Here is a 144,179-nt window from a genome sequence, read left to right on the forward strand (position 1 = left end):
CATCCAAAAACATGTAGGTTAAGGGAGCCAAGCAGAGCACCAAGAGTACTGGCTAGAGTTTCTCTCTAGGATCCAGCATGGTATCTTACACATAGGAGAAACTAATAAATATTTATTGATCTGGACTGTTAAAAACAACCTTTCTATTCACCAAAATTTTCATTGTTTACTTATTTTGTTCTTATGCTTTCATAGACCTGGGTGATAGTCATGGGATTTGTAGTTTGGTGTTTATGTTATTAATGGAATACAAAGACCACTAGAATGGTGGTATAAAATATGTGTGTGTGTGTGTGTGTGTGTGTGTGTGTGTGTGTGTGTGTGTGTGTGTTGCTTCTTGGGCTTGAACTTGGGGTCTTGCTAACAGCAGGAGTTCTACACCTGATCTATATATCCAGTCTGATGCTTTTCTGGCTTATTGGAGATGGAGTCTTGAGAATCTTTTTTCCTTTTTTTCTTTTTTGCCCAGACTGGCATTTAAATAAGGTTCTTTAGACTATGCCTCATATTTAGGTGAAATTTCAGTTGTGAGCTACATTTTTGGAAAACTGTAGCTCTTGAACTATTTTGAAAAGCTTGTGAAAAACTTATTGAAGGAATTTCCTTTTGCCAGTCATGGAGCTTGAACTCAGGGCCTGGGCACTGTCCCTGAGCTTCTTTTGCTCAAGGTTAGCACTCGATCACGTGCGCCGCAGTGCCACTTCCAGCTTCTTCTGATTATGTAGAACTGAGGGATTGAACCCAGTGCCTCATATTTGCTAGGCAAGCACTCTACCACTAAGCCTCATTTCCAGGCAAATTGTGGGCTGTTTGATCAATGATTTTTTTTTTTATGTCTTTGGCTTTTGCTCAGCTGTGCAGTGTTAGGAGAAAGAAGTGTGAATAAGTTAGCCACTGATGGTCGTGCTGAAGTTCTAACGCCAGGATTTTAAGGAATTTTAAACATTTTGAAACAATGTCAGACACAGAAAAGTTGAACATACAATGTGAAGGTAATTTGTCTTCTCTGCATCATATGGAATTTGTTGTAGGCAGGCATGTGTGGTTTATGAATAAAACCTTAAATACTCAGGAGGTTGTTCTCCAGAGAATTATGATTCAAGGCTAACCCAGACAAGAAAGTTCACTGGTTTTCACCACCAAAATAACTCTCAAAATAATTTAAAAAAAAACTGTGGTGGAGGTGAAGCTCAATTGTTAAAGCACCAACTACAAGAAAGTAAGCAAAGAAGTCAGTAAGTACAAGACTCCAAGTTCAAAGCCCACGACTGTTCTTCCACACTCCCACCCTCAGTAGAAACATGTTATTGAAATGGGATGTGCGGAGCATGGTAACACACTCCTCTAATTTCAGCTATGTGGGAGTCGAAGACAGGAAGGTCATGATTTAAGGCCAGCCCAGCTGAAAATGCATGAAATCACATATCTTTTAATCCTAACTATCCAAGGGGAAAGACAGGGGAATCACAGTGGATATTCTAAGAAAACAAACTAAAAACAAAAGGAAGCATAGCTCAACTGGAAAAGTCACTGCCTCGTAAGAGCTTGGCTTCAAGTCCATTCCTGTGTACCAATAAAAAGAAAATTACATAGGCAACATGGAGTCTTTCTATTCTGAAAACTTTAATGTGTACTGACTTCACATAAAGTCTGCTTCATCACTGCAACGTGAACCATGAAAGTCACAATGTTTGCAGCATTGTATTAATCGGGTAAAGTCCTCTGAGGCATACTCCTGTTATACCAGATGCCCCATTTGGTCAGTGTGACCCACAGTGTGGGAGGAGACCATACAGTATTTGCAGCTGCTGAGTCTCTTTATTCTGCTTCAATCCAGAATTCTTCAATTTGCCCCTAAGAGCCCAACTTGATAAACCTTGACAATTGCAGAAGGGAAACTGAGCCTTACAACAGTACAGGTCTGTCATGGAAGCAGTGCTGTGTCTTCTCCTGATGCTCCATCCCAGTATCTACCCCAGCTGCTTGCCCCAGTTAGCACCCCCACTTTCCCATGCTTAGCCTTCTGCCTTCTCTGCCATCCAAGGACTCTTTCCTCTGGGTGAATGAGAATTTTGTAGCAAGTACTCAGAAGTAATGCATATTTTTTATTCCTTTTCAATCTGTCAGCTTTCCTATTTACATCACAATGCAGTCATGTTTGCCAATATTATTGAAAGGATCATATATAGTCGACCATTTCCATTAACTTATTAGCATTCCTCTGCAGAATACTCTGTGTGTGTGTGTGTGTGTGTGTGTGTGTGTGTGTGTGTGTGTGTGTGTGTGTGTACACATGCTGGTCCTGGGGCTTGAACTCAGGACCTGACCCCTGAGAATTTTTTTTGCTCAAAGCTAGAATCCTACCACTTGAACCACAGATACCCATACCACTTTTAGTTGTGTTTTTGTTGTTGTTGTTGTTTGTTCATGGTTAACTGGAGTTTAGTATCTCATGGGCTCTCCTGCCCAGGGTGGTTGGGCTCTTCAGTCATGATGTTCAGATCTCAGGGCCCTGAGTAGCTATGATGGTAAGTATGACTACAGATGTGAGCCATCAGCACCCAGCAAGTATACTTTATTTTTAATGCTAAATTTTCCCAAACATTTATTTCCTTCCTGGAGGTTTCTTGGTCTTTGTCTTGTTCCCATTGTCCTTCTTTGAAAATGCCTTTGCACTCTGCAAAATAAAATGATTTGGATTCATGCTTTGCCTGTGCTTATCCTGAAATCAGCTCATTGGTTGAAAAGCCAAAATCTGGGAGCCAGGTGGTCTTACTGCTATGGAGGTGTCATACACAGCACACACTTGCTCTTCCCCCCCACACACCCCTTTCCTCCTCTAAATGAACACTTGGGCAAAGCGGCAGTACACATAGATGCCATGTTCTTGCAGTGAGGAAGTGAAAGGCATGTGAGCAACAAAAATCAGAGTCCAACCCAGTCCTACCTTAAAAGCTAGGCATTCATCCTAGCAGGGCTGGAACAATTGCTACAAGGTCAAATCAAGGGAAAAGGACTCTAACCTGAATCAGGCATGAAATCCATTAATTCTGATATGTTTCTTTGCCTCTCTGTACTTGTTACTTTACAGGAATATTTGGGAGGATACATGCAACAATATTACCAGTTTTGAACAAATACCACTCATTTTCTGTACCTTCTGCTTGGAAGTGAGAACACTGTGCCCTGTCCCCTTTCCCTGGACACTCCTAGTCTTTGTTGTGGAGCCTATGCATTTTCTCTTCCCCATGGACATAGCAGATCTGATATGCTCTGCTATCCTCTCCTCCCTGCCATCTTCCCAGGACCTTACCTGGACCCTATTTAATATCTCACACGACCAGTATTTTCCTTCTTTTTTTGCAGTTGTTTGCTCAGCACTTAGCACTCTCCAACAAGTTAGGTAGGTGTAGCTCTGTCTTGCTTACCACTGGCCATCTTCACAGGTTAAAGTTTGGATGTAAAGGATGTTACTCCCTGCTGTTTCTACAATGCCTCAGGACTCTTCCCTGGGACCAAAGGCCCTGACTGGTAGATAGGTGTCCAAGATAATGTCAGCCAAGTGAATATTCCATTAGATATGATTATATCATTTTATACCTACTGAAGAAGCACATACTGATTGAACAAAATATACGTATTGTCCAGATTGTTCTTACAAACATAAACAAGCATGTTAAAGGTTTTACAAGTTTCACATTTGAGCGTAGGACTATTTGTTTTTGAAAGCAATGAATCTGAAAAATCTCTCATAGCAACTACATATTTTATTCAGAAGAATAAGTCAGAGATCTGTGTTGATTTTCCTATCAATGTATTTTATTTCAGATGTGTGTATGCATACATACATAAAAATAGTGTTGTGTCATGGTATGAATGAAACTCAACAGTGAGTAACATTCACACAGAACGGGAAAACTTACTTACTGAAATTGGACTATTAAATATTTTAAAAATAAAACTATATCCAAAGAAAATAAATGAGAGAAGAATGATAAGGAATGTTTACAAATACACTATACGTTATCACCACTGATATCAGAAAATTCTACAGACAGAAACTGATTACTTAATACAGTGCTACAGGATCCACACCATGTATCAACCTTAAACTTGTAACAGCATTTTTCCATACAGATGATCAGCTGGCTGCAGCATTAGTCTTTTAGGTTCAGTACATATCTGTGCTTTTAAATCCAGTTGTCATGGAATGACAGGTGACCATCAGCATTAGAAGAGGCTGCACTTCCTGCCACTCAGACTATGCCGTGGGTTTACTTAGAAACTCCTTGTTGAAAAATCGTCTTGCCTCCACATTACTTAGGGAGACAGAGCATCGAGATGGATTCTGTCTTCTGTACTCAATGCTTTCCACGATAGCATCTTTTATGACCTGCAGATGAAGAGAAAAAAATGCATTGAGAGAAATCTGGGTTATGTGTCCATTATACATAGGAAGTCAACATGCCACATTGCACTGTAATTAAACTCAAATCCAGTGAGCTATTCTCCCTTCCCCTACTAAAAAAGAATTCTAAGATTGCTCCAGGTTTTGTTTGCTGACCAAACCGAGCATAAAATTGCAGCATAGCAAATACAGGTCTGATGCATCCTTCACAAGGAAGATGGTAATGTGGAATACAGTTGCTAAATCTACAGTGTGTCTTTTATAGTGAGCAGACAAGAGGGAATGGAGACTACAGTGATGCCAGATGCCACTGAGTGAGAGGAAAAGGCATTGCTGAAGGAATACACTGTCAATCACAGACATTTATAGAATCTTATCTAGGTAACACCTTATCTGTGACTTCTCTGATGAAAATACACTGCCACTTTTGCACAGAATAACTTTTATGAGCCCCGAATTCACACTGAAAAGAAGAAATGTAGTTAGTGTCCTGTTAACCTAGCTAGGGATTTTAGAAGAGAAGAGAAAAATGTGCCATTTGGGAAGAACGGTTACCTCAGGGTAATGGAAAGCAGCTTTGGAAGCAGGAGCCATTTAGTGCGAGAGGGCAGAAAACGTCATCTTAACTATGAACCAAATACCTGTCTCAAGGCACTTGGAATAAACAGAAGTCATAGGATGTTTCACAATGTCTCCCCACTTTCTCCTCAGGGACATTAAGTCATCGCTCATGTGTTTCGTGCCTCGTGCTTTTTAGAGCAGCTCTTAGGGAGTCTAAGCTGCTTCATATCCCACGGCCTCCTCCCACTCAGGGCTCTTGGGGCCCAGACAGCCTTGCAGGCACGCACAGAGGGCTTTTCTCAGTCCCACACACTCCCTGAGCAAGCGTGATCTGAAGCCTGAAGGAGAGCCTGGTGTTGACCTCAGTTGTGCTCCCACGTAATCCGTGCTCTGTGACTTAATATCAGGCCCAGGAGGCAGGGCCTTCCCAAGGAGGAGAATGTCTGGCCTGTGGGCGGTATAAAGCCCATGGAACCATTTCCAACGTGATGAGCCACACATACAGATGTCCCTTCTATGTGTCTCATGGGCTAATCTATGCTATCTGCTTCTGTCCATAATTTGCATGGCCCTGGAATTACATTACCAAGATCCAAATATAAAAATCCTTTATAAATATTCCTTTTCTGGGAAGTAAAATGGTTGATCATTTCTGCAAGTCTTTCATATTGTGGAATGAGCAATTTGTGGAAGAAGTATAATTCAGTAACATACTTTAGTGTACATATATATGTATATATATGTGGGGTATATATACATATATATACATATATATGACGTGGTACAACTATTACTGAATCTTTTAAGATTTCCCATGAGCAAGAGGAACATAATTAGTCCTGTGATGGAGGATGGTGCCTAAAACCTAGGAAAGAACAAATAGCCAAAACCCTTTATCTCATTTCTTCTTCTTTAAAGCTAGAATGTTGTGGGCCAGGTACTCTGTGGCTCATGCCTATAAACCCAACCATTCAGGAGGCTGAGATCTGAGGAGCCCTGTTCAAAGCCAGCCCAAGCAGAAAAGTCCATGAGACTTTTATCTCCAACTCATCACTAAATAGCCTGAAGCAGAGTTTGTGGCCCAAGTCATAGAGCACAAACCTTGAGAGAAAAAGCCAAGTGAGAGAAGAGACTTTATGTTTAGGTGTTAGTACCAGCATAAGGATACATGGAAAATAGGAACCAGGTTACTAATTTAGGATTCATAAGTATTGGGGATCATTTATATATAGTGCTTTGGGCAATGTCTGGCACAGCTGGCATTTATTAATGTTGTTACACCTAAGTTATTTGTGAGGAAAATTAGGAGCTGTCAGTTAGAAGTTAGGTGATACTTTTGCAAATAATAAAGAATTATCCTATTATACAATATAATTTCATGTCAATTCCACCATTCAAAGTGTCCTATTCTGTGTCTCCTAATAACAATTTGTCTTTCTAAAGGCACAGGTTAACATGACCATCAGTTCGTTTCTACTTTTTCTTATTAGCCAGAGAAATAGCAAGCTTGTTGCAGAGAAGTTCCAAGGATAAAACAAAAACAAACAAACAACAACAACAAAAAACACCTTTTCAACTACTGGAAATATTTTAGACTAGAAAAGCACACAACACAATGGAAACTTTTCTGTCAATGGTGACAGCTAATGTCTTTATCCTGAACTCTTGAGCATAAAACATTAATATCAACATCATAGAGTAATGAATTTTCCAAAAAAGTGGACCCTTAGCTGTAAATAAGCCATTCTCATAAAGGAAAAGGAACACTGATATTTAATAATGTGAAGAAACACAAATTCAATGAAGGTCACATGTGCATCCACTAGGTGGCAACCAGACACTGTAAAATCATGAGTTCCAATTACTACAGGTGGTGGGAGTTAATGCTATAATAGAACCGGAAGCTAAACTCACTACTGTGTCATGCTGCAAATAGATGTATCCAAAAAGGCAATCTGTCATGTTAAAATCTCTAATTTGCTGTTTATACTAGGAGTAATCTTAATGTGTTGTATCTATTTCCTCTTTCATTCTCCTCCCAAATGCACTGAGTCTAAAATAAAATACTTCCTGTCAGTGTGACGCACAGGCCCTCATATCTCAGCTTTCTCCATCCTTTCTGCCCATCTCAAAATCTAACCCATGTCATTCCTGACTTGTGTTACTCAAGGAGTCCCCTACTTTTTTGTGGGGGTCATGGGGCTTGAACTCTGGGTCTGGGAACTGTCCCTAAGCTCTTTAGCTCAAGGCTACTACCCTACCCCTGAGCCCCAGCCCCACTTCCCATTTTCTAGTGCTTAACTGGCTATAAGGCTGGAGGAGTCTCGTGGACGTTAGTGCCTGGGCTGACTTTGAACCTTGATCCTCAGTTCTCAGCCTCCTGATTAGTTAGTATTACAGGCTTGAGCCACTGAGCCTGGCTAGGGTCTCCTACTTCTTTGTCAGTAAAGACAGAAATGTAAGAAATCATTTTACAAAGTATGTACAATATTACTCTCTCCTTCCCTATTCCCTTAGGAAACAAATTTAATTAAGGGCTGGTGGCTCATGCTGGTTATTCTAACTATCCGAGAGATTGAGAACATGGGGATCAGAATTCAAGACTAGCTCAGGCAGAAAATATTTATGAGATACCTTTTCAGTGATGTGGGCTGGATACACTGACCCACCCATATTATCCTAGCTCCTGGAAGAACTAACATAGATGAATCATACCTGAGCAGGGAGCAAGACCCTATCTCAAAAATAACCAGCTGAACAGAATGCTGGAAGAATTTCAAAATGCCTACCAAGCCTGGCTAGTAGCCACAAGGACCAGAATTGAAATTCCTGTACCAACCATAAAACAAAAGAAATCACATTTGGAGGTGAGATATTGATATATTCGTAGTCAATACTAAGTTTCCAACAATAGAAAGCAATCAAACCAAAAACAAGAGTCTGAGAGAGTTATGGTGTATTTTGAGATAGAAATAAAAAGTATTTGGTCTACTATCATGAATTTGATGGCTAGCATCAGCCTTCCTAATAAGAACTGACATATAGCCAGGCACCTGTGCCTCACACCTGCAACTTCTAGCTACTCAGGAGGAGCTGAGTTCTGTAGGAAGCTAGAGCAAGACCAAGCCAGGCAGAGATGTCTGTAGGTCTCCATTTCCAAACTGGAATAATTTGCTAAACTCCAGGCAGGAGGCTTTGTTCAAGCAGTAGAGCACAAGCTACAATTAACCACTGAGCACAAGTGGGAGAGGCCCCTTCTGAAACTGGATTCTTAATAGTGATCCCACTACAGGATAGGAAGATCATTTCTTCATGTTCTGCCCTGTATATGGGAAGAAGGATCATTGCTCAGAGAAGTGAAGAAGATTCCATACAGCTAGGACTTTCTAAGTTTCCCAGATAACTCTGTTAGCATTAGATCATTCTGTCTGTCTGTCTGTCTGTCTATTATTTTGTGTGCCCCTACTGAGGCATGAACTCAGGGCTTGAGTACTATCCATCAGCTTTAATTCTCATGGCCCACAGCTCCATTTCTGGCTCCTCAGTGGTCAACTGGAGATAAAACTCTCACAGTCTTGTCTGGGTTGGCTTCAAACCTCAATCTTCATATCTCAGCCTCCTGAGTAGCTCAGAATAGAGGCAGGAGCCACCGGTGTTCATCAGAAATAAATTTATTATACATTTTTTGTTTTATGCTAGCTTGTCTATTTGTTAATTTAGGGCTATTTACCCTGATGCAGATGATACACAAAAATGGATTATTTCCTTCCAATACAGGTCCAATAAAATAGGCCATGACATACTTCCAAATTATGTTATAAAAGACAAGAACCTCAGCTTGTGCCTAGACACTCTTATCACAATGATGAAGATGACCAAATTAAGATCTAAGTAGTTGTACTTTCCCTCATATTAATTAAGATCTACTACCATGTGCATTACAGAATTATTAGACAAACATAAAGACTCAAACTTTACATATGTGACGTACACATAATAGTGTCAGAGACTATGGCAGAATAAACCTACAGAGTTCATTGAGAGTGAATGGAAAACAAAAGTATCTTCCTGTGATCACAGAATTAATACTGAGAAGGTGTCCTGCTTCCAGAGTAAAGTATTGGCTTATAAACTGAGGTGTCAGCTTGGTTTATGAATGGAGGTGTGAGCAACCTGGCCAGCAATACATTTTGGGGAGATTCCCATGGCGGGGAACTCTGCATGTAACCAGTAGCACTTTGTACTTGACATTGGCTATTGATACTCTGGGGAAAGGGGAAGCACAGTGAATAATTTACAAATCAGTTTTGAATACACTGTACCTCCTCTTAGGGGCCAGGCATTATTAATAACTCTGGAGGTTACAAAATAAGTTGAAAAGTCATTGCTTATACAGGATTTGTCATTTATAATTAAAAGCAGAACATATAGGCATTAATCATATTTGCTGTCATTACTACATTAGCTATTTCAATTTCCTATGTGTATATTAAATGTCATGCCCTTAAATTATATTATTTCTTTTAAACTCCATTCAGATCCTGTAGCATCTGAGCCACTGTTTCCCCATACACTTGAAGAAAGTGAAAAGTAGAAGAAGTAGCCTACGTGTCAAAGATCACTCAGCTAAGAGGCAGGAAAGTGAGGCTCTCAAGACCCAATTTGGTCTGACTCCAAGCCTTTGCCTCCTCCACATACCTTCTGCCTGCCACTGCAAGCCACTATACATCAGTCAAAAAGGAACCGAAGGAAGCAGACTATGAAATACTGTAATCTTGTCATAGTAAAGGCACGGAGGCCACGTTCAGTGCAAAGGAATTTGGGAGGACTGAGTAAGAGGAGAAACCCAAAGCTAAACCCCAGGATGCTGTCATGAAGTGAGCAAATGCAGAACAAAAACTTCCCAGGACGAACTGAGATGTAACATGTACAAACACAGTGGGGGAAAAAAAGTGGCAACAAGAGCACGCAGCTATAGTCAGAGCCAGATCAGATGAGAGTCAGGTTGGAGGATGAATTGAAGAAGAGAAACTGCCTTCAGCCACACACACTGGTCAAGGCCACCAAATTGTAAGGATGGGCAGATAAGCCACCGAGTGTGCTGACAGTTTGTACTCTAGGGTCTGCTGTTTTTAAACAGCGCTGGCAGTCGTGTGGGATGATACTGAAGCATAAATTCATTCAAGTGGTGAGTGTATGGAATGGTAGATCCTAACAACTGTCCACCATGCTAATGTCAGCGAAATCTAACTGTTCTTTATATATGTATTATCATGAAGCTTTGGTAATGATCGAAAAATGTGTTTTTAATTACAGTGCACATGGTAGGTCATCAAGAGTGATAGAATTGAAAGATTCTCTCTCTCTCTCTCTCTCATACAAAAATACATACACATTCATTCATTCAAAAACACATTTGCTTGCTGCACAGACTGCCATTACTTGTAGAGATATATACACACTTTGCACGCTACACATCCTCAAAGGTCTTGTGGTGCTCTTCCTGTGGACATCCAGGGCTATAGGATGGACATGCTCAGATTCCAGATCCTAATCAGTTTCCACTTACAGGGCACTATTCATCTATCACCTTATTATGTATTGACTACCGCTGATATAATTGGTCCCCTGACATCTACATTAGAGATGAGGAAACCAAAGTTCCAAAGGTATGAGTGGCTTATCTGAAGTCATACATGTGACCCCTCTGGGATCTCAAAATGAGATCTAATCCATGATCTGGCCTCGACATTCCATGCCAGGAATGGTACCAGCAGCTCTTTATTAGTGCCTACTTAATGGTTTGAGATGAATCAGCACTGAATGGGCTATAAGTCAAAATGGTTGGTTTGGACTTTAGTCTATTTTTGTTTAGGCTTTCATGTTAACTTTCACATTTATGTGTCAAACAAGCTACCTTGAAGAAGGCTTGGTACGGTATTTAATTGGAACTCTATCACTTCTTACAGAAAACATGTGAGGATTTTATATAAACCAGAAATGAAAAGAGCAAGAGAAATATAGCTGTTTAAGATAGAAATATGTGTGTATATGTGTGTGTGCATTTATTAAGTCCAACAAGATATTTGTATAATCTAGCTCTTTCAGGATGATCTATGACATTTAGAGCATTTCATTTCAAGTAATATATGAAATATATTTTCGTACTTCAAAGATAGACATAACTCCTTAGCTCACTTCTGTTTCTCCTAGTATGGCAATTTATAAAACATAACTCTTCTGTGAACTTTTTTTGACTCCTCATTTCATGGATTAATAGACTAATATACTAGTTTTCTCTTTTGGCCAGTCTGGACCTGGCACTGTCCTTGGACACTTTTTGCCCAAGGCTAGTGCTCTGCCATTTGAGCCATGGCACCACTTCCGTTTTTATCTGAGTATTTGGTACCAAGAAATTGAACCCAGGGCTTTGTGCATGCTAGGTAAGCACTCTACCACCAGGCTACACTACACACTACACTCTCGGCCCATAATTCTCTCTCTTAATATACTGTAAATTTCACATCACCACAGAAATAATGTAGCATGAAGCTTTCAAATGTTCACTTATAAGCAATATAAATGAGAAATAAATACACTGAGAAAAATCAAATGTAGTGTACATTTTGTTAAGTATGCCTTAACAAAGAGGCAGGCTGAAAAGAAAGAATCTTAGTCATAGAACTTATTAGTAAAAAAGTACACGTGTTTACAAAATAGAAGACAAACACAGCCCAGCTGTCATGATTGCACATAATTATCATGGATAATCTCAGGACAAAGTGAACAGGCCAACAAACTAAATGTGCCAAAGTTCTCTTAGCTCACAAAATCTAATTAAATCCCACATAATCAGAACACTTATCACATGCACTGAGTTCTTTTGTGGCATTCATTTAGTCTCCAAACACACTGACAGATTAAACATTATCTCTTTCTCTACTTCATTTCTTTCTTTTTCTTTTTAATTCTTTTTTTCTTTCCCATATACAAAATCCAAGTAAGTCAATGAACTTGAGCTTTCATCATTGATCTTTTGTCAGAAATTATGATTTGGGACTTGAAGCTAATGATTTTAATCACACCAAAGTACATGTTAAATGGTGATTTTTTTTTCCAACTAAGGAATCTCACAGACATGACATCTAAGTAGGAGAGCAGTAATACAAATGATTGATGCTGAAAGGAAGGACTTCTTCCTAAGGTTACAAAAGCAAACTCTAAAAATGAGTAAGATTCCACTTGGCAACATTATCAACATGCATATACACATAAACACACACACACACACACACACACACACACACACACACACACACACACTGCACTTAAAAGCGTAAACACATTCACTAAAAATCACGTAATGAAATTTTTGCTGGGTAACTACACTTCCGGTTGCAATCATTTTTCTGCTCTTCTATTTCCTTTACATCATTTCCCTCCTTGTTTATAATAATTTATTTTTTATGAAAGAATGAATACACTGGAGGCTTCATGAAGGCAGATGAATATGAAAGTCACCTAAATGGAGAACAATATACAATGTGGGCTTTGCCAATTTGGAGTCACATGCCATGTGGATTTCATAGGGCCCTTTGGGAGTTTGTGAAATTGTTTATACATGGGAAGTGAAGTAACACATTTGTACATCTTACATTTTCCTTTGTCTCAAACAACACAGCTGAATCTATGTGCTGTGAAAGCAATGCAGTGATGATCAACAGTGACAGGTGGTACTTACATCAATATTGTTCAGGGTGTTGAAGTGCATCAGATCATGCAGCCTCTTGAATGCTTGATTTGGGTATTGAAAGTTGAACGTTGAAAATGGTGATTCGGGATCATCAAAAATGTCGAAATCGGCTATTTCTTTCTCTTCCTGGGTTTCTCTTGGAACACCTGAGCAGCAGAAGTCACCCATGGTATTATTTTGAATATACAAGATATCCCTAAACCTCAGGGACTAAGACATACAAATTGACATTGATGATAATGTTGGAAGCCTCCCTGGGCTTGAACATGCTATATCAACTGACAGATGCCTCTGTGATGTCAGTGTCTCTATCTGTGCGTCATGGCTTTCTCCTCTCTCTCCAAGAGTAGAAGACGGTTTTGTGTGCTAGCTTCTGTCTGGAAATAAGGGTAAATAAAGACTTGATGGGCTGTGTATAAGAGCCCGGCACGTCAGACTCGTGGTACATGGTTGAGAAGAATGGATTCTATTGCATTTCTTAGACTCCCCCTCAAAGGCGGTCATTTTCTGCTTGGGATAGCTGGCTAACTAACACATTCTTCAGTTTCTGCTTTCCCTCCATTTAACCCATCCTCAGTCCTTGCTAATCCTTTCCCCAAACTCTGCTTCTGGGTGAACACAAGTCAAGACTTTATCTAACTAACTTTATCTAACTAGCTTTCTACAGAAATCCTCAAAGTGATCTCCTTGATAATGAATGACCAAAGAAAATTCCTTAAACTTCAAGAGCTCCATTGCTTGAAGACTAAAACTGACAGTTAATTCTTTCCCTCCACTGTTAAGATGTTTCCCACAATAATCTCCCTTTCCAATCCGAACAAGTCTTCAGCATTTTTTCCTTCATCCATCTTTCCCAAGTTGGAAGGAGGTAGGTTGTTCACATAATGGAAAACTGTTGTCTTGGGTTGTAAAATAATATGGGTTTTAGAGACCTAAATACTCAGCCAGTCACCCACTGACTCTGGAAAAAGTTTACAGACTCCTCTGGAAGTTGGAGAAACAAATTACTGCATTTTGAAGTTGATTTTCATATTCTGTGAAATCCAACATGGCAAACTGAAATTGCTAGGCCTATGGTGCCTCAAGATTACATTTACTGTCTTCCCAGTTAACATTCTTATGTGGTTTTGTACATTTTGTTATCTATAAAGCACCATCTCACAGTAGTGATCGTCCAACCATTTAAAATTTCCTGTGAAAAGGGCACCAATGAATCAACTCAAACCCAATCCAAGTTTTAGGACCTTTGCTAAGGTAGTCATTAGCCTTTAGGTTTCCGGATTTTAAGGGACTCTGGGGATCTCAAGACAAAAAGAAGGAAAGCATTCTGGGTCTCAACATAGCAACTATTGATCAAGGTATGAGAACTGGTCCACGTTGTACCAGCAGGTGGAGCGGCTCTCTTATGACCCTGTCTAGTATAGCATTTGCCTTTCAATCTTGCCAAGCTGATCTTTTGTGAGATGGGATCTATTCCCAGCCTACCTGGAGCCTTGTACTTTCTGAAATTGATGTTGGCTAGAACAAAGTGGATGATAGTTGGGCAGTCCTTCTCCACATCAGGATTCTTGGGTTTAAAGACATAGCACTCCTTCAACCCTTCCCGATCAAACACATATGGATCAATCTTCGGGAAAGGGAGCTTGTTCATCTTAGCCCATTTTTCTGCAAGGAGAAGTTCCTGTGGGAAAGAAAAGAATGCATTTGGGACCTTTTGCTTTCATTTGTGTTAGTTTGGCTGTTCAGTATGAATTAGGTGTTCATATTTTGTAGCTGTGTGCTTTTTGATGGACTCAACAACACAATACCTTCACTCTCTAGAAGCTCATTTATCTGAAAAAATGATGAATGGAATTAAATTCTCTGGAAGTCTATGAATTTCAAGTTGATTGGTCTCTCAATACCATTTACAAAGAAATCAAAGCCTCGGCAAGCAAAGAATCAGAAAGTAATGACACTGTGTGATTCATACACTGTGATGCTGAGGATAGCTCGGTGCTGCAGAAAATCCTATATTTGTACAGACCATTTCTCCCCTGAAAATAAAGAAAGTCATTATATTTAATCTTTTCCTTCTTTCCCTCTGGCCTTCGTGTTAATCATGCTGAAAAATTCTTCCTTCTTGGTTATTTAATAGTCGAGTAAGAGCAAAATCACCCAGTGAAGTAATTTCGTGCCAGCAGGGAAAAAAGGGAGCCTTCCAGTGTTTACAAACCTGACTCAGGCTGCCCCAGAAGCTGTGTAATTGTGGGGAAAGAGGAAAGGAGACTACGTGAGGTAAAAGTCCAGCTATTTTTAGATGGCTAATTTAACAGTGGAATCAGGAAGAGGTAAAAACTCTCCCTTTCCTCTCAGAGCCTGACATGGAAAAATGAAAATCCGGTGACTCGAGAGATAGTGATTACAAGAGGGGAAAATTGTCTCATGCCTGGTGTCGCCTAGCTTCTATCAAGATTAAGCAATAATGATACACTGTGAGCAAAGCTGCTATGTGAAAAAAAAAGTTTCAGGGAGTCATAGTAAGCAAACGACTCTTGTTTCCCAAGTGACAGCCAGGACAGTGCTTGCTTCTATTTGATAACCTGAGACAGCTGTAGAGAAAGCTCACAGAGGAACATTCACACTAAAGCCAAGTCTTAGAGAGAAAAACTGGGATGAGCCATTCAATGAGATATTTTGTAAAATGTCTAGGCTCATTTCTGAATATGCACCTGAGACCGAAAACCATAACTCAGAAAGAAAGAAAGCCATCTAAATAACAGAAAACAATCCAAACTGTAGTGTGAAAGGCATACACTTGCCAGTTAATATATTTATGTATAAAATATATTTGCCTATGTAGTACAATATGAAAATATATCTCATAAAGAAAGTTCAATAATTATGTGTATATGGTCATATAAAATGATGCTTATTAAAATAAACTCCGACATGGAAACGAGAGATTTTGTATTGTTGTCATGTACTGTTTGTGGTTCTTTTTCCCCCTTTCCTTTTTCCTTTGGTTTAGTTAGTCCCTTTTGTCACTGTATTAGGTTTCTTTACCCTTTGTCTTGTCTGTATGCAAGTTTATCTGATTGAGGGAGGGGTAAGGAAAGCACAGAAATGGTGAGATAGGGTGAAGCAATTCAGCAGTGATACTCATCAGACAGTTGGGAGAGAATGGGGGATGACACTATTCAAAAGGAAGGCCCTCATTACCTGATTTATCTAACTGTAACACCTCTGTACATCACTTTTACCATAATTTTTTAAAAGAGAAAAGAAAAAAAGAATATAAATATATTTTAGTATATACAGTTTATATGTGTGTATGTGTATATGTGTGTACAAATGGCTAAATTGACATTTTAGCTAGAGAAAATGAGATTTTTGTCTTTGCAAGTCTATATTATAATGTGATAAGTTGTTCATTATTTAAAAGTTATTCTTTTTTAAGATTTGAGAGGATAATTATGTAATGCAATAATTGGTGCCTACCATATAACCCAGAATAATCTCAACCCACGTTCCTTAATCATATTGGCAAATAAATAACTCTTTTTCATCTAAAAGTTCATGTCTCAATCAGCCAGGCCTGGACTTTTAGAAGGTCATCATTATAGCCTTCACATCTATATTAGCCATTAAGGACCAATGCGAACACTAAACAACAGGCTTATTCACTTGCCTGAAGAGAGGGAAAGAAGAAATTCAATGATAGAGTCATTAAAAAAAATGAAACTAATGTCATATAATAGCCATGCCTTTTGGTATAGGCCTGTAGTTCCTGCACCCAGACCACCAGATTGGGAGATTGTAATTTGGGGCCAGCCATGGGCTATGTAGTAAAACTGTATTTTAAGAAACAGAAGAAAACAAACCCAATACAAACTAAAACAAGCAGAAATTTCACTTAGAACTCATTATTTTATTGTTATGGTCACTTCCTTCCAATAAAAGGAAAGCTGGTATTCATAGTACAGTAAGCATACATTTTTTCTATAGCTAAGTTGTATAAAATTTACATAATTTTCTGCAGTTTTCATTAGTTCTTCATTAAGAGATTGTATAAACTCACAGAAAAATTCCTGGAGAAGTAAATGTTGGGCCTACCTACTCATCACAAGACATCTAATTCTCAAGTGTGGTGGGCTAGATTGTAGCCCCCTAAAACATAAGTCCATGTCCTAAGCATCCAGGTCCTGGGAACACAGTCAAATTGAAGGAAATATGCCAATAGAATTACGTTTTATAAAATATTTAGTGATGGGTGGTTATAGAGATACCAGCCTGCCATTTAAGCTACTGAAGAGGCAGAGAGGATTACAATTCAAGAATAGCCAAGACAAAAATGTTAGCAGTACCCCATCTCAACAAAGAGCTATCCATGACGGTATGTGTCTAGAATTCCAGCTGTGTGGCATATATAAAAAGGAAGAATACAGTCCAGGAAATCCTGGCAAAAAACTGAGACACTGTCCTAAAAGCAATCTCCTTTACTGTCCCTTGGGTGTCTCATATTGTTACAGTATCTCACTTTGTTATCTGGTATATTGAATTTATTTGTATTTAGTTATTTGAAATTTGATAAGGAAGGGGGGAAAACCAAGACGGGGGGTGGGTGGTGGGCAGGGGGGAGGGTAATGGGTACCAAGACATGTGAAAGGGTATCAATGTATGTGAATTAATGCACTTTTTATCTGGCAAATATCATGTAACCCTTTTATTAATTACAATAAAAAAATAAAAAAGAACACTTAAGAATTGACTCAAGTAGTAGAGTGCCTATCTAGCAAGTACATTTCCTAAGTTCAAACTCCAGTACTACCAAATTACTACTACTACTACCACTACTACTACTACTAAAAATAATAATAATGACATGGAAAATGCTCATAATTCAGTTGTAAACAGAAGTAAACTATAAAACTTTATGATGGGTCAGGAGTTTGGCCTAGTGGCAGAGTGCTTACCTAGCATGCACAAAGACCCGGGTTCAATTCCTTGGTACCACATACATAGAAAAAAGCCAGAAATGGTGCTGTAGCTAAAGTGGTTGAACTCTAGTCTTGAGAAAGCCCAAGGACAGAGGTCAGGCCCTGAGTGAAAGCCCCAGGACTGCAAAAAAAAAAAATCTTATGACTATGCTCATCTCTCTTTCCTCTCCCTCCTTCCTTTCCTCCCCCTTTCTCTTTCTCTTTCATATACACACATACATACGCCTTTACATCTACACTCACACCTGAGAGAAATAAGAAAATATATCAAAATCTTGGCAATCATTGCCTAGACACTCAATGCTAGTTTCAAGTCATCTTATAATTTTACAAATGTATATTTTTCCTAATCACAACCGAGTCATGATGTAAAAACTACTGTAAAGTGTAATGCATCTTTCTTTGCGGTATGAAGCAGTGCTCTCAGAAGCTCATACAGTGGTAACTCACAGCCATGGCAGGGCTCTGATTCATGTGGGAAATGCTGGCTTTGACATTGCATACTTCTAATCAGGTGGATCACACCACCAGCCCCTGTGTTACCCTGTTACACCCCTCCCCAGCGCCCCACTTGAGCCATCCATCGTCATATTCTTCTCTTCTCCACAGGGAGCAGAGCTCTGCACACTGAACTCTGCGTCATATTCTTCTCTTCTCCACAGGGAGCAGAGCTCTGCACACTGAACTCTGCAGGATTTACAGTACATCCCTCTTCCTTTTACTCCTTCTCCCTCCATTCCCTTACCCATCACATTCCCTACTATCAGGTTCATCAACTGCAAACCGCAATTTCACAATGCCATTTGTCTGCTGGAAATCTTGCAATCATTCTTTACTAGCCAGCATGCAATCTCAAATCTCTTGTCAAGCCTCCTAGTGAAGCCTTAGGATCTGCTTCTGCAAACAAGGTGACGTTAGTCCCTGAAACATTGCTCATTGCCATGTCTGCTGGATTTTCTTGTGAGTTCACTGGTTTCCTCTTTGCTGCCTCTACCAAGCAATCCATCCACACACCCAACTTGTGCGACTACCCAGCCATGCACAAGGTCTTCACCTTGGTCCTGGGGTGTGTGTCTGAACACTAACAGCCTCCACAGTCAACAAAGGCCAATACCATTTGAGAATAGGAGGTCTTTCACGTATTTCAGAGCTGCTAAGAGAGCTGCTGCTTGTCCCTAGAGCTGTGCATTCACACATAGCACCATTAAAAGGGAAGTGGGTATGCTGTTGAACATCTGGGTGGTGACTGACTCTTTCTGTTGGGAGTTCTCAGATTATATCATTGCATTTTTAACAATTTTCTTTACTCCATTGAGGATTACACCTGGATGGTTTGTTGAAATAGGTCTCACTAATTTTTTTTTCCTGTCTACCCTTGGACATCAATCCTCCCCAGTTTCTCTCTCCCAAGAACCTGAGATTATAGACAGAAGTCACTAAGCAGATGGCAACTTTCTTTTTTTTGTCAGTCCTAGGGCTTGTACTCAGGGCCTGAGCACTGTCCTTAGGCTTTCTCAAGGCTAGTGCTCTGCCACTTGAGCCACTGCACCACTTCCCTGGCTTTTTCTACATATGTGGTACCAAGGAATTGAGCCCTGGTCTTTGTGCATGTTAGGCAAGCACTACCCCCTAGGCCAAACTCTAGGCCCAGAGATGGCAACTTTCTTTATTGCTTTTCTCTCTGTGTCTAACAAAAGACTTTCTTTCACAGCTGTGATTTTCCCTTTGCCCCTTGCCATAATGTGGTTATTTCTATATTACATTCAGCTACTAAGTTTGTATCTTCTCCTTTTCCTCACCCCATTAGCTTTTCCAAGTGATTCCAACATACATCACTCCTCTAAACCTTACCACAGTTGGTATCTTGATCATTAGTGATTGCTAATCATAAGTTTTTAGACATGACTTATATTACAAAACAATTCTTCTCCCCGACATCTGTTGGTAGTCAGAAACATTTGTTAACTTTCACTCATCCTTGAAATTTCTCCACTATTTCTGCCTTCACATCCTCATTGAAACTCTCACTCACAACTTTCCTATTATCTTCAGTCTGTTTTCAGTCCTTCATAGGTTGCATTTTCTCCCTTCTCCATGATGTCATTTATCAAATTATCATTCTATGCCCCCCTTTTTTCTTCTGATATTATCTTTTCTATGCGTGCTTTTAATTATCATTACCCCTTAACTTCTACATCCTAGCTTCATTTCCCTTTCAAACCTCAGATCCCTTCTGTCACTCTTGTTGTGTCTTGCTCCTTACTCTGAACTTTCTTGAGATGATTCTACCCGCTTCAAATGCTTGATGAAGCAGTGGGATGATATGTCTCATCTCCATGAGTAACAATAATGCACGAAAATGTAGAAAATAGCAAAGCAATGGTGGGCACGCCTGCAATCCCAGCACTCAAGATTTTTTGCATTTGAAGTCAGAATGGGCTACGTAATGGGACTCAGGAAAAAATGTAGAATTACATTACAAGATTTAAAAAAAAAATCTGAGCTCCAGAGAAATAAGTGTATTCGGGAGAGGAAGGCTGTTTACAGTCTCCTTACCTTGAATGGAGGGCTAGTGTCGCTTGGCCTGGCTGAAAAGTCAAAGGAGATGATGAGGTCCACACCGCGCTGGGGCCGCAGTATCAGGGGATAGGGCAGGTTAAACGTGAGCCCACTGTCTACCACATGGATCTTCTTGCTTTTCACATCCAGCGGCTCATATATTCGCTCAAACTCATCAGGATCTTGAGAAAACAAAAGGAAAGGTCAGAAAACAATGAATTACAGGTCAGTTGACCTAAGATAGGAAAACATGTTTTGTTTTGTTTTGTTTTAATAACGTAAGAGATAATTCCATAAGGTTAAGCCCTCTGGCTTTGGAAATAGGGCTGGACATAAGTTTTACTTGGATGTTTTTAAATCATAGGTTGTTTTTTTTTATCTAAAACATCAAAACCAAGTGATTTTCCTATAATGATATTGAGAGGATAAGTGGAACATGGATGAAAGGAACAGAGCCCAGGATCTGGTATTGACTGGGCCAGAACCTCTTTAAGTTTGTTATCTCTCATACTCAATTTTTACTTGTTTAAAAAATTTCTACAGACACTGTCTTATTTAATTCTTATAGCAGCTAGGTGTGAGGGAGAATATCTGTACATGGATAATGAGTTCTACAGGGCATCAATCACTTAAGCCTGTTTTTCTTGTTACTCAAGAAGTTGAGATTTGAGGATCCTGGTTCAAAGTTAACCTCGGCATACAAATTTGTGTGATTCCTATCTCCAGTTAACCAGCAAAAGGCCAGAAGTAAGGTAGTACTCTACCTTAACTGGTAGAGTATCAGATGAGAATGAAAAAGCCAAAAATGGCAAGCAAGAGTGCAAAGAGTTCAAGCTGGGGCTTAACACACACATATACACACATACACACACGCACATGTGCACACACATGTGAATTCTTAGCATAATGCTGTGTCTCTGTAGGTTGAGTCCCCATTCTGTAAGGTGTCAGCCCAAGGAAACAGCTCAGACAACACACTCAGCTGCACTGCCTGCTCCTATTGAGCAGAACTCCATCTACTGAACAAGTCAAACAACTCCATTCTCATAGCAATCATGTTCTGAGCACACAACCAGAGAGTCAGTAAAGGAATGCTGTGGCAATTCAGAGAGATCCATGTTGATAGCCTCATCTATGAATGCAGTCAATACTCCGTTCATGGATTGTAAGCATGACCTTAACAAAACCATATTAAAAGTTTCCAGGAAATGACTAATATACAATAGTAATCCAGTGTTAGTTTTCACCATATGTGTCTAAGTAAAAATTGATACTACTTTTCTCACAATCAATTTTTACTTAAAGATAAAAATTATAATAATTTAATAAGCTACTTTTAAGCTGTGTCTCTCCAAAGAAATTTATAATCTGTATTAATAAAATCTGAAATTAAAACCTCAGTAAAGCAATTAGCTATAAAGTTCATTCAATGCAAATTGAAAAAGGTCATTTGAATACGAAATGGGTATAATTACTTTTCAAAGTATAAATATTTCTCTAAATTTCTACAGTGAACAGCGTAATGTACATTCTGTCATATATTAACCTTTCTCATCTCTAAAATATTGGTGAAAAATAATTTTTTAAACATTTATTTCTCTGAGATTTTTAAATTTTATTTATTTACTTACTTAGTGTTGCTGAGTTTGGGACCCAGGGACTTGTATTCTACCACTTGAACTATATCTCTAGATTCTCTGAAAATTTTAGTTTAAAATTTATATATAAACATTTTGAATGGAAAAATTATTGTCTTTGAATTATATCAGTTTTTAAACATTTCACTAAGGAGCAGGAAGGTATTACTTAACTATTCTCATTCCTAAGCAACTTCCTTTATATTGAGTGTTATGTCTTAGAAATTCTATATACAATGTTGGTCATCCTTGTAGCACCTTTTATTTATTTATTTTTATGTTTATGCTTTTTCAGAGCCAGGGCTTCAACTTACACCCTTACACTTGCTTGGCTTCCTTACTTCTTTTTTTAAAATATATTTTTAAGGTAATTAATAGAAGGGTTACATTATATTCACCAGATAGAAGGTGAATTACTTAACAATCATTGCTACCCCTTCTCATGTTTTTGTCCCCATTTCCCTCCCCTCCTCATATTATTTCCCTATTTTATTTCAAATAAACAAACATATATACAATATAACAGATAACAAGGTGAGATACTGTAACAATATGAGATAACCAAGGGACAACAAAAGAGTTGAGAAATAACAGTACATTAAAAATAACAGTCACACCATACATGGCTCTTGTTTCTATATCTTGGAGGTCCTTTCATTTAGCCTCATCCTATATGACCTTATGTATCTAGGTTTTGCCCTGTTGTAAACCTCTGCTAGGAGAGTCCAAGATTTATACTAATTATGTCAAATGAGGGAAAGCATTGAGCTTATGTTCCTTTGAGTCTGGCTTACTTCACTTAATATGATTTTTTTCTAAGTCTTTCCATTTCCTTACAAATACGGTGATGTCATTCTTTCTGATGGGAGTTTAGAATTCCATCGTATATAAATACCACATCTTGTTGATCCAATCCTCAACTGAGGGGCATCGGGGTTGGTTCCATATCTTTGCTATGGCAAATAGTGCTGCAATGAACATCATTGTGCTGGTGGATTTAGTATGTCCTTGTTTCTGGACGATTGGGTAAAAGCCAAGTAATGGAATTGCCGGGTCATAGAGGAGCTCTATGTTTAGTTTTTTGAGGAACTGCCATACTCCTTTCCATAGAGGTTGGACGAGTTTGCACTCCCACCAACAGTGTGGCCTCCTAGCCACATCCCTGCCAGCATCTGTTGTTATTCGTTTTCCTGATCCTGGCCATGCTAACTGGAGTGAGGTAGAACCTTAGAGTTGTTTTGATTTGCATTTCTTTTATGGCCAGAGATGTCAAGCATTTCTTCATGTGTCTATAGGCAATTCTTATTTCTTCTTCAGAGAAGTCTCTCTTTAAGTCTTTGGCATCTTTTAATGGGATGGTTGTTTCTTTGGAGATTAGTTTTGGAGTGATTCAATTTTTTTAGCTTTTGATATATTTTAGATATATGTCTGTTGTATGGTTGGTGAAGATCTTCTCCCACTCTGTGGACTTTCTATTTAGCTTGCTAGCTATGTCCTTTGCCATACAGAAGCTCTGCAGTTTAGTGCAGTCCCATTTATCCAAACTGTCTGATTTGTTGTGTTTCTGGGTCTTTATTATTGACTTGCTTACTTCTTCGGTGACCTATTGGTTGAGTCTAACTTCTAGAATTTATAATGCTATGAAAGTCAAGCTGAGGTCCAAAGAAGTGACATGAGTTATGGAAACCTACATAGTTTCACGTAACTATAGGGAGAGCCAAGGTTCCAAAAGTAAACTGTCAATGAATATACGTCATTGCAAGGAATGTCCTCCCATAAGTTAAAACATTTAAAATTCCCAAACCGTCAATGAATTAGTCAGGTTTTCTGACAGGTACAGGAACTAAATTCTGTTTTATAATCACATAAAATTTTTCTATAGCATTTCAGCAGTGGGTATCTGCTATGGTTTTTATGTTTGTTTGGTTTTTGTGGGTCGTGGGCTTGAACTCTGCCTGGGCTTTGCCCCTGAGCTCCGCAGCTCAAGGCTACTGCCCTATCCTTAAGTCACCCCCACTTCTTGTTTTCTAGAGGTTAATTGGAGATAAGAGTCTCAGGTCCTTTTGTGCCTGGGCTGGCTTTGAACCTTGATCCTCAGATCTCAGTCTCCTGAGTAGCTAAAATTACAGGGATGAGTCACCATGCCCAACTTTTGCAATACCTCACACAGATGTGGTCTATAATTCACAAATATTTGGATGTGTATCACTTGAACTCTGGTCTATGTGAACTCATGTCTTGGTCTCCTATTACAGATAGTGTCTTTCCCAGTAAGTATTCTAAACACAGAAATAAACAGGAAAGACATGAGATAAGTAATGAAATTCCTTTCCGAAACTAATTCTGCAGGCACTGAGCTATCTTGTAGTCAACTAAGGAGGAGAAATTTATCATCCTACAATCCGTCTTGTTTCAAAGAGTCACTAGGCTTGGTGAAGTAACAATTACAAAAGAGTGCTTTTGTTCCTCCTCATTTTAGTTTGAGAAATTGTTTTAAGATACCTAGATTTCTAGTTTTGTAAACAGAGTTTCATAAAGAAAAGCAAATTATGAGGTATTTTTCTCAACACATCTAAATTAGATGAATTTATATATATGTGTGTGTGTGTGTGTGTGTGTGTGTGTGTGTGTGTGTGTGTGTACCTACTCTTTTGCATGGGAGATTTGTAAAAATCAAGAAATGGTATGTTAGCCAAATAATAAATAGGATTTTTATTTAAAAATTGAATGCAAATGATCAGTTTGAGGTAAATCTCTTAGCATTCATGTTTTAGACAATTATTCTAAAACTTGAAAACAGAAGGAAATATACAGGATCAAACAATGAATCTTTGTCTGAAAAAGCTAATTCAGCTTCAAGAGAAGCTACTTAAAACAATGATACTACATGAATAATAAGGCTGGATGACTTTGTCACTAATCTGACTCAAGCTATTCATACCAACATTCATGGCCATAACTTCACACAGTGCATTTTAAAAATCAAACAATAAAAACATGAGGAGGGGTATCAATGTGTGAGAAGTAATCCATCCACTATGGGTGAATGTAACTGTAACCCCTCTATACCTTACCCCAACTATAAAAAGTAAAAAATTTTAAAAGCTCTTGCTTCCGTATCTTGAAGCTCATTTCAATTAGCATCATTTTATTACATGTTATTTAAAATTAAAATTTAACTGGGAATTCTGTATTTTGCCTGAGTAATGAAAGCAAAGGGGATGCACATAGCACAAGAAAAAGTCTCATGAATAAGGCCAAGATCTATCCTACCCAAGACCAGATCTGCTGAGTAATTTGGACAATGATGATAGAATCATTTTTGTTGCCCTTCCTTCTCTATAGAACAAAACAACTGAGGTTTTCTTTAGATCTCAATACTCAATGAATAGCAATTGTCTCACAAGCCCATCAACAGTTATTAGAAAGCTCTCATTTCCAGAAGAAATAAATTCCATTGCAATCAGTAAATAATATCCCTGATTACAGAGTTCAGTGCATTTCCAGTTTGCATGAATGATAAGATACGTATTCACTTTATCATTAATAGACCCGTTTTTCCCCATGAACTTAAGGTTATGCGCTTATTCTGCTTGTTTGCTGGCTAGCCCTCTACTACTTGAAACATGCCACCAGCCAAGTATTTTACTGGTCAGTCAGAAATGAACCATTCAGATCTCAGCCTCCTGAAATGCTAGCTTATATGTGTGAGCCATGAAAAAGTGTATGTGTTAAACAGATATATAACTGGATACACTGGCCTTGAGTTGAATAGCAGAAACGCAATGTAAAATACTTAATATGGACTCTGTGTCAAACATGAGGAATTTTCCATTGGGACAATAAGAAAATGATGATGTAACAACAAAGCAGAAAAAATAAAATGTTGATTATCACCAGAAAGATAAATTTCATACTATTAGTTACCAAAGTCAGTTTAACTTTTAATCTATAACACAGATGGAAATGTAGTTGTTCTTGGGGATTTGGCTAAGTAATACACATGAAAGCAACTGGGATTCTTACTGGACAACCTTAAGAAGTTTTCTAAGCCTTCTGGGAACTAGACAGACAGCTTCACTCTCCAGCCAGCAGGGCTGACTCAACTCCATCTCCTGTGCTCAGACCCAGAGGAGGGCACCAGCCTAAGAACAAAATTCACCAGATACCCTCAAGCTACAGCATAGGGCAGAGCTGGCCTCTGCCAAGGAGGAACGCCCACACTCTGGGAAGGAGGAAATGAGGCAGAGGCTGCTAGCTCTGCTGTGGAGGCGGTGTTGGGGATGATTTTGTTTATGGAGTCATTCCTGGAAGCTCAGCCTAGAGCTCCTCTATTCCTTGGCACAACTTTGCAACTATTTAATACTCTACTTTAAATCCCTGAAGTGATTAGGACAGGGTTCCCTGGTCTCCTCAAGTAAACTCTGACCCACTTCAAACAAAAAAGGATCTAAATTGTCACTACCACTTTCCTTACTGATCTAGCTTCATTGTTTCTTGACCATTGTCAACAACCAGACACCAGAAAGTAAAAGCTCCTCTCAAATTAGATACATCTTCATGCCATTGAGCATAAATGAACAAACATCACCAGTTGTTCAAAGGATCTTTTCCAGAGTAAGAAGAAGGAGGGCCTGACTTATGGTGACGGGCTGATATTTTGCATATTCACCTGCTACAGCTGCATCCAGTTCGTCATCTTCGAAGGATTCCTGGGTGGTGAAGTCTCTTAGAGGAGACAGTGGGTAGGATGTGTTCAGGTTCAAGCCCAGCATGAAGTTGTGCACCTTCCCAGCACGTCCTTCCCGGGTATTGAATAAAGCCGAATCGCTCACCAAGGCCATCAACATACGATGGACCCAACTTGCTTGGTTATCATTTTGATATTCTTTTTCAGCATCTTCATTTTCAGTGCCTACGAGAAAAAGAAAGGAGCATTATACGTATCCCCAAATATGTTTTTTTTTTGCCAGTCAGGGCCTGGCTTTTGTCCTTGGAAAGGTTTTGCTCAAGGTGAGCACTCTACCACTCCACCACAGCTCCACTTCTGGATTTTTCTGAATATATGGTACCGAGGAATTGAACCCATTGCTTCGTGCCTGCTAGGTGAGCACTCTACCACTAGGCTACACTCCCGGCCTCCCAAAATACATTTTTTAAAAAGCATGCCTTTGATCAATCAAAAGTCATGATTGAAATCAAGCTCTAGATCTTTAACATATGTTTATAATACTCTTGTTTCCTCATATGTACAAGCAAGGAAAGGTTATTTTTCTGACAGTGTCTATTGCTAGATGTCCGAGTAAACTTTCATTTTTTTTCTTTTCTCCTCATCCCTGGGTTCATTTTCTTTTAACCTATTTTTTTCTCCTTCCTCTCTCTCTCTCTCTCCCTCTCTCTCTTTCACACACATGCACACACACACACACACACACACACACACACACACACACACACCATAATAGATAACCCAAACCTCTATGTTTCCTAAGTTTTCTTGAGTCCTTATCCTGCTAGTAACCATCCAGGATTATACACGAAGAAGCTAAAGAACTCAACACACAATCACTTCCCAATAAATAACCTATGAATTGTTCCTATGACCTGTCATTTCATCCCAGATTATAAAGTTTAGGGATTTAAAAGCCCTGTACAATGTTTAAAATTCAATCATAAGCCAAGGACAATAATTTTAAATGACTTTTCTCCTGGAAACGTAGACACACATCACTAAGCCTGGAAAGTTAAACAAGTCATCAAGGAAGTACAAACCCATACAATGGAAAACTACTACTCATATATCACAATAGCTAACACCTAAGACACTGATAACACCAAAAATTTACAAGGATGCTGCAGCAAAGAAATTCTCAATCCTTGGTGGTAAAATTGCAAAATGACACAGGAATACCTGGAGAAAGCCAATAAGTTCCTTACAAAATTAAGCCCTTGCCTTATTATCTAGCAAGTACAGTCCTTGGTATATATCCAAGTAAATGGATGCTAAATCCTTATCAAAACTGGAAAATGTGTTTATTGTCATCTGACTCACAATTCCTTAAGCCTGGAAACCCAAGATAGCTTCCAGAGCTGAATCGATGAACTATCATGTATTCCAATGATATTACAGAACAGTTAGAATGAATGTGTTACTAAGCCATGTGAAGTTCATATCACAAAGTGAAAAGAAAGAATGTGAAAAGGTGGTTGCACACTGTAAGGATCAAATGATGGTTCATTCTGGATAAGGTAAAGCAATGAAGACACCAAAGTGATTAGTGCCACCAGAAGTCAAAGAAGGAAAGAGGAAGACATAGAAGACAGCTGGCTTTCAAAGAGACACCACCATAGGTGATGGGTACCTGTCATTACACATTCAGTAGATACCAGAGAAGGTACAATAGCATTCGTGAATGATAGACTTCCAGTGATAATGACATTTTGATACAGATTCAACAAGTTCAATAGCTGTTCCATCTAGTGGCAAGTGTTTTCAGGAGGGAAAACTGGGGGTGGATACGAAAGGCAGAAGCTTTATAAAAACTCTATTTTTCTGTTCAGTATTGTACTGAATCTGAAACTGTTCCAAAAACTCTGTCTAAAAGGAATATTGAGAGCTAATTATTAAAAAAACACAAAAGCACCTTAAATAATCCTCTTTTAATACAGCCTATTAATTATGCTAAAGCAGCATAGTCAGAATTACCTTAGTAATTTACTTACTAATGGAAAAAATCATTATTATTTTCACTTAGTAGCCCTTAAATCAATAAATAATCTTCAAGATGCTGATCATATAGCATGTATTCACTTTACACTGACTAGCTTCATGATCAAAGCATTCCATTAGTCTACTGGTTCCACAGAAAATACTTTTGAGGTATTTGAAAGAAGCAATTATATCTGCAGTTTGCTGTTGCTGTTGTTGCAGGCTCACTATGTAATCCCCTTAATAAAAAAGTGCAACTGTCTTACTAAAATGCTTATTACTTCAGCATCTTGGGTAAAAAAATCAGACAGAGAATGCACATCTGTTCTTTATCAGTTCTTGTCAGGTGTTTGTCTCTCTTACCTTTACGTTCTTGGGATTCATCGTCACTATCCGAGCTGTCATTACTCACAATATGCTTTGCTGTAATATTCTCTGTAGAAACAAAACAATGCAAATGAAGTTTCTTAGAGATCGAAGTTCACAATTAAATTCATTCTAAAGTAACAATCTGAAGCCAATCACTATATCTCACTACTGGCAAGGATAAATTGTGAAGGTTGAGTTGTTTGACTACTTTGTAAAAACCATCTCTAATATTGACTGAAAATCACCTGTTGGAATGAATGGATGTATGTTCCCTTCAGAACTTACTTACAGACCATACAGAAAAACTGAAAGAACAACCACAGAGCTTAATACACAGAGAACAGGAACTAGTTTTTTTTTTCAAGTAAAAGATACCTAAATTAAGGGAAAGATGATTTTCATAAATACTATTTGTACAAAAATCTAAGTTACTATATAGTAATTTATTTATTCATTTGCTTTGGAGGTTCAGGGGATTGAACTTCAAGGCCTCATACTTCCAAAATAAATGCCGTATCATTTTAGTCATGCTGTCATCCCCTTTTTGCATTAGTTACATTTAAGGTATATCCTTGAGTTTCCTCAAGTCATTTGACTAGCCATTGTGCTTCCCTTATAGCTGAGATAAGAAGCAAACATCAGCACATCCTGCCATTGAAATAGAGTTTCTTGAACTTTTATTCCTTGGGCTGGGCTCAAACCACTGGCCATGGGTCACCTCCCAAGCTGTGAGGATCTCAAGTTTGAGAAACTGTACTCAGCTTCTATACTGAAGGTTTTAACTCAAAGAAACATAGATATGGCATTTGGTTTCTCCATGTCTGTGGATATTACTTAAACCTGTATAAAGTGGCATAAGCATATGAGCATGAAACTTAAAAAACTCTTCAAGCCATAGACTTTGGTCTTCACTGGCATAATCTGTTGGATTTTGTACAAAATTCAATAAAATCGAATTCTCAGAAGCCAATACTATCGTTCACAGCATTTTTTGACTATTGCATAGGTGAGAGAGGATATGAAGAAATGATCAATTCCAGATGTTGTACACACTGAATGTGTTTCTAAGACTCTTCTGAACCATTTCCTCTTATCATAACTGCTTTTGTTCCTTTTGGTAATATTTAGACTCTGATTTAAGAAAATGGCATACTGAAATACTGTCCTTTTCTTAACAGAGAGCTTTTATGATAGGAACTGCTAAATATTCTAAATGTTCATATTTTGTGTATCTACAGCATATAATATATATAAGGTATATATATTATATGGAAAGCATATACATGCATAAAAAGTATATCAATGAAGCATATACAGTCTATGTAAAATACATATTAATATGTATGTATATATGTATCTTTTTCCATAGCATAAATTAAAGAACTCCTTGAATGCGTAAATAATTTCATGTAAAGTTTCTTGATTGCAGTTTAGTTTACCTTAATGTGTTCCTTCAGAAAAGACAAAACCACTACTTTTCAGAGGTCAAGCCGAAGGATGAACCAGTCTCAGGAATCTTCAAGTCCTCCCAGCCATACTTTGAGTGCCATTTCTGGGAACCCTTACATAATGTGACATAACCGGCTTCCAGCTGAGCGGGTGGACCCTAAGGACACACTATCCCCCCTCAGTCTGACACAGGACAAGCAAGCTGCCAGATCACTGGCCTCAAGGGGAACAAATGTCTCAACAAAGAAGCCTCTCAAAATTATCCAGTGCAAGCGTCTTCCTTTGCTTTGGCATCTTGCCTCTGTCTCGCCCACCTTCTGATGTATTATTTTAGCTATTCCCTTCCTGCCTCAGGAGAAAAAATAAACTGGAGTTATCTGGGATATTCAACAGAGAAGGAGCTCAGGAAGCAAGTCTGCTATGTGGTTTGTTCTGGTGCTTTCGTTTTTTTGTTTTGCTTTGCTTTATTTTTGTTTTTTTTTTTTACTTTTTAAATATGAAATGGTTATATAGTTTATGGAGGACTGGGTGATTGCTACAAAATTCCAGTTAAGAACAGGACAGTCATGTGAGACACAATGGTCATGAAGATGAACCAAGATTAAGTCCATGTTAAACATTTAGCTTTTAAACATCAGGAGCATGTGGTCTTGTATTAAATGTCTCAGGTCTTCTCTACCTGATTATGTTCAGAGGATGTGAGCTACTACAAGCACAAAGGGCCTTTCTATTTGTTGGTTTTATGTTTATTTTTTTAGATATTTGAGGTCTAGGGATGGAGTTCAGTGCTAGAGCAGTGCCTAGTAAGGACAAGGCTTTGGGTTTGATTCCCAGCACTTCAAGGAAACAAAACAAGAGAAACACCATACACAAAAACAAAAAGTCCTAATGAAATCATAAAAATAATCCTTTCATCATCTATTAAGAATGCTCCAAAAGTGCAAATGATACACATCTAAAGGAAATATTGACAGGTAAGGATATTCAAGCTGTAAATAAATGTCAATAAAATAGATCAGGACCAGGAAGTGGCCAAGTGGTAGAGGGCTTGCCTAGCATCTACAGAGCCCTGGGTTCTATTCCTCGGTACCACTTACACAGCAAAAGCCAGAAGTAGTGATATGGCTCAAATGGGAGAGTGCTAGCCATGAGAAAGCCCAAGGCCAGTGCCCAGGCCCAGAGTTCATGCCCCACAACTGGGAAAAAAAAATAAAAAATAAAAATAAAATAAAATAAATCAAACAACTAAAATCAATTCTTGCAGGAGGAGTATAAATATTTATCAAATGTACATAATTTAATGAATAGTTCTTCTATATCCATGCTCATATAATTAATATCAACTGCTATTGCTTATGATAGCCAGAGGCAGTGTATTAAGAAATATTTTATTAAGCTCCAATCTTTTTTCATGAATGCATTCTTTAAATGATCACTGAAAAATCATTGCTGTTAGTCTGCCCATGTCTCTGGTCTCAAATAAGCCTATAACAGCTTACAGACAGAGAAGGAAGAAGTAGGAGTCTTCTGATGACCCACGGAGTTGTCCTCACCCTTACCTGCAGCTTTCCATGGCTTCTTTCTATTATTATTTTAAATAGCCAGAAACTACATTAATTAGATTGGATGGCAAATCTTTGAATACAAAGATTTTTTGGCAAAAGCGTTTAGTGAGTCTCTAATAAGTGTATTCACTGAAAAAAATCATGCTGCTTTATGTTATTCAATAATGAAGGATTCCCATTGTATCTTTGCCTATATTTCATATTTTGCAAACAATAGTTTAACTCATGATAAGATAATAAGTTTTAGTTACAGTAAGTAACTTGCTACAGATTATTCTAACAAACCAATTATCTCAATGAATTCTACAACTCCTTGATCAGAATGGTGCTTTCAGAAATAACTTGTAAGCAGTGCTTCATTTGGGTAAGTTCAAGTAAATTGTTGATAAATTTAGAACTGTTAAAATCATCAAGAATATTTAGTATTATATATGAGTATGTATAAATTTTCAATTATCAGCATCAGTGAAAGCATTTTTACCAACCTAATTCCTCCTCCATTGTAGAACCTTTATTTTGTGAACCAGAAACTCCCAAAACTCTGTTGAATAATATGGAAAAGGCACTGCCCCAGACACCTGGAACAAAGTAGAAAGAAAAAAAATAAAATGTACCAAGATTTAAAATACTCAGAGAAACTAGTAGTAGATTTTTTCAAATCACTTACCCATTAAAAAATGTAAGGGGTTTTCTTCATATTTTTTCACAACCGTGCCCATAAAAAATTTACTTCCAAATAAGTCAGGAGCCATAAATGTCCCATATTTAGCCATTCCAATCTCATATGGACTAAATTCAACCCAATCTGCAAGCCATTTTAAAAAAACAACATTTCAGTAATAAGAACGTGCTACAGTGTAGTATACAGTTAATAATGCCATGGTTAATCACATTCAATTAAATTATTTATAAAACATTAAAATATATAGTTTGCATATGTCTGTCTAGAGGTTGATGGAGAAAAGCTTATAGATGAATAGGATGTGATCTCTCCTAGGTCAGCCATGGTAATGCATTCCTGTAAACTCAGCTATATGAGATATAAGATAATCGTCTGAGACCAGCCAAGAGGAAAGCACAATATTGCCTGAAAAAGAAATAAGGCAACTTGTCTAGCAAGTATAAAGCCCTGAGTTCAAACCCCAATGCGAGAAAAAAAAGAAAAGAAAATCCTATCTAATTTCTGGAAAACGAAAATTCTTTTCCATTTCAGAACTCAGACTTGTTTTTATAAAGTCCATCTTAATTGTTAAAAATGTAGAACGTAATGAAAACATAACTCCTACAAAAACTCATAAAGGAGATAGAAGAAATGAATCTCTATGAAACGAGAATAGAAAGTAGATGTTTTCTACTATATTTCTTCTCTTCATTGCCTTACATACATTTGCTTAGTAGCTATTTACTCTAATTTCTAAAAGCACAATAGAGTTTTTTATAATATTTTTATTGTAATTAATAAAAGGGTTACATGATATTTGCCAGATAGAAGGTACATCAATTCACATACATTGATACCCTTTCACATGTCTTGGTACCCATTACCCTCCCCCCACCCCCCATCTTGGTTTTCCCCCCTTCCCTATCCAATTTCAAATAACCAAATACAAATATATCCAATATATCAGATAACAAAGTGAGATACTGTAACAATATGAGATAACCAAGGGACAGCAAAAGAGATGAAAGATAACATAGTACCTTAAGAACAACAATCATTCATTATATGGCTTTTGTTTCAATATCCTGGAGGTCCTTTCAATTAGCTTCCTACTATATGGCCTTATGTATCAAGGTTTTGCTCTATTGCAAATCTCTGCTATGAGAGCCCAAGGTTTCTACTGATTATGACAAATGAGGGAAACCATTGTGCCTAAGTTCCTTTGAGTCTGGCTTACTTCACTTAATATGATTTTTTCTAAGTCTTTTCATTTCCTAACAGATGGGTCGATGTCATTTTTTCTGACAGCAGCATAGAATTCCGTTGTGTACAAATACCACATCTTGTGGATCCACTCATCAATGGAGGGACATCTGGGTTGGTTCCATATCTTTGCTATGGTGAATAGTGTTGCAATGAACATTGTTCTCCTAGTCGATTTAGTATGCCCTAGTTTCTGGATGGTTGGGTAAATGCCAAGTAGTGGAATTGCTCGGTCATAGGGGAGCTCTATGTTTAGTCTTTCGAGCCACTGCCATACTGCTTTCCATAGTGGTTGAACAAGTTTGCACTCCCACCAACAGTGTAGTAGTGATCCCTCCTGGACAATGGAGGGTTTTATACTAATGTCTTAGAGATCTATGGTGCTGGGCACAATACACTCTACCATTCAGGAGTGGAGGCACTGGAGTCAGTCTAGAGCCAGTCCCCAGCCTGGGGACTCACTAACTCTGCCTATTGACTTGGGTATGCTACTCACCTTCTCTGTGCCAGCTCCCTAATTTTACAGTGGGAATAAAATCAGTAGGTGGCTTTGAGAATTGTTTTAAGGATCCAGTCAGCTAAGAAATGTAAGGAATGGAGCAGAGCATATAACATATTTTAGTAGCTCAGTCACTACTACCTACTACTACTGCCTTTCCTCTACTCCCTTGCTATAAGTGTGCATAACAGTGATCTGAATCTCAACATGTCCGGAAAGAATTCCTGGATTCTGACTCCCATTCACCATAGTTGAAATTCCTTCAGGCTTCCCTCTCTTGGTTTTATTACTATTTGCACTTTTGGATCACCCTAGTTGGTTCCTTTCTGTCACAACTCACCCCAAAATGTTCAGTTCCATCATCAGATATTAAGAACCTGTCACTTATCTCTTTGGCCACCTGACCATATTAGCACAGATTGCCATGTATTCTCCCTCAAGTGTCCAAAATAGCTCAATTCCTATTCTTTTATTTTTCTCTTTGAATGAAATTATAAAACCAGAGATCACAGCACACCAATGGCAAGTGAAAGCCTTCCAAGGAATTGCTATTACACCAAAAGCAAAACCATGGCTTACAAAGTAACATGATGATATTGTTTCTACTCCCTGGTTCCATTTCTCCTTGTCAGTTTCCTGCCATGTTCATACTTATCCATGTCATACTTATTCCACATCAGATACACAGACTTTTTTTTACTGTTCCTCCAATTAGTCCAGGCCATTTGCATATCATGTCTTATCTCTATTCTTCCTTTCTGTAATTATCCATCTGTTGTGATGTAATATTTAAGTCTCTAGTTGAAAGTCATTGTTGAGGATCCTCTGTAGAATCTCATTATATTACTCTCCCTACGCCAAGTTTTTTGAACATTTTCCTTTACAAACTTATGGGTCAAGAATCTCTAACAATTCAAAATTTAAACAATTCCTAAATCCACAAGTTTTTGTGTCATTCATTTATTTAGTGCTAACACTTGATCTGGATCCATTTAGAAAGCAGTGAAGAGAAGGGCTTATTCATTAATTTTACTTTTGTTCCAGTATTTGAATTCATGTGGCTTTTTTCCCCCTCATGGTTGGAGCTCTACCACTTGAGCCACATCTCCAGTTCCAGATTTCTGATGGTTAAAGAGAAATAACTGTTTTGCAGATTTGTCTGCCTGCATTACCTTTGAACTTCGATCATCATATCTCAGCCTCCTGAGTGGTTAGCATTACAGACCTGAGCCATCTATGGTACAGGGAGGGCTTCTTATGGCTTAGTTACTCCAGTCAATGGAACTACCAATACATCATATTGGATAAATATGACCAATTAAAGACATAATAAGCTGGGAACTGATGGCTCACACCTGTAATCCTGTCTTTTCAGGAGATCTGAGGTCCACAATTCAAACACAGCACAGACACAAAAATTCTGTGACACTCTTATCTCCAGTGAACCACCAGAAAACTGAAAGTGGGGCTGTGGCTCAATTGGTAGAGCACTAGCCTTGAGCCGAAGAGCTCAGAGACGGCATCCAGGCCCAGAGTTCAAGCCCCATGACTGACTTTTAAAAAAAGACATAATAATTCCAAAGAGTAGGAGTACCATTTAAACTAAAAGCTAAAATACTCTAAATCCAAATTGCCTATCTTCAAAGTTTTAGAAAGAGAATGCAGATCTCATATATGTTGCTCAATGATAGGGGAGAAACCTCACTTTCATGGACAGTGTTATGAAATCAGAAGTTGTGATAAGTTAACAGTGATGTTCACTTCAAGTTCAAGGTCATGGCACATATTCCCTGCATCTGAAAGTGGTCTGCTTTATAATGATTTATGTGGAGTTAGTGAGACATGACTGGCAATGAATCAGAGGCTGTTAGGAAAATTCCTGTACCCGTACACATAATTTCCTATGTCTGCATTTTATAGTTCTATTTTGGGAGGCAAAAGGGATACAGCCTTATCTCTCCTGCTTCTCTGTTGACCCCTTCTTTATCGATTGTAGATGCTCTCAAGCACTAAGATTTTCCCCAATTCTCCTTGCTGAAGTGCTCATCAAGTTATTCAATCATTTCTCTTCCGGCTCTGACTTACACATTTCGGCATCAACCTCACTCCTGCATTGACCTTCCTGCAGAACATTTACACTCCCAGCTACTGTCATCACCTCCCACTTCTGACGCCTCAATCATCATTCTTTCTTCCTAGTCCAGCCTCACTATTTTGGTAAAGTACATTATCATTGCTGGGAAAAATTCTTCATGTTTTATAGAACTCCATTTCCCCCCCCATGAAATCTATTGTAGCACTCCCTGGCCTTTCACATGCCACTTCTTTCTTTCCTTATCAGTATCTCCCTGGTCCTAGGACCTCGTTACAAAAACAATAATATCTTCCTTTCCAGTTTCTTACCTTTTCATTTGACCTAGGGAGTCACCAAAGTACCTTAAAAAGGATAGCCAGAAATATAATGTAACCCTTCTATTAATTACAATAAAAAATACATGAAAAAAAGGATAGCCAGGTAATTTAATCATTCAGTACCAAAGCATGGAGTGTTTCTAATTGAGGAAAAACATTTCTGTCTAGAAAGAGAATTTCTGCAAAAATAACTGTCCTCATATATACACATGTTTTCACCCATGTAGGCAAAATATTGGGGCTAGATTTTTGGCTAGCCATTCTACAAAACAATTCATTCTTTGTTGTTGTTGTTGTTGGTTGCAGGACTTGAACTCTGGGCCTGGGAGTTGTCCCTGAGCTCTTCAGCTCAAAGCTACCACCCTATCCTTGAGCCACAGTGCCACTTCCAATTTTCTAGTGGTTACTTGGAGATAAGAGTTTCACAGGCTTTGAAATGCAATCCTCAGATTTCAGCCTCCTGAGTAGCTATGATTATAGGCGTGAGCCACTTCAGTGGGCTGACAAAACAAATTTTTGTCTTCTGAGCACTTGTTCACACTGCTTCTTCCCAAAGTTACTTCTTCCAATGCTGACTTTCTACCTCCCCCTTGACCTTTCCAAGTTTAATCTGAATCTAAGTTCAATCCTCCTCCACAGTCTTATTTCACACTTTTTCAGGTCTACAATTAACAGTAGCAATATTCTAGTATATAGTATTTATTTTTCCAGAGTTTGTTTTCATCTCTTAAGTGAGAATGTAATTTTGTTGGGGAAAAATTCATTAGCTTCGGTCAAAGAATTTCACATAAAGCAACACAGGATAGATGGCACATGTCTATAATCCCACTGAAAGGCTGAAGAAGTTAGATGAGGAGTTCAAGGCCAGCCTAGTCTGCAGAGATGGATTAAAGCTTAAGAAAAATAATTAGCATATCATTGAGTCCATTTCCATAAATGCTCTGTAAATGAAACTTATTCACAAGTAAATAATATTAAGTGAAATTTTAAAACCATCAGAAATGTTAGTACGGAGGAGTCAAAAATACTTAAGGTTTTAGACACTAATGCTTATTTCTTGAAATTCTTCCAAAGGAAAAGGCATTTAAACTCATTCCAAGGGGAAAGAAAAACATTCTGTGGTATTTATGAAAGAACGTTCTTGATAAGATTTCTGTAGGCTTAAATTTTTGTCTCTAACTTTTAAATATACAACTCAGCTGGGTGCTGTTGGCTCAGGCCTGTAATCCTAACTATTCAGGAGGCTGAGATCTGAGGATGGTGTTTCAAAGCCAGCCCAGGCAGGAAATTCCATGAGACTCTTAACTCCAACAAACTACTGAAAAAAACAAAAAATGGTGCTGTGACTCAAGTGGTAGAGTGTGAATTTTGAATTCTAGATTCAGAATTCAAGCCCAGGACCAGCAAAAATAAATAAAAATATAAAATGCAATTTAGAAATTAAATTTCAACTTGTTTTTCTCTAAACAGCCATTTTTAAACAACAAAGGACAGTTATCTTCCTTCACCCTCAGTAATTTGAGAAAAACTATTTATACTCTCATGATATGTCCCTTGAGGTAGAAATAGGACATACATAGCTAATGGAAGACACAACTAACTCCCTATCACAACAGTGACACATGAAGGCCAGTGATGGGTCCATCACTATAGCAACAGAATCTCAGCTGGGCAGACATTGAGATCAGACACAAATATTCAAATCCAGAGAGAATTTTAAAAAATGAAATATAAAATTACATTTTTATATTTTAAAGGAATCCATGCCATTAGCTTCCTAAAATAATATTTCTTCTTTATTTTACTCACAGTTTGTCTTTGTTTGTTTGTTTGTTTTTTGCCAGTCCTGGGTCTTGAGCTCAGGGCCTGAGCTTGGACTTTCTCAAGGCTAGAGCTAGAGCTCTGCCACTTGAGCCTCAGCACCACTTCCGGCTTTTTTCTATGCATGTGGTACCTAGGAATCGAACCCGGGTCTTCATGCGTGCTAGGCAAGCACTTTAACCACTAGGCCAAACTCCCTGCCCACCTCACAGTTTATCTTAAAAATACTTGTTGACTAAAAGTTCAGAATTAACAGGGCCACAGTAAAAATGCCCAATTATAATGATCATAAAAAGATTGTTATGCTTTCATGCCACATAATTTTTGGCTTTATTTTATGCATATCTCAGAGAATAGCTTCAGAGCTTTGCTAGCTAAATCTCACAATAAATACATCTTTTTAAAGAATAGGAAAAATCAGAATCAGATAAACTCAATGGCCTGCCTCAACTACTAAGGTAAGTAATTTTAGTCAGAACTGAGTTCTCTTTTGACTCTTATGGCTTCCAGAGCAAAAGATGATATATTTAGTTATGCATCCAACTAGTTTTCAAGTTCTGTTTGTCTCTTTCTAGACTCCACAAGAGAATAAATACAGTGCAGTAGAGAGAAAGCAATTTCAATGTGGTATTTAATTTTCTGATATAATTAAGTCTCAAGTCTCCATATGAACTCCACTCTAGCCACAGGTAGGGACTAAACACGTGTTTATATTGAATTCCTCATACCTATCTCCTTACTACTCTCTAAGTCACAACCCAGATTTCATATACAGAATCCTAATCATTTTTAAGATTTTGTCCACTGGTGTGTGTGTGTGTGTGCCTATGTGCTAGACTTCAGGTTTGAACTCAGGGCCTACGCACTGTTGTAGAGACATTTTTTTATTAATGCTAGCTCTCTGCAGCAAGATGAGCCAAAGACCCACTTTTTGGAGCTTAACTGGAGATAAGCATTTTTCAGATGTTTGGGCTATCTTTTAATTGTGATCCTCTGATCTCACCTCCTGAATAGCTAGGATTACAGCTGTGAGCCACTAGTGCCTAGCCCACGAGCATATTTTTAGACATATAGCTTTTATATTATACTCTACATTGTTAAGATGTACTGAAAACAATTACCTAATGAGGTTTTAAGTATGTTATATATTTTATCCTTTACTTGTCAAAACAGAGGCAAGTTTCTTCCTCATATAACATATGTGGCAACAGGTTACAAGAGATCATATAACAACAGCTGAAGTGACAGTGTATACTAATTGTTCTGTATTCTTAGGGTCACTTATTTAATATTTATTATGAAATTTCTAAATTGAAAAGGGCTTACGGGTAAGAATATTATGTGATAGTGGGGAGGGGAGTCATTCTGAACTGTACATAATCAATAATCAGCATTAAAAAAAACACAGCGTTAAAAAAAAAAGTAACAAAAGATTTCAAAGCTAATCCTAGGCTCTCCTACTTACTATATAGTGATGCACAAATTAATTACTTTTACAAGTTTTGGTTATTCTTTTTCTTCCTTTCTTTCTTCCTTTCATTTATTCTTTTCTTTTGTTGATGGGCCATTTCTTTTTACAGAGGTGGAGGGTGGGGCAGGGTTTGAACTCAGGGCTTGGGGCTTGGGTATTCTTCCTGAGCTTCTTCTGCTCAAGTCATTACCACTTGAGCCAGAGCTCCACTTCGGGCTCTTATGGAGTAGTTTATTGAAGAAAAGAGTCTCACAGACTTCCTGGCCTAGGCTGGCCTCAAATCTTGATCCTCATATCCTAGCCTCCTGAGTAGCTAAGATTATGGGCATGAACCTTGGAGTCTAGTTTTATCTTTTTTTTGTTAATGCAGTGCTTAAGTATTTGTTAAAGTAAGTATAAGACCTATTTCCCTTTGCTCAACTAAAAATTTGAATAATCAATGTAATAATGCTTTCTGGTAAACATTTTAACCAATATTATAAATACTTATTAGTGAATGAACCGTAGGTATATTGTTGTCTTTTAAGCTATCCAAAATTCATGCCTGAAGGATGAAGGAAACTGAGAACAAAATTACAAAGGAATTCTGGTTATAAATCTGTTAATTACAAGCCCTTTGTGACAACTTTTTAAGCTCATGATGTGAATCTAGTCACTGATGTACTGTTCCGAAAATAGAATAAACTCATCAGCCACAGTCAGCAATACCAGGCATTACAGAGCTCCCTAGTCAGTTCCAATAATAATAATTTTCATGGAACCCAAGAAGTAAATGTATAGAAGAAATTAGTATTTCTCCCAAGATTTAATGGAAACAAGGTATTTTGTCCACAAGTATACACCAGTACTTCGTAGGTGTTTAATTGCAAGAATTAGAATAGTGCTTTAAATGACTGATACATATTACCCAATTCATAAAAACATAGCCACTGCTTAAAATTACTAACCACACTATTTTAGCAGCAGTCATTGACAAAAGAGTAACTATCTCTGAGTCTTGGGACTATCTTAATGATTTGTTTTTGTCTCACTAACATAAAGAGATATTAGTTACAAGAGTTTTGTTTTTCATTTTGTAAATATTCTCTACAATCCGAAAAATCATCTGGCTTAATCTTCTGTTATGGAAAGTGTACTGAAGCCAATTCAAATTGCTTATAAACTTCCTTCAGAGAAAACCACTGGAAAACCACTGGCTCTAGGAGATGTGCTGAGAAAAAAAAATCACATACCTGCAAACATCAGCTCAGACACATCGGGTTTGACATGGAGACAAGTGAAAAGAGGTAATGGACAATACGCAGCACTGACCTTCTCCTTCAGACTACTCAAAGTAAGGTTCATTCTCTGTCACAGAAGAACAAAGTGGTTTAGAATACACAAGCAAACATGGATAAAAGCTTATTTAAAGTAGTAGCTCCTTGAGAGTACATCATATTTTTGCAACACAAGAAATTCATTTTACTTCTAGAAATATCTGGGTAAAGATATTGGGTACATGAAAATAGTTATTGCATTCAAAAGCAAGCATAACTCTAGGGACAATGACATTTCAACTGAAGAATGATTTGGCAGTTGTGGATCCTGCAAAATATTTACCCTGTGGAGTTCCTGGTACTGGCTTTCCCCTATTGCCATTGCTTTATCTCTAAATGAAATGTGACCTTGTGGTTATGTATCAACATGTATTTGTTTAGTGTGATCCACTTCTTTCTTCTGATTCCAAGCAACTTTCATTCGTGTCTTTTAAAAATATTACTCGTATTTATGGAAAACTGTTTATTGGTATCTGGCAAACACAAGTAACCATCTACTCAGCCTCCTAAGTATTAGGATGAAGGTCCAAAATAACCCAGAAAGAAAAATGCAGGAAACTCCATCTCTAGTTAGCCAATGAAATACCAGCCTGGAGGTATGGCTCAAATGGTAAAGTACCAGTTATAAGCAAGAGAGTCAAGGGAGAGTGAAGGAGTAAAGTTCTGAGACTGGCTGTCTCTCTTCCTCCTCCCCCCACCACACACACACACACACACACACACACACACACACACACACACACACACAGGTTCATCTCATATAAGGAGATTTCCATTGTTGGGGGGAAATGGGCAGTATAAATATGAGTTTTCCAAAGCAAAAGATTATATAACAAAACACTTCCCTACACATCCAACTGATGAATAAGTTAAACAAATTGGTTAGTACTTGTTTGGAATGCTGAAGAATTATAATATCTGCCAGGGAGAATATGCTACACACACACACACACACACACACACACACACACACACACACACTCACTCACACACATACACACTCACACACTATTGAAAACAAATTGAGCTGAATGACTATCACAAAATATATCATAGTTACTTTCACTTGTAACATAATCTATCCAATACCTGTCTATTTAAAGAACAGTAGAAAGGAGTAGCTTACATTATGAATTAGTGTTTCTCCTATTAACATCCCAAAGATGTCAGTAAAGGTGACAGGCTGGCCAGAGCTTTTCTTCTTCCATAAAGATTCAACATATCTCTTGATCTTTTGTGGGGTGAGAAGTAAGAGTGGGTTGTGGCTAACATTTTTCATTAGTTCCTCATTAATCTCTTCTGGCCCCTTCTCTGGAAAATCAGGGTGAGAGTACAAGGTTGACATGTACCTGTAAAGCAATCAAATCATAATCAATAAAGATGCAGTCAATTACAGAGTAGTCTCCAAAGAAAGAAGACACTCCCTATCATATCCTAAAGAATGGTGGGTGTATTAGGTTAAGCAATCTATCCCACTGGAAATATTAACCCATTTTAGGAAAGAAAGTATCCATTAGGAATGAGCTGATCTCTTATAAAGAAGACAAAACAGAAAAAAGAAGAAAAACAAGGGAGCAGTCCCACAGTTAAGAGGAAGGAATGCCCTTCTAGGCAACTATTTACTATTCCATCTGTCAAGAGTGAGTATCCTTACCAGACATTTTACAGATGACTGATACAAAGCCTTTGATTCACCAAATAAATTAACTGAAAAGGTGCTGTCCCCACTACCTAAAATGCTTTAAAAAATTTGTTTATTCACCATCAAGGTCCCAAGCCTTGTCTTAGATAGATCTTAGAGTTTCTCAGCATAAGTCTGAAGGCAAAAACCAAGAGAAAAGTAAGGTCTTTAATCATAAATGATCTACTGTGAACTCCCTTAACAATCAGACATTTAGCCACATCTACTGATACTGGAAATCAACATATAAATTTCAGACATTTAGCCACAGCTGATACTGGAAATCAACATAAAAATTAGACAATAAGCATTTTGTTATCTACTTGCCTCCCTCCCCTGAGCCAAATCTTTCAATCTTGCATGTATATGTGTGCATTTATGTACATATATATGTACATATATTCTATCATCCAAACAAAAACCAAATAGTCAAAGTTTTAACCTCCTATTTCTTCACAATTAAAATTTTTTAAAAGCTTCTTATAATGGAACTCCCATTACAAGTTCTATGTTGGATCACTGTTCCTAAGCTGTTGCCTTGAATATTCAGAGTGCCTTTCAAATCTTACATTTCAAAGAGGAAGGAAGAAAGATCTTAATAAAAGGCTCATAATTCCCAACTAATAACCAAAACTAGATATAAAATTTGCCTTGTCCCTTGGGTTTGTTTTTAATCTTGTATTGGGCTTTGAAATGGGGTCTTTCTATGGTAGCCCAGGCTTGCCTGGAACTCAAAATCCTCCTACCTCAGGCTCTAAAGTATAGACTTTATTTTGAGATCTATTATACAAGAGACACTATTCTCAATAAATAATTAGGATTTCTTTTTTATGAAAAAAATTCATGTAGGGGGCTGGGAGTTTGGCCTAGTCGTAGAGTGCTTGCCTAGCATGCACAAAGACCCGGGTTCGATTCCTTGGTACCACATACATAGAAAAAAAAAGCCAGAAGTGGTGCTGAGGCTCAAGTGGTAGAGCTCTAGCCCTGAGAAAGTCCAAGCACAGTGCTCAGATCCTGAGCTCAAGCCCAGGGCTGGCAAAAAAAAATTCTTGTAGATAAACTGAAAATAACATTAATAAATGGAGATTGAAAGCTAAAATACGCATATGGTCAACAACTATTTAGTTTTCAAAGATCATAGGACTATAACCTGAATTTTAACTATACACACCACTAAAACAGGCAGGTCTACTCTGACTTCAGGCCTGGTACAATCACCAATCTATTAAGATACAGCTTAGAATACTTAAAACATACCATGTCCATTTATTATTAATCATATTTACTCTGAAGTTCCCAACATAACCAATCACATCAACTGAATATTCAGAACCTTGCCATAATTTCTAATTGATGTACACATGGCTGTAATGATGTGGGCCTATATTGAAGGACATCATAAAACAGGAAAATAACCTCATTTGGGGCATCTATGATGGCCAAATTGGAAAATCTTCAGAATGTTTCATTCCTTATAACACTGAGACATTCTCTACTGCTTTTACTATCAAGAATAATTCTACCTGTGTGTGAGGTTCCTTGCCCTACCAAAATGTGCATTTTTAATGTATATAGCTTTCATTTTCTTGAATTCTAGAAAGCTTATATCTAAGTTACTGTTACAAGTCTACCATAATGTTGTACAGTGCATCATAAGTGTTCTTATATAAAACTATATTTTACTCTTCTCATCATATTTATCTTTATGCATGCAAGCCAGCTTTACTTTATAATAAGACACAATAAATTGTATTTTCTCAAAATGATGTAGGGTAAATACGAGCAAAAATAAATAAAGATATAATATCAGTAGAAGTCAGTTTAGTCACAGAAGGATTTCTGCAATGAAGAGCTAAGTAACAATGATATGACCATTACATTACTGAAAGTTGTTACTTATTGTTGTCAAAATGTGATTATTATATTATAGTCTTCTTACATAATACTAAGACTTCTCAGTCTACATTTACCTGCTCTTCAAGTAAATCAGCTGACAACTGTAACAACAATATCTGCCCACTGGATGCTCCAAAGCAGGGCCTAAAGGCTTCTGTCCTTCCTCTAATTCCTCCCCAAATCAATCACTGTATATAAATTAAGAAAGTCCTTCATTCAGGGTTAGGAATTTCTTAGAATGTCTCACTGTGTGTCAGTTTCAGTGACTGATCATTTTGGAGGGGGAGGGGAGCAAAATATATATGCTGTCAGCAAAATATATATGCTGTCAGCAAAATATATGTTCTCTCTTTTGGGGTTATGTAGAATTACTGATTCCATTCTGCTCCTAGAAGGGTGAAGTTCACTCACTTAATTGAATTCTATCTCAACCTCTTTTATTCCCCTCTCATAAGGCTGTTGGATTTGCAAAATGAGTCCTAGAAAGAAACAGAAAAACCTAGACCTGAAACACTGGCATTGAGCTTGAGGGGTTTTTTTTTTTTGGTTCAAACTTAAAAAACAAATATTCCTTATAATTTACAAGGGTGAGTTGGACTTTCTTCTTATCTTGTCATTCTGGTTGCTTCCAACACTCTGGTTTGGGCTGAAAAAAATGGACTAATAGGTGACAAAATGAGTTTCATGCAGCTACTCGAGATTAAATTTCTCTTTTTCCTTGCACAAGTCATATATAATTTACTTCTGTAGAAATAATGCCACCCAAATCAGACAAATATCCTAATTTCTAACTTTAAAATTAAGATTTAGACTTTTCTTTTATCTCTTTAATAATAGTTTATATAATTATGTCAATAAGTCCAAAAGCAAATCTTGTAGTTATAGCAGAGCCTTTACAAATAATTAGTAAAACAAGGATCCTGATTTATTTACCTATTCATCTTTAAGTATTTGATTCTAATTTTCAGCATACGTACATAAGGTGCCTCATTCTATCTAGATGCATCTAAATTAAGTGTAATTTTTAATTGAAGAGAAATTTTAAATTCAGTCTTTACGACTAATTAATTATATTTCATATCTTAAATATTAACATTGATCCTCAAGGACTGTCCACATCAGATTCATCAGAGGTATACGTTCAGAAATTTTATACTTAAAAATATGACAAGGTCACTGGGTACCAGTGACTCACACCTATAGTTCTAGCTACTCAGGAGAAGCTACTCAGCTACTCAGAGATCTGAGAGTCTCAGTTCAAAGCCAGACAGGGCAGAAAAGTCTGTGAGTCTTTATCCACCGGAAAACTTCAAGTAGAGCTATGGCTCAAAGGGGTAGAGTGCTAGCCGTAAGTGAAAAGGTTCAGGGACAATGACCAGGCCTGAGTTCAAGCCCAATGACAGACAAAATAAATAAATAAAAGCTTTTCATAACCAGATAAGACTCAGTATGACTTGAGAAGATCCACTGCACTGTTCTAGAATTAATTATACTATTCAATTAAAAGTTATCATCCTCAAATTTTATGTTAGTCAAAAAAGTAAAATGGGCTCTCATCTACAGATACAGAAATATAATGACATTTTCTCTTTAGATAGTAATGTCATGCAAACATTGAAATGTCATGACACTTCAATGATACAAGCTTGCTCGAGAAGACAGTTGTGCTCAAACACTAAGAGAACATTAAATTATTACCATGATTCTCCTATTCACTCACGCCAAGTCTCCAGATTGGCTAATACTTAAATTTAATGAATCACACCCATCACACAAAAATAATTTCAGAAAAATTCTCCATAAAGGTAGTTGGAATTATAAAAGAAGCTTTGTTCTACATAACATTCTCTTTTGTGATCACAGACTACTCCTTGGGAGGCCAAGGTTTCTCCAAGTATTTCCGTATTACCTCATTAATGCCAAATAATGGTCATGGATCCACAGAACACAAACATTTACACAACACAGAAGTGTAATCTGTTTTTTCAAGTCTTTCCGAATTCTTTCCTTTGAACATTTTTACTTTCTCATCTATTATTTTTCCAGAGAAAGCCATTAACATGAATCACCCATAGCATATTGCTTCGTCTCCGGAAGTGTCTTTATGGTTAACGCTTCCACCTGTCCTCCTACATTCTAGTCTGTTTCTACCTCAATAGTCTATCTGCAATGTGTTTGGTGCCTTCCCTTCCATCTGAACTACTGTCTCCCTGTGCACTATTTCTTTTGCATCAGTCTTCTACCAAAATAATCAAGTCTCTTAACCTCTGAAAACAAAAACATCAAATTCCATCCCTAAGCCCTGAATTCTCTTCAAACAATGCCTGCACATTTCTGTCCTTTCTAATTAGCCTGTTAGAACAACAAATGATTCTTACAAGGTACAGTTTTCATCTTTTGTACTTTCTATTCATTTTTTTAATCCATTATAGATTCATGGCCAAAAGTAACTTAATTGCCTTATGCCTGATTAAACCTCTGAAAGTTCATCAAGCACAACCCTATTCTTAAAATACCTACTACTTCTCAGACTCCTCTCTACTCTAGACTTAAATCTCCTTTTGGAGTGCTTCTTTTGTTTTGTAGCACTTACTAAGATGCTCTTTCTTTTGTCCAGGAAGTTTTGGAAGTTTGGGAATTTGGGTTCCACAAATTCATGCTTATAATAATTGAAGTGGTAAGAGCTGGAAGAATTGAAAGAGTTTTAAGTTGATAAAAATAAAGTCCTGAAAAAAGCTTGTATTAAGGAGAAAAGAAGTGAAAGAAGGAGGTAGTGTAGAGGAAAGGGCTATGAAATTAAACCATTGAGGAATGACAGGCAAACTTGAAAGTCCAAATCAGTATGCAACACATCTCAATCTCTGCCCTTTAATTCTCCTGAACGAAATCAAGAAGAATAGGAACTTCAAAAAAATAACACCGTAAGATGGAAATGAAGTAGTCTTTGGGTTAAAATATATATCTATCCTCAAAATGAAGAGGCAAGTAGCCTTTAAGGAAATGAAATAAAAAATTTAAGGTATGACTTTAAAAATAGAGAATTGATGTATATTTTAAAGTTCTTGCACATTAAAAACTCTCACGATTCCAATGGTCTGGATTTGTTTTCAAACCCTTGAGAGCAGAATATAAGATACTGCTCCCAATCTATCATCAAAGCAATGGCTCCATCTCTAAATCAGGTGACTTATTCACAGTTGCATTCTTTTTTTTTTTTTTTTTGCCAGTCATGGGCTTGAGCTCAGGGCCTGAGCACTGTCCTTGGACTTTCTCGAGGTTAGAGCTCTACCACTTGAGCCTCAGCACCACTTCCGGCTTTTTTCTATGTATGTGGTACCGAGGAATCGAACCCGGGTCTTCATGCATGCTAGGCAAGCACTTTAACCACTAGGCCAAACTCCCGGCCGACAGTTGCATTCTTGAGTCAACACTGAAAGCTTACACTTTAATGGATAAGTTTAAATAAGCCTCTTGCAATATATGAGTGAGTGGTAGACAGCAGAGACCTAGCAAATATTGAACACATAGAGAAAAGCATCCAAAGCATAATAACAAGATGATTGAGTAAGAGATTTTATGCAAGGGTCCAAGTTTTTTACACCATTACTCACTGAATAGGCAGGTGCCTGCTCTTCCCTTCGAGGAAAAAAATAACCATGACTACACCCGTCTTTCAGAAGAGATAAATCATTTTTCAAGAACATGGGAGGCAGCAACCATGGCACTGAGTTATTGGATTTTAACCACAGATTCTGGCTCAAAATGCTTACACAACTATAGGCTATTTAACCATAAAATTCTCTACAGAACATTCGACTATGGTTTAGTAGAAAGAATGTTAGGATAGGGACTTGATAGCCATTTGTGTACACTGGACTCACTCGTTTTTTTTTTTTTTGTTTTTGAACAAATTACTTTTGTGAGTCAAATCCTTTTGAACTGAAACAGTTATTTCTCACAGAATGAAGTGACATGGACACCTTAAAATGCTTAACACAGAAAATATCTTAGGATATGTGAACTTTCCTATGGCTAAGTGACTAAAATAGCTTAAAAGTAAGATTTACATACTTTGCAAGAAATTGATAGTCTCATTGGAGTCATCTGAGCAAGAACTTTTATTTGATTTATCAGCTTATGGGTTAGGCACACCAAAAAAAAAATTATGTAGTATCATCTTGGAAAATTCATAAAATGGCAAACGTACAGGGCACAAATACCATACTTGTGGATGCTCTAATTCTCCATCTAAATTTAGCTGAGCTTAAATACCATTGAAGCACTAATTTCACATTAGGTAAATACAAATCAAGTTTGTTGCATCTCTGATTTCAATACTTGCCTTCTTCCTTCCAAATACTATAGTATCTATATTTCATTCTATTTGCCCTAAAAAAGATAAATACCTAGTGAATCAAATAGACATGTTCACTGAAGGACTTCAAATCAGCAAATTATAGGAAGATTAAATTAATTATGCGTGGAGTATGTTATTCCACTTCTGTGATATTTATCTAAAACTACTTTCAATTGAAGTACTTTCAAATGTATGTTTTAACTACATTTTACATTACAGGCATGTGGAAAGGAGTAAATTTATGGTTAATATCATTATTAGGCATGTATGTATCTCAATACAACAACATTTTTAGGCTTTTTGTGACATTAAATTGGCATGTTTCAGTAATCTGATGTCAATGTTCTATGTCTCTAAAACCTCTTTGCCTATAATCTTTGAGTTAGGCAAATTCACACCTTTATCATGATCAAACTAAAGTTTTAAAATGGTTTTGTACTAACCATGTGGAGCCAGAAAGACCAGCAATGTAGGTAGCACAGTCTAAAATTCCTGATTCATACAGTGCCTTCATCACACCAGAGAATCCCACCATGGCACGGAAACCCCCGCCTGAGCCCAGTATAGCCACCACAGGCACCTAGAAAGAGGCAACACAGAGATTTATTCCAAGTATAGTCATAAAAGAGATTTCCTTTTAATCCCAATTTTATGTTAAATATCCTGAATCTAAACACAAAGAAGTACTCATTGCTTCATATTTGTTAGTATCTTATTTTCCAAAAAAAACCCAACAGCAATGTCACATATGACAAAATCAAGATCAAACTCAACCAATCATATTGAAAACACCCAGACTAATACAGTAACAACAATAGTACCATCAACATAAAAGAATACTCTACAAATGACCTCTTCACTAAAATCTATGAGTGAGGTAGCTCCTTGTTCTCATTACTGTCTTAAAAGAAATCCATAATAATAATTTGCAGTTCATCTTTTTCACTCACATATATATGTTTCAACCAGGTGAAAGAAAATGCCAGACATTTGTATACAACAATTAATTTATCAGGTAATTGACTGTGCATAGTTACATTCATTTGCTGTAAGACTGTTTTCATATATATTTACTTTTCACAGCTTTACAGACACATATCATTTTTCCCTTTGTAAAGATAAATCAACTGAGACACAAATAGTTTTTCCAGTATTACAGAACCAGAAAGTGGTATCTAGATTCAAAGTTGGGTCTTTCAGCTCTGTTATTTTACTTTGTTACATTATGATTTAGAAAATAATATCCTTATTTTCCTCAGACCAGGGCTGTGCTCTGAGATAAAGAAACCCCCCATAGTCTCAGCTCATACATAAAAATGGTAAAGATTTACACAATTGGTAACATTCCACATCTCAAAATTCATACAGAAATACCTATTAAAAGGATCAAATTGTAAATGTTTATGAACTAGAAAGGTAAATGAGACATATTAATCATATCCCTGTGTTTTAGCATCCTCAAGGGACATTTTGGAATAATCTATTTGCCTTTAATATTCTCTGATTCCAGGAAGCCATTTCCATTTCTTTTGCCAGTCCTGGACCTGAGCTCAGGGCATGAGCCCTGTCTTTGGACTTTCTCAAGGCTAGAGCTGTACCACTTGAGCCTCAGCACCACTTCCAGTTTTTTCTGTGTATGTGGTACCAAGGAATTGAACCAGGGTAGAGGCAAGCACTCTACCATTAGGCTAAACTCCTGGCCCCATTTCCATTTTTTCAAAAAGGTTAATTGCCCATGATAAATGATCCAACAGGTGGTTATAAATACTAAGACAAACTGAATTTGAACTGAGATGTGACTGTTGTCCACATTTTTAGTCTTTGTCCTCTCTGCTTTTGCAAAGGAAGAGTGAAGCAGTCTCTATTGAGAGAAATCATATAGCTAAACCATATTTAAACTTATGTTTTTTTACTTTAAACTTATATTTTTTACTTTTGTGCAACAAATGGAGGCTAAATTTGTTTGTTTTACTCATCTTGGTCATACTGGAAGAGCATTTAAAAAAGCAATATTGTTATTGTATGCAAAAAGTGCTAAACCTTGTTATTATAAAAGAATCTAATAAAGATGTATATCTAAAAAGGGTTTGATTATATTTAGTCCTAGTGTTTGTATATAAATGATGTCAGAAATGAGTATTTCTGATGTTTTCCTCATAAGATTACAGAAAGTGAATGTACATCTCCCCTAAACCATGTGTTTAGATTTACTCAGTCATATCAGATACATGTGTTAGAGATATTGTTTCCTTGCTGGCAGTAGAATGCTGGCAGTAGAAAATATTTCAGTGCTCAAGGGCTTTGGACATTTTCATAGACTTTTAACATCTTTACACTTATTTTTTCAGTCATGCTATTCAGTATACGCTATGTGGAAAATGATCTACATACCTTGTGGGCAAGGATAGGAAAGAGAAAGTGAAAGAAAGGCTGACATTGTCAAATAGAGAAATTTACTCATTACCTGGCTTATGAAATTGTACTCATCTGTATAATGTAACAATAAAATTGTATTTTCTTAGAAAGGACATGTTTGTCCTTGGTCTCTGTATTAGAGTTTTCAAAGAAAACAAACTAGTTAGGTGTATATATATGGAAATACACATATTATTTAAAAATGGCCCCACACAATTAGAAGGGCTGTCAAACCCAAATCTGTAGCATTGGCAGCAAATCCAGAACTAGGAGAACTGATGATATAGATGAAGTTCAAAGGAAATCATGACCATTTCCCTCTTGCTCAAAAACCCTGACGTTTTTGTTCTATACTAGCATCCAAGTGCTTAAACACACAGCAATACTGGCAGCACATTATCACCTGCCTCATATACCTCCTCTTCCATAGCTCAGACTCATCCCTAATTAACTACCAAAAATCCAGAAAGTAAAGCTGTGGTTCAAGTGGTTGAGTGCTAGACTGGAGCAGAAAAAGCTAAGGAACAGTGCCCAAGCCCTGAGTACTGGCACACGAAGGAAGAGGAGCAGTGAGAGGAAAGAAAAGGAAGTAAGGGAAGGGAAAAGAGGAGAAATAGATGGCAAGGAAAGGGAAAGAAGAGAAAAGAAAAATGTTAAAAACGAAAAAAATCTGTTTTGCTTAGCCTAAGTGTCCCTGACAAGCCCTACTCTCTTCTTTCTACTCTCCTGCTTAATTTATATGAGTAGACCAATATGAGTAGACAAGAGCACACAGTAAATATATGAGGGATGATTTTGTACTTTACTTATATCTGTATCTATGTAATTTTTGAGGTTGTCCTTAAAGAGAATTATTTTTTTCTGTTACTCTGTTGAAAGTTGGATCATTTCCTCCTCATTTTCTTATCAACTCTAATTCCTCATTTCAGTCCCCAATCCTCTGTATTCTAATAGTATCAGCTTTACAATGTGCAGCCTGTCTAGTAACATTTCTTCTCACATAAAAGACTATATTCTGAAAATTTGATCCAAGTTATTTTAGAACAAAAAAAATGTAAAAATAAATCCCTCGAATTATTATAATACATCAGATATTCCTGTACACAATCTTCTAGCCTTGCTCATGAGGGACATTCTCAGTCCTTTACTCAAGGAGAAATAACTCAAATGAGAGACACTGTTCTAATAACAGGTTTGTTATCAGATCTGAATTCCACAGCAACAATGAAAGAGAGAGGAGAAATCTGAAGAAATCCTTTCAGCTAGATACATGGAGCATGGAAGGAAATAGGGCAGCTGATTGTAAGGAGAAAAAAAGGATACACATGATAGACAGACAGAGACAGACAGACAGGCTAAACAGGCTAGACAGGCAGACAGAGAAAATATTATTTGGCTTGGAGTTGGCAAAAAAAAAAAGAATATGCTATTTTTTCGCCAGTCTGAGGCTTGAACTCAGAACCTGAGCACTGTCCTTGAGCTTTCTTAAGGTTAACGCTTTACCATTTGAGCCACAGCATCACTTCAAGCTTTTTTTTGTGTATGTGGAACCAAGGAATCGAACCTAGGTCTTTGTGTACTCTAGGCAAGCACTCTTCCACCAAGCCAAACTCGTAGCCCTAGAAAATGTTACTTTTGTATTTGTCTATGAGATTATATTCCCATACAAAAAAGATTAACATATGAATCAGCAGTCTCAATAAAGAGTATCTACTCTCATCAGTGTAAATAGACACCCCCAATCCTGACAATAAAATGGAAGAAGAGAAATGAGTTTTTTCTACCTCCTTAAATTCAGTCATCCTTGTCCTCTGCCCTTGAACATCTGACATCTATGATCCTAGTTCTCAATCCTTGGAACTCTGAGGCATAACTCCAACTTCTCTCCTTCCAAGTCATGCCCAGTTTTAAGGGTTTAAAGTTATAAACCTGTTGGTTAAACCATTTGATCATCTGGTTCTCAGATTTTGAACCTTTGAGAAATAATACCAACTGCTCTCCTTCCCAACCATCCCAGTCCTTGGCTCTAGGGCCTTAGATTTGTAGTTATATCATTGTATCTTCTGGTTCTAAGGCCTTTTGATTTCATGCTGAAGTCTACCACCATCATTCCTGAAGACCCAGCCTGCACACAGCAGATCTTTCAAATCCTCCATCTCCCTGACCATACGAGATAATCCTCCTAATCACATACATGTACAATATCCTACTGATTCTACTTCTTGGCAGAATTATCATTGATGTTGAATTGTTGTGCATGTGTGGAGACATATTATGAGGGCTATCTGTACTCTCTGATCAATTTTTCTCTAACTCTAATACTGCTTCACAAAAAAGCATCAAACACCTGGGAGAAAAAAATAAACATTGAATCTACAACTGTTACCAAATACACTTGTCATTCAGGTTGACCTACCTCAAAGAGTTTTTGTTAACACCTACCTTATAAGTGGAAGTATTCAATCCCAATGTGACCATAATTGAGAGATTATTTGTGGAGAAAGTAGTTAAAAATCATTAAACTGTAATAACACTTGGAAAAGGTCCAACTCACATCACGTGTGGAACACAGTCCTACACTATTCTTTGGACCCAAGAGTTTCTTCATGTTTTCTTTTATGATCTCTTTCCTCTGTTGTCTGAAAATCTTCTCTTGGTCACACAGAGCCATACTGAATCGTAGGTCTGGGCATGAGCTATGATACAAAATAGGGAAATCCATGAGCCTAGTTCCCAATAGCCTGTTTTATATCTGCCCAAACCCTCAAACCACTAATAGTGAGGTAGATATATACTGATTATTTCCCTAAAGCCATGTTCCAGCAAGAAGCTTCAGCATACAGACTGATGGCTGCATTAAAGAAGCATGTGCCATAGAAAGATTTCTGAAGAAAGGAGACAAAGCAATTTATGATGTCTAGGGGGAAAAACAGTGCAAACAATCCCTACATTGATGTCAAGAAGCACTTCAGTAGGGAAATATACTCATAGTTGCTTGGCATTGTATTTCCCAACTTAATTGATTAATTATTTCCTATGTTCACAGGTATCTCACCTATCCTTTATGACATCCACTCACATCTCACAATTTGAGTTTTGAGGAGCATTCATGTGGGAACATTGTCTTATGTGCACCCTTCTAACAAACAAACCAACAGAGAGCTTCTAATAACAGAACTTGAAATAATCCCAAACAAATGTAACAAAAAAGGGTTTTGAAACTTTTTAATGAAGTGAACATTTCCTCTTCTTTACTAATAAATAATGACAGCAATAATTTCTGAGAAATATATACATGCTTAAAAGCATTAGTTATGAGGATTGGAGGCGAAGACATTACACATTAAATAAAATTGCTCTATATTCCAGCTATGTGAAAGAAAGCTAAATCTCTGAAAGGCTAGGATTGTTTAGTAAATATATTATAGACATTTCACCAAGAACTAAAGTTAACAAATGAGTCATTCTCTAACACCAGACTCAAAAAAAAAAGACAGAAAGAAGAAAGAAGGATAAACAATCTATGCTTTCAATGGGAATACATTCAAAATGTGAAAGTAAAATAGCACTAATAAAATACTGTCTCCTTCAGGAGTTTGGCCTAGTGCTAGAGTGCTGGCCTAGCATACACAAAGACCCAGGTTCGATTCCTCAGTACCACATACTTAGAAAAAGCTGGAGTGGTGCTGGGGCTCAAGGGATAGAGTTCCAGCCTTAAGAAAACTCAGGGACAGTGCTCAGGCCCTGAGCATAAGCCCAGGACTGACAAAAAGCAAACAAAAAAATCAAAGAAATTGTCTCCTTCCCATTCAAAAATACGTCCTTCATTTCATAATAAAGTATATTTGTTCCATTTGTCTCTTAAATATTTCTTCATAATAATACATAATATAAAAGTAGAGACTCTAAAATTATGGACTATACTCACTTTAACAATATATGTTCATTGTTTTTCCCCTTAATAATGATGTTGAACTAAGGATCTTACACTTTCTCTGTTTGCTTAATCAGGTGGTGCTTTACCACTTGAGCCATACTTCCAGACTAGCTTTTTGTTAATTATTTTGGAGATGGAGCTTCCAGGACTTTTATGCCTGAACTGTAGAAGTATAAGTATGTTTATTTGTATATGCTTGTATATACATACATAAAATACACTTGTATATACTTATGTTTTCAAAGTAGTCTAAATTATGCATTCAAAGCTGAATTTATTCAAGTCTGACCAAATTATTTCACATGCCAAGTAGACCCTTTATAAAAAGTCTTAGTATATTACTCACATTATTTTCCATAAAATTAAATAAATGAACTTACCAAACTTCAAGTGACATTTCCAGAATCATTTCAGTGACCTACAAAGCAAGAGATCCATCAGATTAGATAATAAAATGCATTTATTTATACATTGTAAAATCAAAGCTCATTTTGAGTACTGGATTATTCTTAACCTAAAAACAAACTAGAGTTAAAGCAAGAAGAAGCTAATCTATATGGATTTATATATATATATATATATATATTTGTTTTATAGTAGTTTATTGAATGTCACTTTAACAAACGTGTCATTGTCTCTGATTCCTTTCCTTTATTATGGCAATGATGTTGAGTTCCGCAGCTGATATTTACAAAACACAAAAAGTGACTGAAATATGTAATAAAGTATACTAACATTGAGTCTATTACTCAGGAGCCATAATGGCCAAGACAACTTTTAAAAAATCAGGTCACACATGTACCTTGATGACTAGGGGTTATTGTAAACTAGACGGGAAGCACTTATCCACAGTGGGAAGAAAAGATTCACCTATTAATGAGATGTGAGGGCTCAGGTTTACATTTTCGCAATACTACTTGAGCCAAACAAATATATCAGAAGACTGACTTCCATCAATTAAATAAATTTTAATTGAAAAAAATGAATGATTAATCTCTACAGAGCAAGACTGATGTCTCATATCTATAATCCTAACTACCCAGGAGGCTCAAGATTGGGAAAATTTCTGTTCTAAGACTTCATAGGGAAAAGTATAGTATACCCCATCACGATCAAGAACATTATGTGCATCTGCCGTGCTAGCGACACTGGAAGCATAAATAGGAGATTTGAAGTCCATTCTGGCCTAGGCAGAGTGAGACACTCTTTAGAAAAATAACAAAACAAAAAGACCTCTATGCTGGAGGGCCTTGTAATAGAGCATGAATGTGAGGCTCTGAATATAAAAAGAAAAAATAATGACAGAGCAAAAGCAATAGGGAAACATGCCTTTCTAGAGGGGGAAGTATGTAAACACAGCACAGATATACACTATGGTCAATAATATGACCGTGTTATTATGTTTATAATATGCTACCATAAGAACACAGGTACACTGATTAGCTTAAAAAAAACTTCAAGTAGCAGAACTGGAATATACTCTTGAAATGTTTAGAAACATCATAAAATATTAGATCATTAGATTTGTTATCTCTCGGCTTCAAAGCATGGAAAAAATAGAAAGAGCTTTCTAAATGGATAAAAGAAGCTTATAGATGGAACTCATTGTCAGCATCGCTACTAGAGATAAAAATTAGCTGATGGTTTGACCCAGAGAGTAGTTGCTCTATCTTTAATTCTGTAAATTCTGTTCATCAAAAAAAAATACAGAAATTACTATTTTGGATAGTACTGGGATTAGAGCTCAGGACCCAGCATTTTCTCTGCATCCCACTCTGCAACGTAAGTCATATTTAGGTTTCCCTACCCCCTTTTTTTAGCTTCAGTCATTTTTCTGGAAGCTCTTGCTTTTCCCTGGGGCTTGCCTCAGACTCAGTGTACCATAGTGTAGCATTCTTCAAGTATTGGGCATTTCCAATGGTGACTGTGTGGCTCAGTAATTGCTGAAGTTCCTAAGAGACCTCGCATAATGAGAGAACTATCATCCTCCTATCATCTACCAAAGAAAACATCGAAATTCAATATTTGAAAAGCCAGGACCTGGTGCCTCATGCCTGTAATACTAAATACTTAAGAGGCTGAAGATTAAGACTCAATGAGGGACCAAGATATGTAAAAGGGTATCAATGTATGTGAATTAATGCACCTTCTATCTGGCAAATATCATGTAACCCTTTTATTAATTACAATAAAAAATATAAAAAAAAGACTCAATGATAGCTGGTGAAAAAAAGTCTGTGAAAATCTTATATCCAATAAACTACCAAAATAGAAGTAAATAGAACTGTAGTTCAAGTGCCAGAGAACTAGTCTTAACCAAAAGAGGCTCAGGGACAGCACTCAAGCCCTGAGATTAAGCCCCAGGAGTAGCAAAACAAAAAAAAAATTAACTTTAAAAACATTCAATGTTTAAACATGATTTCTACAAAATGTGCATTGCTTTTGCACATATTGCCAAGTTGAAAAACTGTAATTCAAGATAAAATGATTATAATGGAAACAATCCATAATCTCTTATGCTCCTTCCACTTTGACTCCCAAGATGCCTGAATTATAGTACTTTGTTTTCCATATCAATGTGCAGTTCCCCAAAGAAATGACTCTCATACCAACTGAGCTGCATAAGCCCCCAATTCCCATTATGTAATGTTTCATTCACCAGTATCTCTTTTAGAGAAGAACCTCACTCAGTTTCTAGTCATAGCAATGACTAAGCAACAATCAAAGAAAGCAATCAGCCAAAATTACAGAAATGCCAAAGAAGCCCTGAAGCACAGCTATCTTTAAGCAGTAATAACTAACTTCTAAATAAAGATGGCAAATTTAAACATAGTATAAACCCTAGAGACTTGAAATTTGGACCAAAGCAAATGTATTTCAGCCAGAGAAATGACGATGTACAATCTTCCGGTCTGACGTTAAAACTTTCCTGTTTCTTTTTGAAGTGGCTTACTTTGTTTATCTAAAACAAAGAATTCTGAAGATGGTGTCTTTCCACTTCAAAATTAGCTAGTGTCAGTCACCCTTCATCTATTCCACAGTGAGTAACTAGAAAATTCTAGACTAGTGTTAAACAGTCATTAAATTAGGCTCTACCTGCATTGACATAACGAGTTCAGTTTGGTGGATAAGTTGAAACAAATAGTCAACTTGATATTCAATTAAATCAATTCTATGAAGCTCATGTAATATATATGTTTAGTCAAAAGTGATCACTCACAATTAAAATATTTAATGATGATTGGGGAAGGTATTGTGTTAATACTTCATATTGAATGGAAGTAACCTTGTTTCATAGATGAGGTTTTGAGAAAGAGAAAAGTACAAACAACATGTCCAAGATCACACAGCTAATAGAATTACTATCCCTATGCTAGAACTGGTTCCCTGACTCTGAGTCTGAGGTAGATGGCATCAGGGTGTACAAGCTCCTGACAGCTGCTGCAATGAACTCTGTACTCTGATTGTAACAACACAACCTGACCTGGACTTGATACATCAATGCTGGCTGGAAAGCAAAAATTTCAGGCCCAGCTCATCCCAGATCATCCCTCCTCCTTCAATAAAACCACTTTTCAGTGTCTAAGAGGAAAATGAGTGATATATCGTCATCTCAGGAAGAACTGGTACCACCATATTTCCTAATTTCCAACTTTACCCAGTCTTCACCAGTACCAAGCAATCACTTGATTCAACTCTTACTAACACATGAAAGTGATTGCCACACCAACTTTTCTGAAGTCACTCTGCATCCCTGGTAGTAGTCACTTTCCATTGAAATGCCCTGTTTTACATAGCATCCAACTTTATTTTTGTTTTCAGATATCAAGGCTCTCCCTTCCTTCTCCACCTATTTGCTTACTAATACTTCTGAGGAAAAAGCCAAACTACTTTTTGTATCAATGTATCACAAGCCTGCAGTGACTCACTCACTACTGTCAAGAAGAAACATTTCATAAATCTTTCCATCTTGAATGTTAGCTCTGCTGTGGGCTGCTGCTCTCCGTCTGTCCTTCATGCATGGGTGCTCTGTTTTATCACATTTGTCTAGACGCAGTTTCCCTGAATGTGCTTGTTTCTCTCTAGCCATAGCTTTATCTGGATGTTCTTCTGCCTAGAACTGCCTTCTAACTTCTTCCCTGTTCACTCCAACACACCTTTCCTTCCAGGACAAGTTTAAACGGAGGATGCCCATTGAAATCACAATGGTCCACTCCTCAATCCTCGTGGACTTCATCCTCCTCCTTCCCTAGCCCTTATGTAGCCTATCTGGCTAGCTGGACTTAAGACTCTAGACACTTACATTGATTTTGCTCAGTGTTTTGGAGACTGGAGATTCAAATTCAGCTAGCTCCCTGGATTGAAGCTCTGGTGAAAGATTCATAAGAGAGATGATAGCCACCATGGTAGATAACTGACAGAGCTATGTAACAAGTCAGGAAATCACGGAGCAGGGAGTACTCAATCAAGTTTACAATGTATAAAGCATTTGTTTGTTTGTTTGTTTGTTTGTTTGTCAGTTTGCTTATTTTGGGCCCAGAATAGAGCTTGAAATTCCATAATAACATGTAAATAAAAGCCTTTCATCATTGTGTTATTTTCACCTCTGATACCTGTAAAATAGGGAGAAATGAAGGATTTTTTTGTGAAGGCAATCAAAAATGAAAATAATATATTCTTTATTGGATCACAGTATTTCATAAGACAGTAAGGAGCTGGGAAATAACTTAATCTTAGCCTTTCTTTTTTTTCTTTTCCTTTATTTTTTGTGTTGGTCCTGAGGCTTGAAAACTCAAGACCTGAGAGCTATTTCTGAGCTTTTGTGCTTAAGGGTAGCTCTCCATCACTTGAGCCACAGTTCTTCTAGCTTTTTACTGTGTAACTGGAGAAAAGAGTCTCACCGACTTTCCTGCTCAGGCTGGCTTCAAACTGTAATTCCCAGATCTCAGTCTCCTGAGAAAGGCATGACACACCAGTACCCAGGTAAACCTTCGTTTTAAAACAGTCAGAGAACAAGATTCAGGAAGACAAATAATAATTCAAATATCAGGAGAGATTAATAGGAAAGACTGAATAAGAATCCAGTCTCCATATTCCCAGCTTCCGGACAGGGGGGTAGGGGATGTAATCTACCTCCACTTGGAAGCAAATTCAGCCTCTCCAGCTGTCTCCTGGCCTCCCAAATCAGTCTGTGTTGAGTCATTGTTAACTTTTGGACACTAACAGTATGAGAAATCTTTTGCTAGTAATTTCTTGGCTTCGAGAATTTGTTCTCTCCCTACTAATGCCAAAGTGCTGTTTCTCTAATTCAAGCTTGCCATAGCCATCACCAGGCATTTAAGTCTCTCTGCCCCCAGAATTGCATTGCCACTTGTCCATCTGGCACATCTATGAATTTGAGAGGAAGATCTCCCACCTAGGGAATGCTTGGTAGAGATGAGGAGAGGCTGGATGGCTTCCATAAGGCACTTCCACATACATGGCCCGAGAATTCTCCACCCAGCCTTCTCCTCTCCACATACAAACTCCTAAGAACACAGTAATGAAGAAAGCTGTTTGGCCAACTGTTTTCTTAAGTACGCTAAAGAAAATAATAACGTAAGCTCATTTAAATTCAGGAATGTGGAAGGCTTTGTCAGACCTGGAACTTACACAACTTAACCAGAGGAAATAACAAAATAAAAGGATTTTTTTCCTACAATATATTCTTAGAGCCAGTTTTTATAGGAAGGATAAAGAGCAGAAAAAAAGAAAATTTACTTTGGAAAAGGGAAACTGTGCTTACAAAGCCCTCAACAGCTACTTGCTGAGAACCTTTCCTGCAACATGCAGTAAGTGAGAGTGTTAGCTTTTGACCACCTAGCCTTGTTTTTTCCTTGTAGTCTCCAACATCTACCCACCAAGCCATTTAAACTGACATGCCCAGTCTTGCTCTTCTCTTTCCAGACACCTTGCTTTTGCAATTTATTCTGCCTGAAATGCTCTTAACAATTCCCTGTCTACTGAAATTCTACTGTTTTCTCAAGGTTTAATAGTAATAACAAAAGCAAAAAGCATTTATATAACAGGTAATAAAGCACTATTTGAAGCCCTCTAAGGTCACTACGTATGCTGTAAAATGTTTACACTTTTGATTGTTTTATGTGCGAGTACTGGAGTTTAAACCCAGGGCATATGACTTTCTTGCTCATTTCTGGCACTCTACCAATTGAGGCACACTTCCAGTCCAGCACTGTCCAAGTTGAAACTTTTCTCCCCAGTCTGACTTCAAAAAGTGATCCTTAGCTCTTAGTTACCTGGGTAGCTAGGATTACAAGCACGAGCTACCTGGTGCCCAATATTTATATATTGTAAAAACCATAATACTTAACATAAAATAATATAATATATAAACTACTTAAATGATATGTAAATCATATCAAATTATAATTAAATATATTTGTATAGTATTTATAAATAAAATCAACATATTTCATCATAACAGCTATCTCCATTTTACAGATCAGCAAACTGAGACAGACAGGAAGTAGCAATTTCTCTGTAGAAAAAGAAGTTAAGAAAGTAGAACTGTGGCTTAAAGTGGTAGAACACTAGCCTTGAGCAAAAGAACTCAGAGACAGTACTCAAGCCCTGAGTTCAAGCCCCTCAGCTGACAAAAAAGAAAAAAAATAGATAAAAGATGTCACTGGGCTTTAAACATAAATTGGCTTAAAATGTAAGGTGCTAACTCTTATGTTCACTGTTAAACCTGTTCAAACCAGGCCCCTGATTCAGGACCATTCTTGTGCCCCGTCATAACACAATTTTCCCTTATCCTGCTGGCTCTATACTGTATGTACCTCAACAATATTTGAGAAATTCAGTATTTGAGAACTCAGTATAACCTCAATTCTTCTACTACATGGCTTTTGTCTGCTACCTTCCACCTCCCATGTGAACCCTTACCTCACCTTCACCTGAGATGAAGATAATGGAAAGAGGAGCTTCTTGTTCTTTAAGTTCTTTGCACAAACATTGACTGGCACATTGTAGATTTCCAATATGTGTTCATGAATTGAATGAGTAAAATATTAAAAGGTCTGCACATTGGCAGGATTATTGCTAAATGAAAGAACATTTTTCAAAAGTTCTACGAAGAAGTGAGAAGTGTGTCAACAAGTGAAGAGGACATTCTCTCTGGAGCAGGAAAGTGCACAGAGCATCCCATCCTCAGAGCATCTGGGGCAACTTGGCTTGCACAGAATAGTCATGAAGCCTTTTGGGCTTAAGTTGGTTTCTAAATAAATCAACCATAAATAAGAGATACTGATTATCAACCCTGTCAACTGAAGGCAGGTAGAAGCACTATTTCAGAGTTCCTGATTTGTAGGATTTTTGACAGCAAGAAGATGAAAAGAAAGAAGGAAGGAAGGAAGGAAGGAAGGAAGGAAGGAAGGAAGGAAGGAAGGAAGGAAGGAAGGAAGGAAAGAAAGAAAGAAAGAAGGAAAGCAGGCAGGAAGGCAGGAAGGCAGGAAGGCAGGAAGGCAGGAAGGAAGGAAGGAAGGAAGGAAGGAAGAAAGGAAGGAAGGAAAGAAGGAAGGAAGGAAGGAAGGGTGGAAAAGGAGAGGGGAGGGAAGAAAGGAGGAAAAGAGGGAGGGTGGAAAGGGAGGGAAGAGTACTGATAGTGTAGTCCCACAAAATTCCACGGGTACTGCTTAGGAGGAAGGAGATGAGGAGGAGGCCATCTGAGCTGGAAAGTGGAGGTACTTAAATCCAACCTCAGGATGAGCAAAAGCAGCAATGTCTCCTCAGAAAAGAAGATATAACTTATTAAATAGCCTTTTCCAATACTTTCTGTAGTCATCCACATTTCTAAATCATTTTCCCATAGAACTAAAACTCCAAATGACTGCTCTGTAATCCAACTGAGAATCCAACTACAATTGAGCAACACAGCAAATCCAGGCTGAAATTGGGAGGGTTACAGTTCAGGTCCAGTCTCTGCTGAAAGGTTTCTCATTCACCTACCATGAGAAGCCTAAAATACTCAGACTATGCTCCATATATGCATCTAGATACAAAGTAAGATCCTGCCTCAGAATAGCCAGTATACATAAGCTAGGAAGGGCTGGAGGTGTGGCTCAGTGACAGAATTCTTGCCTAACAGGCATGCAGCAAATAAAAATCCTTGTATCACTGGAAAAGGGGGAAAGGGAGGGGAGACTAACATTTCCTCTTTAGAAAACTAAAACTTTCTACTATGAAACACAGTTTTCCAAATATTAAACTCAACTTCCTAAAATAAATAGAAAGACTGAACATAATTCCACTGTGCTACTTACTTCATTGAATATAAATGGAACTTCTTTCTTCTCCCCCACTTTCATAGAAGATATGGAAAATGTCGCTGTCCCTAGAGTCTCATCCATGACGTAGTTAGCATCCATTAATGTGATCTGCACAACAGAACACACAGCAGACCTGAGGGATCTTTGAAAACCTGCTTTAAACTTCTGCTTTAACACCAATATACTCACTTGGCTTGCTTGCTTATGATGCTACCATTCTACCACCTGTGCCATAACTCCAGTTCATCTCTTTGCTGGTTAATTGAAGATGGAGTCTCTTGAACTTTTCTTCCCAGCTAGTTTTGAACCACAACCTCAAGATTTTAGTCTTTCCAATAGCTAAGATCACAGGTAGGAGCCCCAGAGTACCTCGTATATATTCTCATGTTTATCATACAAATATGTTTTTCTTGACAAGCTACATGAGGAATATTCCCAGTCCCACTACATGTCCTTTCTTCCCCACTGGATGATCCCATTGCTGGATGGGAATCACCTATAAGATACCCAGCTACAAAGCCAACCTGTATAGGGAGTGAGTGGGAAAGGGAAGTGGACAGACAGAAGACCAACTTAGGTGTCTATTTCCATAAGAATGAAGTAGCAAGATGAGTCACTTACTTCCAAAACATTTTCCTGATTAGGATCCAGAATGAACTCGAAAGTCTGATTCCACACAGGGTTGATGTCGTTGTTGAAGTGCCTTGTTCTCTTCCTGCCATCTGGGGTGGTGGAGATGAAGAGTTCCACATATGGGTCTGGAGTGTCAACTACAGTCATAACACGGGAGAAGGCGACAAAAATGAGTGCCACGGTTCCTCACTCTTCCCATGAATACCTGCCTGGTTATTGTCAATGTATCATCCACAGTAATGTTATCTAAGTATAGCAATAGAAAAAAATGTCATAAGCCATACAGGTTCACTTGTTTTATCCCTGCCCGCATGGCAGATCAGTGAGATGGAGCAATGCACCACCACTTAGAGTTCTTTACACCTAGAGAGGATTTTCACTCCAGCCAGCAATGGGGGAAGCTAATACAAGCATGATTGTACTTTCCTTCAGCTAATTCCACAGAGACCTTGATAACCTTCATTCCAGTGAATGAGGATAACAAGACAGTGTTACATTCACATTACAAACATCATCTTGGGCACAATCATTGTTTCACATCTGTGTTGCTATCTACTTAAAAGGCTAAGATCTGGAAGATTGATTGTTGAGGCTACCTCTGACAGAGAAGTCTATGAGATTCTACCTCTAGTTACGTAGTAAAATCAAAACAGGAGGCTTGGAATCATGGTTCAAGTGGTAGAACATCAGCTGAGCAAGCAACCTAAGCAAATGTAAGGCCCTGAATTCAAATCCAAGGAGGGCAAAAAAAGTCAACTTGAGGACTTTATGAAGTTACAGTAAGGAAAATTCAGTGTGGAAATAGTCTTGATTGTTATTCTGAATACCTTGTGTGGCTACATACAATATGCACTAGGCAATTCATCAATAATATATATGTATTTACAGGGAAGGTATAAAAGCAGACATCTGTGAAGTTGCTCCAGAAAACCTTTTACTTTTTTCCATATATTTTTATTGTAATTAATAGAAGGGGTACATTATATTCACATACTTTGACACCCTTTCTCATGTCTTTCTTCTCCATTTCCCTCCCCTCACTCCTGCCCCTCATCTTGTTTCCCCCATTCCCTATCCAATTTCAAATAACCAAATATGCATATATACATTATATCAGATAACAAGGAGAAATACTTTAACAATATGAGATAACCAAGGAACAGCAAAAAAAGATGACAGATAACATAGTACATTAAGGATAGCAATCACTCTTTATATGGCTTTTGTTTCTATATCCTGGACATCCTTTCATTTAGCATCATACTATATGGCTTTATGTATCTAGGTTTTGTTCTATTGTAAATCTCTACTAAGAGACCCCAACGTTTCTACTGATTATGACAAATGAGGGAAACCATTGAGCCTATATTCCTTTGAGTCTGGCTTACTTTACTTAATATGATTTTATCTGTCTTTCCATTTCCTTATAAATGGGGTGATGTCGTTTTTTCTGATAGCAGCATAGAATTCCATTGTGTATAAATACCACATTTTGTTGATTCACTCATCAACTGAGGGACATCTGGGTTAGTTCCATCTTTCCTATAGTAAATAGTGCTGCAATGAACATTGTTGTGCTAGTGGATTTAGTATGCCCTTATTTCTGGATGATTGGGTAAATGCCAAGTAGTGGAATTGCTGGGTTTTACCTTTCTATCACCTTAGGTCAGTTATCCTTACACTATCCCTTTTCTTCATTACTATATTAATTTTACACTCCTACATCACTCTTCTCTTAACTCTCCTCTTGTCTTTCATACTATTTTTTCTATCTCTGGTCCTCTGTTCATCCTTCAACTTTTAGAATGCATGGATCTACAGTTGATGGTTGTTGAGCAATACTGTATATCTAGGTGTTCAATTATACTGTAGGTCCAGAGGGACTTAAATATAATAGAGATTGGATTGAGGGGTTTATTTTTTGGTCATAAAACTATGATCAGTGGTGTTATTAGATTTGTCTGTAAGTGCACAAAAAGAGAGAGTGATAATACTAATCTAAAATTGTGAACACCTATTGTCTGGCCAGCTAAAGAGGTCTAGGTTGACTATATCTTAAAAATTGTAATCTTATGCAGTATTAATCTTGCTCCCATTTTTAAATGGGTAGAACAAGAAACTCAAGAAAAATAGCAAATCAAGGAATAGCATCTCCCACCCAATATAAACAGACAATAGAGCAGTCAATGGCAAAACTAGAGGAGAGTCCTCTAAATGCTATCCAAATGCAATGATAAACATGATTAATGAAAAGTTTGAAAATATACAGAAAGATGCGGGAGGAAGCCATATGTAAATGAGATGAAACCATAAACGAGGTGATATGTGAATGAGAGGAAGCCATAAAGGAGGCCATAATAAAGGATTTACAAAGAAAAATGGATGAATTCATAGAATACACAAACAAAAAGCTGACCATACTCCAACAAATGTCCAATAAGAGTAAAGCTGCTGAGCTAACCATTCAAATGGAAAACAAGGAGTTAAAGAAATTCATACATGATCTAAAACAAGAGATGCAAAGCATCAAAAATGAGCAATCAGAAGGAAGGGAGATGAAGAATAAAGTAGAAAGTTTTGATAGCAGGTTAGACAATGCACAAGAGAGAATTTCCAGGGTTGAAGATAATCTAGTTGTTTAGAGAAAGAACAGAAAATGAGTCAAACCAAATCTAGGAAATATAAGAGAACAGACTTTATTATACTGAGGAAAGTTCCATGGATTCCTAGATTTTCCAGAGCTTTTAGCATAAAGGGGTGTTGGATCTTGTCAAATGCCTTTTCTGCATCTATTGAGACAATCATGTGATTCTTGTCCTTGCTCTTGTTGATGTGGTGAATTATATTAATTGATTTGCATATGTTGAACAGCTTTGCATTCCTGTGATGAATCCTGTTTGATTATAGTGTATAATTTTTTGATGAGTTGCTGAAGACGGTTGGTCAGTATTTTGTTGATAAATTTTGCATCAATATTCATCAAAGAAATGGGTCTATAGTTCTCTTTCTTTGGTGAATCTTTGTCTGGTTTTGGGATGAGGGTTATACTGGCTTCTTAGAATGAGTTTGGCAAAGAGCCTTCATTTTCAATTTTGTTGAAAATCTTGAGGAGTATTGGTGTGAACTCTGCTTTGAAGACCTTATAGAATTCAGCTGTGAATCCATCTGGCCCTGGGCTTTGCTTGGATGGGAGGTCACTTATTGCCATTTCTATTTCAGTGTTTGAAATAGGTCTGGTTAGTTAAATTAGGTCTTCTTGCTTCAGTGTGAGTATGTTAATATTGGGTAAAAATTCATCCATTTCTTCTAGATTCTCAAATTTGTTGGCATAAAGGTTTGAAAAGTATTCCCTTATGATGCTCTGGATCTTCAGAAAACCTTTTTCTTTTCACACAAAAACCCATTTGAGTTGAGCATACATCAACCCTTTTAAATACAAATAAACAAGTACAAACACATATTTAAATACATTCCTGGTACATAACCACATAAGTGACTCAGTTATTGATAATTCAGATTACAGTGATTTCACTAAATTCTTCAGCTGCTTAAAGTCTTGCATATACTGTATTTTTTGTGTAGATGAAGCTATTTGACTTTGCCTACAAGACTCTGTGCTTCTGAAAGGCATCTTTCTTTACATCTACAAATCTATCAGCTCAGAGTTGCAATATTTTAGGTCTCCAAATGGAAAGGACTAGACATTTTCTTTAATGCACCCTTTTCCATGTGATCATTTTGTTTAATCAACTACAACAACCCAAGAAATACATAGTGGCTACCAGAAACTTAAGCAAGTTGTACACATACATTTCCTTCCAATCCTAGATCATCACTTTAATGTAAGTATTTCAGTACTGAAACAACACAACTGAGAGATGTTAAGAAATCTGTCTACAGTCACATAGTCAATAGGGCCACAGCAAAAGGTTGAACTTGGGTCCTGTGGATGCAGAAATCACTTCCTTAATGACCTCTACTCCACAGTAATATGACTAGGTGGAGGTTTGGATTGGTATGAAAGAGGAGCTGGAATTAGTGTTTGGAGGACAGGAAGGAGAAAAGGCAAACAGGAGTGAAAAAGAATGAGCAAAAGGGGAAGGGGAATTATATAGAAGTCCACAGCCAAGCCGGTTGCAGTTGCTCATGCCTGTAGTCTTAACTATTCAGGAGGCTGAGAGCTGAGGATCATGGTTCAAAGCCAGCATTGGCACTAAAGTCCATGAGACACTTATCTCCCATTAACCACCTTAAAACCAGAAATGGGGCTGTGGCTCAAAGGGTAGGGTGGTAGCCTTGAGCTGAAGAGTTCAAGACTTCAAGCCCCATGACCAACAACAACAACAAAAATGTCCACAGCTATGCACCAGTGGCTCACACCTGTAATCCTAGCTTCACAAGTAGGTTGAGATCTGAAGAGTGCAGTTCAAAACCAGCCCAGACAGCAAATTCCATGAGACTTTTTATCAATAATTAACTACCAAAACACTAGCCAAAATTGGAGGTATGGGTCAAGTGGTAGAGTGCTAGCCTTGAGCATTAAAAGCTCATGGATAGCACCCATTCCCTGAGTTGAAGCCTCAACCCCTCTACAATAAAACTACACAAATTATAAGAAAAGTAAGTAACACCTTTCTGAAATGTTGGCTGGTTTTCAGAGTAATTTTCAGAGTATATGTTTACCATATATATATATATATGTTTATATATACACATATATGTTTATATATGTTACCCATATATATGATAACCATACGGTTATCAAAGATTTTAAACATCGCTTATAGTTTGTCTGTAAGGCCAACCAATTTGTTTGAATTGTGCTTTCTGAATGACAGAAAGATCTGCAAATGCAGGCCAGATCCTGTTATTTTATTCCAGTTTTGATCCCATGTACCTTTGCTTAAGGGTTTTGTGTCTCAATGCTGAGGCTGCAGCAGGTTGTGGGGAGGAGTGTTGTAGGCTAGCAGTGGCAAATGCATGAGATTCCTGTAACAGGCAGACCTCAGACATCTTCCATCAAAGCCTCCCCTAAGTAGGTGTTGGGCAGGACTGCAATTTCTCACTCACTACTTATATTTCTCAATTGTAAAAGACAATCTACAAATAAAAGGACTGCTTAGCAAGGATAGGAAGGGAAAACAATGTTTCAAGAAAAGGGAAGGATGTATCAAGAGGTGACTGCACTCTTACATCTGGGAATGACTGTCCATTTCGTTTAACATGGCCAGACCTCAAGTCTCCAGTGTGTTAACAGCTGCAAACCAGAAGAAAAAAATGAATGTTTAGCAAAGCAACAAGCAGATGTCAAGAGATTATAAATATGTCTTTGCTTTGTGAGTATAAAGGTAATGTGTAATTCTAAGGAGATTTTGCAATGGATACCTCCATCATCTTATAAGAACGGTTTTTCTTTTGTAAATGTCTTATAGAAATAGTAGGGAGGGGAAGCAAAAGACAACCTAGGAAATAAAAACTATGTGGGAAATGAATGCAGGTAGATGATAAAAATCCTTCAGTTCAAGTACCCACCATATGCCAAGAAATACCCATTAAATGCAGTTGGCTTTTGATGAAGAGCCAAAACTTACACTGCCAATGAAAACTATGGAAGTGAGTCAACTGAATGCAGCCTCACAAGGTAAATAGAAGACAAGCAGATACACTGGCCCAAGATTAGTGACTCAGTCCCCAAAATGATTCCATACAAATCAAGTCAACTCATGGGTGGGGAGATTGCCCTCTGGGGTCTGATCTTGATTTGAATCTGTAAGGAAGAAGAGGGAGAGGTCTTCTAACATCAAACAAGGAAGAGGATATGGAAAATGAAGTTATTTGGAAAGAAACAACTGGGAAAAGAAAGCAGGAAGTACAAGTGTTACATATCTCTGTCAGTGGTATAACCATCTTATAGCCAATTTTCCCACTGGAAATGGTTCAAAAGCTTTAATAAACTTTAGCTATGTCAAAACAATAAAGGCAATACCATAACAAGATGCCCACATCACATTTATTTTTCCAAAACACGATCAGACTAGTTTAAAAAGTGAAATCTAAATTAATAGCATCACTTTGAAATCTTTAGATCAAGTCAGTCTTTAATGTATTTGTGAGCAGTGATGACTTTTGTAGTTTTTCCTGTTGCCTTTTTAGTAAGAGACTTCAAAATTAAGATGTGAAATGGCTGTAGCCAGTGGAAAAGCACTAACAGCTGCAAACACTGATACAGCAATGGGTATCGATGTTAATCTCTGCAAGCTAAGAAACATCTGTAAACACTGCCAGATGAAAGGAAGTATAAAGGGCTTACATTAAAATTAAATGGCAGTAATCAGCTATCTGGTATACTCTACACTCCTAATTGCCTTGGCAGCAAACAATTGTCATCTTTGAAAAGAGAACGCAATTTCATTTGGAGAGCAAACATTTTCCCCACTATTCTGTGGATATTCCTAGCCATGTGTTCAGATTAAAAAAACAAAATCAAGTCAAATGTAGGAAACAGTACTCCTCAGGCCTCTATTTTTATTTTTTGGCTTTGTGAATGAGCATCTCTTGGACAAGTGGATGTTAGGCCACGACTGCAGTCTTACCTTGATGGTTTCCAGCTCAACAGGTGGTAAAGGAATGATGGAATGTGAGGGTAGAATCCCCCACATCTCTTCCTTTTATCTAAACCTTAACAAACAAAAATGATGGGGGTGTAGGATACAGATCTTTTTTATCCCCATAAACATGACAGGAAACCACATGCCCAAAAAATAGCTTCAAAATTCCACAGTTGTAAAACTTACTCATAAATGTCAGTAGTTTTAAGGAGCGCCCGCGTGAAGTAATAACAGGCCCATCTGCCACTCTAGCTTTATCCAATTAATGTACTGTATGATTCGTGATAAGAGCTGATGGCAGCTTAACTCCCTGTTCTATTTTAAGTATTCCCCACTGGCTCTCTCATTTCCACTTTACTCATGAATAGTATAAACCCCTATGTTTGAAAAAAAATGTACACCAATCTACTGTAATTTGTATGATTAACAGCAAAAAATAAATAAATAAAAGCTCAAATAGAGATATCCCACAGAAGCACGGTCAAAATTATGGTCCATCCATGTCTGAAGAGTGTAAGAGATGTTTCCAATGTTCCATTTTCCTAAATTAAATTCTCACAATCACTAGCAGTACTTGTTAAAAATGCAGACTAGCCAGGCACCAATGGTTCACACCTGCAATCCTAACTACTCAGGAAGCTGAAATCTTAGGATCACAGTTCAGAGTTAGTCTTGGCAGGAAAATCCGTGAGATTCTTATTTCCAGTTAACCACCAGAAACCCTGAAGTGGCATTGTGGCTCAAATGGTAGAGCACCAGCCTTGATCTGAAGGGCTCAGGGACAGCACCGAGGCCTAGTATTCAAGCCCCATGACTGACAAAAAAAAAAAAATGAGGACTAGGACTGAGGATAAAGCTCAATGACAGAATTACTCAGCATGATAAAAAAGAGGAAAAATTATGAAGACCTGAGCCAGAGGTTCATACCTGTAATCCCAGATAATCAGGAGGCTGAGATCTGAGCTTACTGGTTCTAAGCCAGCCCTGGCAGAAAAGTCTGTGACACTCTCATCTTTAACCACCAAATAGCTATAAGTTGGAACTATTTCTAATGATAGAGTGCTAGCCTTGAGAGAAACACCTGAGTGACACTTTAAGTCATAAATACAAGCCCAAGGCTGGCACACACATGTACACACACACACACACACACACACACACACACACACACACACTTACTGTTTTTTTAATCAGTTTCTTCAAGTTGGACAAGAAAATCAGCATTTTTAACAACTTGAACCTGTAATTCTTTGTGTGTGTGTGTGGGTTGGGGGGTCATGGGGCTTGAACTCAGCCTGGGCATTGTCCCTGAGCTCTTCAGCTCAAGGCTACAGCCCTACCAATGAGCCAAGCCCTACTTCCCATTTTCTAGAGGTTAATTGGAGATAAGAGTCAAGGTCCTTTTGTGCTTAGTCTGGCTTTGAACTTTGATATCAGCCTCCTGAGTAGCTAAGCTTATAGGCATGAACCACGGCACCTGGCTTATTGAAATGGTAATTCTTAGCCACACCTTTGTAAAACAAAAGCTTCAGACATAATATCAGGAAGCACTAGAAAACAATAAGATATGACTTGTAATCCAGGCTGCTCCAGTCACACAGGCCAGTGAGCACTAAGTTAGCACCTCATCCTAACTGACAAACAAGCTACAAGTAAAAGGACTGGAGGTGTGGCTCAAGTGGTTGAGTGCTACAGGGCTTACTTAGAAATGAAAGGTCCTAAGTTCAATCCCCAATACTCCAAAAATAAAAACAAATGAACAAAACTCTAACAGTGGCACTATGCCAATGAAGTCAGTTTGGCCTCTGGCTAAGAACTAAATTATTCTGCCCATAGAGTAGATAAAACATTATAGGATTGACTCCATCGGTTTCTCCCTATCCATTTAATACGTTTTCCCAGAATCAGGTAATTGGAAGGAATTGGTAGGAGTAGGATTGATGAAGAAGAATAATCAATGATATTGATGGAGATGCAGATACTCAAAATTTGATAGGTTGAATTGAAACTGTTCTGCATAACTAATGATAATACAAATAAAATATAAAATAAGTAAAAATATATCTTTAAGGAGCCATTGTAAAAACAAATGTTAGGATAATGTAGATATTTTGATTGACAATCTGTTCAAAGTGATAGGTGAATATTCACACGGTGTGCTCCATGTGGAATATCAGAAGTGAAATGCTAGTTTATCGAAAGAAATGTCTCACTATACCACTCTCAAATGTGATCATTTCTTTGGAATATATTTTTCTGATAATGACAAATAGCCATCAAGAATTTATAGCAACTATTGGGATTGTCAGTCTTGTAAATACCCATGCACTAACATGGCTGAGCTGATGCAGAAACCCTGGAACAGATGTAATCAATATCCCAGGAAATATACAAATTACAAAAACTCTAACTGCGAAGCTCATGAAAAGTTTCTAATCTTAACCAACCTGTGTAGGAAGACAAACATTCCCCTTACAATTGTGGCCACATCCCTGCTACCTGTCATTGTAGGGACTAACTTTTAGCTTTTTCCTAGTTGTGTTTACCAGTCATACTATATGTGTGTATCCCCTTCCTTTTCAACACTTCTTTTGTTCAACACTCTTGGGGAAGATACCTTCATGGTGACATGGATAGAATAATTTCTGAAAAAAATGTCAGTTATTATATCATCTTAAGAATATTCAATATGTGCTTTTGTATCTCATCATATACCATAAGCCTGAAGTCTGAATAATCCCAAATCATTTAAAACCAGTTCTCTCCAAGGCATAAATGGAAACTAAGATACATTTTTTTTCAAACTGCAAGGTAGAGGTATATGAACATGACAAGTATTAAGTCTTTAATTACATGTTCACATACGATATCTTGCTGATTAATACATTTTCAAAAGGTTTCAATCTTTTGAAAATAACTTTGTATGGACTCTCATTTTCTATAACCCTCCTTTGGGCTCCAATTTATACATCATTTCCTCCTGAATTACATCACAGAATCCTAACTCCATTCTGAGAGAATTTTCTTTTATTGGAGATTGATTTCAGAGTTTTGTGCACACTCGTTATAACTTAGCCCAGGCCAGTAGTCAACCAATATCCTCCTCTACTCTGCCTCCCGAGGAGTGAGGACACCACATGTGTGTCTTAGTGCACGCTCTCTCTCTCTCTCTGTCTCTCTCTCTCTCTCTGTCTCTGTCTCTGTCTCTCTGTCTCTCTATTGTGGGTCTTGAATTCAGAGCCTGCGTGCTGTCCCTGAGCTTTTTCAATCAAGGCTAGTACTCTACCACTTTGAGCTACAGTGACACTTCCAGCTTTCGGGGAGGTAACTGGAGATAAAAATCTCCTGGACTTTCCTGTCCATGCTAGCTTTGAACAGCAATTCTCAGATCTCAGCCTTCAAGGTAGCTAGGATTATAGGCATGTGCCACTGGCATCCAGCCCACCTCATTTTTATTAGCATTTTTTTTTTTTTGCTAGTCCTGGGGCTTAAACTCAGGGCCTGAGCACTGTCCTTGGGCTTTTTCCTCAAGGCTCGTGCTCTACCACTTGAGCCACAGCACCACTTCTGGCTTTTCTATGTATGTGGTACTGAGGAATGTACCAACATCTTCATGCATGCTAGGCAAGTTCTCTACCACTAGGCCAAACTCCCAGCCCTCCAATTCATTTTTAAGACAAGGTGTTGCTAACTTTTTCCTATGTTGGCTCTACTTCCCAAGTAGCTGGGACTACAGGATATACCACCATACCTGGGCTCCAATTCTGAGATTTTAATGCCTTGAAAATACCTTACATACCTTTATAATACAATACAATATACTATATAATATACATAGACAGTAAAACATACAATATAGTTTTTTTAATCTTATTTTCTTTACAATAAAACAAATAACAAAGCAATATAAAACATAGAACTAAGAGTATACATTTGTCTTGGGTTTTCTGGTTTATTTAATGCAACAATCATTTTCACTCATCAGAGTAAGAAACTTGATGGTCATTCCATTTTCACATAGTTTTTATATCCAATCACTCTCCAAGTTTTAGCTTGGGTACTTCTGAAATGATTCCTATATCTGGCTTTTTAATTCCCACAGATGTATGACTGCCCTCATTCGACTAGGCATCCGTCTATGGTGGCTTGTTAATAGAATTGCCTCGGGGCCGGGAGTTTGGCCTAGTGGTAGAGTGCTTGCCTAGCATGCACGAAGACCTGGGTTCGATTCCTCGGTACCCCACATACATAGGAAAAAACTGGAAGTGGTGCTGAGGCTCAAGTGGTAGAGTGCTAGCCTTGAGAAAGTCCAAGGACAGTGCTCAAACCCTGAGCTCAAGCCCAGGACTGGCAAAAAAAAAAATAGGATTGCCTCATTGTTTGCTACTTTAGTTTTTTTTCTGCTTTTTAAAATTTCTGTTTGTTTTCTCTGTGATTTGACAATCTTACTATGTACCCATGTTGGCCCAAACTTGGAATCCTCCTACGTCAGCTTCCCTCATCGAAGTTGCTTATTATTGTTTTTGTTGTTATTGTTGTTGTTGTATTATTTTGGCAGCACTGGGGCTTGAACTTGGGGCCCCAAATGCTAACCAGGAGTTCTGTCACTTGAACCACATCTGCCGCCTTAAATTGCTTATTTTTAACAATACAGGGTCACTACTACAATTGTCTTTCTGAAGCATGTTTCCACTGTCAATGTCTATAAAATAAACCTTAAACATGGCAGAACAAAATCTATAAGGGGCCCTGTTACCCAAATCTAAGCTTTCTTGCTAAGCAGTGGTCCTCTACCATCTCACACTGGAAACACCCTTCTTCAAGCTGACATTTAAAGAGATGCAACGTCAAACTTTGTGTTCAGGCTTAACGATGACAGAAACATTTGTTCTCACAGAGCAGTACATAATGTGATGTTTTCCTTGACTCTGATAGCTAAGTTATGAGAGCTACAGTTCTTGTCCTAAGACTGCCTGAGATAAAGGACTAAAGACTGCAGTTCAGGGACAATGAGGCCAGCATGTTCTCTTCACTCTCCACTAATCTAGTTCCTATGTCTCAGCCAACCAGCCAGTGGCTCTATTTTCACACTGGGTAAAACTGGGAAATGTAAGTCATGTTCTAAATGTATCTTCACAAAATAAAAAAAAAAATAAGTCCACATCAAACTTCAACATGCTAATTAGGCTTTCAAATAAAGATCATCATTAAATTTCCTTTCTCTCCTAACTTCCTCCCTTCTCTTCCTTGTTTCTCCCTCTCTTACTTTCTCCCTCCCTTTCTCCCATCCTCTTAAACTACATATACCAAAGCTTTTTATGTTATTTTGCAAACCCCTTGTTTTTATTTCTTTCTTGAAATCAGATTGCACTACATTAGCTGAGTAACCCATCAACTCAATAATTCTCCTAACTCCACCTCTCGAGACATATCTCACAATGCTTCTGGAATCTCCTATTTTTTTTTTGCTTTAAGTAACTTCAATAAAACTTTAATAACTTGAAGCTTTCTGAAGCTTATTGCCAAGATTTTCCAGGCGTAAATAGCCTCTGAATTCTTCCTAGTTGGACCACAGGCCATGCAAAGACAATGTGGCTGAGTTGGCCACAGCAGACAGGCTCTGATTGCGCTGCAGACACACCAGCTGAGGAATTCTTTAAGTAAACTATATCTGTCAAATAAAAAGAACACTAACATCATTAAAAGAACGCATGTTTTATCACTGAAATAACGTACATAAAGTCCTTCAAACTCTGCTTCGACTTTTTGTTTATCTAACAAATACTTAGTGCACGATATGCCATGATTTTATTTAAGCCTCCAAAGAAAACCTATGAGGAAAAAAATGGGTGATCTTTTCCCTCATTTAGTAGGTGATGATGCTGAGACATAGCATGGCTAAGCTGTAGCAAAATGTTGGTATAAATCTGTGACTTCATTTGCTCTTGCATAGATGTTTTTCTTCTAAATAAATATATGTGTGTATAAACTAAGTAATAAGACAAAAAGTGAGATTTTAAAAAGTAGTAAAGTATCATTAAAGAGACTAACAACTAATATACCCCCAAAATATCTGTCAGCCTTATAGACAAAAATATAGGTAAACTGGAACATATATCATACTATATTATTATATCACAAGTTATATTATTGTTTTTCATTATAGTTCTCTATTCCTAAACCCAGTGTATTTCTTCTCTATGTAAAAAAATAAAAGATAAGAGATATGAGACAAGCATGTGTCATAGGACATTTTACTCATCCTGAAGTTATCTTCCATGAAAAGGCCACTGGGAAATAATTTTGTTAGATTTGGAGTTTGTAAAATCTGGGTGGATGCTCAAGAACATTCCCAAAACATTAGTAAATGAATGCTCAAGTTTGGTCATAACCTGAAGGGTTAAGGTACTATGTTATCTCTCATCTCTTTTGCTCTCCCTTGGTTATCTCATATTGTTACAGTATCTCACTTTGTAACCTGATATATCGGATATATTTGTATTTGGTTATTTGAAATTGGATAGGGAACGGGGGAAAACAAGATGAGAGGTGGGGGTGGGGGGGAGGGAAATGGGGATCAAGACATGTGAAAGGGTATCAATGTATGGGAATTAATGCACCATCTATCTGGCAAATATCATGTAACCCTTCTATTAATTACAATAAAAATATATGAAAAAAAGAAACTTCTAAAAGTGAAGGATCAAACTGTGTCATGTATGCCTGAGGATGCCCGACACAGCCTCACTCTCATTTCCATGTAAATTTTAGTCAGTAGCCATTGGCCAAGCATCTGAAGCCTGTGAATAAGATCTTGGCTATGAATTTCTATCCACACCAGTTAGGAAGAATGATGCAGAGTCTGAGCTGAATAGTGACAACCATTGTCTCTATACAAAAGGCCCCCCTTCTGCTTTGCCTAAAACATGATTGCTATATTTTAAAAGTCAAATTTGGTTAGTCTTTTGCATGCCTGGCTAATAATTGGCACAGTGTTAAGTACAACTAATAGTGTAACCTGTTTACTGGGTTGTAAGGGCATAGAAACCTTGTGAGGCCCTTCCTTAAGGGCATGGGGAATTGATGCTTTTACAGTGCTTTTTTTTCTAATACTTTCTCATTCACAGAGAATTTTTCTCCAAGAGAGAATTGCCAGTGGAGACAATGAATGTTCAAAGATCATAAATAACAAAATAAGAAACTAAGAGAAAACATTACTAATAGTGATTGGATGGACAGACCAACATCTGTTATTTAGAATGCCATGCTCTGATTCACACCAATTTTAAAGAGTTTGGCAGTGTTCCCACACATATCTGTGTGTGTCTACCTCCCATTCTTATTTCTGATGTCAATCATGTTACTAGACTTTATTCAAATTCTCTGAGAGCTGGGCTGTAGAGCTCACGTTCTTTCTTTTTCTAAAAATTAAAGTTTTCCATCTCTATCAGAGACTTTTCATATTTTGCCAAGCTGAACCTTTCCTATTCCCTTAAGGAAATGACTTGCTACACTCTCCTTCAACATTTTTAATAATCTTAGTATTTATTATACTACAACCAGAACATTTTTCAGTGAATACTCAACCATGAGGTATGTTAACTACTAAAAGGCTATTCAAATTGTTGCTGTTGCATGCATATGTTAAGAAAAATCAATCCTAATCCTCAATTTCTTAAGGCTACCCCTCTGCTCTTCTGCTGCCTTTGAACATGGTGTTTTCTCTGTGTGACATCTTGCTCTCCCCTGCAACCCGGGATTCATCTCTTGAGGACTGGTCTAAAGGGCGCTTTAGCAAGTGTGATAGCAGCATAGAGTATCTTTGACCACATCTTTTGACTCATGACCCTTTCTCCAAGGCAAGCTACCAAATGCATAATTTCCTTTCTTCAAAGCAGGTCAGCAAACTTCTAATCTTTCCTCATCTTTGTGTCCTGGAGCTCCATGCAGAATTCTCTAACCTGCCCTTTTGTTGCATGAGAACTCACCAGCCTTTTGGCCCATTTCCTGGAGGGAGGAATGCTGCCCACCTAGGTCTAGAAGAATGCTGGAGGAGACCGACCAGACTGGCTTTTCCCACCCAGTCTGTTACCATCGGATAGGAACTAGAGTCTCCACAAAGTTCTCAGCACCCCATGATAACTAAACAAGAAAAGGATCCAAGTGGGTAACAGAGGAAATTCTGTCTCCTGGAACTGCCCCCAACAAATTAATGGAACCCAATAAAGGGCTCAGGCTTAGGAAAATGGGGGTGATAGCTGATAGAAAAACAATGGAGGACTTGAAACTGATTTCAGAGGGTAGAGGAAGTAGAATCAGATAAAATAGTATACTTTCACAACCAAAATGAATGACAAGGCACCCATTCAGCTGGGGTCTGCTGTACTTGCTGGTAGAGTAAACCCATACATCTGATATCAAGAACTCTTGGATGACTGTGATATTACAGGTAAAACAAAGCAGGTAATTTGTTTGTCTACCTTATTGTAAGAAAATATTCTCAACTTCTTACAATGATCTTTCTCCAAAACTTGTTATGAGGATTAAACTGCCCATTCTCCTATTTTGGCAAAAAAAAAAATCTAAACTGTTCCAAATTCACTATTCACAATATGTATTTTTCTTTCTCTCTCAACTTCTATGAACCCTAATCGTTTGAATTATATGATTAATAGGGAAAACGACTTTTAAAGATTCTGCCAAGGAATTATCTCAATATTACCCTTGGACTGCAGCCCACATCATTCCAGATGCTCTTTGGCCAGTTTCTATAGCTATCACACACATAACAAACATCCACACTAGTGTAGGAATTACACACACTGCATTTGGTAATCCTCTAAGCACAATACCTCACCGAAGCATTTGTTTGAAGTCTTGACTCAGCCCTCTTTCTGACAGAATGAAACAAAACTTTGAATTCCAGAAACCTCTATGTCATCATATTTTGTCTAACCACAGGTGCGCTCAGCTAATGTAACAGCTATTCTCACAGAGAACCAGGTAAGAAACTGGTCAAATTATCACAGTTGATCACTTTTAAGGAAGAAAATGCTTCCGGCTAATCAAGGAAAGCAAATGAAAGATGACCCAGAGCTCAATATTTCCAGGAAAAATAAAGTAAAATGGAATACGGTACTTACGCATGTCACCAAAAGTCCCCTTTGTTACTTTGGTGGCTCGTAAGACCACCACTGTGAATTTATGGGAGTACTGGTGCTCCACCTAGAAATAGAACGATAATGAACTTCAAAATAGTAGAAGAGAATCTTACTGTTTCTTTGAAGCCAGTAAAAGCCTTCTACTTGAAAATAAGTAAACACATACCAGAAACATTTTTTGATGTTTAAGGTCTGTCCCCTTTGTACTCTCTTTTCTCTGCTTCGTAGATCATTAAAAGTTTAGATCATTCTTTAAAATGTTTCTACAGCATGACTGTTAGAACTTCTTTGCTGTCTGGTTTAACAAGGACTAATGGAAAAAATGTAAAGTAAGACTACATGCACTCTAAGAGCAGAGTCAGCCTTTGTACCAGGTGACTTGGTTTAGAAAGGTGATCCTGTAGAACGATGTTTGCATCATCCAGCTGTGTTTGCTTAGATTCCTATCATCCTAACAATTGTATGCATATAATAAATAATAACAGAAAGAAGGCTTTATTAAATACCTCAGCCTAAATGTAAATCAGATATCAGAAAATATTACTCACCAAAGCCAGTAAGGAATCAAAAACTGAAAGGCTCAAGGGCAACTAAAAAATTGGCAAAAGGTTTTAACCTTTTTTTTTTTTTTAATGATAGTCCTTGGGCTTATTCTCAGTGCCTAGATGCTGTCCCTCAGCTTTTTTTGTTCAATCCTAGCATGCTAGCAGTGCCTTAAATCATACTTCATTCCAAGCTTCTTGGTGGATAATTTAACATAAAAGTTTCATGGACTGGGCCAGGAGTTTGGCCTAGTGGTAGAGTGCTTGCTTAGCATGCACAAAAACCCAGGTTTCATTCCTCAGTACCACATACATAGAAAAAAGCCGGAAGTGGTGCTGAGGCTCAAGTGGTAGAGCTCTAGCCTTGAGAAAGTTCAAGGACAGTGCTCTGAGCTCAAGCCCAGGACTGGCAAAAAAAAAAGTTTCATGGACTTTTCCTGCCTGAGCTAGCTTCAAAGTATGATCCTCAGCCACCTGAGTAACTAGGATAACAAGCACAAGCCACCAAAACCTGGTTGAGTATTTTGATTGTTTTCATCTTAGCAGAACCCACAATACCTCATTCCATAAGCTTTCCCTATAGCTTAAACGTTCTGAAATTGGCTAATAAGAGAATAAGTTAAAGACTACACTATACAGTAAGTAAAGTAAGCATTGACAATTGAAAAAGTCACAAATCATTGAGTAGGATTAATAAGGGCTGGTAACAATGGGATATGAACACAAAAGTTGCACAACACTGAGGAACTTCTGAAACAATCCCTATTGATTCCATAATTAATATTCAGATTCATAATAGCATAAAAGTAAATTCATTGACATTGGGTATAACTTCCATTGAACAGTAGAAAAGCATGGCAACTTTGAAGATGATTCTTCCTAGATTTTATTCTCAAAAAGAAATAACCTCAAAAGCTATAGGTTATGAATAGTAATCATTTTACTCAACAGAGATTAAAAAATTGTCAGCATTAATTCTTTTCCAAAATGCAGTGTCATGTTAATTATTGCTATTTAAGGTAAAATGTACACATTTCTTCACTGAAATATGTATACTGTGTGAAGCTCATAATGATTTTATATCAAAATATTAGAATGAACCAGTGGCTCATGCATATAATTCCACCTACTCAGGCAGCTAAGATCTGAGGATCATGATTCAAAGCCACCCTAAACAGGAAAATCTTGAGATATTATTTTCAATTAACCACTAGGAAAACAGAAGCAGAGCTGGGCTCAAAGTGGTAAAGTGCTAGCCTTGAGAGAAAAAGCTCAGGGACAGCACCTAGCCCTGGGTTCAAGCCCTGTAACTGACCAAAAATAAATAAATAAATAAAAAGCCAAATATACAAATTACTATGTAAATAATGAGTTCAAGGGCCAGGAGTTTGGCCTAGTGGTTAAAGTGCTTGCCTAGCATGCATGAAGACCCGGGTTCGATTCCTCGGCACCACATACATAGAAAAAAGCCGGAAGTGGTGCTGAGGCTCAAGTGATAGAGCTCTAGCCTTGAGAAAGTCCAAGGACAGTGCTCAGGCCCTGAGCTCAAGCCCAGGACTGGCAAAAAAAAAAAAATAATAATAATGAGTTCAAAATGCCTTTGGACACTTTTATTAACTACCTAACCACCAACTGTTTTAAGCCATGTGGTAATATAAAACAAAATAAAACTTGCGATCATGTCTGACATATAAAAGCAAAAGGTAAGAATTATATCCAAAATATCCTCAATAATAACCATATAAACAGAATGGAATTAAATTAAAAGACAAAAATTATAGAATTCTATATTTTATGAAATTAATTTCAATGTAAAGAAGAAATAGATCACAGACAAACAAAATTTAAAAGAATGTGTTGTCATTAAGTCTGACATATAAGAAATATTAGAAGGATATTTTTTTTTTTTGCCAGTCCTGGGCTTAAGCTCAGGGCCTGAGCACTGTCCTTGGATTTTTCTCAAGGCTAGGGCTCTACCACTTGAGCCTCACACCACTTCTGGCTTTTTTTATGTATATGTGGTACCAAGGAATTGAACCCCGGTCTTCATGCATGCTAGGCAAGCACTCTACCACTAGGCCAAACTCCTGGCCCCTAGAAGGATATTTTAAGAGATAGAAGAAAATGTCACAGATAGAAACTCAGATCTACACAAAGAAAACAAAAATATTTGAAAATAAATAAATGTAAAATAAATATATAACTATGTCTAACAGGTAACATTTTTCAAGCTAATAATAGCAAAAATATATTCATATACACATATGCATACATGTACATGTATGCTTATGTGTAAATGAAATGAATGGCAACAACAATAAAGAATAATAAAAGGGAAGTGTTAAGAGTACTTATACAACACAGTGCTGTTTAAAAATACTCACAGGCAGGCACTGGTGTCTCACATCTATAATCCTAGCTATTGAGAAGGCTGAGACCTAAGAATTGCAATTCAAAGATAGCTGGAGCAAGAAAGTCTGTGAGATTCATCTCCAATAAAATACACATACACAAATACTCGCACACCCGCGCGCGCGCACACACACACACACACAAGTATGCACACACGCACACAAATCTAGAAGTGAAGCTGTGACTCAAGCAACAGAGAACTAGACTTGAGTAAAAATGCTCAGGAACAGTACAAACCCTGAGTTCAAGCCTCAAGCCTGGCACAGAAGAAGCAGAAGCTGAAGCAGAAGCAGCAGTAGCAGCAGCAGCAGAGGAGGAGGAGGAGGAAGTGGAGGAAGAGAAGGAGGTGGTAAATTCACATTAGTTACAAACTAATTTCAAACTCTATGGCAAGCATTTTTTTTAAGGAAGAAGAAAATTGCACCTGGTAAGCTAAGAGGAGGAAATAAATAGAAAAAAAATTATTTCCAATAAATGCTCAATTAAAATGAAAAAAAAATAGTATAGAAATGAAATAGACAACAGACATAAAGTTGTGGAAAAAATATATGTATGTGCAGTAGACCAGGTGAGGTGGTAATCCTAGCTACTCAGGGGGCTGAGATTTGAGGATGGAAGTTCAAAGCCAGCCCATGCTCTAAAGACCATGACACATCTCCAATTAACCTCTAGAAAAGCGGAAGTGGTGTTGTGGTTCAAGGAGTAGGATGGTAATCTTGAGCCAGAGAGCTCAGGGACAGCACTCAAGCCCAGAGATCAAGCCCCATGACCAAAAAAAAAAAATGCAGTAGATATTAATCCAAGTGTATGAAAAATCCTAGACATCAATACCATAAACAAATCAATTCAAAGATATTGTCAGAGAAGAAAAAAAATACCAAATTATATATTTGTCTATAAGAAATCTACTTTAAAAATAAAGAAATAAGAAAGGTACCTTGCTAATATTAGTCAAAAAGAAGTTCGAAGTTGCTATATTTCAGGGAGAACAAACATTAAAGCATAAAGAACAATTGGGAATGAAGAATAACATTATTTATGATAATGGGGTGTATGCTGAACCTTTGCAGAGTACTTTGCCTAACAGCAGCACATAGTACTTTGCTCAACTTTGCACAGAATATTCAAGATACATAATATCATTAAGCAAATTTTACACATTTTTTTAAAACAGGCCAGGCATAGTGACTCATTTTTGTAACCACAGCTAACCAGAAGGTAGTGGTCAGTATCGAACTCATCTTAATCACTCAAAAAAGGAAGTAGTGGCTCAAAGTGGAAGCCTTGAGCAAAAAGAACTTAGGGACAGTGCCTAGGCCCTGAGTTCAAGCCTCAGGACTAACAAAAAAAAAAAAAAAGAAAGAAAGAAAGACTCATACACTATGAGTAAATTGGATTTATCCCAGATATACAAGCCTTTATTGAAATTTGAATACGTTACTCAAATTTATAACAAATCCCATAACAAGTTAAAAAAAGTCACATTACTGTATTAATAAGTGCATAAAATCATTTGACACAATTCAACATCAATTCGTGATTAATATAAAAGAACTATCAGTAAGCTAGGAAAACTTCTTCACCTACATAAAGAAGATCTTCAAAAAAGCCAACAGGTAGCTAGATGCAGTTGGCTCATGTCTATAATCCTAGCTGGTCAAGATTCTGAGACTGAAAGAAATGCTACCTGAAGCTGTACCAGACAGAAACATCCTTGAGGTATCTCCACTAGCCAGAAAAAAAAAAAAAAAAAAGAAGTCAGCTACAGGCTAAGAGTGATAGAGCATGCACAGTGAAACAAGGAAAAGGAGCAAGAGCATGAATTCAAGCCTCTTTCCTGAAACAAACAAACAAGAAATGTGGAAGGAACGTTAACTCCCTAATGTCCTGCTATTTATAATAATGTTTTGTTGCTATAATAATAATAGATGTTCATCACTAGAAATGTTATTATTTAAACACCTGGCTGGGAGTTTGGCCTACTGGTGGAGTGCTTGCTTAGCATGCACAAAGGCCAGAGTTCGATTCTTCAGTACCACATACATAGACAAAAGCCAGAAGTGGTTTTGAGGCTCAAGTGGTAGAGTTCTAGCCTTGAGAAAGCCCACGGACAGTGCTCAGGCCCTGAGCTCAAGCCCGGGACTGGCAAAATAAACAAACAAACAAACAAACAAACACCAGTAGCATGAAATTCTGGAAGGCTAAATGATTTTCTGGCAAGTCACAGATCGTAAGAGGGATAATTTTATTAGATTCTAGTCTTACTGGTCCCTGATCTTTTATTCTTTCTAGATTCCTTAAACACAGAGAATAATAAAACTGTATCAGTAACTTTAACAATAATAAATCTAGCATATGTGAATATGTTTTAAAAATTCAGTGTATCTGATTGACTAGAGACACATATACTTAGTCTACCTAAAGACCTAATAATTGGTCTTCCATTCATCTTTCTTTTTAAAAAAATTTTGTACTCATTTATTGGCTTAGTTCTGCCTTCTTAACTAGAATGAATGAACTACTCCAGGGCTGTCCATCACTTTTCTTAATTTTTCTAAGTAAATTTTGGAAGCATCACAAGTTTTCAGGTTGCCTATAAACTATTTTCAAAACAAGAGTAGCAAAATTTGTTGACCATTTCTTTCAAAGGGCTAGTGGCAATAAGACAGTATCAAATGATTGTTGTATGTGTTCTTGGAGAAAAGTGCTCACTTTCTATAAAAAATTATGGATAATCCCTGGCTATGTTTCCTGAAGCCAGTATCGCTGCAGAACAGCCCACCTGGGCTAGATTCTGACTTGGACAGAAAACTTGGGCGAATGGCATAGGAATAGTGCCAGGGGAAATGGAATGCACATTGAATGCACATCCAGTGTTCCCCAGGAGAAATGAATGAGTCAGGATAGTGCTAGAAGGTAGCTGGCAGTGTAAGATGTCCTATTTCTATAGAGATGTCAAATCTAAATCTAATCCACTGACTTAGTCACAAAGAATAAGCCCTGCCTGCAGGTCTAGTATTACCTTATGCTGAGAATCTTTCCTCACCATAATCTTTTCCATAGTACAAACCAAAACCCTGTTTTCTTTTCACAATTAAGATTAACCAAGCATTGGGGAAACAACTGTGTATTAAGTTTATCCTAGTGAATTACATTGATATCATTAACTAAAATAATGAGCTTTGAGAAAAATAACTAACGTGCATGAAACCAATTTGGGGATTTGTCTGTTTAAAATTTTATTGTTAACAAGAACCAAATTTAAAATCATAAAACAATTTTGTTGAAAGAGGAGGAAGATTCTGCATGCAAAAACATTGTTTGTCTCTACTCAACTGTCATTACCTAAGATTAACCAAAATTAAAGACTACAAGTATGATAGGGACTAGGGAATCCTATTTCTGGGGCCAGAAGTCATCATCACGATAATCAAAATCACACAAATTCAAACAGATCTCAGAAGTGATTTTAATGAAATATTGTCATATTGTTTTTATCTGTAAATCATGGGACTTTTTTCTGTTTACTTACTTGGACTTTCATTTTCTACTTTTTTTATTTTTATTATTGGGGTAATACTTGGAGGAGTTACCGTTACACTGACAAGTCTTCTCATTATTTTTGTCCCCATTTCCCTCCCTACAGCTACTCCCAATCATTTTGCTTTCCCCCTTTCCTTTCCTATTTCAAATAAACATATATACAATATACCAGGTAACAAAGTCAGATACTATAACAATATGAGAGTAACCAAAGGGCAAAAAATGAGAAGAAAAATAGCAGTACATTAAGAACAACAATCACACAAGATGAAGCTCTTGTTTCCATATCCTAGAAATTCTTTCATTTTTGACTTTCACTTTCTGATATGGAGTTTCATTATAATATAAGGAACATGCATAGGCATTACATTATTATTTCCCCATTTTTTAAAAGAATAACCAACATTACATATTTATAATATCACGTTCTCTTATGATGCTTTAAGAATTCCAAAAGGTAAGAGAGGCAGGGTTGTTCATGCCTGTAATCCTGGCTACGCAAGAGGCTGAGATCTGAGGTTCACAGTTCAAAGCCAGCCCAAGCTCAAAGCCAGACCAGGCCCTAAAGACTTTGAGACTCTTATCTCCTATTAGTCACTAAAAAAGGGGAAGTGAGGCTGGGGGTTAAGGGATAAGAAGGTAACGTTAGGCTGAAGAGCTCAGGGACAACACCCAGGTCCAGGGGTAGGGCGGTAGCCTTGAGCTGAAGAGCTCCAGGACAGCGCCCAGGCACAGAGTTCAAGCCTCATGATACACACACACACACACACACACACACACACACACACACACACACACACACAAAATAAAGAATTCCAAATGGTGGATTGCCTATTTTGTACAAGTTATTTTAATGTCCCAGTTGCCTGCCCTACTAACATGCTTTGTTATGTCTAGCATAGTTTTAAAGAAAATCATGATCAAAATATGGCTTGATTCTGAGCACTGGTGATTCACATCTCTAATCCTAAACAACTCAGAACACTGAAATATGAGGATAGCAGTTCAAAAACAGTCCTGCCAGGAAAGTCTATGAAACTCTTATTTCCAATTAATCACCAAAAAGCCATAAGAGGAGCTGTGGGTCAAGCAATAAAGTGCTATTCTTGAATGAAAAGGCTAAGGGGCAGGGCCCAGGCCCTGAGTTCAAGCCCCAGGACTAGCACTCCTCCCCAAAACATATATGACTCAAGATTCTTCTCTTCCTTGAGCAAGAATCTTGTCACTTATACAATAAGTAAGCATATCAAATTTGAAAATATGTGTATCTTTTAAATGAAAGCATAGAGTATACTTTCACTACAATAGTTGTTTTTAAGAGAGTCTATACTAGCCTAAAACTCACAATCCTGTTTCAGCTTTCTGAGTGCTGGGATTACTCTGTTGCAATAAAATTGTGACTCCTGTAACAGTAAGGAAGAAAAAAATAATATAAAGAAATATTTGATAGTATCGGTTTGGCTCTAAAATTTTCATTTATTGACAAAGCCATGGTGAAATGATAGTAATTATTGTAACTATAATATCATTTCAATTCCTAAAATGAAACAGTGACACAAATTATTCACACCAGAATTAGAATTTCAGTACAATGTCTCTGGTGGTAACTAAAAATTAAATAAAACAATAGCAACAAAAAACTTACCCAGTGATTATTAGAGATTGAGAAGGTTGCTAATAAATGGAGGAAAAGTAGCAAAAGGATAGTTGGGTACAAACAATGCATGCTGTATTCATATATTGAAATATCACACCAATACTAATATGCATTATTAAAGTGTTAATTTAAAAATCTTTAAGAAGTTTAGACTACAACATAGACACAAATATGAACAGTCCTTTTACATACAGACAGCCAGTTTCAATGTCACTACAACTATCTAACAGAGACTGGAAACAGCATTAAATATGTTCCCAAACTGCTAGTTTCAACAGGAACACAGAAAATTAAAAGTTCCTCCTAACAGATCATTTCTATAGACACTTCTTTTAAATTGTAATACCACAAAATTAAAGACTATTGGCAACTACTGACACCCAGCACAAGAGCAGACCATTCCATAGAATAGCTACGCTACTACATTTGCAATGCTTCAGGAATTGAAAGTCATCTTGCAACATGACCACATGCAAATTGAAACCACAATAAAGATGACTGAGAAGATTTTATAAAGAATGAAATGGAAGCCTGGGAACTAGAGAACAAAATTTTTGACCAGGGGATTGTTTCTCATCTGTGTTCTACAGTAAAGAAGCAGAAAGGAGAATATAGGTCCCCAATCAATTTGTGTACATTTCTGTGACTTTGAAATCACAGTATGGCTCTGTGTGTGTGTGTGTGTGTGTGTGTGTGTGTGTGTGTGTGTGTGTGTGTGTGTGTGTGTGTGTGTTGGGCACTGTCTGTGAGCTTTGCATGTTCCAAGCTAGCACTCTACCCACGTTAAGCCACAGCTCTATTTCTGGATATTTGGTGGCTATTTGGAGGTAAGAATCTCATGGAGTTTCCTGCCCAGGCTAGCATTGAACCACAGTCCTCAAATCCCCAGCCCCTGCATAGTTCTAATTAAAAGGTGTAAGCCTTGGTCACTTGTCCCAGGTTACCTATTTTTGTATGTATGATTTTCCCATAATAGCACCTTATTTTCTGACTTCTCTGGGAAAAGATCATTTGGCTAAACTTCAGAAACACTAACTTTGTGTACACAGAAATTTATTATTCATAAAAGCCCTGCCAGACAGACACAGAAGGTACAATCCATACCCTGTCTTTCCAAGAGGCAGAGTCCTGGCGCTCTTGCACACATAACTTGTAAGACGACAGCCACTACAGACACACTAGTTCTTTGATTGCTTACCCAGAGATTTTTTTTTTCCTATTTTACTGGAATACTACCTGTCACATTTTGGGTAAAACTTCCAGTCATCCTACAATGGCATTTTTAGAAGAGCTTTGCATGATAGCCAGAAGTCATGCTGGCATTCCAAGTGGCGGATGGGAGGCCAACCCCACTTTGTGTTAAAAAAAAAAAAACAGTTTCTGGAGCAGTGATTCTCCATTGCTGGGAGGGGGTAGGATTAGTTGTGGATCATGTTACTCCAAAGATATGACTCATACTTGCAGAGTAAAAAGGTGGAAATTTTCATCATTATTTTATATTTGATGTCTCCTTATGAAGTTGATGCCTCCCTGGTTAAAGAACAAAAAAGTTTGTTTTCCCCTTTAAGGTTGGGAAACATCTTATAGCAGATCTAGAAAAATGAGGAATCATTCCATCACATGTACATAATACAACTTTCTACTACATCGTGTGTTGTGTGTGTGCATGTATGTGCATGCATGTGTACACGTGCTCTAATACTGGGGTTTGAACCCAGGGTCTGAGCACTCTTTCTTAGATTTTTTTTTCTCTCAAGGCTAGCACTCTACCACTTAAGCGATAGCTCCACTTCTAGCTTTTAGTGGGTAATTTGTGATAAGCATCTCAACGAATTTCTTGCCTGGGCTGGCTTTGAACTGTGATCCTCAGATCTCATGATCTCATCCTCCCAGTTAGCCAGGATTAGAAGAGTGAGCCACCAATGCCACTTCCTTTTAAAAGCTAGCACCACTGAAAGTAGAAGCTTACTGGCTTCCAAACTCTGTCCCTACACCCCAAGTATAACAAGAATCAGCCCAATCTCATGGGCCTGCAGAAAACTAAACTGTTTTTGTCTTTCTGCACCAACACGCAATACTAATTAACTAGCTTGATTTTACCCATCTTCCTTTCTTGCTAATATAGGTTTATGTTGAGCATATTAGCTTACATATTTTGAAGAATACTTCTCTAGCCAATACTTAGTATTGGTAACAACAACTGAAAACAAAGATACTAATACTGAACCTTAAAATATTCCATGTAGTTTGATTTTTAAATAGTTTCTGATTTGTAGTGGTAAAGTGCTTCCCTCGCATGGGTTTGATTCCTCAGTACCACATTAAAAACAATAAAAGAAATAAAATAAAAAGAGAAATATTTATAAAAAGTCTGATTTTCAAACACATTTTAAGTAAAAAATATGTATTAGAAGAAGAACCTAGCAAATATTGGTGGCTCATGCCTATAATTCTAGCTACTCAAGAAGCAAAGATAGAGAGGATCTTGGTTTAAAGTCACACAGAAAGAAAAATTTCAGAAAACAAATCTCAACAACAACAAAAACAGCCTAACATTCCAGATACAGTGGGGGATATAAACAGATAGATCATGATTCAAGCTGGCCAGGCAGAAAAAGAAAATTAAATAAACAAGAAAACAAAAAATAAAAAAATAGAACAAAAAGGAATGGAGGTGTGGTTCAAATGGCAAAACACTTGCTTAGCAATAACAAGTTTATGTTCTAGCATACTCACTTTCATTTTCTTCCCTTCTCCACCATTTGAGCTACAATCTCAGATCTTTTGTTTTCATTTATTTTGAGACAGGGTCAAATTGTCTTTGCTCAAGCTGGCCTCCCACTTCCTCCACTTTCATAAAGTCAGGATTGAAGGCATGAACTATTAAGCCATGTATAGGGTGAATATTGCAAATGTAAAACTACAGTAAGTTGAACAATTAAGATTTAGACACTATACTTGCTATAGCTCAGTTTAAGAGAGAGTCAAAAAGAAAAGTTTTGAACAACAACAAACTAGTAATAAGAATATAAGAAAATAGCTGAGCATAGTGGCTCAAGCCTGTAATCCTAGCTACTCAGGAGGCTAAGATCTGAGGATCAAGGTTCAAAGCCAGCCCCAGGCATGATAGCCCATGAGATTCTTATCTCCAATAAACCACCAGAAAACCAGAAGAGCTGAAGAGCTCAAGGACAGTGCTCAGTGCCCAGGTTTCAAGCCCCACAACTGACAAAAATAAAATCTATTTCTAATCTATATAAACTTGAGTCTCATGTTAAATTCAGCAAGGAATTTTATTTTTTATTTTTGCCAGTCCTGGGGCTTGAACTTGGGGCCTGAGAACTGTTCTTAGGCTTTTTATTCAAGGCTAATGGTCTGCCACTTGAGCCACAACACCACTTCCAGCCTTTTTCTATGTATATGGGACCAAGGAATTGCCGTCTTTGTGCATACTAGGCAAGCACTCTACCACTAAGCCAAACTCCTGGCCCCATGAAGCTTGGAAAATTACATTCAAGTACTAAAATTTGAATTACTCAACTCTTGACTCCAAAGCTAACCAACCATAGAAATTTGTTTAAAGGTTTCTCACTAAAGAAAGATTACAGAATTAATTGCCTTAGAAATGCATACAAAAACATCACCCTAAACTCAGATACTCGTTTATCTTCTTTTCTCCTAATTCTGTGAAGGGTGTAACTACACATTCAAATGCTGGCTAAGTCCTCGTCACATTTTCACTGTTGATGAAAACTCAGTATTCTTATAGATGCTTTGGAATTTTTCTCTCTTTGAATTCCTTTTCTTCTGGAAATTTGCAATGATGAAAAGAAGATAGGATTTACCTTTCTTATGTGCAATAGCCTAATTTACCACATTGAATGCTTGAGTATGAAATATAGATACTAGGACTAACGGGTGCCATCTTGACTCTTTGATGGATAATGGGGACTTTGTACAAATTCTTAGAGATGAAGCTCCACTCCCACCCACACGAGAAAGGCAGGGGAAAGGATAGGATAATAGGTTACTGGATTTGCCAGACCTGTACACTGAACTCCTGAGACTCTTTGAACTCTTGATCTGCCCCTGACCATGACCCAACCACCATTTAAGCCCCAACCACCTCAGCCACTATTGCACCATGCTCCACATCTTTTTACTTTTCTTGAGACACCAGAGCTCTCTCTTTTACTCCCCATAAAGAGTTGACCTGATTTGTTGAGATGCTTTTTCTTTTTTACTCTACTGCCCTCAGGATTCAGTTTCCTAACAGTATTATCTAAGACTGCAATTTTTTGGGGGGAGAAGGATCATTTGTCCAGGTACAGTTGCCAGCTTTTTTTTTTTTTGCCAGTCCTGGGCTTGAGTTCAGGGCCTGAGCACTGTCCTTGGACTTTTCTCAAGGCTAGAGCTCCACCACTTCAGCCTCATTTCTGGCTTTTTTCTATGTATATGGTACTGAGGAATCGAACCCGGGTCTTCATGCATGCTAGGCAAGCACTCTACCACTAGGCCAAATTCCCAGCCCCAGTTGTCAGCTTTTTAATAAAGACTCCTTTTTAATAAAGTCCTCTTAAAATGTGGCTTTTCTGTATCTATGGATCAAATTCTGATATAACAAGTACAATAACAAGCACAAGGAATTGTCAGAGTTTTACCCAACTAGCAAGACCAGCAGTATACATACACACAAATGCATTGCTTCTTTCCCAGAGAGAAGGCATGAACAGTAAATGACTTACTATAATGTGCTGATAAGGATCTATAAATGACATTTTGGTTTCAACTTCAGGACTTTTCACACTTCAAAGGTCTTCTTTGGCACTCGATCTTCTTTAAAGTCTGAAAGATAAACAATCGCCATTGTTAGCCTTCTCTTGGATACAGTTCCAAGATTTACACAATAACCAGTATGCAGAAGTAGACCAGATGGGAAGAGCTCCCTAACAGTAAATGAATGACTAGAAACACAATGACTTAGGGAAAGGGGTAAACATACTTTGATAACACTGTTTCACTTGCACATTTATTTGTTCAAATTTATTTTGTAATGACTAGGAAACTACACTTTTCTGTTTTCATTTGCCAAGTATCTTAAGAGTCATAAATTAAAATTACAATAAATGAAAAGTAGTTTTGTACGATTTATAATTTGAGAGTACATACTGTTAGTTTTTTCAATTATACAAATTCACAATAAAAAGAATGATATTTCCTACCAAGACATGTGAAAGGGTATCAACGTATGTGAATTAATGCACCTTCTATCTGGCAAATATCATGTAACCCTTTTACTAATTACAATTAAAAAAATTTTTAAAAAAATGATATTTCAATTTATCTAGTTTCATTTAGTACATTTTAATGCATTCGTGTTAGTAATCGTAATTTGATAGAAAATTTTAAATTTCATACTAGGAGTAACTTTGTATTGGTAGGAAACTAAATAAAAATATTTAAAGGAACAAGTTTCTGTTTCATTTTCAATAAAACATTTTAATCTAGGCAAAGAAAGTTCCTTTTCCATTCCATTAAAGGTTATATAATAGGAGCGAGGAATGTTACCTAGTGCCTAGGTCTAGGCCTAGTGGCAGGCCTAAAGTGCCTGCCTAGCACACACATTAAGCCCTGGGTTTGATTCCTTGGTACCACATACACAGTAAAAGTCAAAAGTGGTACTGTGACTCAAGTGGTAGAGTGCTAGCCCTGAGAAACTCAAGGACAGTGCCCAGGCCCTAAGTTAAAGCCCCAGGACTGGCTTAAAAATGTTATATAGTATTTATCCCCAGTCATCTCTTCTACATTATCTGTACTAGTTAATTGTATTACTAAAGAAAAAATACCTAAAGCTGGATGAATTATAAAGAAATATTTCATTTTTGCCAGTCCTAGGCTTGAGCTCAGGGCCTGGGCACTGTCCTTGGACTTTCTCAAGGCTTGAGCTCTACCACTTGAGCCTCAGCATCACTTCTGGCTTTTTTCTCTGTATGTGGTACCAAGGAATCAAACCCAAATCTTCGTGCATGCTAGGCAAGCATTCGACCACTTGTCCAAACTCCCCACCCCAGAAAGATTTTATTTTGATTCCTGATTCTTACCCAGAATTGAGGACATATGTGCTACTGGCCTTCTTGATCTACTAATAGCCTGAGATCTTACAGCATCCCCAAGCAAGAGGTAAGGAACCTGCATGGCAGTGGTATTCAAAATCACAGCTGCATTGCTGACTGCTGATCAATCTTGTTGTGGACTGATGTACTGACACTTTATAAATATGATCATTCATATTCTGTTGCAATGTACTATGTCTACGACTAGCATCCCAGGATAGGAATAAATAAATAAATAAATAAAACTGATGACTGTAATTTGCACTTGAGTTTGTAGTGGAATAAATATATATGTATATACCTATGACAAGTAAAAGTCATAACTATTTATCACTTCCAATTATCAAATTTTCTAAGCCATTGTTATTATATCTTATTTGAAATGCTTAATAATATCTAAACCTTACATGGTGGCTGAGGCTAATAAATTCAAAGGATACCTACAGTATTTCCCATACAGGTCACCATACAGTGAATACTCTAGAACTTCTGGTGGAATATATTCCTATATAAAGCACCTCTTCCTCACCATATACCTCTAGCCAGGAAGTGGCATCCAAATATGAATCTTTCCAAGTTTATGATGGGCCTCAGAGAGCTCTTGAACCAGAACCATCTAGTTGCTATATGTGCTGATTCCTAAGATATATGTCCCTCACAGAACATGACCATGCAGAATTAGGACAACACCTGAGCTCAACACCTGAGGGAAAATTATAGCACTGTATCTGAAACAGCATAGCATGCACTACATAAGATAACAATAACTAAAGCTAAATCTATCCCATAATAGATATCCAACACATGCAAATATCTCTTTTCCAAAAAAGATCACATGGATTCACTAACAGCATTGTGCATTTCCTTGAAAGACATACAGTCTATTATAATTACTCCTATAGAAAAGAGGAATCTTTGGATGGATTGTCATACAACAAACAAATAGGATAAATGTAAGATGCTTCAGACCAGATAGTGAGTCAGATGGGTTTACAATATGATATTGTGACTCCATAGATTCTGTATTAACAGAGTCCCATAAACCACCTATATAGCTATTCCATTCAAACACAGTGACTTACCCTAATATAAGTGTCTGTTAGTCCATTCAACCAAGACATTTTGGCTAACTATCCAGTCTATACCAGACACTGAAAATGTAGAAGTGCATAGGCAGAACTTCTACCTTTAATAAATATAAATTGGCAATAAATCCACTTTATATAAAAAGCAAAGCCTAGCATTGACTTTTTAATAGTCATCATTGGCCCAAAGAAGTAACATTTTCTCTGATTAATAACATCTTTTTTATATATAAAGAAATATTTTCTGTGTTCCTATTCTTATAAAAAATCAACAGGATCTACATATTACAGTTTGCATACTTATTTACTATAAACAAAGCTGAACAACCTTTTTCTATCACAATATAATACTATGGCAACAAAGACTTTCACATTGAACCTCTCCTGTTTTCTTCCTGCATTATAGTCATTCTGATTTTCTTTTGTGTCCTCAAATATGTGATGTTCTTTCTGTTTCAAGGCTGTAACCTACCTCTTCTAACCTTCCTGTTTTATCCATCCATCCATTCATTCATTCATTCAAGGAAATATTGGAGTAATATACTCAACTTCTGTATGACAATGTTGATTGCAGGGTATAATGAAGCAATGTGATGGCCTAACTAGCTTCCTTTCCCGATCTGAGCTTTCTGTTCCCAGAGAGTAATTAGGAAGTAACTGATCCATGTCATAAATGCAACAATAGTAGTCACATATGCAACTATACATATTTCTAAAATGATAAAAATCACTTTAAAGGCAGGAAAAAAGAATAGGCTGAGACTAGGCTCTGTAAAGAGATGATAGAAAAGAGGGTAGAGAAGGAGTCAGTAAATTTGGAGTATAACTCAGGCAGGTGGTAGGAGGAAGTGAGAGAAGACATGTAGTTGGCAATGGCAACCAAGAGCAAAAGTGGTTGATAATGAGGTTAAAAACAAAGGCAAGGGAAAATCACGCAGACCCTTGTAGAGAGCTCCTATGCCCCTAGCTAAGTCTGACCCACCCTTCAGGACTCTGCCTGAATGCCACTTCTTCAGAGAAGCTTTTTGTGTCCTCAGAGGCTTGGTCTGCTCCCCCCAACCCAATTGTGCACTCTGACTTCCTTAGTCCTTTCATTGTGTACAACAACTGCCTTGGCAGAGAGAACTAAAGATGCATGTGAGTGACAGTATTTATCTCCTCCACTGAGTTGTCTCTTATGCAAAAACATAGCACTTAAACTACAATAGGCTCAAGGTAGGCATGTAACTGATGGATCGGTGTCTCATGGGTATGGCATTATTCAGTATTGCTGTGTTTATGTGCTGAGTGGAGAAACTTCACAGAGAACTTGGGGCAATTTCTTTCAAAGTCACTTGTCCTTATTCTTGAAAAGTTTTCATATAGCATAATGCTAAAAATTAATTTCTATTTACAAAAAACAAAAGCAGAATGAGTGAAAACTCAAGAAGGAATGAGACCAGTACTCAAGTTGTTTTAAAGAAATGTATTGCTGGACTCTAATGTTTTGAATCAGCAACTTTTATTTCCTCTTTTCATTTCCAGCAACCCATTTACAACCATTCTCTTTACCCAACTATGAGCCACAACTGTATTTAGTAGCAGACATAAACACAGACTCCTTGATATTATTGTAAAGAAGTAGGAAATAGATTTATGACAGCTAACTGCATTGGTATATCTTTTATAATAATTCTCTCTCTGTCTCTCTCTCTTTGTCTCTCTCTGTCTCTCTGTCTCTCTCTGCATCTCTCTCTGTGTCTCTGTGTCTCTGTCTCTCTCTGTGTCTCTCTGTGTCTCTCTCTCTCTGTCTCTCTCTCTCTGTCTCTCTCTCTGTCTCTCTCTCTCTGTCTCTCTCTCTGTCTCTCTCTCTCTGTCTCTCTCTCTCTCTCTCTCTCTCTCTCTCTCTCTCTCTCTCTCTCTCTCTCTCTCTCTCTCTCTTTCCTGTGTCTCTGAGGTTAGAAGCTACAAGATAACTTGATATTAAACAAACATGACTCACAGCATTTAATCTTTTACACCTATTGCAACTAACTCCCTTTTGTTACATAATTCCATCCAGGGATAACTGGCTGTTTTAATAAAAGCTCAGTCACCTTAGAATCTTTCTGTTAACTTTTGGAAGAAGAAATAAATTCACGAAATGAAATACCATGTCCTTTCAAAGCCAGAGCCTATTGTCAGGAATGGAAAGATAAAGTCATTGTCTTCTCCCTTCACCTTAACTGGCTTCAATCCCTACAACTGGACAATTTTGATAATCCTGGCTGTTAATCTCTGCAGCTTGGAGAGCTATGATGAGGATGAGATAATAAAAACAAATAAGCAATTACCTATTGGGTCTGTTATAAACTGGGCCTGATAGATATACCCTGAATACATTTTGTGGACTCTTCTGACTCCTCTAGATTTGAATTCCCTGCTCTGTGTCTCCTGACTTCTGTAAGTGCATCAGTGCTCTCGTTGGGTTTGTTTTTTGAAGGCTCTGATGCATACTGTTATCCCCTCCCAACTTGCCATTTGAAATATGGATACTGGTTCTAAGTAACGCCATCTTGTCCTCACCGCCATCTTCGCCTTGTGGTGGATGATGGGGACTTTATGAAAACTCTTAGAGGTGAAATCCCAACCCAGGAGATGGGCTTGAATTCCTAGAGGCAGGGGTGGGGACTTGGACAATAAATTACTGGACCTGCCAGACCAGCACCATGAACTCATGAGATTCTCTGAACTGGTTTGTTGAGATGGTGCTTCTGCTTTTCCTACTCACATAGCTCAGTTTTCTAGCAGTATTAAGTGTATTCAAGGCAAGTTTTGGCAGGGAGCCTTGTCTACTCACAGTTGCTGGCTTTCTAATAAAGACTCCTGATTTGACCTCTCAAAATGTGGTTTGTTTATATCTCATGATTGAATTTCCATATAGCATTTTCTCTGAGGTCTTTTCACTCCTTTTAGGAAAAGCATTCCTAAGACTCAGAAATCCCATTATTCCACTAGTTCAGAAGGTTTTCTTTCTTCCAGTAGATCCTGAGAATGCAGTTATTCCAAACTAAAACTCAGTTGTGCTGTGTCTCTTCCCAATTTCTCAAGCTGAAATAGACACCTACACTATGCCTACTACATGAGGCATAGTTTAAATATCTTTTTAAACTTTCTGATCAATTTTCTAACAGTTCCTCTTTCTAGATGGGAGATTAAGAGGTGAATTCCTTTTTTGGAGGAAGGAATCCCAAAACAATCATCACAACATTAAAACTTCCAAAATTCTTCTCTAGAATTTCAATCTTCCCTTATTTATGAAGTATTTAAAGTGTAGATTTATGCAATATGTTATGCCCTTTTTTACAAAATAGAAAACATAGTCTATTCGATAATTAATTCAAGTATTTTGTATCTCATCTAGCATTTTGGCCAAAGCTTCCAGTTTAAGGGGAGTATAGTTGTGGACCAACTTTCAAAATGACAGTTAAAATTTGTTTTCTCTCTAAACAATCATTGATCAAATTGAGCAGATTTACTCAATGTACCACATAAGAGCTCTGGAAACTAACAAAAGGACATGCTACAAATGAAAAGCACTAATTTTGATTAACTGCACTACATCTCGAGGACAATAGTAATCTGTGACATTCTAAGAGACTGTTCTGACTCTCCCCTGATTCTATAGCATTGAGTTATAATTGGGAAGGCAAGGAAGCTTGAGGTAACTGCTGCCTTGCTGGTCAGGACTGGTTAGCAAGTGTTTGAAGCAAGGCATGGAAAATTCCATGCACAAGGAGTTGTCAGAGTGATCACAGAAGCAAACACTAGAAAGTGGAATGCTAGCATCCATACTGATTAAGGCCAACACTGAAAACAGTGGCCTGGCCAGAGAGAGACAGAGACAGAGAAAAACAGAACAGAGACAGAGACAGAGCGAAAAGCAGAAAGAGAGCAAGCATTATTAAGGCCTATGATTGTTCCTGGTGGTCTAGGAAGCTGTGAATATATTCAAGGCTACTAACATGAGGTCTCCTGAAGGCAGAAACTAAAAACCAGAGGCAACTCTTAAACTCTTTGGACTTGGAAAGCATTCACCAACTCACATATGATGAAAGTGATAGAGTAGAAGTCACACTCATTTAGGATATTTGAGTAAATCCTTGTCCAATCACTGGCTGATAAAGGACTAACACAAGAAAAATAAATGAGAGCCGAGCACAGTGGCTTATGCCGGTAATCCTAACTACTCAGTAGGCTGAGATCTGAGGATCGTGGTTCAAAGCCAGCCCGGGTAATTAAAGACAATGAGACTCTTATCTCCAATTAACCACTAGAAAACAGGAAATGGCACTGTTGCTCAAGAGGTAGGGCAGTAGCCTTGAGCTGAAAAGCTCAGGGACAATGCCCAGACCCAAGAGTAGAGCAGTAGCCTTGTGCTGAAGAGCTCAGGGACAGCCCTCATTCCTAGAGTTCAAGCCCATGTCTAGAAAAAAAAATATGAGTGAGAAATCAAAGAAAAATAATAGTATACTAAAAACAAAACAAAAAAAAACCCCAACAAATAGAAAAACCTTCAGCAGATCCATCAGAGGCTAAACAGTGTGGAAGACTCCTAAGACTAAATTGAGGAAAATCACTAAAATAAACAAGCAGAAACAATAATTTCCCTAGAAAAAATACTGGGATCTAAGTACGCCATAACATACAACTTATAACACAAATGTAACATAAAGTCTTCAGTTTTCAAAAAAATCAATAAAAACAAAACAAAAAGTATAAACCATAAATATGAAAGTTTCAGAAAGATGGGAGAAAAATGTCCAACAAATAAATGTAAACTTTTCTCAATTTTCATTAAAAAATAAATAAAAAAAGAGACCTATACCTAGATGCACAATAGCCAATCTGTTCTTTTTAGTGTGTTTTAGTCATGCTTTATTTCCCCTCACATTTTAATTAGCATCAAGCATTTGTACAAGAGAGGTTTCACTTCGACATAGCCATATGTACAGACAATGTATCATGATTTCACTCATCATCCCTCTCTCACTTGTACTCAGTACAGAGCTGGTTCTACACTTTTTTTCTTTTACATTGCTTACTACTTAAAGTGGTTTCATTGAGATATCTTACAATGCATACATAGTACTTTAATCAGATGGACCTCTCACACATACTATCACTCTCTCCAACTCCAGTCAATCTGTTGAGAGTCAAAGACAAAATAAAAGTTTGAGAACAAGAAGGAAAATGGCAGTTCAAGTACAAGATAAGCCTATGAGAATAAGAACTGGCATTCATCAAACCAAAGTGGCCTAAGAAAAAAATGGCACATGAGTGTTCAGTGAACAAAACTACAAATTAAGAATATATCCAGCCAAGCTGTCTTTCAAAATTAAAGGACAAATAAAGACATTGTCCTGTCAATAAAGATGGACAGGACTGCTCACTAGAAGTAAAGTTTATTTAAAAACAGCAAAGGACAAGGAATGCAGCCCAATTGTAGAATACTTATCTAATATGCACAAAGTCTGGGGTTTGATCCTTAGCACCTCAAAAAGAAAGAAAAAAGAAGAAAAGAAAATACCTTTTAAGAATACATAAAATTGCCTGGCATGGTGGCTCACACCTGTAATCCTAGCTATTCAGAAAGCTGAGACCTGAGGATCAAGATTCAAAGCCAACCCAGACACTAAAGAACCTGAGACTCTTATCTCTAATTAATCACTAGAAAATGGGAAGTGGGGCTGTGGCTCCACGGGTAGGTGGTAGCTTTGAGCTGAAGAGCTCAGGGACAGTGCCCAGGCCCGGAGTTCAAGCCCCATGACCCCATCCCCAAAATATGTAGAATTTATAGAAATAGATTGCAATACTATATTATTAGATTAATAATTCATAACATATATGACAATAGCACAAAGGAATAGGAAACATTATAGACTTTGCTATGTTACAGAAAATGTTATTATTTATAAATAAGATTATAATCAAAGAATATAGTGTAATTCTTCTAAAAAGTAACTCATTCAAAAATTATGATTAAAATATTGACAATGGAATTAAAATGGACTACCAGAAAATTTCTTAATGTAAAAAAACAGAAGAATAAAGCATTAAATGAACACAAAAGAAGAAATGAGGTAGAATTTAAATCTTTTGTAAAACTATTTAAAGATGAAAGAAAAAGAGAAAATGGGAGAGGAAATAAAGAAGGGAGGAAGAGAGGGAAGAAGGGAGAGGGGGAAGAAGGGAAAGGGGGAAGAAGGGAGAAATGGAAGGAGGAAAGAAAGAAGGAAATAAGGAAGGGATGGAAGCATGGAAAGCAGAAAGCACAATGGCAGATAAAAATCCAATAAGAACAAATGTGAGTGACTTCACACTCAAATCACAGGTCAATAGTTATCAACCTGAATAAAACCTAACATGTACAAAAAACTAACCACAGTAAGCTCTCACTTGAGTTAGCATACTGTATGAAGTATACATTAGCTACTACAGTGAGCAAGGGTATATAGTAATTCCCTGTATTGCTTTTGAAATTTCTTACCCTTAATTATTTTAAAACTTTCACATTTTTGAAAATCTAGAAGGTCTCGGTGGCACACACCTAGTATGGTAACTGAGGAAAGGTGAGCTTGAGATTAAGTGTAGTGTAATTGATACAGCAAGACCAGTCTCAAATATCCAATTCACAAAGATAGCTCTAACTTATATGTACAATTGTCCCTTCCAACTGTATGTTCAAAAAGGCATATCAAAACAAATCCATGGAAAATTTGTTAAGAAATGATTGCTTTTATCAGCACAGAATCACTGATTAGTCAGATGGTGACTACAGTTTCCCTCTGATTAGGAATCTGCACCCACTCATTTTTTACCCCCTCCTTTAATTTTGTTACTAGAGGAGGTATTTTAGGTTTCTGTGGTATTGAGGCATTTCTATCTAAACATCCACATCACACGCTAGGAAAATGTTCCTATCCCCACAATTTACTCAGTCCTGGAAATCTTACTGTGACTTAGTTGTACAACCAGTAGAGTGAATGCTCATCCAACATTTGTTTTGTTTTTGTTTTTGTTTTGTTTGTGGAGGGGGATATTTTGCTTCTTATAACTAAGCTAAATAACTAGCCCTAGCCGTGGTGAGTATACACAGACTTTCATGTCTGAAATAAAAGATACGGTACTTGTGGTTTGTTTATTTTAGTTTAGTTTTTTCTCTGTCTGTGTCTTTCCTTTTCTACCCTATGATTAGTCACTTCCAGGCAGAAATAAGAGGAAAATTTGGATCCATTTCCTAACACACTCTTACCTCTGCCATGAAACCACTGGTATTCAATGACTGCTGAATATATACTATTCTATCTGATCAGAATCTTTTAATCATATTGTCAAAGCAAGTTGCACTCTTCAGAAAAAGAATAAGAACCCAAAGCCCAGACTGGAGCATTTTGTCTTTATATTATATCTGTCTTTCTCTGTCTCTCTCTGTCTGTCTCTCTCTCCTTCTCTCTCTCTCTCTCTCTCTCTCTCTCTCTCTCTCTCTCTCTCTCTCTCTCTCTCTCTCTCTCTCTCTCTCTCTCTCTCTCTCTCTCTCTCCACAGAATAAGATGACAGAAGGAAGAAGTTAGGATAGGGCTGTGACATTAGAAGGAAAAAGAAAAAAAAGCACTATGGCCGGGAGTTTGGCCTAGTGATAGAGTGCTTGCCTAGCATGCACGAAGACCCGGGTTCGATTCCTTGGTACCACATACATAGAAAAAAGTCAGAAGTGGTGCTGAAGCTCAAGTGGTAGAGCTCTAGCCTTGAGAAAGTCCAAGGACAGTGCTCAGGCCCTGAGCTTAAGCCCAGGACTGGCAAAAAAAAAAAGCACAAACAATCCTTTCCTTTAACACTCCATCTCCTATGGGTAGAACAAGAAGGTAACAAGAGATTGTACACTGAATTCCTGGTACCTTTTCAGCCCAAGCCAGGCTGACTTCAAGCTGTCTCCCTATCTGAAGACCTTCTTCCTAAGTTTGCAAATTTATTTTTTCATATATTTTTATTGTAATTATTAAAGGGTTACATTATATTCACCAGATAGAAGGTGCATTACTTCAAAAACATTGATACCCTTTCTCATGTCTTGGTCCCCATTTACCTCCCCCCTCCCCAGCCCCTCATCTTGTTTTCCCTCTTCCCTATCCTATTTCAAATAACCAAGTACAAATTTGAATATATACAATATATCAGTATTTTACCTAATTATCTGATATATTGTATATATGCAAATTTGTTTTTTTAATGGGAATACCAGCCATAGCATATCAAAATAAATGAAACAATAATTTATTGGTTAGGTTGTATTTTATGAAATGATACCTTTAACCTAAACTGCCTCAACTCTGGGAAACTTATTTGGTGTGATAGAGATTTCTAAAGGGTTTCAAGAGGACAAATGGTAGAGCATTCTTTTATGATGACATGTATTTAGAAATTTTAAAGAACTGCTATTTCTAATTCACCACCATTCTAATCCACCACCAAATTGTCTGCTACTAAAGGCGAGCTTTTCCTCCTTATCCCAAATAGAAAGATGATTTTTTTTAAAAAACAACATGTGTCTTTATGTTCCATCCTCATTACCTTTCTTCTAGACATACAGGGCCATGTAGGCAACTGTTTCTATTTTTAAATCATTTGTGTGGTTTCTTTTCTGTTTTTGTTTGTTTGTTTTATTTGTTCTATTCTAAGCAAAGTCTGATATCACCAATAGACACACAGAAATTCAATAACAGTAATGATTAATATAAATAAGTGGCCTTTATAGATGAAGTATCATTGTAATCAAACTCTGAGCTTAGCCTTAAAAAAAAAAAACTGTGAAGAGCATTTTATTGTTTCCAGGACATAACACACAGTCATCTGCTATGAAGGCATATGACTGTAATTCCAACCACTCAAGAGTTGGATGTAGAGAATCACAATCTGAGCTCAGCCCAAGCAAAAGGCATGGCACCTATCTGAAAATACAAACTGAATGCAAAAGGGCTAGAGCCATGCATCAAGTAGCAGAGCACTTGCCTGCAAGTGCAAGGCCCTGAGTTCAATCTCTAATACCACAGAACAGGAACAGCAATACTCAAAGACTGACAAAGTTGGCTTTCAAGCGTAGAGTACAACTGGATAGAAATTGCCCCCCAAGTACTACAGTGGATTCCAGGTGTTCCACGATAATATCTCCACAATTCCTGTTGAACTGGCGTTTTCCCTTGGTAGTTTTACTATTAGGACTTTGATACTCCTTCAGCTCTCAAATTTATATAACTGAATGTTCATTATTTAAACAAACTAGCATATAGGAAAGACCCTCTAGAGTTTCAGGAAGCGAACAGATGCCACTGGTGAAAGACAGGGGAAAAAAACTGCACAGAGATGGTCAGTAACTGAGCTGTAGAGTCCCAGCAGCACAGGAAGGTGGGATGGAAAGCGTTCCCCTAGGCAAAGGCTCTCACTAGCGCTGCCTTTCCTGCTCTGCCCTGAGAACAGCCTGGCATGCAGGGCTTTCCATAACCACATTTTGAGGTCAGTCATTTCTTAATCTCTCTCCTAGTCTGGGACCCTTGTATTTCTTTTTGGTATGTCTAAGCAGAAGGCCATGTACTGCTGCAATATTATGCATGGCGCATGGCTTTTCTAACCTTGAACAACATGAGAGCCTCTTTTCTTCTCTCTATGCTCCCAAGGGCAGAGTGATCATTTAGTTACTATTGATGGAAGGATGAATGAACAAACTTGGGAATTCACACAGTGTATTCAGAGAAATGAACCAGTCACTGATAAACCCATGTGTTAAGAAATACTGTGAGTAGTATGGTGACACAGCCTGGAATCCGAACACTTGTGAGGCTGAAGGAGGAGAATCACCATCCCCAGGCCAGCCTTAGGTAATCAATAGCTTAAGGTCAGCTTCCTGGACACCATAAATGAGACCCTGTTTTTTAAAAAAATCAAGAATCCTTAGTAATATTTATTAAAATAAACCAGAAAATATGAGTTAAAAAATATCAAGACTCAAAGTAGAGCTTATTCATAGACTTTTTTGCACAAAACGGGAAGTTATCTTAACACTGGCTAATTGGAATACTTATAAAAAATCACATTTATTAACTTATTTCGAGGTACTTTGTTAAGTATTTATTTTCATAACAAGACAGTAAGTACTGTCATTTCTGAGAGGAAGGCAAGCAGGTTAAAAGGTTAGGTGGCTGATCTAACTGGCAACTCACAGGAAGAAACATTTTCCAGATCACCAACAGTTCCCAGGGCTCCGTTGGCCCTAAAATCCTGACCTCCTGTCCCGCAATACATCCTTTCTCTCTATACCACTGTTCCCTTCTGTAAAAGACCCTAGGGACAGCAGACGTTCTGAAACACTAGCAATAAGTTATTCCTTAACATCTAGTGTATTACTGTTCAGTGACTATTGAGTTACTAGAAAGCCATAGTGTAGCAGTGACATGACCTAAGTGCCACTCATAGTAGAACAAAATGTCACATGCTGGGTAGTCTAAACTGCAGATGTTCCTTTTCCTTATTGTCTGGAGCTTGGAAATGCAAGCTCAACACATTGCAGGTTTTGATTCATGATTTCTGGAGCTGGACTTGCAGACTGCAGCTATCTTACTGTCCTCATGTGCTCTTTATGTGTTGAACTCATTTCTACTTATGAAGACCCAAGTCTGAAAGGGTTAAAGTCAACTGGACTAGTCTCAGCAACTCTTTAGGGGCTCCATGCCCAAACATAGTTACATGACTTACAGATATGAGTAGAAAGGATAAAATTTCCTCCCAACCTGCTCCAACAATATAAGCCTAGCCCTTCCACAATGAAGCATACAACTGCAAATGAGGAAGGGTGAAAGCTTAAGGAGGAAAAACTGAGGCCAGACAGAGAAGCCCAGATGTGATACAAGCTGCGTATAAGCCAGGATTGGGCAAGAGATGAGGAGACAGCCTGGCACTTTTTAGAGGGGGTGGCCCCTCTCACCTGATGTTTGAAAAGTTCTCTCTCCCTGTCTGTCTCCCTCATTCTTGCAACACACACACACACACACACACACACACACACACACACGCACGCACGCATGCATACACACACTCTGTACAAATGAAACACACAACATACAGTGCAGTCTTTTATATCACTTCACAGGTGAAAGGCTGTAATCCAGGAAAACCTGTACATTCCAAGGCAGCCAGCTGGCCAGCCTGGTTTCATACTGCCTTGCACCCAAAGCAGGCATGTGTCTCTCCACTCCCCAGCCTGTATTCTTTTCTTTTCTTTCCTTGGTTTGCTATTATTTTCCATTGTTTTACCTCTTGGTAAACTGAAGCAAGTAACTATTCTGGCCTTATTTTAAGATCGTGAAAATTTCAAGTTGAAGGAACTATGCCGTATTGGTACCTACAAGGTATTTCACCATGAAAATGTGTGAGCACAGACCTAAAACATACACCACACTACCAAGTCTACTGTTAGGAATACAGCAAGAAGCCCTCCCCTCTCAAGAAATTGTTCTCTGTTTCTACTTTATCTGTACACACAGATAAAAAGAGGCCAATCAAAGAGAACAAGAAGAAAAATGAATTCCATAGTTATCAAAATTTTAAGTTCTAAGTTATTGTTTGTTTGGAATGTCTCATAGTCTCAGAATATGAATGGGAAGAAGATAAATGATTGGATTAATTCACAAGATTGATCAAATAAATTTTTGAAAGAAAAACAAAACAAAACCAATGCTTATTTTAAGCTGAGTACTAGTGGCTCATACCTGTAATCCTAGCTAATCATAAGGCTGAGATCTGGAGGAACACAGTGCAAGCCCAGACAGGCCAGAAAAGCTTGAGAGATTTCATTTTCAAAATATCCAGGAAATGGCAGGCTAGAGGTGTGTCACAGCTGGTAGAATGCTAGCCTGTCAAGCAAGCTGAGCAGGTGTGAGGTCCTGAGTTCAAACCTTGGTATCACAAAGAATAAAACAGCTTATTTTTAGCTTTTATTCTTCTTTAGGTTTTAAACCTACTTATATGTTATTTGGCTACAAGTATTAGACAGACCGATTTAAAAATTATTGTATATGGGTATGAATGTGTGTGACAATGTGACAGATACAGGGCCCAAGAGTCAGGTGGGGGGCCTCTGTTTTGGAGACCTTCCCCTTGCCTTATCTATTCCAGTTAACTGCTTCAATGGAGCTTCTGCTGAACTCTTTTGTTTTTGTTTAAATTCAAAATGAACAAAAAACATGGTCTCTCTCTCTCTCTCTCTCTCTCTCTCTCTGTCTCTCTCTGTCTCTCTCTGTCTCTCTCTCTCTGTCTCTCTGTCTCTCTCTCTCTCTGTCTCTCTCTCTCTGTCTCTCTCTGTCTCTCTCTCTCTGTCTCTCTCTCTCTCTCTCTCTCTCTCTCTCTCTCTCTCTCTCTCTCTCTCTCTCTCTCTCTCTCTCTCCTCCATTAGACAGTTGAGGAATCAGGCAGGAGGAAGTTAGATAACTGTAGCTAAGCCATTGCCTAACCAATATGGGTAGAATTGTGAATAAAGCACAAGATAATTTCCCATTTTAAGAATTATCTCTGGGTTAAGGAGGAGACAGAGATAAATAGTAGCCACTAGCCTTGAGCTGAAGAGCTTAGGGATAGCACCCAGGCCTGGTTCAAGCCCCATGACCCAAATAAATAAATAATAATAATAGCCACTGAAAATTGGGCAGTTCACCAGGAATAGAGCCAGGAGCAAACTCAAGAGCATATGACCATAAAGCTTGTCCCCTCCTGTCACCAGGCTGGCCAGTTTGAGCCCTTCAGATTCCTTGTCTCCATGTGTGGATAAGGCTGCCCTTCCTCTGGGAAAGACAGAAGCATTTTCATCTTAGAGGATTTATGAGAAATGATAAATGAACTTAGGAAGATGGAATTCTTTTTATGGGTCATGGGGCTTGAACTCAGCATGGGTGCTGTTTCTGAGCACTTCAGCTCAAGGCTACCACCCTACCCTTGAGCCAAGCCTCACTCCCCATTTTCTAGAGGGTAGTTAGAGATAAGAGTCTCAGGTCCTTTTCTGCCCAGTCTGGCTTTGAACTTTGATCCTCAGTTCTCAGCCTCCTGAGTAGCTAGGATTACAGGCATGAGCCACTGCACCTGGCTTAAGATGGGATTTTTTAACTTTGAAGAAATAGATGAGTCAATAACTCCATAATACTGTTTTAGTCCTAGAAACAATGTATCTTTGCTTACAGTAGTAATAAGCTGTTCTCAAAAACTTCAATGACTGGAAAAGAAGGAAAAATGGAATTTGGACCTGAAATGAAGGATTTAGGATATTGTGAAACAAGGACCTGATAGAGCAAAGAGCTGTGTGCCAGTCTTGAGGCTTGAACTCTGGCACTGAGCATTGTCCATAACTTCTTGTCTCAAAGCTAATGCTGTACCACTACAGCTCCATTTCTGGCTTTTCTTTCCTTCCTTCTTTCTTTCTTTTCTTTTTTTCCCCTTAATTGGAGGCAAGAATCTCATGGATTTTCCTGTCTAGGCTGACCTCAGCCTTCTGAATAGATAGGGTTTCATGCAAGAGCCATGAGCACCAAGCAAATACAATATGTGATAACCAGTTGTTATTACTAGTTGTTTCTGTTACCCTTAGGTTCTTTGTTTGTTAACTGGGGATTTGTTTGTGCTTGGAATTGAACCCAGAGCCTCACACAGTGCTACACGGGCATTCTATCATTGAACTCCACAGTAGCCCCCAACTGTGCAATTAGAATGTACAATTCCATAAGGCCTTATCTTGAGTGAGCACTAATGTGCTCTTAGGAGCCAAGAAGAGTAGACAAAAGACCAAAGACCTGTGAACTTGACCAGGAAAAGACCCCACAGAGAAGGGGAGGGAAACTGTGAAACCTTCAAGACTTCAAAGAGCAATAGCACCAGCTCTACCAAGTAGAACCCAAGGAAAGAAAACAGATTCCAGAATGATGGCTCCTGGAAGATGTAAAGCCAACAAGACTCACTGAAGTGAAAGGAACAAAGGTCCAACTCCTGTAGACTAACCAAGGATGAATACTCCCTACCAGTCACAAGTTACCTAGAAAAGCAATCTGCCTTCCAAAAGTTCCTGAGTTGTATGTAGTGTTTTCTCCCAGGCAGGGTTGCTTAGTGCAGTGATTAATTGTCAAGGCTTTCCCAGGTTTTCTCCTCTTCTCTCCCCTTCCTCCTCCCCAAAACTTTATTCTTTAGGAAGCCAAATAACTCTATTTTTCTAATTTACATATTAAAGAGACTTCTAATTATAAAACCATGGATGGCTAAATTAGAGAACCTGTTAGCTACAACCAATTTTCATTTCCTAGTAACCATAATAAATATTTGGTTTATAGCAAGAACATTAAAAGAACTGCCATTCTAAAAGAAATAAACATCATCTAGCTGCTTTGTGAAACATGGTTGCAAACAAGAGAACGTAGCAGAACGCTTTTATTTCAAGTTCTCGTCCTTCAACCACACAGAGGTTCTCAATCCCATCCACATCCAAGCTGGCTCCTGACTCCCACTTCCTCTCCAGGAAGTGAGATTTTTCCTTCTCTCACCCCACACTTAGCTATGACCTTATCTTTCTTGAGGAAGAGGATTCAGAGAGCCTCAGAGCAAAGTCTACAAACTTCTGCGCACGTGCACGAGGGTCCTCCATCCTGTAAATGAGCGAGAGAGGATCCTTCCTCTGGGTACAGACGTGTCAGGTCCCCCTATATTGCTCTCTGCCCGAAGATCCTCAGGGACTTTACTATGACTGTGTTTTCTGAACCATCACACGTCAGTCTCAACCAGATTATCTGACTGACAAACTCAGGACAGGCTCCACCCAGTTCTCAGTCCTTTTTCCTGTTGTGTCCTCATTTTTACAGTCTCTCTGAGTCCCGGTGCATGTGTCTTCATTGTACCCCATCTTCTGTTTATCCTTCCGTTCCCAGGACTCTGCTGGGACACAGCCATGGAAGGTCTTCCACCTTTTCACTCAGAGCAGCCACATTTCTGCCTCCTCAGGAAGCTCCTCGGATCTTCTAGAATCACTTCCCGCCTCCTTCTTTCCTTCACATCACCCTAGGCCTCTGCTTCCCCATGTGGCTTCTTAACTTCCTTCTCTGCAGGGACCCCTTCTCAACTACCCTCACTTCTTTCCCTTCCCACATACCTAGGCCTGCAACCATTCTCCCCCACCCCCCACCCCCGCCCGCATCCTGCCCCGCACTTCCATTGCATGTTACATTTGCCACGTGTTTATCTCTTATCTCTCTCCTCCAACTATACCCGGTTTATTCATTCTGGAATGTCCATAATGTAGTGCAGAAACTGTCATGACAGTCCTAATGACAATGTACTGAACTAGGAAAGCAATATAGGCACAACTTTTGCCCAAGCAGGTCAAATTCTTACATGGAAAAAAAAAAAGGAGAGCACAAACTATCCTGCTTCCGACACCCGATCTTTTCCGACATAGGAAAAAGATACATTTCCTATCACCTTCAAAAGACGTTATTTGAATTACTGAAGTGCTACATAGAAATTATTTTTCTCACAGGAAAGTATAATTTATGTAAGAACATTCTTTTCACTGTGAGAATGAAAATCTTACCAGGTGTTCTTTTTTGTTTTTTTCTATGATTCTGTCGGTACTGGTGTTTGAACTAAGGGCCTCATGTGTACTCAGCTGGCACTGTACCATTAGAGTACCTGCCTCCAGTCCAGAATTTTCCTACTTAATTAGAGACAGAATCTCATAGACTTTTCTGCCACAGCTTGGATTTGAACTTTGAGATCCTATGGAGCTCAAGTTTAAATATTGACTATCATATGATTAAATATTGGTAACAGGTTGGCTTGGTAGATTGATAATTTTGAGTATGAATATGCATTCAGTATATTTGTTAGTGATACATATTGTGTAATACAAAATAATGTATATGACTAATATATTAATACATAAATTGTATGTATTAATGCAGGATTAAAATTAATTTAATTTATTATTAATATTAAAGAATGCACACAATAATTATACATATCCATTAATTAACATCAGTGATCTACTAATATATATGAATACCTTTTGTTAAAAAATGTGTTAAGTTTTGAGGTATGTTAATTCCTTATGTAAGGTATGTGAGGTAGCCAAACCTTACATAAGGAGTTAATAGATAAGATTTAATGATAAGGGGCTGGGAGTTTGGCCTAGTGGTAGAGTGCTTGCCTAGCATGCACAAAGACCCGGGTTCGATTCCTCGGTACCACATACATAGAAAAAAAGCTGGAAGTGGTGCTGAGGCTCAACTGGTAGAGCTCTAGCCTTGAGAAAGTCCAAGGACAGTGCTTATTTTTTCCATGTTTCTTACTACATTCCTTTCAATAAAGGCAGAGTCGATGTCATTCTTTCTAAAAGGCATCTTTATAGTTACATATGCAAAGAAAAATTCCATGCAAATGTGAATATATATATATATATATAAATTGAGTCATGCCTTCAACCTTGTTTTGTTTTACTAATCTGTTTTCTGTTGTGTTTTTTTAATTGTATTTCATTGTCATAGTAAAGTATATATATATATATATTTTTTTTTTTTTTTTGAGACAGGATCTCTATAGGTTGGTCTATAGCTATTGCCTGTCTCTACCTCCCAAGTTTCTGGGACTGCAGGCATGTATCACCAAATTTGTCTTAAACCTTCAATTAACCAAAAAAACAGAAGTGGTAAACAAGAATTTTTGCTGTGACACATTTCCCTAAAACACTTTAGTACCAACTTCTAGGAATCAAAACTATAGCACCATTTTTTCAGTTATTAGTTGAACCTGTAATACCATTATACACTGAAGGTAGAATGCTAGACAGTGAACTACAGAAATGTCCATGTTCTCTCTTAAAGACCTTAAGTTCATGACCTCAGCTAATTTTAAATTCATAGGCATCTGTTTATGGCAGTTGAAGGAAAAGGAAGTTGATGTCTAGTTGAGGTTTGTGGTAGGCTCAGTAAGTGATGGATGGATACTAAGAAGTCCTCATTTACATCCATGAGTATATATAGAAAGATCCCATAACTGCAGGCAACATTAGGTACTTTTCCTTGGGTTGTTTTCCTACAAATCCTTACATTATTGTACAAATTGCTTTTCACCATATCAAGCACATATTTTTGAAATCCACAAAACAGAAGAATCAGAACTTGAAGAAAATGTAACATACCATTATTTTTCTCCCCTGATCTCCTTAGCAAGGAGTGTATCTTCTGGAATCACTGACTGAAGAATTCATGAAGATAAACAGTTCCCTTTGATATATACATACCAACGTATCTTGTCAAAAATATGGGCACAAAATTACAGGAAAAAAGGGAGTATATGTGCTGATAAATTCAGAAGCCTTTTGCTGAGCTAATGTCATGATGAAAAAGTTCAGCAGTCAATATTGAAGTGCTAAGTATTCATTTATTATAAAATCATACATAACTATACTAAGGAAAGCTGATGACTAAGGTTTGTTTTTTTCCCTGAGAAGAAGCAACTTATTTAGTATAAGGTACTTGATGTTTTGCAAAGATAAAATAATAATGAGTTTTTCTACTAATGATAAGTCCAAGGTCAAAGTAGTTATTTTGATACAAATGATTTACATTAAACTGTTTATTATAAGAACCAGAAACAAACTGGTGTTGGTGGTTCAAACATATAATCCTAGCTACTCAGGAGGCTTGGACTTGTGGATCCCAATTTGAAACCAGATGGGCAGACAAATCTATGAAACTATTATCTCCAATTAGCCAGCTAAAAGCCAGAAGGGAGCTGTGGCTCAAGTGGTAAAACCAAGTGAGAACAAGAGGCTTTGAGTTCAAGTCCCATGCTAACACACACACACACACACACACACACACACACACACACACACACACACACACACACACACCAGAAAGAGGTATAAACTCTGTAGATTATAGTCAACCTGGAAACAAAACCTTTGGAAAGGTAAGCTACTTAGTATGGAATTCATAATTTCACTCCTTACTTCATCTCTTTTGTGCTTTTAGATAAATGTTTTATATTTAACTACCCTTCAAAACAACATGTATCTGCTTAAAACACTATGCTGTTTCAAAACACCTCATAGAGTGCTTGCCTAGCATGCATGAAAGACCCGGGTTCAATTCCCCCCTCGGTACCACATACATGGAAAAAAGCTGGAAGTGGTGCTGAGGCTCAAGTGGTAGAGCTCTAGCTTTGAGAAAGTCCAAGGACAGTGCTCAGGCCCTGAGCTCAAGCCCAGACTGGCAAAAAAAAATTATATATCATAAAATTGTTCGGATCATTCTTACATATTAGTATGATTTCCTCTACTACATTAATGAGTAACCACCATAGAAAGGCAGAACAATTGTGTTATTATGGAAACATGCTTTGGGACATTGAACTTTTAGGACATTCCTCATAAGTCTTCTGTTAACAGAATAGGAGGAGGTGACAACCTCAAGTAATATATATCAAAACTGAAAATGTAAACAAATCAACAGTGAAACAAATGCATTCTTTCACATGGAAATCATAAGACTTGGACAGAAAGCCACTGGATGTTTCAACCTATGTCACATGTGGATAATGCATGCTGAACTCATTCATGCGGTTATTGTAAAAGCAAAACAAGTCCCTTAACTGGCTTTTATACTTATAAAGTGTTAAGTAAATGGAAGATGATATTAGCCCTTTGATTGTTGATTAATCAGGTAATGAGAAAATAACACTTGACAGTAGCACAATGAAACAATGAATGACTTCAAGCTGAGTCTTGCAAACATACATATTCCATACTACAGAATATTAACATTCTATGTATTGTGACTATTTCCTTTGTAACCCAAACACCAAAGTGCCCTTGCAGGCTGCAGAAGTCAAACGGATGAGCAGAGAGATGAAGGGTGAGGAGGCAGCAGGTCCCCAACAATGAAGGAAGAGAATTGAGTGCTGAAATCCACTTGTAGGTCACTGAATGGCACAGGCTGGGTTCCTATGAAGTCATTCGAATTTACCAAATAAGCCATTGGACGGCTAGTGCAGCTGTACAAAACTACTGATGGTGGCCACTGGGTTATTTCTGTTTATTTTAGGCCATAGGGGAAGAAGTAAGCTATATTTTCAAAGAATATTGGAAGCAGACTAAGAATTACACAGAATCAAGAGGCAGACACAGAGCAACAATAGCAAGCACAGAAAAATGTGGCACATTTTTCATTAATGATTTTTTTCCCAAGCTGAAAATGGTACCAAATGACCAGAATACTATCTACTGTCTTCTCTGGAAAGACAGAATCACTTTGCGTAATCCCTGTGTTCTTTGTCATCTTTTCTACATGAGGCAAGCCTGGGTGTCCCCAGAGCTGCGTGAGATTCTACAAAAATGATGACCTCTTCTGAAATCTTCCAATTTTCATAATGTCCAAGTACATGAGTGTGAAACACAATTGCTTGCATTTTTACCAGGCACTGTCACCAATGGTGAAGGGAAAGGTTCAGAGACTCACAAAAACTAGTTCCTCCAAAATTGAGAAAAATGGTGTTTATGGACTCGATCTTCCTCGTTCAAATTTTCACCTTCTGTTTTTAAGAGTCTTCATTTTCTCCAAACATCTCTCCTTATGTGAGCCATATATGTTAACAATTACCACACTAGAAACTAAGGTTGAGAATTGTTCTAAAACCCACTGAAAGGGGCAAACAGTCATCTCAGTGGCTGTTCTCAACATTGTCCAACCTTGTTTAAGAAAGAGATACATTCAACAGGTTACCACTTTCAAGAACAACAGTCTAAATTGTTCCTATGTGTTGTTTTCAATGCTTGATGATGGTGCCCAGTGTTGGCTTAGGGAAACCTGAACCTCTCATACTGCTTATGAATTGGTATAGTCTCACTAGCAACATGTCAAAGGCAATGACTAGCAGTTGGGGACTAATGATTCACATCGTAATTCTAGTGATCAGGAGGATAAGACATGGAGGATCATTGTTTGAGGCCAGCCCAAGCAAAGAAGTCTGTAAACTTTATCTCGAATAGACTACTAGCCTAGCAAGAAGGCAAATCAACCTGCCAAGTTAAGGGCAAGGCTCAAACCTCAGTGCTATACTTGCAAAACAATAATAATAAGATGAAATAACTAATATTTTATGACAGCTTGTTAGATATTTTAAGGCATCCTCACAATACCTGATTATGACTATTCCTATATTACAATTTAGAAAATAACATTTTTCTGACGAGAAAGAGTGATTTGTTCATGATCTTGCAACTTGAAAGTAGCAGTGTTTTGCTAGTACCCTGGAAATTCACTTAATGATACATCCTAGCTCAGAACTGGTGACTCATGCTTACAATCCTAGCTACTCAAGAGGCTGAGATAATAAGAATCTCTGAAGGGCAGGCAAATCCGTGAGACTATTATCTCTCCAGTTAATTAGCAAAAAGTAAAAAGTCAAGATGTGGAATTGTAGAGTGCTAGCCTTGAGAGGAAAAGGGAAATAGGAAAATAAGATCGCGGTCTTGTGTTCAAACTTCAGTATCAGCACACAAATGCACACACACACACACATACACACACACACATACACACACACACACACATACACACACACAATCCCTATCCTAAAGAAATACATGAAGAAGCACATACACATTTGCATAAGCACTTAATATTTACGGTAGTAGAAAACTGTAATCACCCTAAATTGAACATAATGGCTCACATAATGGCAGCTTGGGAGGCTAAGACTGTAACAGTAGTGGCAGTGATGCATATCTGTCATTCCAACCACGCAAGAGGCTGAGATCTGGAGGGTAAAAGTCTCATGCCAGCCTAACGAATAAGTTCACAAGAATCTATACCAACAGAAGAAATTGGGTATAGAAGTACACATCTGTCATTCAAACTGTAAGATAGAAGCACAAATTAGAGGATCACAATCCCTCTAAGCCAGTCTGTTCAAAAAGAAGGCCTATCTCAAAAATAGTCAGACCATATAGGGGCTGGATATATGGTATGAGTCATATAGTGCCTGCCTAGCAAGTAGAAGGTCCTGAGTTCAAGCCAGAGTAATGCTAAAGAAAAAAATACCTGCAATATTCACCAATTTGGCTGGGAGTGTGGTCTAGTGGTAGAGTGTTTGCCTGGCATGCATGAAGACTTGATTCCTCGGTACCATATACACAGAAAATGCCAGATGTGATGCTATGGCTCAAGTGGTAGAGTGCTAGCTTTGAAAAAGCTCAAGGACAGTATCTAGGCCCCGGGACTAAAAAAAATATTCACCAATTTCTGACTGGTTAATTCAGCATATCCAGAGACTAAAATCTGCATATAGGGAGAATCATGTTTTTTAGCTCATGGAGCAATTCCTATTAAGTGCATGATGTCTGACATAAGAATTCAAAATTATCTGTTTAAGATGCAGATAAATACAAAGCCATGCACAATTATTAAAGCTATTGTAACAGAAAATTCCATGAATGAAGAAAAGCACCATGGAAACAGCAGGACTGCTGTGATCACAACTTTGTAAATCTACATAAGTGTGTGTATAGAAAACTACCTACAAGTATAAACAGATATAAAGACATTCATTTCTTGTTTATCTCTATGCTGATGTTCACTAGGTATTGGATAAATATTCATGATGGATGAATGACCTTTGTAAATAATTATCAATAGTTACAGTATGGGACAGTTTTCTGTATTTAACCAAATTTATGGTTTATGTTTGTAATAAATCAAACACCATACAGACCTGATCACTCTGGGAAAGTGCATTTGGAATTTTAGAATCAATGTAAAAATACATAACCCCCACTCACTCCAATCAAACACTTGTATGTACTTCCTCCTCCTGCTTCACTTAGTGCTTTCTAGCAATAAAAATAGTCTGGCTGTTGCAGAAAAGTGGAAAGTTGGTTCTACACCCTCACTGAGTGTAGAATTAGCTCACTTGTGCTCTCTGCTAGTGGCTTTTCCCATTGCAAGTGGTTGCTTGAGTCACTGGCAATGCAGGTGCTGCTGCAGGACCTGTTGCTACATAGTTCCTTACCAAAGAGGGAGATAATTTGCTGATTAATCATTTTATGTTATCAGAACACTTAAGAGGTACACCCTCTTCATATGACATAAATTGCTTTGGAGGTATTGTAAACTTCTTAAAGGTGTTTTTGAATGTGTGTGTATATGTGTGTGCTAAAAGGGTATAAATGAGGTATTTTATGGAGAACTCTAGAATTGTCACAAGATAAGCTCGTGAGTAAAAATCTAGCTACTCCAGAAGGCTGAGAACCAATGGACTGTGGACTGAAAAAGCCTGGGTAGAGATTCCTGTGAGTCTCCATATTTTGAATTAACCAGACAAAAGCTAGACTAAAAGCATTGTTTAGATGGTAGTGCACCAGCTGTGAGCAAACAAGCTGAGCAAGAATGCAAAGTCCTGAATTCAAAGCCCGCTCACAATTAGAGAAGGGAAAAGGAAAAAGAAATGGTTGAAAAATGACAATAACCAGGGCAATAAAAATTTCAAGGAAAATATGTTATCATAAATAAAAAGTACACAAGAGGAAAAGGAACCATGATTTGTTGTTCCTCTTTTTTAATTCCTGTAATATGTATTTAATGTTTTATCACTTTACTTTTAAGTAGCAGCATATGAAATGAAAAGATAGGTTTAAAGAAACAAGATATATTACTTCGACAGAATGAATAACATTGGTGGTAAGAAATCCATTTAATAATGTTCCTTTCCCCAATTAAACATATATGCAAAATGCTTCAAATGTAAAAAAAAATGACAAAAATACTTCCCCTATAGGAAGTATCTAAAAACCTTCTTTGAGTCAATGTAGATTAAACACTTCTCTATGCATTTCACAAGTATTGCTTAATTTAAAATGCAACTCTCCAGAGATCAAAGGCAACAAAAGCCCAGGACTTTCCAAGGGATCTCTGAGCAGATAACTTTAAAGATACACAGTGAGTTCATTTCACTGGATTCCTTGCAAATACCTTCAGTGACAATTTGAAATGTATGCAACAGACAAATAGCACCCTAATTCTATGTGCAATTAGAAATAATATCAATACAAAAGGTAAGTCTCTAATACTGACCATCTACCTTAACTGGGAAAAAAAAAATGTTGATTAAATCATTAGCCAGAATGAGGGACATTCCTTCTTCCAGTGTCATTTTTAAGAGGAAAACCATTTCAAGTTGTAGGAGACTTTCATAGGTGAAGCCACTGTGAATCCAAACCCAAATGCCTCCTTCTCCTGCTTCCTCCAAAACAAAATTACTTGGATGTTTGTGGAGAAACTGGTTTGAGCCTTTCTCTCATATGCTTAATAACTCAACAGAAAAGTTAGCCAGCATGCCAGTCCTGAGCTAGCCAGCATGCCAGTTTCTTTACATTCACTTTTTTACTATTGTCTGTCTTCCACACAATATTACAACACAATAAATACCCAGGAATGCTTTGTAAAAATATCAAAAAAAAATTTTTTTAAAAGACTGTTTTAAGCTTAAACTTAAATGAGTCCTCCCTCAGAGTCAGTTGCTAATGCTCATAAGGCATGTCACACAGTTTGGCGGGTACTGGGTTTGTCATAGGGTGGCATCTCTAAGGAATACAAATAAATGCCACCTTACAGCCCTTTTGAAAAGTGCTCATTGAGGGCTGCAATTGAAGGAAATTACTCATCACTGGACTGTATGGTGTATTAGACTCGAGAAAGTAGGGAACTCAAGTTCCGTAGCTCCACATTATTTCAAAAGCATACAGACTGAAAGTAACTGAAGTTTCCCCTTTCATCCTCTCTTCTTTCCAAGTAAGCAACAAACTACCAGGTCAGGAGAGTGGGGAAAAGAAGCAGAAGGAAAGGAAATAGATCGCTTACAGTTCCCAGAGTTACCAGACAATCTTCAGGCTCCTCTAGGCTTTTCTCTAGCTTTCAGTCAGGATTCAAGTTCAGCCCAGACTAGAAGAAAGTCTTATGCTTGGTGGGCGGAGCTAACTCGTGGGCTGGTCTCCCTGACTGCAGAGGTTTTAAGGTGGAATTCAAGAGGAAGGGAGGGAGAAAATTGTCGTTCACTCTTCTCTAGAGATTAATATCCTTCCTCTACGTGTACAGGTGTGAGAAACAGGCGTTTGAGATCAGATTTAAGCGTGCTTAAATCGCATGCTTAAGTAAACATATTATTTTTTTAAAAAAAGATTATGCTTCCATTAGCTCGTCTAAATTGCAGAGAGGGTGAGTTTCTGTGTGTCTGGAACTACTTACCCTTAAGCAGTCCTAACTTCCTCCTTTCTTTTCCCTCTCAAGCAAGAAAGAACAGAATAGATTGTGCATAACTAAGCACTTCTTGCTCTCTTTGAAAAGGCAAAGTGATACGTAATTCAGAATATTATTTGAAAGTTGACGGAGGCAGGGCCACTTTAAAAATCAAATCTGCACCAATATTTCCTCTCCAAATGCAAAATACCTGAGTTTTTCAGCATTTGTTTGTAAGTAGAAAATGAAGCATTCCAAAGAATGCATGAGCTAGGTTGAGATTTCTGATCCAACATCAAATTAGACTGTGTTCTAAATTTGCAGTGTAACTTGAAATATTTCGTAACCCTAAAATGAAGAAAGTGTCCTATCCAAAATTCTGTAAGAATTTATTCCAGCAGAAATAACTATTCCATTTGAATAAGAACACTCATTAAAGATTGAACAGTTAACCCAGAGGTAAACCTCAGGCCTGACACATATGAAGCACTGAGCTCAATCCACAATACCTTCACATACATACACACACCTGCATTCACATACACACACCTGCATACACAGACACACACATATTTGCATATACACTCTCACACACACACATATATATATATGTATATATATATACACTGATAGTATTGGCCATGTTATACTTGACTATACAAGAAAAAAATATATTCTTTTCTCTGATGGTGGGAAACAGTTTGTTTCCATTTATTCTTTGTAAGCCATTGGAGCTCAATGACCACAATGGAAAATTATCCAGTTGATATTCTGTGATTTTTGAAGGTAAAGATACTTTCTTTTCTTTATTCTTTGTTTCTTCCTGTTCTCCTTCTCCTCCTTTTCCTCCTTCTCCTCCTCCACCTCCCTCTCTTCCTCCTCCTCCTCCTTCTTCTTCCGCAGAGTTTTGTACTTGCTAGGCCCTCTAGCCCTTACTTATTTTAATTGTTTTTTCAGGTGGAATCTGCCTTTTGACTGGGGTGGGCCTTAGACATTATCCTCCTGTCTACACCATCTGTGTGGTTGATATTACAGATGTGTGCTATCACACGCAGCTTAGATATTGAGAAGGGGAGCTCTAACTATTGCCCAAGCAGGCCATGAACCCTGAGCCTCTTCCTATCTACTGCCCAAGTAAGTAACTGGGATTATAGGCACGGCTCACCACATCCACCACCCTAAAATCAACTCATCTCAGCACTACCATTTCCATAGTTATAGTACACACAGGGTTTACATTTTTTTGCCCCATTCATTCATTCCTAATAAAATTTCTAGAAATATGAAACTAAACAGTGGTGAGAGAAAAATGGATGCTATTAAGATATAGGTCCCACAATCTTACAAATTATATTCATAATAAAAGCATATGCTTATGAACAATAGGAACAACATCTGAAGAACAAAATAGCTAGTAGAAGTTACCTTTCTCCTACAAAGTAAAAATAATAGTTTCTTTCTCACTCTCTGTGTCTCTCATTCTCTCTGTTGAGAGTAGGACTTGAACTCAGTGCCTCAGATGTTTGTTAATCTCCCTTAAATCAGCTTGCTTGCTCAGGGCCAGCACTCTTTCATTTGAGCTACACCTCTAGCCTTGCTTTTTGATGGCTAATAGGGACAGAGTTTTGTAGAATTTTTTTTTAACCCAGGTTGGCTTCAAACTGCAATCTTCTAGATCTCAGTCTCCTAAATAGCTAGGATTACAGACTTGAGCCATTGGTTCCCAATTTAGATGTTCAATTTTTCAATCTGCATTTTTCTTTTCTTTTCATTATTCGGTTAAAATATAAATCTATTGTTCAGTCTTTCTAATATCTACATATACTTCACTCTGATCTTTACTCCAGAAATGGGCATATCTTTGGTCCTCTGAAAGCATGAGGTACTTTTCCTCCAATACAAGTTCATTGTCCTACACCTCCCAGCCAGATCACAGCCAATCAACTTACAACATGACATTTTTATAATATTCCCTCTAATTCTCAAGGAAGGTAAAAGTAAAACTTCAGTCATAAAAAAGAAATCCCTGGAAAATTACACACTGTTATTGTCCAAATAGGAATATCTACATTGTTAACATAGCCATAACACAAAATAGCAATGCTTAGCTATAGAAAAATTGTGTCTGAGGATGCTTGACAACAAATTAAATTAGGAATTTCTCTGCACTATTCATTTCACCTACTTGAGGCATGGGTTTGACAACTGTACTTTCTGCTTCCAAGATCCTGCCAAATTTAGTAAGGCAAGTGCCAGCCTAGCTGTCCTTCACTGTGCACAGACCACCAGCACAGTCACTCAGAGTCAGCACTGGCTGACTTGCAAGCACTTCATGGAATTTTAAACATATTTATGCTCTTGGAATTTCAATATACTGATGACAAGGAGCAAGGCTCATTGTACTGAGGTAAACCTGATTAGAAGCAGTTGTTGCAAAGTGGATTTCCAGTGTTTTGTAAACACTGGAAATTACTGAGAAATATTATAAAAGAAAAGGAAGGAACGAGAGAGAGAAGGAAAGAAAGAGAAAGAAAAAGAAAGAAAGAAAGAAAGAAAGAAAGAAAGCCCAGAAGTAGAGCTTTGGCTCAGGAGGTACAGTGCCAGTCATGAGTGAAAAAGCCGAGCAAGAGCATGAGGCACTGAGTTCCAACTCCCTTTACTGATAGAAAATAAAAGAGAGATAGATATTTAATTTATAATACAGAAACATTTCAAAAGCTGTTATAAAATATTACCAAATCAGGACCAGGAGCCTGGCCTAGTTGTAGCATGCTCATCTAGAATGCATGAAGCCCTGGTTCAATTCTCTGGAACCACATACACAGAAAAAGCCAGAAGTGACGCTGTGGCTCAAATGGCAGAGTGCTAGCCTTGAACAAAGTGTCCAAGGACAGTGCCCAGACCCTGAGTTCAAGCACCAGGACTGGCAAAAAAAAATTACCGAATCAAATTTATTCTAAATGACATAATGGCCCAAATGTTTTATTCATAAAAATAGGACCATTAAGAAAAACAAACAACTTAAATATTTCTCAATGGTTGAATTTTATGGAGTAACTTGACTGGGCTAAAGAAACTCAGATGAACTGTAGAAGAATATTTCTTGATGTGCCCACAGGGGTATTACTAGAAAAGGCTAGTATTTAAATCAATATACAAAGTAAAGACACTAAGCATTCAAGCCAGTCAAAGTATACAAACCATCACCCATCTGTGATAGGAACACTGAAAAGGCACATTGTCAGGCACTGGACCGAGATCAAACCAAATATGCAATAGGAAAGGATAGATGCTTTAACATATGATGATTGAAAGATGCAGATGACAATATTATTTTGAGTGCCTTGAATAATAAGACCATGGAATGAAGAAATACACAAAATTAACTTAGAAATCCAAACTGGGCCATGAAACCAGGAATAAAATTTGTGAGTAGACTAAGTAGAAGCAGAAAAGGTAGAGTCAGGAATTAGTGGTTGCAGAATGAATGCAAAGTTAATTTGAAGAGAAGAGCTTGTAGGGAGAGGACTTAAAGGGGCGGTGGAAGAGGAGTTGTCAAGAGAATTGGAAGAGGAGAAATTGGAGAATTTGGAGGTAAGTTTAGAAATGTACATTGGGAGATACTGGAGGGGATGTGGCCAGGAGGGATCGCTACTACACTGTTGGTGGGAGTGCAAACTCATTCAACCACTATGGAAAGCAGTATGGCAGTTCCTCAAAAGACTAAACATAGAGCTCCCCTATGACCCAGCAATTCCACTACTTGGCATTTACCCAATCATCCAGAAACAAGGACATACTAAATCCACCAGCACAACAATGTTCATTGCAGCACTATTTACCATAGCAAAGATATGGAACCAACCTAGATGTCCCTCAGTTGATGAGTGGATCAACAAGATGTGGTATTTGTACACAATGGAATTCTATGCTGCTGTCAGAAAGAATGACATCGCCCCATTTGTTAGGAAATGGAAAGACTTAGAAAAGATCATATTAAGTGAAGTAAGCCAGACTCAAAGGAACTTAGGCTCAATGGTTTCCCTCATTTGTCATAATCAGTAGAAACCTTGGGCTCTCCTAGCAGAGATTTGCGATAGAGCAAAACCTTGATACAAAAGGCCATATAGTAGGACGCTGAATGAAAGGATCTCTAGGATATAGAAACATAAGCCATATAATGAATGATTGTTGTTCTTAAGGTACTATGTTATCTCTCATCTCTTTTGCTGTCCCTTGGTTATCTCATATTGTTACAGTATCTCACTTTGTTACCTGATATATCGGATATATTTGTATTTGGTTATTTGAAATTGGATAGGGAACGGGGGAAAACAAGATGAGGGGTAGGGGTGGCGGGGAGGGAAATGGGGACCAAGACATGTGAAAGGGTATCAATGTATGGGAATTAATGCACCATCTATCCGGCAAATATCATGTAACCCTTCTATTAATTACAATAAAAAATATATGAAAAAAAGAAATGTACATTCGGTTCATATTAACATATCCAGTGGTCTGGATACAGAGTAAATAAGAAAATTTCCAGTTTCAAAAATGCTTTGTTGGGGCCGGGAGTTTGGCCTAGTAGTAGAGTGCTTGCCTAGCATGCACAAATACCCGGGTTTGATTCCTCGGTACCACATACATAGAAAAAAACTGGAAGTGGTTCTGAGGCTCAAGTGATAGAGCTCTAGCCTTGAGAAAGTCCAAGGACAGTGCTCAGGCCCTGAGCCCAAACCCAAGACTGGCAAAAAAAAAAAAATGCTTTGTGTTAGTTTCACTATTTGCTTTTGCATTTGATTGTTGATAGTGGTTCTGGCTTCTTGGATCAAAGCAGATAGACCTTGTGAAGCTGGTATTCAGGACCACAGTGGGTTACAGCAAACGATAAAGGTAGTGATTTATGGGGTTCTATCTCTGGAAGTATTGGTGAAGCCACAATGATAACTGGATTGAGCAAATGTAATAGATGCTGAGTGAGAGGGGATAAAATGATGAATAAAAAAGTTAAATAAAATAAACTACTTTAAAAACTATGACATGGAGTAGAAGAAGGTAATTTGTGTCAGTCTGATGATTCAGAAACAATTAACAATTAGTGAGTTAATAATGCCTTTTACATAATATAGATTGGTTAACACCATTAAGCTATAAGATCATGTCTTCAAATTCCTATTTTCATTGAGACGAAGCCCAAACAAGTAAGCCAGTCTAATCTTTCTTAGTATTTATTTCACCATCTGAAAGTTTGAAATGCAATGTGAAGGAGAAAGAGATTTCGCATTACTGTCTGTGTCTTCTAAGTCCCTCAAAGGGGCGGTATGACTGCTTAGGGAAGAAAGCCATCCCAGTATGTAGAAACATATCCTCTGACCGCAGGTAACCCCTGGTGTGACCTGTGTGAAGATGCTGTGTGGAATGCTGTGTGGAAGATCTTGACCATAGCCTGCCTGGTGTCATTCTGCTGTCAGCATGTAGGTGATTTACCCAAGACTAAATATCAGAGTTGCTCTTTGGTCCAAACTGTTGACCTCGTTTATCTCTTTCAGCAGTCATTTGATTTTTGCATTTCCTTCCTTCAGAAATGAGCCTAGGCCTGCACAGGGTCAGGATTGACCACATCACCACAGTGTCCCACCCCAACACATTGTCCCAGTAACACACATACACCTGCTGCACCAAGGCTTTCCTCTAGAGCACAACCTGAATCACCAGCCTATGAATGTTTAATAAGTAATTTTTTAATAAGTAGAGTAACGATAAAGCAAGGTAAAGCTGTGATTAAATACTGATAAAAGTATAATACAATAATTCATAAACTAGTAACAGTAGCTTATAATCATTATAAACTATAAACCATGGCACATAAGTACTATGCTTCCTTTTTGTCTTCCTTTGTTTTTGTTTTGGGACCAGTCCCAGGGCTTGGATTTAGAGCATAGGTATCATCCCTGTATTTCTTTTCTCAAAACTAGCATTTTGCTACTTGAGCCATGGTTCCACTTCTAGATTTTTTTTGGTAGCTTGTTGGAGATAAATATCACACACATTTTTCTGCTGGGTTGGCTTTGAACCACAATCATCGTGTCTCAGGTTCCTGAGAAGCTGAAATTATAGGCCCGATCCACCAACTTCCAGTTGTATACTTAATTTTTATGTGCTTTGGTTTCATGCAAGCCACAGAACCATGTTTATTTCTAACAGTGTCACCACAAACACAGATAGTATATTGTGTTAAGATGCTTCTATAAGTGACAGTATCACTGGAAAGGAGGAAATGTTCTGCTTTGTTATATTCTTAGAAGATCCACCATCCTGTACATGAGTCCTCATTGACCAAAACTTTACTATAAGACATGTGAGTACATTTTGTTTTCCTGCCTGATAATTAGTATTATTTAAAAAATATGTTTTAGAGAGGGAACAAGTTCATTTTAAGCTATTGAAAACATGCCATATTTAGCATTTAGCACTGATGGGTAAGGATTATTACTTTCTTGTCCAATCCAAACCATAATGTTATATTCCATTTGCAAAGGTCTGTTTTTAAGTTTGTGTAACTACTAAAGCATGGAGTATATTATATGTGCATAAGTACAAAGTATGGAGATTACTGCTCTATCCTTCCCACTTTCCATCATCACTTATCTCAATTATGTTGGCATATACCAATCCTCCTGGAGAATTATGGGAAAGCTAAATATCCAAGCAGGAAGAAAGGATCCAATTGATCTGTGTATTTAGATTGTACAAGCAACCTCTATCTCATAGGTAAATAGCAGGTGCAGCAGAAGTTCTGGGAAATGGTCCCTGTACACATGGTAGAAGGTAATTTGTGTAAGAGCTATGATTCACAGACTTACAGAACTTAGTAGCTTATATGCAGTGATACAGAGTATTATATTGAAATACCCAATAGATAGTCATATATAAAGAACTCAAAGCAATACATGGTATGTACTTAAATAATTTTTATTTAGGTTTATAAGTTAACCTTTAAGCTGTAACTTCATAAATTAATATCTGAATGAGTCACTTTATTTTTACTGTGAAAAAGTGTTCCCATAAAAATACTTTAGACTGAACATTTTCAAAACTGGGTAAACTAGAAGTTTCCCCCAATGCCTAGAGTTACAAATTCTAGCCAGGTGGAAGTTGGCAGCAGTTTAGCTTAAACTTACTTAAAATAAAACAAATGTGTTATTTTTCTATCATGTGTTACAGGATATCATACCTAGCACTCTTTATTCCACAAAAAAAAGAAATATCCTCATACCTCTACCACTTACCCATCACCATTTTTGTTAGATTTTGTTTTGAAATTTTATTCTATATTCATAGACTTTTAAACTTTTGTTTACCTTTTTAAAGAAAAGACAAATCTGCTACTTCCTTTGGGATTCCACCTGTGCTCTCCAACATGGTCTCATAAATTGTGTTTGATCCTTTTTTGTGTGTGCCAGTACTTGGGCTTGAACTCAGGGCAAGGGCACTGTCCCTGAGCTTTTATGGCTTAAGGTTAGCACTCTACATTTGATCCACAGCTCAGCTTTGGGCTTTTGGGTGGTTAATTAGTGATGAGAGTCTCATAGACATTCCTGTATGGCTGGCTTTGGATGATAATCCTCAGATCTCTGTCTCTTGTGTAACTACAATTTCAGGCATGACTGGCATGATGCTTCAAGTTTAACATTAATAGTAACTAAAGTATATACTATATTAATTAGCATATATTAGTTGCAGAAAACAATGCGTTTCATTATGACATTTTCATGCATGTTTATAATGTACTTTGATCAGAACTTTTTTTTTTTTTTTTGCCAGTCCTAGGCCTTTAACTCAGAGCCTTAGCGCTGTCCTTGGGCTTTCTCAAGGCTAGAGCTCTACCACTTGAGCCACAGCAGCACTTCTGGCTTTTTTCTATGTATGTGGTATCAAGGAATCAAACCTAGGTCTTCATGCATTCTAGGCAAGCACTCTACCACTAGGCCAAATTCCCGGCCCTTGACCAGAAGTTTTAAGACCCTGAACTATACCATTATACCTTAATTGGTGGAAAATAGAACAATTTCTTGGTCATTGCTAAAGGGTGTGCTATAAAGATTGAAATTAAGAGAGCAGAATAAATCTATTAACAAATGACTGCTCTACAGGAAACCCAAATAGAAAACAATAATATTAACAACAATAAATAATAATAAAGGAAGGTCACTTTTGCTGGGCAACGCTTACTTTGCTATGTCACAAATATTCCCAGACTCTAGAAACTAGATAATGCCCTTTGGACATACTAAGTCTGGGAAAGGTTTTGTATTATATATTTTTTCAATGTGTTCAAATATCCAGATGATATTCATTTTCAGGTCCCCCAATTTAAAGAGAAAAGGTATAGTAGGGGTGATTATAAATTTAGAGAAGACAATAATCCTTGAGGTCACATAAGAAAACTCTTACTACTTTACAAGTAAGAAGCTGAGAAATGGGTTGGACAATGATCTAGAGTCACCCATTCATGATTTTCTTTTTTCTTTTTGCCAGTCCTGGGGCTAGAACTCAGGGCTTGGGCACAGCACCACTTCTGACATTTTCTGTGTATGTGGTACTGAAGCATCGAACACAGGGCTTCATTCATGCTAGGTGAGCACTCTACCATTAGGCCCCCCTCCCAAGTGGACATTAAAGTATCTCAAAATTGTAACCAATGACAGCAGCATTTCACATCTTCCCCAAATCAAATGCCACCTCAGTGACCTTGGTATATTATAAGACTAAAGATTCTATATTTGAATAAATGATTTGTTTATTATGGCTTATCTAGTAACACTCTTCCTGTCACTATGTTTTCCTGTCAATTTTTTTTCCTATTCAATATGTTCTAATTTTTTCCTTTGCTATATCTATGGCCATCATGTTTGTTTCTTCATAACTCCAGAAGTAGAGATAGCTATGTTACTTAGTTTTTCATCCCTGTGACATATTCCTGAGAGCAATAATTTTAAAGAAGGAAGGATTTATTCTACATCATAGTTGCAGAGATTATGGCCCATGATCCATTAGTTGCATTGTTTCTTACACTATGAGGCAGAATGTCATGGTAGAAGGGTGTGGTGGGGTAGAACTCTTTACCTCAAGGAATCTGGGAAGTCCAAAAGGAAGGGAATTGGGTCAGAGAGAAGACATTCTTCAAAGACAAGCTTCTAATGCATTCTTTCAATTATTTCAAGCCAGGCAATACTTCCTAAGTATCCACTAACTTCCTATCATACCACTAAATGCTAATTCCGTCAATGGGTTAATTACTGATGGAGGGACGATTCTCATAGTCCAATTATCTCTCAATAGCTCCACCACATGCGGAAAACCATTTATACATGAACCTGTTGAGGGAACTCCCAAATCCAAACTATAACAAGGGCCTCCTTAAATGCCTTGCTAGTCTTTGTAATTTGTTCACTACCTAGACACCACAATTAGTAGACAAAAGAAAAAAATCATTTCAAGAATCATATCTATCATAATACATTATGACAACCAATTGAGCTAGTTTTTCACTGTCTAAGTCAGAAAATGGCAGAGTAATGAAGAACTGTCTACTCTCCAACAAGAAATTTTCCTCCTTGTGTGCAGAGTTGTAGCTTGTGGTTACTCCTCTCAGTTATAGGGCGTACTCGACAGGCTAGCTCATGTTGCTTCTTAGCTTGTCCTGACACCGGATGTATGACCTGACTGATACTTTTCACCTTGAAAAGGTAGATGATTTCACATGGAGTTGTTGAGAAAAGAAAACATCATAACTGAAGTAACACATTTGCAATGCCACACATCTTAACTATTATTTTTTATATTTTTTCCTTCCCTAATTTCACTTAAGATTTTACTAAACCACCACTTGCCAATTCTTTCACTCTCTTGTTCAATTAATAACTAACTGATTATTTCTTCATGATAGATAATGTTAGTTACAGAAGATAAGACAGAGTCCCTTGCCCTAAAAGTTCTCATGTGGCTATTACTCTGGAGACTGTGAGGACTGTAGTTCAAATCCCATCTAGGAAGGAAAGTTCATGGGACTCTTATGTTCAGTAAACCACCAAAAAGCTGCAAGTGGAATTGTGATTCATATTTAAGAGTTCCAGCCTTGAATAAAAATGTTGAGGGACATAGCCCCAGCTCTAAGTCACAACACACACACACATACACACACACTCACACACACTCACACAGTATCAACAAGTGAGACATCAATATAAAACTACCCGATTAGGAAATGCAGCATTTTACAGGGTTTTCTAGGTAAGAACTCATTAATTCTTTTAAGGAGATGGGACTCAGTCAGCAGTCAAAGATGAGTAAAACTAATAATGTAAAGACAGGAAACAAGCTATTACAAATGAATGAATAGATTACTGTCATAATAATGATAATTATCATTCATATGAAGAAAAATGGCCTCAATTCTGAGCAAACCTCTGGTTGCTTTACAGCAAACAGTGTACTGAATTCTAACTTTGCTCAAGTTGTATGTGACTGATTCCCCACAGCAATGCCCACATCCTGGCCATGGGCCCTCCCCTCTGAGCTAGTTTTCTCCATTTCTCCACCTCAGAATTGTGGTTTAAGTTCCTGAAGTTCTTCTTCATAGGCTCCCTAGCCCATATTGCTTAGCTATTTGATTCCTGCCAGCTTCTCCTGACCACACTTGGCCTCCCAGGGTTTTGCATTTTTGTCTATATCCCAGAACTTAATCCAGCGGACTGTATTCTTCCCAGCCATACCTCCATGGAGTGTGTGACTTCAGTGCTCAACTTAAACGTCATTTCAAGGAGCCCCTCCTTCCCCACTTTATTTCCCTATGTTTAAATTTAGAAGAACAACTCAGTCCCCCCCATCATTACCCTACCCTGCTTTATTTCTTCTTGTATTCAGTATTGAAAAAAATTGGCAATGTTCTTGTTAGCTTGTTAGCTTTGTGGCCTGTTTGTTCTATGACTCCTTCTACTAGGGCACAAGTGCTGTAAGGATTGGGAGCTTAGTTTTGATCACTCTAGCACATGTGGTGCCTAGAACATTCTGTAGCACATAAGTAAATAATAAGCTCACAAATGAACATCTGTACTCTGACAACTGTCCTCTGACCATGAAATCCTGTTCCCGAGACCTTCAGAGACTCCTCAGATCCCTAGTTTCTTAGACTTCTAGTTTTAGGTTTTATAGTTTTTTTTTAAGAACAGCTACAAAAATATACAATTGATCATTTATGATCAATGTCACCATGTCTATCAACCCCATTTAATCTCTCAAGTTATCTGCTTCCATTTTCACATATGTACAGCATGTATTATGATTGTATTCACACACCTCTCTCTATTTATCCACCCCCTTCTTCTTAACCTTGGACTGCTTACAGTCAGACTTCTAGTTTTAAAATTGCAAGACCTGTACACTGGTTACCATACAAGTCTCTAGAACCACAAAGCTATATGTGTGTGTGTGTGTGTGTGTGTGTGTGTGTGTGTGTGTGTGTGTGTATCATCTATTATCTTCCTCTTCCCAGCCCTTCATTTTTAGTTTATTCATTTATATATTTTCTTCCATGCTCAACATTTATTACCCTTCAACCAAACTTTTTACTATTTTCCATTGTGCCTTAATATGGGACTCTCTCAACACTTTCTTTCCATAATTACCTTAAAGTGCTACTCAAAAACCCTGCTACTAGGGGCTGGGAATTTGGCCTAGTGGTAGAGTGCTTGCCTAGCATGCACAAAGACCTGGGTTTGATTCCTCGGTACCATATACATAGAAAAGTGGTGCTGAAATTCAAGTGGTAGAGCTCTAGCCTTGAGAAAGCCCAAGAACAGTGCACAGGCCTTGATCTCAAGCCCAGGACTGGCAAAAACAACAACTAAAAAAGAAACCCAAAACAAAACAACAACAAAAAAACCCTGCTACTCTCAACAGCTCTCCAATTACCTTCAAATGAGACATCTCTATAATTACATACTTCATAATTAATCCAAGCCATACAAATTTGCAGTTTTTGGAATACTCATTTTAATTTTTTTAAGTTACAGATCATCAAAATTTATTTTCCTTTGTACTTTAAGCTGGAAATTGTCATTTATTTCTTTTTATTTTTTATACTTTTTTCATCAGAATGTAATGATTTGTAATCCATTTTTCTACAAAGCTATTTTCTACAAATTCATTTTCTTAGCGAAGTAAAAAGAATCAGCTATACATTTATGGAAAAGAAAGAAAGAGAAAAAAGTAACATAATGAATAGGATGTCAACACAACAAACAAGGAAATAGAAGGACTCTCATTCTAATGGAGGCAGAAAATGAGAATTATGTAAGACTCACAGTAAAGAATGATTAGCAGAGTAACCATTTCATTTATGGCTCATTACTTTTAACTTCATTTGGGTATAAAATCTGAACAGAAGCTAACTGTTTCACAAAAGGGCCAAAAATATCCTGGCATAAAGATATGGAAAATACAAAAAAGCAGACTGACAAGCTATCCACACATGATGATGAACTTTCTGTTTATGAAATCCATTTGGTCCTTCTATATCTGAGATGCCCTTTGATTTATTTCACTCCTTTCATGTACACACATATATAGATAGTATTTTGCATCTTATTTAACCTTTTCAGACTTACTCTTAACCTGTCACTTTCTTACTTGGATCAAAACATAATCATAGTTGCAATATATATGCTGAGTCCAGTCAGCATTTTGTTGGAAATTTAGTAACATTTCTGATAAGTGCCAGGACACCAAACTTAGTCTCACCCTCATTTCTATATAGTTCTACAGTGTTTCAAATAAGCTACCCATCTTTCCATTGGTTGAGCATTCTGTTTATAGATAAAGGGATGACTTAAGTTTTAATCTTTAAAAAAAATCTTTTATTGTACTGTATAGAGGGGTTACAGTTATATTCACTAGATAGAAGGTGCATTACTTCTCACACATTGATACCCCTTCTCATGTTTTTGGCCTCATCAGTTTTAATCTTTTAATCAGTCATTCTATAAGAGGTAAGCTACCTTCCCAGAATTTAGCTACACTTATTTTCTATAATAACTTTATTTTATTATTTTAGTTGTTGTTGATTCATATTTCAGTCTCCAGTCTCTTCTGTTTTGGCTCATTCTTTCCCTGCAAAATTCTGGCCTCTTTCTTATGCACAGGGCAATGAATGGTCTCTCTTGGAATTTCTTTTAAAATTCTTGTGGTACAAACAATTTCAGTAGCTACACCACTTTTATCATGAAGAGACAATCCCTCCCTGAAAACAACATTCGTCTCCACATGGTTAACTCCACTGTCCTGTTTTATTTGTAACAAAATAAGTACAAATTTCTTGTGGATTACCACAGAAAGCTTCCCTAGTTTCTCCTTTTGGGAAAAGTCATTTATGCGTTTAGTAAGCTTTACTCAAATATTTGTATCTATTACTCAAACATAAAGAATGACAACATTCTTCTTCTAATACTTCATAAAATAATTGAATCTAATAAAAGAAAAAAAGCACACAATTGGGCAAGGAGTTTGGCCTAGTGGTAGAGTGCTTGCCTTGTATGCAGAAGACCTGGGTTGGATTCCTCCATAGAAAAAAGCTGGAAGTGGTGCTGTGGCTCATGTGGTAGAGCACTAGCCTTAAGAAAGCCCAAGGACAGTGCCCAGGCCCTGAGTTCAAGCCCCAGAACCACGGGAAGAAAAGAAGAAAAAATGCATACCCAATGAAACACAATGAAAGCAAAAACACTAATGATAATAGCAGTAATAGTAATCAAATGTAGAGTGATAGTAAATTTCATGTCAGTTTTCCTGGGTTTAGGATTTCCCAAAGGGATATTTCTGGGAAAAATTGCTGTTCAGTTTAGTAAGCTTAATAAAGATCCATCTTTTGGATATGAAAAAAAGTTATGTTAAGTAAAGTGAACTCAGGCCCAGGACACGTGATTTCTCTCATATGTGGAAGTTAAATATAACTTATAATCAGACATGTAAATATATACGGGATTGTTTGAATATGTACACAAATGTACTAACTAAAGTATGGCAAATTCCAGGGAAAATTCAAATAGTATAGCTGCACTAAGCAGCGAATCTACAATGTAACAAAATGAATAGTAGGAAGCTGAAGTTTGTGGTGCTGGTGGGAGTGCCAAAGAGGGTACACAAATAACAAGACGAGGGGTGGGAAAATGCAGTCATAGTAGCCAATGCATACATGTGAAGATGGAACTAAGGAAATCAAAGGAGTGGGTGAGGGTGTGTGTGTGTGTGTGTGTGTGTGCATGCACACGCACATTCACATGTACATTCCATTAGATCTTTTTATCTAGGTAGTCCTGACTAATGAATAAAGTTTTGATATTTCTATTCTCATATTTGATCCTATAGTAATCCTTGAGACAGATGCTATTGACATTTTAATTTATAGAAACTAAATGCAAAAGATAACATGAGTTATCACATTCTTAACTGTAAATGGAGTTTGAAATTAGTCTCAATACAAACTCTGTTGCTCACTCATTGCCTCTTAGCAATAAAAAAAAACATAACACTTTGCTTCTTTACCATAACTTAGCTATGTTAATTAGAATTGGTTCTAATATTACAGGGCACATTCAACAGGCTAGATCTGACATCAGGTACAAGTGGGTTTAAACTTAGGGCAGTGGCTCAGTCTCTCAAATTTTTTACTCAAGGCTGGAACTCTAAAATCTGAATCACAGATCCACATCCAGCTTTTGGAGGGTTAATTGAACATAGAATCTCATGGACTTTCCTGAATAGCCTAGATTTGAACTACAATCCTCTCAGCCTCCAGAGTAATAGCCACATGAGAACTTTTAGGGCAAGGGACTCTGTCTTCTCTTTTGTAACTAACATTATCTAACATGAAGAAATAATCAGTTAATTATTAATTGAACAAAAGAATGAAAGTGTTGGTAAGTGGTGAAATTAGGGAAGGAAAAAATTTAAAATAATAAACAGTTAAAATGTGTGGCATGGCTAACGTATGCTAATGTGTTACTTGTATTATTCCTGTTTCTTAACAACTCCATGGGAAATCATCTACCTTTTTGAGGTGAATAAACTGCAGTACAAGATTGGTGAAAAGAGGACGGGAGCATGGCCTAGTAGTAGAGTGCTTGCCTAGTATGCATGAATCCCTGGGTTCAATTTCCAGGAAGCACATATACAGAAAAAGTAGGAAGTAGCACTGTGGCTTTAGTGGCAGAGTACTAACTTTGAGCAAAAAGTGTCTAAGCACAGGGCCCAGGTCCTGAGTTCAAGCCCCAGGACTGGTAAAAAAAAATTTAAATGGTGATTATTGAAAAGTATCATATACCTGATGACAGGACAAGCTGAGAGGGAATATGAACTGGCCTGTCAAGTGTGCACAGTAACTGAGGAGTAACCATGAGCCACAACTCTGCACACAAGGAGGAAAAGTTCCTGTTGGAGAGTAGACAGTTCCTCTTTACTCTGCCCTTTTCTGAATTAGGCAGTGAAGAACTAGATCAATTTGTTATCATAATGTATTATGAAATGATTTTTTCCTGACTAATTTGGTGCCTAGGAATTTAAGAGGGCCCTTGTTACACTTTGAATCGGAGGAGCTCCCTCAACCGGTTCATGTAATGTCGGCATAGTAGTGGCATAGTGCCAACACTGAGAACATACCGCTTATGTGATGTTTGCTTTAAATATTATAAGGAAGGGACGAGGGTTCCAAAGAAATACACCTAATTTTCGAAAAATGATAATGGGGCATGTCACTACAGGAGAGAGAAAGTGTTCCTCCTGTGGGGTAACATGAGCAAAGCCCCTATTTCAGGAGTAGAAATCTTCTATTCAGGGTGATAGGAAAGCTTTCTTAGTGTCTTAGTGGATGTAGAAGATTCATAATGAGCTTCAGAGTAAGATGCAATGGACAAAGTCTCTGACAAATAATGGAAAGTAAGTATGTCTCTGAGTTCTGAGTTGAGGAGTTTTGCTTTGGAAGTAATGGTAAACTCTAATTTATGCCAGGAGGTGGCTAGATCAAGTCACTAGTTTAGGAATACTTGATGTGACTAAGTAGAAGATAGCTAAGAAGCTGCTGCAGAAATTCAAGTGTTAGCTCGATACCAGGGTCTCATGCCTATAGCTTATGCTTGTAATCCTAGCTACTCAGGAGCCTGAGATCTGAGTATCACAGTTTGAAGTCAGCCCAGGCAGAAAAGTCTCTTAGGAGACATCTCCAATTAACTACTCAGAACAAAAAGGAAGTGGTTCTGTGGCTCCAGTGGTAGTGTACTAGCCTTGAGCACAAAGAGGCTCAGGGATACTGCCCAGGCCCTGACTTCAAGTCCTTGGAATGACAAAAAAAAAAGAAAGAAAGAAAAGAGAAGCGGAGGGGAGGGGAGGGGAGGGGAGGGGAGGGGAGGGGAGGGGAGGGGAAGGGAAGGGAAGGGAAGGGAAGGGAAGGGAAGGGAAGGGAAGGGAAGGGAAGGGAAGGGAAGGGAAGGGAAAAGAAATTTAGATGTTAATGATTGACACCTAAACTAGAAGAGAGCAGTGAAGATGGAGAAGGAAGGACAAGTCAGCACAAGAGGGCAAACTGTACAAGAAAAATATCAAAAGGTAGATTGCCAGTCATGAGTAGAAAGGCTCAGCTAAATCACGTGGCCCTGACTTTCATCTCTAGTACCAGTACACAGAAAAAAGTACTGAGCTTCAATAAAATAACTAATACATGCAACTTTTCAAGAATATTCATCAATGAACTTTGTATTAAAAAACTGAAATGACGTGGAGTTACAGGAAGCAATGGCTGCCCCAATTCTTTTTTTACAGCATATTTTATTTTTTTTCATATTTTTTATTGTAATTAACAGAAGGGTTACATTATATTCACCAGATAGAAGGTGCATTACTTCACAAACTTTGATACCCTTTCTCATTTGTCTTGGTCCCCATTTGGCCATCCCAATTCTTACAGCATCATTATCAAATGATGACTACTAGGCAAAATGCCTCAGTATTATCATGGAAATATTTTCCCTTATAAATCACTGATAGAGTTGGGTGCCCTGAGGCACCTGTCTTGTCACATCCTTTGAAGTACTATGCATACTGCTGTAGATATTCCAATAGTACATTTTTCCCTCTGGCGTTTCCTGTGCACCAGTTCCCATTCTACGCATGGTATTACTTTAAAACTAATTTTGTCATCTTTTTTTTTAACTTAGGCAAGAAAGGTCAAAGTGCCCAAGATAGAAAAAGAAAAGATAGGAGATATAGCATAAAATGAATTATTTTCAACAGAATACATTTACCTTGAGTGAATGTTCTTAGTCTCTTCAAGTGTGAAAATATAACATCAAATGGTATGTACTGATATCTGTAAAAGAAATTCTACATGTTAGAGACTGTGAATAGAATACAATTTCTTTGGTTGTCAAAGAAATTAACCAAAAACTTTAGCAAAAGTTAAGCATAGGTGATGGCATAATAATGATAAGAAGAGTTCATTTGTATCATCAAGAAGTTTATTTAATCTCAAATCTCAGTTCTTATTCTGACACTTTCTTAAATGTAGTATGCTACAGATTACCAACCAGAGGTATTATAAGAATCTTAAACATTAAAGGAAGAATTTTAAAAGACATAGCACTACCTCACATCTGTATTTATGAGATAAAAATCTAGATAGCTCAAATTCTAAACCAAAAATCATCTGGAAGGGGTTTGAGAATGGGGATGGCTATATGATGAGAGGGAGTTTGAGGAAATAAAATCTAATTTTAGACAGCTTAACAATTTGGAAGACTTTGAAATCGTATAGGGACATGTTTACCAGTCACCACTAATCTATATGTCTAACCAATAAACAGAAAAACAACAAACAGAAAACAAAACAGTTTACCTTAGTCTCTAAATTTGTCTGAAATATTTACTGAAACATTTACTAATCTTGGGTTCTTATTGGTAAAGCTGGCCTAATAAAATTGATTCAAACAATGTCCCATAATTCAGGACTCATACTGTAATATACTTCTGGCAGAGTACATTGATGGCTTGAATTAAATTACAAGATAGTTTTTGGTGCTACAGAACCTAACCCAAAAGAAGGAAAATGGGCCAACATCTCAAACGAGCTTCTAAAGTGTCCTGCAGTGGTCTGCTTTTCTCATCATGTGGAAGGAAGGCATATAATATTTTACCAATCATGAGTGATCTGACCCAAAAGGCCAAGACTCTTCAGCTGTCAGTCAATGCAGAAGGTCATAGCATTCTCCTGCAGGTCAGTAGAGGGTGTCACAGCACAAGTCTTCTACTTGTCTTTTGATCTGCAGCTGTAATTGTGAAGAGTTCTTTAAACAAACCATTCTGACTGAAGCTCACTTATGGCACCTGTGACTTTTCCTTTGTTCCTTCATTTAATGTTTCATTCTGATTGCCCTGCCTACCTTACAGGAAGTCTATAGAGCATGAATGTCTTGCCATATGGGTGTATTTTAAATTACTGGCTTATATTTTACCAACATGTGCATGTTTATGATTGTTATAATAAACTAGACTTTTCAAAAGAAATAGAAAAAAATACTAGCTCAGGGAAAATTCTTCAACTTCTCGTATAACATAGGGTATCACACAGTGTAATCACATAGACATACTGTTGGATAGTAAATAGACAAAGTTTCTCTATAAGATTCAAAAATGTTAGGAAATGCAGCTTATACTACACATATGTGTGTTAATCTGAGATGTGGAAAGTTATTGAAGGCTCATACTATCACATCAAGTGATACCATGATTCTCCAGGACTAAGAGGGAGAGAGGAGGTATTCAGAGAAAAACACTAGTTTTTTTTTCCCCTTTTAACCATTAAAAAACTAAGAACTAGGCTGCAGTAGCTCATATCTACAATTTTAGCTACTCAGGAGGCTATCTTCTAAGAATCACAGTTCAAAGCCAACCTGGGCAGGAAAGTTGGTGAAACTCTTATTCCCAAGTAACCACCAAAGAGCCAGAAGTAAGTTGGGCATGGTGGCTCACGCTGTAATCTTAGCTACTCAGGAGGCTGAGATCTGAGGACCAAGATGTAAAGCCAGCCTGAGACTCTTAGCTCCAATTAACCTCTAGAAAACAAGAAGTGGGGTTTGGCTCAAGGGTAGGGTGCTAGCCTTGAGCGGAAGAGCTTAGGGACAGTGCCCAGGCCTAGCTCAAGCCCCATGATACTCACGCGCGCGCGCACACACACACACACACACACACACACACACACACACACACACACTCAGGGACAGAGTGAAGAGATGGGCAGGGGAGAGGAGAAAAAATTCTGTCTAGGATAAATGTAAAGAAAACTGAGCTTTAATTTTGATCTCCCCTCACACCCCCGTTGGTCATGGGGTTTAAACTCTGGGCCTGGGCATTGTCCCCTGAGCTCTTCAGCTCAAGGCTAATATTCTATCACTTGAGCCACAGTGCCACTTCTGGCTTTCTGGTGGTTAACTGGAGATAAGAGTCTCATGGACTTTACTGCCAAAGTTGGCTTTGAATCATGATCTTCAGACCTCAGTTTCCTGAGTAGCTAGGATTACAGGTGTGAGCCACCAGCGACTGGCTTCATTTTTATCTTTTTAACCTAAGAAAATAAAAGATTGCAAGATTATCAGCAGTAAGTGCTTATTGGTGTTTCCAAGACAGGTATAAATTGATTATTAACTATAAAAAGATCACATAATGATCTACTGATGTTCAATTCTAGGAATGTAAGTATTTCAAAATAAAAAAAATTGTTATTACCCAGGTGCGCTGCTAGTTCATGCCTATAAATCCTAGCTAATCAGGAGACTTTCATCTGAGGATGGCAATTCAAAGCCAGCCCTCACAGGAAAGTCTATGAGCCTCTTATCTCCAATTAAGTCTCCCAAAATCCAGAAATGGAGCTGTGACTCAAGTGGTAGAACACTAGCCTACAGCCACAAAGCTCAGGGACAGCACCCAAACCCTAAGGTCAATCCCCAGGACTGGCAAAAACAAAACAAAACAAAACAAAAACATCATGACTAACTATTAAAAGTATTCCATATGGCTACTTGGGGCTGTAGTTTTACGTATTCACGAAATCCTAGTGTGAATCACCTTGTGTGTCCTTCAGAAAATGACTATATGTAATAACTATATCCTGCCTTGAATAAGAAGTTTCAGTAACACAGAATAGCTCATTAGGTTTCTGAATACTCCACTCAGTCACTTCAAAGTGGTTAAAGAGTAACACCATGATTGTTTCTCTTTCCTCAAAGGGAACTACATAAACTCAATATCCAGGTTGGGGATCTAGGGCTTTGACACACTGAAGACCGAAACTTCACGCAGTCCACATAATTGCAGTAATGCTATAATCCATTGTCCTGAATCTGGTCTCCAATGAACTTTCAAAACTACTTCTATTTATAGACTATTCTGTGTGTGGGGAGGGAGGATGGATTTATTAGATTCTAGTGCATTTCATAATGCATTAAGAATCAAGAACTTCAGATACTCATTATTTATAGTATGTTTTAAATGGTGTTGTGAAAGAAGAACTAGATGTAAGCCAATTTTCTATCACAGAAGCTATGTCAAAAAGCCATAAGCAACACTATCTAATTTGAGTCCAGGATGTTTGGCTTTAAGGTTGTCTAACCTTGTCTTAATTTTTATGTCCTGTTTCTTAATAACATCCATTCACACTTGCTGCCAGCTAGATCGCATTTTCTAAACCCATCACCCAGTAAATGAGAATATGGCAGAAATTAGACAAATAGAGAAAGAAGTTCATTATTATACCTCTTGACATCTATGAGCCACCAATTAAACATACAGATGGCTCCAAGTATGAAAAGTAATGATAGCAGAGAAAAAGGGAAGAATATAAAGGATGTAGATTCAGTAACATCAAACATTTACACAAAACTATGGGAAGGAGAGGATAGTCTACTCTTATTCTAAAACCTCCTCTTCTTCCTCTGTGACTCTTGGACAATGTTATTGTCTGCTTTTTTAGGCATCAGTACTGTATTCCAGGTAACAAGTATTTGGAACTGGGCTGTTTGGTGCGAGTAGTGAGGAGGAAAAAGGGGATAAAATTGAATAAAAATAAGGAAATAAAATCTATAGAACTTGGCAACCACATATAGTTTAGGTAGAAAAGAAATATCTAGAATAGTGTCTCAGTTGCCAGTTAAACTGATTTCTAGGTAAATTTCTACATACAGTGGAGTTATAGTAAGAATCCAAAAAGGATATAGAAAATGTGGCAAAAAAACAATTATCTCTATAGAGACAATGAGTAATAAATTCTCAAAAGCCAACTCGTAGCTAAGTCTCTATTACCTTATTAGAAGACCTTACAAGCCTACACAAAGAAACATCATGTACAATATTAAACCACTGAAGTCATGTTAACCTTGAAGGCTTCATTAATTTTCACTTCTTAGTAAACACTATCAATAGTGGACAGAATATCATGGATTGCACATTTCCTACATGTCAGGAATAGGTAATGTCATTGCAGACTAGGAGACAATACACATTTACCCCACAAGCTTACTTATAACAATGTAACTATTACTAATCTGTTCTACTCCTGTACTGCTGTTAAATAATTCCCAATTATTTTTATTTATTCTATAGACTATTCTATTTCATCATAACTCTGAATGTGTTGAATGTGTTTTTCATATCATTAATTCAGAGTTAAATTGACAATTGACAGCCCAAATGTTCAAATTATTAGCTTAAAAAAACTATCATGGATCCCGAAATATGGCTTAGTAGTAGAGTGTTTGAGGAGCATGTATGAAGTCCTGGGTTCAATTCCTCAGTACCACATAAACAAAAAAAGTTGCAAGTGGCACTATGGCTCAAGTGGTAGAGCACTAGCCTTGATTACAGAGAGATTCAGGAACAGAGCCCAGCCCCTTAGTTCAAGCCCCATGACTACAAAACAATCAAACCAAAAAGCCTATCATTACTACAGACAAAAGAAATATTGTATAGATACTCTGGTTATTTTTGCTTATCTCATAATAAACAATTGAATAAAATTGTCCCATACTTTTAAGACGGGAAGCATGTCTCACCAAACATTATTTATAAAGTCATCCTTGAAAAGTATTCAAAGTATAGCCTTATTTATCTATAGCATTAACAGTAAGTCTGAAGAATTGAAATATTGAAATTCATTGAGAAAATGCTTAAAAGGCCTAGGAAAAGTGTTCCGTAGGAGAAATGTAAAGGCATGTTCCCTCATGCTACTGAGACATTTCTTGTTTCTCTTCATTTATGATCCTGCATTTTCTTGTAACACATCCTGTTTTACTCTCTCCTATTCACAAAAGCCTCTTGCTCAGATTTCTATAGTCACAGTAAGTTATATTTAAAGATTTGAGTTTCAGTAATTACTCTAAAAAAATCTGACATCAAGAAATAGAAACTTTAGGCTGGGAGTTTGGCCTACTGGTAGAGTGCTTGGCTAGCATACACAAAGACTGAGATTAAATTCCTCAGTACAACATACACAGAAAAAAGCTGGAGAAAAGCCCAAGGACAGTTCTCAGGCCTTGAGTTCAAGCCCTAGGATAGGGAAAGGAAAGGAAAGGAAAGGAAAGGAAAGGAAAGGAAAGGAAAGGAAAGGAAAGGAAAGGAAAGGAAAGGAAAGGAAAGGAAGCAATAAAGAAAGAGAGAGAAAAAAGAAAGAGAGAAAGAAAGAAAAGGGAGAGAGAAAGAAAGAAAAAAGAAAGAAAGAAAGAAAGGAAGGAAAGAAGGAAGGAAGGAAGGAAGGAAGGAAGGAAGGAAGGAAGGAAGGAAGGAAGGAAGGAAAAGAAATAGAAACTTTATGGGCCAGGATTGCAGTCTAATGGTAAAGGCCTCACTCAGCATGCACAAAACCCCTGGATTCAATTCGTTAGTATCACATACACAGGAAAAGCTGAAACAGTGTGTGGTTCAAGTGGCAGAGTGCTAGGTTTGAGAAAGCTCAGGATAATGCCCAGGCCCTGAGTTTAAGACCCAGGACTGGAAAAAAGAAGGAAGGAAGGAAGGAAGGAAGGAAGGAAGGAAGGAAGGAAGGAAGGAAGGAAGGAAGGAAGGAAGGGAGGGAGGGAGGGAGGGAGGAAGACTTTAGAATGTAAAAAGGAGAAGATCTGAATTAAAGGAAGATTTAACTATCAGTTGTCAACAAGAATTTCATCTGACAAAAACTGAACACTGGCTGAGTGGGTTCTTCCAAGCAAATGGAACCTGAAAAGATGCTGGAGTAGCTATACTTATATCTGATAAAGAAGACTTCAAATAAAAGAAGAGTTCACATACACAGAAAGGTCACTTCACAGCAAGAGAGGGAACTTTTTCTCAAGATTAAACATTTTTTTTTAACATTTATGCACAAAATGTTAGAACTGTAAACGTCATTAAATAAGCACGACTGGACCTAGAAGCACACATAGACACTAATGCAATGTGAGGCGACTTCAGTATCCCATCCTCAACAATGTATATATCACTGATGCAAAAAAATAATCAACAAAACGCCCTCAGATTTAAATCACACCACTGACCAAATAGAATCGACAGACATTTGCAGAATAATTCATCTGTTAGCTGTACAATGCACATCCTTGTCAGCAGTCCATGTTAGCCAGCCTTAGCAAATGTCAGAAAATGGAAATCATTCTGTATATTATACCAGTTCAGAATGAAAAAACAACTAAGGGTTAACAAAATAAAAAATCACTACAGACAACATACAAACACATGGAGACCAAACACAAACTGTTGAATGGAAAATGGGTCACTGAGGAAATAAGAATGAAAACTGAAAAGTTCCTGGTATCTAATAAAAATGAAAATACAACCTACCAAAGCTTATGTGGGTACAGCAAATGTACAGTCAAAAGAGAAAAATTTATATTCATGAATACCCACAAGGAGAGTTTGGCTTCTTTCTTCCCTTCTTGATTCTCTTTCCTTTCTTTTTCTTACATT

The 144,179-nt window shown here is 37.6% G+C and overlaps 1 protein-coding gene across 1 annotated transcript; it reads right to left on the reverse strand.

Annotated features, from left to right (window-relative positions):
* Positions 1–3,903: 3,903 nt before the first annotated feature.
* Positions 3,904–119,828, reverse strand: Pla2g4a (phospholipase A2 group IVA). The gene is made up of 18 exons (XM_090340210.1): positions 119,754–119,828; positions 93,347–93,446; positions 80,430–80,511; positions 64,667–64,815; positions 64,040–64,153; positions 56,099–56,136; positions 54,336–54,477; positions 49,810–49,946; positions 42,559–42,781; positions 41,349–41,463; positions 32,657–32,794; positions 32,475–32,567; positions 28,970–29,041; positions 26,570–26,812; positions 20,258–20,442; positions 14,208–14,403; positions 12,711–12,868; positions 3,904–4,393 (listed from the first exon to the last, which is right to left on the reverse strand). The coding sequence occupies exons 2-18, from the start codon at positions 93,377–93,379 to the stop codon at positions 4,262–4,264; spliced, it is 2,250 nt and encodes a 749-aa protein (XP_090196336.1). The 5' UTR covers positions 93,380–93,446; positions 119,754–119,828; the 3' UTR covers positions 3,904–4,261.
* Between the last annotated feature and the right edge of the window lie 24,351 nt (positions 119,829–144,179).

The sequence above is a fragment of the Megascapheus bottae genome, chromosome 10 (genome assembly GCF_031878675.1).
Source record: "Megascapheus bottae isolate mThoBot1 chromosome 10, mThoBot2.hap1, whole genome shotgun sequence".
Lineage (NCBI taxonomy): Eukaryota > Metazoa > Chordata > Mammalia > Rodentia > Geomyidae > Megascapheus > Megascapheus bottae.

Bases quoted from the DNA above. Each gene is read 5' to 3' on its own strand.
- Pla2g4a (XM_090340210.1), bottom strand. From the start codon at position 93,379: ATGTCATTTATAGATCCTTATCAGCACATTATA. The intron at 64,154-64,666 runs GTAAGTGACTCA...TCTGTTGTGCAG, and splicing joins ATCAGGAAAATGTTTTGGAA to ATCACATTAATGGATGCTAA. The intron at 49,947-54,335 runs GTGAGTTGGACC...GCCTCTTTCTAG, and splicing joins GACTGTGTTCCACACGTGAT to GTGCCTGTGGTGGCTATACT.